Source organism: Malaclemys terrapin, chromosome 2 (genome assembly GCF_027887155.1).
Source record: "Malaclemys terrapin pileata isolate rMalTer1 chromosome 2, rMalTer1.hap1, whole genome shotgun sequence".
NCBI lineage: Eukaryota > Metazoa > Chordata > Testudines > Emydidae > Malaclemys > Malaclemys terrapin.
Genome location: NC_071506.1, coordinates 2,629,027 through 2,765,321, shown reverse-complemented (window position 1 = coordinate 2,765,321; position 136,295 = coordinate 2,629,027). Strand labels below are relative to the sequence as shown.

Below are 136,295 nucleotides of genomic sequence, written 5' to 3'. Positions count from 1 at the left end.
GTGGTCCTGCTCTGTGCCTCAGTTTCCCCATCTGTAAAACTGCCGCACCTCGTGGGAGGCCTGAGGCGGAATTAGCCGACGTTTGCCAAGCCTCTGGTGGCCCTGCGTGGAAGCTGCACCAGACACATACGGTGTGTTACGCTGCCTGATCCCAGAGCCCACCCTGCAGTCCAGCCTTTGGGCTACAGTGGGCTGGCACGACGCCCGCTCAGCAGTTCAGTTCATGGTCCCCTGCTCCTGTGCAGCTGTGGTGTCTGACTGATCTCAGAGGCACCCAGGCACCTGGGACTGGCCTGGGGTTTCCCCCTTCGAGTGCAGCTCTCCAGCACTTCCTCCCCACGGAGCGGGAATCTCAGCCCTTGCTCCGCCCAGGCTTTGTGCTTGGCAGGGGTGAGCCCAGTCTGGCCCAGAGCCCAGCTGCAGCCACAAAACCTCTGGCTGAAACACTTTCCCACAGCACAGCCGGGTCTGTGCTCCGCATTGGCAGGGGGCCGAAGTCAGGAAAGGGGCCCTGGGGCATCCAGGCCAGGCTGAGCGAACGCAGGGCGCTGGCGTTACGCACTGGCTTTGGCAGTGTGCACTGGCGCCCTCTCGGGGCTGGGCTGGCAGAGGGGATAAGGGATGTACTACTAGTAGCAGCTGAGGGAGATCCCCTGGAACTCAAGTGACAGGCCCTGTGATTTGGAGCCAAGCCCCCACTCCTGCCCTGCTGCAGGCCCCCTGCCGCCTCTGGGCTCACTGCACACCAGGCTCAGATCCCCGCTCCCCGTCCACCCCAGGCAGACACCTCTCCCCCATCTGCTATCCCCCTCACTGACCCCTTCCTCTCCTGTCCCCAGGCCAGCACCCCAGCCACCTCGCCCCCAGGGCCTGCCCCCATTCTCCCTTCCAGCCACAGGGCCCGGGCCCAGGTTCTCCAAGGCCCTGTGTGTGGCTCTCTCTGACCCGCCTCCCTGGGCAGCCCTGGGCCGCGGCCAGCTCCAGCTCCTGTCTGGCTCCTCGGTGGAGCCACATTGTCTCCGTGCAGCCTGCCTGCCCACAGACAATGAGCCCCGTCTCGGGCCCCATGGCTGGCGGCCTCGCTGGGGCTGGGGACGTGCTGCCCTTCCCGCTGCGCCTGGCCCTGCGAATTACGGCGTGAATGGCTGGGGACAAGCCAGCTGCACAGCCCCCGGCACAGCGCAGGGCCCTGGAAAGCTCAGGCAGGGACAAGCGGGGGCCCCTTCCCTGCCTCCCCACCCCCCATTCCAGGATCCAACTCAGCCCTACCTGGCCTGGAGCTCATCTGGCCCCGGCCAGAGCCAGAGCCCTGCCTGCCTGTCCTCAATCCCACCCTGCGGTGCAGGAGTCTTCTCCTCCGCAGCCCCAGGGGTGAGGCCAGCCCAGGGCGGCAAACTCCTGAGGACGCAGCTCAGAGCCAGAACAAAGCGACCAGAACCGACTGCCTCAGCATGGACCCAGCTGCAGGGGCAATTAACCCTTTCGCTGGGGCGCGTTCCAAAGGGGGGGGGGCACAGGGCAGGGGAGGTGCCATCAGGATGGGGGGAGGGGCTGGGCCGCACAGAGACAGCACCCCAGTGGCCGGGGAGTTGCTGCGCATTGGGGAGTTGCTGCTACGTGTCCTCTGGGGCAGAAGCCTTTTCCGAGCAGTCCCCTTGCTGGGTGCGTGGCCCTATCTCTGCACAGAGGGTGGTGACCCTTAGCCCCACCTCCCGGGGCAAAGAGAACATCTGTTTACTGCAGTTACAAATCCTGCGCCGAGCCCCTGCGGATGGGCGTGTCCAACAGACCAAGGACTGTTTAGGAGTCTTTTTCTTCCCCTTTGGTTCTGAAATGTTTTTTTTTTTTTAATGATCATGCACAGTCTGTAACCAGGACCAGAGGACAGGTGAGACTCAGCCCCAGATCTCAGCCTTGGCCCCACAGCCGGGTGGGTGTCTCTGTTCAAATAATCTGCAGTGAGAAAGTTAACATTGGATCATCATTAGGTTTCAGTGTTAACGCCCACTGTTCAGCGCTCTCCTTTCCGACTCCCTGCCTGCAGGTGCCGTGAGGCTGGGAGGTTGTACTCGAACAAGGGCTGCTGCTCCCCAGAACGGCTGCACCCCGAACAAAGTGTTTGCTTGACTCTGCCAATAGTGCTGCTGGCACTTGGGCCAGCCTCGTGCCTGGAGAGCAGTGGTACTGCCCCACTTGGGAAAGGGCACAGGGACAGACTCCGGCAGGCGGTCATTTCAGAAACATTTTGGCGGCGGGTTGCAAAGCTGCATCTGTGAGTGTCATTCTGGGGGAAGCCGTAATGGAGCATGCAGACCTCTGACAAGCTGGGGGAGCAGCTGCCCCCCTTACCCCATAGTAGATGATGCCTCTGATTCTGGGGGTACTCGATGTGGATTCCCCCCAGACAGTCAGTGTGGGGTCGGTTACTATAACAGTGGCCGGAGCCTGCCCAGACAGGGGCGGATGTTTGCTCTACCGCATGAGGTGAGCCCTGGGTGGGAGGAAGGGGCAGCTCCGCGCCACAGGCCATGGGGTAAATCAGCACCTGCCTCCCCTCCAGAAGAGCTTCGCTCTGTGGCCTGACCCTTTGTCTCCCTGGGCCTCGTGGGCTAGCAGGGGCCGTGAGGTTACTTGGGTCCCAAGAGCGGCTCATTTTCCCCATGGTTACACCCCCTGGAGCTCCTCTGCTCTGTTGTCCCCTTAGTTGTTACTGAGTGACAGAAAATGGAACGTGGTCAACCCAGGTGGGACTTGAACCCACCATCCCTAGCTCCCGAGGCTGGTGCCTTATCCATTAGGCCGCTGGATCTGCATAGTATGCTAGGTTTACGCTGCCTGACAATGTGGAAGGCTGGTGAGTCAGGTGACCATTTTCCCCTCTGCTGAATACGGGACACCCAGTAAAACTATTCGTATTCAAGCGAGTTCAACAGCCATCGATCAGAACCATGCAGTGCAAACATTCAAATTAACATCAAATTAACGGAGTCCCTGTTAAAAGAAATACTGTGTAGTTGGATTCTTTCTATTTACCTTCTGATCTTTAAGGCTTTAGGGTTTACACAGGGAGGGGTGACACCCCCCCCCAACCCCCACATACACACACACGGAGAGATGACACACCCACACTCCCATACACCTCTCTCACAAAATGGGGAGGGTGACCAACCAACCCAGCGCTCCCTGCCCAGCGCTCTCTGCCCTCCATGCTCGCTGCCTTCCCAGGACGGACCTGCCTCTCCTGGTACCTGGCGCAGTGTCTTCCCGAGGCAACGTGTGTGTGTGTGGGGGGGGGAACAGCACACAGGGTCACATGGCCCCCTCCCCAGATTTCTGCCAGGGTTCACACCAGAATGTGGCCAGCAGCCACTGTGCGGGAGGGAAGGGACGGGAGCTGCTTCCAGTCACGACGGAGGGCCTGGCCCGTGTCTTTGCAGAGCTCATCTCTTCCCCACCCCTACTCCCCTGGAGAGCCCCCGATCCCCCGGACCTTCTCCCAGTCCCACAGCGAGCAGACCCTGCCCCCCTCCCTTTCCCAGCTGCTCTGTGTAGCTGAATCCTGCTTGTTCCTCCAGCTTGGGCCTGGGGGACCAGAGATCAGCAGGGAGGGCAGGGCAGCCACCTGATGGTGCCACGCTGGCAGGGCAGCCAGTGCGCTAGGCCAAGAGTCAGCTCCCAGATGGGTTTATGAGCCTCCTCTCGGTCCCGGGGAGAGAGCAGACGTCAGCTGGTCTCCTAACAGCAGCTGATGGGAGTGGGCAAAGGGCAGCTGGGGCGGGTGGCACAGGCAGGGTGAGCTGGGTGGCAGAGCCACCTGGGGCACAGGCATGTGTGGGGGAGGCTGCGGGCTCCTGCTGCCCTCGGTAACGGCAGGGAGAACACAGGGGGCCACGCTCCAGCCCCTGGCCTTGCCGTGGGTCTAGGGGGTGCAGTGAACATTGATCCCCCAGGGAGCACAGGGCTCCCGCCAGGGCTGGCTCGCTGCTTGGGGCTGCCTCACAGAGCAGCACGAAGGAGCTCGTTTCCTGGTGATGGGGGCACTGGGGGAGCGTGGGACTGGGAATGTGCATATCCGGCCCCAGAGACACGCACACAAGGCACGCGGTGGTGAGCGGTCAGCCAGCTGTGGTTGGCGTTTTAAGGCAGCTCATATGCCAAGATGATGGGCCCCGTCCCAGCATGGCTGGCCCTGTCGGGGGCACGGTGCTCAGCCCCCGCACCCCCCCCCCCCAGTGACGCAGCCCACTCGCCTCCCCAGGTGGGGAAATGAAGGTCATGTGGCCAGATCAGGCATTTCTGGGGTAGACAAGGGTTAGGGGCTGGGTGAAGTAGGGGGCTGAGCTGGGAGCAGGAAGTGGCCTGAAGGGGTGCTGGCGCTGCCTGGCTTGGTGTCCCATCCCAGCCCTGGCCAGTGCACTGCACCCAGCACGGGAGCCTGGGAGCATGGACTGGGGACTGGGGACTGGAGGTGGGGGCTGAGACCTGTGCAAAACTCCATCAGTTAGACCAGGGTGGGAATCTCGCTTTCAATAGTGTGGAAAGAGATGGGCGGCCCAGGAAGGCTGTGAGAGAGGGGTGCACCCCATGCCACGCAGGAGTGCACTACAGGCCCCTAGCAATGCCCAGGGGGCAGGTGACATGCCCTGGGCAGGGGATCTCGCTGGCTCACCAGAGGGGTGTCACGGAGTGTGGGGGAGTCAGGGCCCTGCCCGTCTTCCTGCGATTCCCCATGACTCTCAGCCAGCCAGTAAAACAGAAGGTTTATTAGATGACAGGAACACAGTCCCAAGCAGAGCGTGTAGGTACAACCAGGACCCCTTAATCAAGTCCTTCTGGGCGGGGGGGTCAGGGAGCTTAGAGCCCAGCTGGGGGTTCCCTGCGTTGCACCACCCAGCCCCAAACTGAAAAACAAAAACTCCTCCAGCACCTCTCTCCCCCTCCCCCCAGCCTCTTTGTTCAGTCTCCCGGGCAGAAGGTGTCACTTCTCCCAACCCCCCTCCTGGCTCAGGTTACGGCTCAGGTATCTTCCTTCAAGGGAAGTCTCCCATCCCCAATGCAACCCCCCTGCAACATTCCCAGGTCAAATCCGCCCGCTCCCTGCTCCGTCACAAGGGGGTAGTAAAGGAACCACAGTGCCTGTGGTAGAGGGGTAGGCGGCCATCATCTGTCTGGCATGGCCCTCTGGCTGTGCAGGGCTGGTGAGTGCCCGGCTGCTAACAGGCTGCCCCTCCAGCACCACGATCCACTGCTGAGTGGCAGCTCAGGGCCCAGTCACAACACAGGAGACTGAACATCTCCAGAGCTGTGATTTCACAAGGGCTGGGGCTGTGTGTTGTCTGCATCAGTGCTGGCGTTAGCTCCTGATGGGTCCGAGTAGCTCTCAGACGTGGGACCATGAGATGGGGTTACAGGACTCGTAGCACAGTGCTGCAAGCGTTACACGCAGGGGAGGGCGATGCAGGCAGGCCTGTGCTCCCCAGGACCCGGGAAGGAAGCAACTGACCCCAGGGAGTCATAGATTCACGGACCCCCACGGCCATCCCGTCCCGTCCCCCAGGCTGAGGACTCTCGCCCAGACGCTGGATTCAAGCACAGCATAGGGAAGCTCTCGCACCTCACCCTCCCGGCTCCGAGCCAGGGTGAGTCCGCCCCCGCCCGGGGAGAGCTGCTCCAGCGTTTCATGACCCCCCCCAGCCAGGAAGCTGCTGCTGAGTCCAAGGTTACAGCTGCCAGCTGTTGGACCTTGTTCTGCCTGTGTCAGCAGGCGGCAAAGCCTCCCACTCGCTAGCAGCGCGTCCCACGTGTGAGCGCCTAGGCGCTGCTCAGCCTGCTCCGGGTGCCCCCACTTCTCCTGCCTGTAACGATGCTGCCTTTGGGGGGACACGTCTGAGAGCGTCAGCTCTGGACAAATTGCTCAGAGCAGCGCTGGGGAGGCGGCGCCGAGCCCGCTGAGCAGCCCACTTTGCCTAGGGACAAAGGGCCGTGGGCGGGGCAGCAGGCAGAACCCACGCCGCGGGCGAGGCTGGTGGGAATTTGCCCTCCTGAGGGCAGCCGAGGGCAGGGACCTCCAGGAGAAAGGCCTGCGGGGCAAGGTCTCTGCAGAGCTGCTTGGGGGCTGAGTCAGCCGGGCCCATCCCGGGCGGTGCTGAGTGGGGCTGTTTGTGTCTCGCTGCTGGAATGAGGAACCCAGAACAGTGAAGGTTCAAGGCCGAGGAGGGTAATTTACCGTCTCACCTGCCCTGGCCCCACTCCGTCCCCGCTGATACTGGGCTGGTCTAAGCCGTGGCTCTGCACCCCTGACACGGCACCAGCCCGGCCATGGCCAGGGGCACCCAGCTGCTGCCCAGGCCCCCTCTCGCTGGGCTGGCCAGACTCGCTCCCTATGGTGGGCTGCTGCCCCCAGCGCTCAGATCCCACAGCCACAGGTGCTGCGAAGACACGGAGCTGAGCCCTGCGGCTCCTGGATCTCAGCCGGTTCGACCTGTTCGCCCGCCCGCTGCAGCCAGCTACTCGGGGGAGATGAACCAAGAGAAAGGCAAACAGCAAAGCGCCTTGTTTGCCTGCCCTGTGTGAGGTGCTGGCAAAGGCCTGTTCCGGGTCTCAGCTTCCCCGGCCCCCAGCACAATGTGTTCCAGGGCTTCGGGGCAGGCCTCGTTTTAATTGCTATAGTGGCAAGAGGGGGGGCTGCGGGTTGGGATCGTGGAGTATCTGCAGAGCTGGGGTGTGGGGAGCGCAGGGCCGAGCAGGCAGGGGCTCAGGGCCAGGACTGAGGGGCGCTGGCAGAACTGGGCGGGGGGGGGCAGGGCTTGGGCTAGCAGGGGGCTGTGGTTAAGAACATAAGAACGGCCATACTGGGTCAGAGCAAAGGTCCATCTAGCCCAGTATCCTGTCTGCCGACAGTGGCCAATGCCAGTTGCCCCAGAGGGAATGAACAGAACAGGGAATCATCAAGTAATCCATCCCCTGTCACCCATTCCCAGCTCCTGGCAAACAGAGGCTAGAGACACCATCCCTGTCCATCCTGGCTAATAGCCATTGATGGACCTATCCCCTGTGAACTTATCTAGCTCTTTTTTGAACCCTGTTATAGTCTTGGCCTTCACAACATCCTCTGGCAAGGAGTTCCACAGGTTGACTGTGCGTTGTGTGAAGAAATGCTTCCTTTTGTTTGTTTTAAACTTGCCTCCTATTAATTTCATTTGGTGACCCCTAGTTCTTGTGTTATGAAAAGGAGTAAATAACACTTCCTTATCTACTTTCTCCACACCAGTCATGATTTTATAGACCTCTATCATATCCCCCCTTAGTTGTCTCTTTTCCAAGCTGAAAAGTCCCAGTCTCATTAATCTCTCTTCATATGGAAGCAGTTCTATACCCCTCATCATTTTTGTTGCCCCTTTCTGAACCTTTTCCAATTCCAATATATCTTTTTTGATATGGGGCGACCACATCCACCCGCAGTATTCAAGATGTGGGTGTACCATGGATTTATATAGAGGCAACATGATATTTTCTGTCTTATTATCTATCCCTTTCTTAATGATTCCCAGCATTCTGTTTGCTTGTTTGACTGCCGCTGCACATTGAGTGGATGTTTTCAGAGAACTATCCACAGTGACTCCAAGATCTTTCTTGAGTGGTAATAGCTAATTTAGTCCTGGTCTACACTAGGAGGTTATGTCGAATTTAGCAGCGTTAAATCGAATTAACCCTGCACCCGTCCACACAACGAAGCGATTTAGTTCGACATAGCGGTCTCTTAAATTCGATTTCTGTACTTCTCCCCAACGAGGGGAGTAGCGCTAAATTCGACATGGCCATGTCAAATTAGGCTAGGTGTGGATGGAAATCGACGCTAATAGCTCTGGGAGCTATCCCACAGTGCACCACTCTGTTGACGCTCTGGACAGCAGTCCGAGCTCGGATGCTCTGACCAGCCACACAGGAAAAGCCCCGGGAAAATTTAAATTCCTTTTCCTGTCTGGGCAGTTTGAATCTCATTTCCTGTATGGACATCGTGGCGAGCTCAGCAGCACTGGCAACGATGCAGAGCTCTCCAGCAGAGGTGACCATGCAATCGCTGAATAGAAAGAGGGCCCCAGCATGGACTGATTGGGAAGTCTTGGATCTGATCGCTGTGTGGGGGCAATGAGTCCGTGCTTTCGGAGCTGCGATCGAAAAGACGGAATGCGAAGATCTACGAGAAGATCTCAAAAGCCATGGCAGAGAGAGGATACAGCCGGGATGCAACGCAGTGCCGCGTGAAAATCAAGGAACTGAGACAAGGCTACCAGAAGACCAAAGAGTCAAACGGACGCTCCGGATCCCAGCCCCAGACATGCCATTTCTACGAGGCACTGCATTCCATTCTAGGTGCGGCCGCCACCACTACCCCGCCACTGACCGTGGACCCTGAGGATGGGATATTATCGACGGCCGCTTCCTCGGAGATGTTAGCGGACGGGGAAGATGAGGAAGGAGATGAGGAGGACGAGGCAGTCAACAGCGCTTACAACGCTGATTTCCCCGACAGCTAGGATCTCTTCATCACCCTCACAGAGATCCCCTACCAACCCTCCCCACGCGTTAACCCGGACCCTGAATCAGGGGAAGGATCAGTTGGTAAGTGTGTTAAACATGTAAACATTTATTTTGAACAGAACAGGAACATTAACAATGGGTTTTTCATGATTTGTTTGCCCTAGGCACTTAACGTTTTAGTCCTTGGCATTGCAACTACTGCAAAAGAATCTAACAATGTCCGGTTTATCATGATTACTTTGCCCTAGGCGCTCTACTTTTTAGTCCTTGCCAATGCAGCTACTGGAAAATACGGTCTATATGTCCGGAGATGGAGCTGAAATCCTCATGGGACATCTCCACGAAGCTCTCCTGGAGGTAATTGGAAAGCCTTTGCATGAGGTTCCTGGGGAGAGCGGCCTTATTGCGTCCTCCGTGGTAGGAAACTTTTCCGGGCCAGGCTATCATCAAGTACTCTGGGATCATTGCCTTGCAGAGCATGGTGGCATACAGCCCGGTTTTTGCTGGCTTTCGCGCAGCATGCGGTCTTTCTCTGTTTCAGAAATCCTTAGCAGAGTGATGTCGCTCATGGTGACCTGCTTTGAATTAGGGGAAGGTTAGTATTGGGACTCCTTGCCTGTTCCTTTGCATAACTGTAACCGGTGGTTTACAGCCACGCGGTGGAGGCGGGAGAGGGGCAGCATACAGGGATCTTTCCCGGGGACAGCCGCGAGGGGGTGCGACAGGGGCAGAGTTCATGCTTGCCGGATTGCCGGCAGCAGGAACTGGCCAACGCTAGGAGCACTGCTTTGAACGTGAAAGGAGGGCACAGCTATAATTTACGTTTTAAGCAGCCAAAAGTCTACGGCTTACCATGTCAGCCTGCTACCCGAATTCCGCTGTCCTGCCCCGCTTGTGTGATCTCCACTGCAAGACCCCAGGCACTGAATGCGAAGGCCGAAAATTCGACCTTGTCCTGAGTGCGCATGTAGTAGGTGCTGTGCATGGTCTTCTTCACAGAGAAAGACTATGTTCATTGTTCACAAAAATGTATCTTTGTGAGGAATTCACTCCCTTTTTCCCATCCCACAGCTGCGAGTGTCTCTCGAGCTACCCCAGCATCCCCCTCCCAGAGGCTGGCGCAGATTAGGCGGAGAAAGAAAAGGACACAGGACAAGATGTTCTCCGAACTTATGGGCTGCTCCCAAGCCGAGGCGGCCCAGTGGAGGGAGAACATGTCGCAATACCAGCGATCACACAGCGAACTGGAGGAGAGGTGGCGGCAGGAAGACCAGCAGGCGACTCAAACGCTGCTTGGACTAATGAGGGAGCAAACGGACACACTCCGGCGCCTTGTGGATGTTCTGCAGGACCGGAGGCAGGAGGACAGAGCCCCGCTGCAGTCTATCTGTAACCACGGTCCCCCGCCACAAAGTCACATACCCCCCTCACCCAAAGTCCCAAGAAGGAGGGGCGGCAGGGGCCGTGAAAACTGTCACTCCACCCCTGCAGACTGCTCAAGTAACAGAAGGCTCTCATTCCCAAAGTTTTGGTAAGTCCTTTCCTTCACTCCAAAAGCACCTCACCCAAGCCCCCGTCCCAGTGTCATCCCCTAACTGTGTAGTTGTTAATAAAAGATACGTTTCTGTTCATTACTGTTTCTGTCATGTTCTTTTAGAGGAGAGTGTGTTTGAAGGGGGGGAAGGGGGTTGGTAATTGGAGAGGACAGTCACCTTTACCAGGGTACAGACACGGGGGCAGGTTCAGCAGAAGGTCGCGCACACATTGCAGTCACCCTGGTCAGTCTGGGAGGTGGGTTTCATGTTCTGGGGGGGGGGGGGGGGGGGGCTATGTGACTTTGTGGCGGGGGAGGGCAGTTAGAGATCTTATGCAGCGGTCCTTAGCCTGGATCACAGAGCCACACAGCAGGGGATCTGTAACTGTCCTCCCCCGCCACAAAGTCACATAGCCCCCACACACAGAGTCCCGAAAAGTAATAAAGAAAACGGTGTTCATTAACAAAGTTCCATTTATTTGATTTTTAAACGTGTGTTGGAAGGGGGGGAACGGGGTGAACAGGGTATGTAACTGGAGAGGATAGTCAACATTAACTGGGTAAAGAAACGGGGACAGGTTCAGCTTCTCTTTAAACAAACTTAATAGTCACAGGTTACCCTGCTCACTCAGGAACTTTGCTTTCAAAGCCTCCCGGATGCACAGCGCGTCCCGCTGGTCTCTTCTAATCGCCCGGCTGTCTGGCTGTGCGTAATCAGAAGCCAGGCTATTTTCCTCAACCTCCCACCCCGCCATAAAGGTCTCCCCCTTGCTCTCACAGAGATTGTGGAGCACACAGCAAGCTGCTATAACAATGGGGATATTGGTTTTGCTGAGATCACAGCGAGTCAGTAAGCTTCTCCATCTCCCCTTCAGACATCCAAAAGCACACTCCACCACCATTCTGCACTTGCTCAGTCGGTAGTTGAAGAGTTCTTTTTCAGTGTCCAGGGCGCCAGTATAGGGCTTCATGAGCCAGGGCATTAGCGGGTAGGCTGGGTCCCCAAGGATCACTATAGGCATCTCCACATCCCCAACAGTTATTTTGTGGTCCGGGAAGTAAGTACCTTCCTGCAGCCGTCTAAACAGACCAGAGTTCCTGAAAACACGAGCGTCATGAACCTTGCCCGGCCATCCGACGTTGATGTTTGTAAAACGTCCCCTGTGGTCCACCAGTGCTTGCAGCACCATTGAAAAGTAGCGCTTTTGGTTAATGTACTGGCTGGCCTGGTGGACCAGTCCCAGGATAGGGATGTGAGTTCCATCTCTAGCCCCACCGCAGTTTGGGAATCCCATCGCGGCGAAGCCATCTATGATCACCTGCACGTTTCCAAGGGTCACTACCTTTGACAGCAGTAGCTCAACGATTGCGTTGGCTACTTGCATCACAGCAACCCCCACGGTAGATTTGCCCACGCCAAAGCGGTTCACGACTGACCGGTAGCTGTCTGGCGTTGCAAGCTTCCAGAGGGCTATGGCCACTCGCTTCTGGACAGTCAGGGCTGCTCGCATCCGGGTGTCCTTGCGCTTCAGGGTAGATTCATAGATTCATAGATTATAGGACTGGAAGGGACCTCGAGAGGTCATCGAGTCCAGTCCCCTGCCCGCATGGCAGGACCAAATACTGTCTAGACCATCCCTGATAGACATTTATCTAACCTACTCTTAAATATCTCCAGAGACGGAGATTCCACAACCTCCCTAGGCAATTTGTTCCAGTGTTTAACCACCCTGACAGTTAGGAACTTTTTCCTAATGTCCAACCTAGACCTCCCTTGCTGCAGTTTAAACCCATTGTTTCTGGTTCTATCCTTAGAGGCTAAGGTGAACAAGTTCTCTCCCTCCTCCTTATGACACCCTTTTAGATACCTGAAAACTGCTATCATGTCCCCTCTCAGTCTTCTCTTTTCCAAACTAAACAAACCCAGTTCTTTCAGCCTTCCTTCATAGGTCATGTTCTCAAGACCTTTAATCATTCTTGTTGCTCTTCTTTGGACCCTTTCCAATTTCTCCACATCTTTTTTAAAATGCGGCGCCCAGAACTGGACACAATACTCCAGCTGAGGCCTAACCAGAGCAGAGTAGAGCGGAAGAATGACTTCTCGTGTCTTGCTCACAACACACCTGTTAATGCATCCCAGAATCATGTTTGGGTAGGGGACAGCAACTCACAAAGTTCCAGGAAAGTTCCCTTCCGCATCCGAAAGTTTCGCAGCCACTGTGATTCATCCCAGACCTGCAGCACTATGTGGTCCCACCAGTCCGTGCTTGTTTCCCGGGCCCAGAATCGCCGTTCCACAGCATCAACATGACCCATTGCCGCCATGATGTTCACGGCGCGGGGTCCCGTGCTTTGTGAGAGGTTTGTGCCCCTCTCAGACTTAATGTCCTCACCGCGCTGCCGTTGCCTCCTCGCCCGATTTCTCAGCATCTGCCTCTGAAAAAGGTGGATGATAAGGTGCAAGGTGTTGACAACGGCCATAACTGCAGCGATGGTCGCAGCGGGCTCCATGCTCGCAGTGCTGTGGTGTCCGTGCTGTCACTCAGCAGAAAAGTGCGCGAACTGATTGCCCGCCGGCGCTTTCAGGGAGGGAGGGCGGGAGTGACGATTGGATGATGACAGTTACCCAAAACCACCCTCAACACATTTTTTGCCCCAGCAGGCATTGGGGGCTCGACCCAGAATTCCAATGGGCAGCGGGGACTGCGGGAACTGTGGGATAGCTGCCCACAGTGCACCACTTTCAATGTCGACGCTTGCCCCGTTAGTGTGGACTCACAAAGTCGAATTAATGTCCTTCGTGTGGATACACACGTTCGACTTTGTAATATCGGTTCCACAAATTCGATTTAAGTAAAATCGAACTACTCTCGTAGTGTAGACATGTTGTACTTGAAGTACTGCACAGGATCTTTTCAGGGGGAATAAGGCAGAACGCCACATTTATTAGTAATACATGTATTCATTAACACTGTATTATATGCATATAATATATTACACTTACACACACACACACACAAACACACTCCGTCTTGTTGTTACCAATTAGTTGCTCCCCTTAACTTCACTGGCCAGGTGAGTTAGATGGGGGAGGGGGTGGAGCCGGGCTTCTGCCGATCCGGATCGATGCTCCCATGTTGACAAGACGAGACCCGGGGTCCTCTGCAAGACACCTCACTTTTATAGCAGCTTTCCTCTTATGCAAATCTATACCAGATTCAAACTCTGTGTCTGTGTCCATTGGTTCTTTGTGCTGCTTTCTTTTGAGTGTTGTTCCAATGCTGCAAAGAGGGTGTTTCCAAAAGAAGGTGCTTGCTTCTAACCCCGGAGGCCATCGGTATGTCTGCTTGTCTTTAATGAGCCCACTTGACACGTTTTATTGTTCTTGGGTCTGGCTCCCAGCCCCTCTCCAACAGTTGAGGCTGTCTGGAGGTGCTGCCTTCCATGCCTTGCTCATCCACACCTCATTCATTCAACAGGGCAATTGATTAAGAGTGGGGGGGGGGGGGGAAGAGCTCTTGTTCTACTGCTAGCAAACAGAAATTTTTCTTCTATCTTATTCTATCCTTAGGGGCTATAATATTATACCAAGGACAATGCAAAGTTTCTAAATGAGGCTTTGATACAAAGTCCCATGAAAACAGAGGTCACACGTGGGTAGACCCACCACAAGGTTATATGAAGAGGTACAATGTAAAGTCATATGAAAATTATCAGAGATTTATCTACAGACATACCCTTAGACCCCATCATTTTATATGTAGAGTTGGGATGATGTTTTCCAATGTGCATTACTTTGCATTTATCAACATTAAATTGAATCTGCCATTTTGTTGCCCAGTCACCCAGTTTTGTGAGACCCTTTGTAGCTCTTCGCAGTCTGCCGGGTTTGGGATTGAGGCGTATCAGTAGGGTGGTGGGAGACGCTACCCCAGCCCCAGGCCGGTGAGCGGGGTGGGCGAGACGCCTGCTGCGTGCTGCTCCTTTGCTGGCCAGACGGGGTCACTAGAGAGCGATGGGGGGAGTCCGGCCAGCCTGAGACAGGCCGCGCTTTGCCAATGGAGCCCCGGCCCCCGGGTGGGAACCCTGCCCTGCACCGCGCTGCCCCCAGACAGCCCCACCCAGGGTTCAAACGGGGACAAGCATCTCATGGTCCATGTGTGAGCGGAGAACAGGAGGCAGGGCTGAGCCCCAGGGTCCCTGCGCGCCAGCCCCACACTGGTCCAGCTCCAGCGTCCAGTCCCAGGAGCCCCCTGCCTGCTGCAGCTCCCCCGGCTGTGCTCCCGTCAGTGCCTCGCTCCCAGGCCCTCGCTCTTGCCACGGCCCCACTGCGCCCAGAGGGGCCCGCAGGCTCCAGCCCCCCGGAGCTCCCCAGTGGGTCACGTGAGTTCAGCCCCCGGCAGGACGACATGGCCAGGGAGCAGCTGCAGCGATGCAGGGTGGCCTGTGCACCAGCTGGTGCTTATTGGTCAGCTGGGACCCGGCTCCTAAGGCCCTGGGGTCGGAAGGGATCGCCAGGCCAGAGCGTCTCCTGTGTCCGAAGAGTGCGGCCACTGCACAGCTGTACCCGCGAGGCAGGGGTTACCTGCGGGGGTACGTGTGTGCACAGCCGTGCGGCTGGGGGAGAGTCTTGCAGAAGGGGGGTGCTCTGTGCAGGGGTCACTGGGCAGGACATACGTGTCACTGTCTGCCAGATACAGTTAGGGTGACAGGATACAGTCAGACACACGCAGGCGCCGCTGATCCAGACACCAACACACACTCGCAGCCCTGTGCCCAGCACTTCCACACAGCACATCCCGCCTGGTGCACCCCCCTCCCCTGCACGGGCACGTCCTCCGCCGGGGTACGCGCTGGACGGATCGACCAGCGGCCTTAACACAGACACGGGCATCGGCAGGCTGGGAGGGGGGACTGTGACCCTGGGCCGGTCCGCCAGAGCCTGGAGCATGTGCAGGGCGGGACCCAGACACGCCTGCTGCCCTGGGAAGCTCCACTCTGGGGAAGTGGCCGGCCAGGGCAGCCTGGGAACACCGCAGCCGATGAGAGGGGCGGTGCTGTGCGCATTGCTGGGGGGATAAAGAGCTGCAGTCTGGACTCCCCCCCCGTCCCCCCCAGCTCAGCAGCTAGGCAGGACTGGCTGAACCGGTCCTTGGGCTGGGGAAACCCCAGAGCCTGCCAGGAACAGGGCAAGGGGCTCAGTCGGGGGCACTCTCACCTCTGGGGCAGCAGCCACCCCAGGGCAGGGCGAGGAGCTGCAGTGGTGCTGGCTGGAGTCCCAAAGAGCCCCTGGCTCTCCGGAGCCAGGACAGCTCCCCGGGGCACGTTTAGCAGAACTCACGGTGTGAACTCCGGGTCCTGGCCAGGTTCCATGTCAGGCGATTCCCTGCTGCACCCTCCTGTTGTGGGGGTAGGGGCAGGGGTGGGGTCTGTACTTGAGTCCCTGGGCCCAGTTATGTCTTGCTGGGGCAGTTCTGGGGCAGATCCCAGCCCGGACGGGGGCTGTATCCTGAGCCGGTGGCTGGGGCTCAGTGTCACCAGAACTGTGAGAACAGCTGATCGCCGAGTCCCACCCGCTGGGATGGCAGACAGCCCTCGCCAGTTGTGTTGTGACCTCCACCCCGACCCGGAGCTGGGTCCAGCCCCCCTGCACCCAAGCAACACTCCGAACACCGCCGGCAAAGCCCCGCTGAAATGCAGCTGGCTCTGGGGTGAAGGGCAGTGGGGGGAGTGAACTGCGTAACAATGGGAATGGGGAGGGAAATCCAGACAAAGTGCCGTGGGGTGTGACGGCCCCACAGAGCAGAGGGGACCCAGCCAGAGCCATCACCTGGCAGGAATTCAGCTCCCTCCCCCTCTGCCGGGGGGCTGCGGTTGATCAGTTCCTGGTTGCTCGGTGCTCTGCACTCGCTGGGGGACCCCAGCTCTCCCCAGCACGAAGCTCAGGTTTCCAAGCCCCCCGCCCCCTGCTGATAGTGAGCAGTGACTCGCTGGAGTCCCCAGCTGCAGCCTGGGCTCTGGGTGCAAATCCCCACCTGGTTCTGGGGGAGGCGAGTGGGTCCAGCCCATGGCAGCGAGGGCTTCCCCGGGGCTCGCAGTGTGTCGTGGTGCCCGACTAGCTACCTGTGTGGCCGGGGCTGTCACGGAATGTGGGGAAGACAGGGCCCTGCACCCCTCTTCCTGGGATTCACCGGGGCTCTCAGCCAGCCAGTAAAACAGAAGGTTTATTAGATGACAGGAACACAGTCGCAAGCAGAGCGTGTAGGTACAACCAGGACCCCTCAATCAAGTCCTTCTGGGGGGTTCACGGAGCTTAGAGCCCAGCTTGGGGTTCCCTGCATTGCACCACCCAGCCCAAACTGAAACCAAACCCAAACCTCTCCAGCAGCTCTCTCCCCTCCCCTCTGCTCCTCTCCTTTGTTCAGTCTCCCGGGCAGAAGGTGTCACTTCTCCCAACCCCCCTGCTAGCTCAGGTTACAGCTCAGGTATCTTCCTTCAAGGGAAGTCCCCCATCCCCAATGCAACCCCCCTGCAACATTCCCAGGTCAAATCTGCCCCGCTCCCTGCTCCGCTCCCTGTTGCGTCACATTTCTCCCCCCTTCGAGACTGAACTGAGCGGGGTCACTCTGACCAGTGACCTGGGGAAGTTCAGGGCCCCCTCTCCAGGACAACGCATCCGCTATCAGGTTGTCACTTCCCTAGGGTTACCATATTTAAAAAATAAAAAAAGAGGACACTCCACAGGCCCTAGCGCCACCCCTTTCCCACCCCGGCCCCGCCCCAACTCCGCCCTTTCCCAGCCCCTTCCCCAAAGTCCCCGCCCTAACTCCCCCTCCTCCCTCCCAGCCACGGGGAAAGGGCTTCACGGTTTGCTGGGCAGCCCCCAGACCCTGCGCCCCTGGCCGGCGTTTCCCCAGCACAGCTGGAGCCCGGGAAGGGAAGTGCCCAGCCAGGGGCGCAGGGTCTGGAGGCTGCCCAGCAAACCATGAAGCCGGTAGCACTCGGGCTTTGGGCAGCCCCCATGCCTCCGGACCCTGCGCTGCCGGCCGGGCACTTCTCCTCCCCGGCTCCAGCTGCTCTGCTCCGGCGGCGCAGGGTCCGGAGGCACGGGGGCTGCCCGAAGCCGGTAGTGCTGGCTCGGGCAGCTTGGCTCTTAAACAGAGCCGAAGTCTGAGTCCGGGGAGGAGCAGAGCAGCCGCGGGAGAGGAAGTGCCCGGCCGGTATTTTTCCCGGACATGTTCGTCTTTTTGGCAATTCCCCCCGGACGGAGGTTTGATTGCCGAAAAGCCGGACATGTCCGGGAAAAACCGGACGTATGGTAACCCTACACTTCCCTTCACATGGACCACGTCCATGTCGTAATCCTGCAGGAGCAGGCTCCATCTCAGGAGCTTGGCGTTGGCTCCTTTCATCTGGTGCAGCCAGGTCACGGGAGAGTGGTCGGTGTGCACGGTGAAGTGACGCCCAAAGAGATATGGCTCTAGTTTCTTGAGGGCCCACACCATGGCCAGGCATTCCTTCTCGATGGCCGCGTAGTTCTGCTCCCGGGGTAGCAACTTCTTGCTCAGGTACACGATGGGGTGTCTCTCCCCCTTTTCATCCTCCTGCATTAACACCGCCCCCAGTCCTGTGTCTGAGGCGTCGGTGAACACCATAAAGGGCTTGTCAAAGTCTGGGTTTGCCAGAACTGGGCCACTGACCAGAGCCTCCTTCAGCGCCCGGAGAGCCTCCTGGCACTCCTCGGTCCAGACTACCTTGTCTAGCTTCCCCTTCTTGCACAGCTCAGTGATGGGGGCGGCTATGGCGCTAAAGTGGGGCACGAACCTCCGATAGTACCCTGCCATCCCAATAAAGGTTTGGACCTGCTTTTTGGTTTGCGGAGCAGGACAGTCTCTGATCACCTCCACTTTGGCTGGTTCCGGCTTTAGGCAGCCGCTCCCCACCCAGTGACCTAGGTAGGATACTTCAGCCATCCCCACCTTGCACTTCTCCGCTTTTACGGTCAGCCCAGCCTCCTGGAGTCGGTCCAGCACTTGTCTAACCTGGGACATGTGGTCCTCCCAGGTCTGGCTAAAGACACAGATGTCGTCAATATATGCCACAGCAAAACTCTCCATCCCCCTCAGCAGCTGATCCACCAGGCGCTGGAAGGTGGCCGGCGCTCCCTTGAGGCCGAAAGGCAGGACCAGGAACTCATAGAGCCCCAGAGGGGTGACAAAGGCCGATTTCAGCCTGGCATCTGCATCCAGTGGCACTTGCCAGTAGCCCTTTGTAAGATCCATGGTGGTCAGGTACCGAGCACCTCCCAGCTTGTCTAGGAGCTCGTCAGGCCTGGGCATGGGGTAGGCATCGGCTACAGTGATGGCATTGAGCTTCCGATAGTCCACACAGAACCGGATCGACCCGTCCTTTTTGGGGACCAGCACCACCGGCGAGGCCCAAGGGCTGGAAGATGGCTGGATTACCCTCAAAGCCAGCATGTCCCTGACCTCTCTTTCCAGGACCCGAGCAGTTTTCCCTGTGACTCGGAAGGGGGAGCATTTTATAGGCGGGTGTGATCCTGTCTGCATCCGGTGGACAGTCAGATTAGTGCATCCAGGCTGGTTGGAAAACAGCTGCCGGTACAGATGCAGCACCCCTCCGATCTCAGCTTGCTGGGCCGGGGTCAGCTGATCAGAGAGGGGAATTGCTTCCAGGGGGAAGCCAACTCTTGTCCCAGGGAATAGATCTACTAAAGGGTCATCTCCCTGCCCCTCCCAATGTCCACACACGGCCAACACCACATTCCCCCTGTCACAATATGGCTTCATCATATTCACATGGTACACCCGGTGGTGGTGTGCCCGGTTCGACAGCTCCACCACATAGTTTACCTCATTTAGTTGCTTGACAACCTTGAAGGGCCCTTCCCAGGCGGCCTGGAGTTTGTTCTTCCTCACGGGGATGACGACTATTACCTGATCCCCGGTGGTGAAGGCGCGGGCCAGCGCTGTGTGGTCATACCAGACCTTCTGCTTCCTCTGGGCTCTGGCCAGATTCTCCCTGGCCAGGTCCATGAGCTCGGCAAGTCGTTCCCGGAAGGTCAGGACATACTCCACCACCGACTCTCCCTCGGGAGTGGCCTTCCCCTCCCATTCGTCTCTCATCAGGTTGAGGGGCCCCCTTACCCGCCTTCCATATAACAGTTTGAAAGGCGAAAACCCGGTAGACTCCTGGGGTACCTCCCTGTACGCGAACAGCAGGTGAGGTAAGTACTTGTCCCAGTCCTGCGGGTGCTGATTCATAAATGTTTTCAGCATCATTTTTAGCGTCCCATTGAACCTCTCCACCAGCCCGTTGGATTGGGGGTGATATGCTGAGGCCCAGTTGTGCCGGACCCCACATCTCTCCCACAAGCACCGGAGTAGGGCCAACGTGAAGTTGGACCCTTGGTCTGTTAAGACTTCCTTGGGGAACCCCACTCGGCTGAAAATGGTCAGCAGCGCATCTGCCACAGTGTCTGCTTCGATGGACGATAAGGGCACTGCCTCGGGGTAGCGGGTGGCGAAATCTACCACCACCAGGATGTATTTCTTCCCAGACCGGGTCGTCTTGCTGAGAGGTCCCACTATGTCCATGGCCACCTTCTGGAAAGGCTCCTCTATGATGGGCAAAGGCCTCAAAGCCGCTTTCCCCTTGTCCCGGGCCTTCCCCACCCTCTGGCAGGGGTCACAGGATCGGCAGTACTGCCGGACGTTGGTGAAGACCCCGGGCCAGTAAAAGTTCTGTAGCAGCCTCTGCCTGGTGCGCCGGATCCCCTGGTGCCCTGCGAGAGGGATGTCATGGGCCAGGTACAGTAGCTTGCGGCAATACTTCTGGGGAACCACCAGCTGCCTCCTGATCCCCCACGACTCCACTTCCCCTGGGGGAGCCCACTCTCGGTACAGGAACCCCTTCTCCCACAGGAACCTCTCCTGGCAACCTCTCCCCATGGTCTGTACCACACTGAGGTCAGCCAGGCCCCTTAGCTTCCGCAGGGAGGGATCTTTCTGCAACTTGGCCTGGAACTCGGCGGCTGGGGACGGGACGGGGACCTGCTCCCTCTCGTCGGCTGGGTCGGAAGCCCCAGCCACCCCGAGCCTTGTCCTTGGGTGTTCCCTCCCCACCAGGGTAGGGCTCGGTGCCTCCGGTGTGACATCCTTCCCGAGGTCAGGGCGTAATGCCCCTCGCTGGCTCTGGCTACGGGTCACAACTAAGGCGTTCTGGGGGTTGCTTGGCCAGTCCTTTAGGTCCCCCCCCATCAACACCTCAGTGGGCAAATGGTGGTGCACTCCTACGTCCTTGGGGCCCTCCTTGGCCCCCCATTTCAGGTGTACCCTTGCCACGGGCACCTTGAATGGGGTCCCGCCCACCCCAGTCAGGGTCAGGAAGGTGTTGGGTATCACTTGATCTGGGGCCACCACCTCGGGCTGGGCCAGTGTCACCTCAGCGCCCGTGTCCCAGTATCCATTGACCTTCCTCCCATCCACCTCCAGGGGAACAAGGCACTCGCTCCGCAGGGACAGCCCCGTGCCCACCCTGTAAATGGAGAACCTTGAGTCCGGGGCATTCAGCCCTCCAGGGAGTTGGCCTGGGGCCTTTCTCTCTCTTGAGCAGTTGATAAGCTGCCAGCCCCCCTTGCCCGGGAAGCCTGCCCCTCGTCCGTCTGGGCCTCTACCAAGTTAACCCGGTGTGGGTTCGGTCTGCTCAGTCTGTCCTTGAGCTTGGGGCACTGGGCCTGAATGTGGCCTCTTTGGCTGCAGTAATAGCAGCCCACGTCCCGTGGGTCCCCTCGAGCTGGTCGGTTGTCCCTGACGCTGGGCGTTCCCCTTGGGAAGAGATTCCCCATATTCCACCTTTGGGAGGTCCCAGGGTGACTCTCTCTCTGCATCGCGGCGGACCTGTTCCTTTGGGACTCCTCCCTGCCACCCCCTGACCGGCTCTTCACAAACTCATTGGCCAGCTGCCCTGCGTGTCGCGGGTTCTCTGGCTTTTTGTCCCTCAACCACAGCCTCAGGTCGGATGGGCACCACTCATACAGTTGCTCCAGTACCAGCAGTTTAACCAGGTCCTTCTTCGTCTGGGCCCCATCAGCCCACTTGCTGGCATATCCCTCCATGCGGACGGCTAGTTGCAGATTTGAGATCTCAGGGGTTTTATCCTGACTCCAGAACCTTTCCCGGTACATCTTAGGAGTCAGCCCAAACTCACATAGCAGGGCCTTTTTGAATAGTTTGTAGTCCCCTCTCTCCGCCCCTTCCAGTTGGCGGTACAATGCCACGGCTTTGGGGTCCAGTAAGGGGGTGAGAACCTGGAGTCTGTCCGCAAGATCAATCTGGTGCAGCTCGCAGGCCGTCTCAAAGGCATCCAGGAAGTCATCCATGTCCTCCCCCTCCTTACGCGGGGCCAGGATGCACTTATCAAAGCTCCGTGCAGTCCTGGGTCCCCCCTCACTCACCGCAGCCGGGGGCTCGCTGCCCCTCAGCCTCGCCAGTTCCAGTTCATGCTGACGCTGTCTCTCTTCATGCTGCCTCTGTTTCTCTTTCTCCTCCCGTTCATGCTGTCTCTGTTGTTCACGATCCTCCAGCTCTCTCAGTTTTAGCTCTTTCTCCCATTCCAGCCAATTCCGCTCCACGGATGCCGAGCGTCGCCGGGAGGATCCCCTGCTGGCCGGGGGGGTCATGGCGCCCTCGGTATTTGCTGGGCTCCTCCCAACCCTTCCCCTAGGCATAGGAAGGAGGGGTCTCGGGAAGCCCTCAGCAGCCGGCTGACCACTCCCAGCTGGGACAGACACTGGTGCCTGCGCTGCATTTGCCAGGCTGCTTCCCTGAGACACAGGGATCAGTTCATTCGCGCGATCTTCCGCCTCCAGCCGGGCAATGAGCTGTTCTTTGGTGAGCCTCCCACTGCGCAGCCCCCTCTGCTTGCACAGCTCCACCAGGTCGCTCTTAAGCCGCTTGGCATACATCTTCCTGCTGGCCACTCACCGGCCTGTGTGCTCACAGCTCCCCACAGTTCCCAGGGAGACCCCTAGTGTGCCATCCCTTCTCGAGGTCACCACCTCTCTGCCAGGGTCGAGCTGCAGACTCCTCCGCCCCTGGGACCACTCGCTGCGATCCCCCGGGGGACCCTGTTACTGCAAAAGTCCTTCTCGCTGGTCACACACTCCCAGGGGTGAATCGCCCCCTGAAACCGTCTCTCTCCGACTCTTCAGCACGCCTGGTCCCCATCAATCAGCCTTTGTTTTACTGCTCCTCAGTCACTTACTGCAGGAAGCACCGTCCATGGGGTGCAGTAGATCTCACCGCTGCCACCAGTTGTCACGGAGTGTGGGGGAGTCAGGGCCCTGCACCCCTCTTCCTGGGATTCACTGTGACTCTCAGCCAGCCAGTAAAACAGAAGGTTTATTAGATGACAGGAACACAGTCCCAAGCAGAGTGTGTAGGTACAACCAGGACCCCTCAATCAAGTCCTTCTGGGGGGTTTAGGGAGCTTAGACCCCAGCTTGGGGTTCCCTGCGTTCCTCCACCCAGCCCCAAACTGAAACTAAAAACTCCTCCAGCAGCTCTCTCCCCCCTCCCCTCCCCTTTGTCCAGTCTCCCGGGCAGAAGGTGTCACTTCTCCCAACCCCCCTCCTGGCTCAGGTTACAGCTCAGGTATCTTCCTTCAAGGGAAGTCCCCCATCCCCAATGCAACCCCCCTGCAACATTCCCAGTCAGTCCAGCCCGCTCCCTGCTCCGTCACAGGGGTCACGCCTGGCCCATCACTGGGGCGTCGGAGCCGAAAACGTAACTCTCCACAGGGGAGAGCCTACCCGCCATTCTCGCCTGCACAGAGGCCGCTGGGGCAGGCTCCTCCCTGGGCAGATGCCAATGGTTTATTATCTGTACCCTGCGGTGCCTGGGAGCCCCCCTCACGGACCAGGCCCCCGCTGGGCTCAGCACAGCACAAATACAGCCTACAAAGACAATCCCTGCACCAAAGAGCTTCCAAAGGCAGGACGAGCCGAGACAACAAGTGGAGCTGGCCGGCCGGATGGACAGGGGCGTGCCAGGGCACCATGGGACGACATGGTCAGCGTGGCAGCCGTCGAATCACACTCACGGTTTTCCTAGGTGTGCTGGCACAGGGGGGCTTGATGTCGGATATGATGAGCTGACGGGGTCCGTGTGGTGCGGGGCCCTGGAGGGCATTTCCTGAGCGAGTCGCCCTGCTCCATTGCCCGTGAGTTGGCAGCTTCCCCGAGGCGGAGAGGAATCAGTAGCGGTGCTGCAGCACCCCCCACACCCCTAGTTCCAGCACCTGTTCCTGATGGCATTTCTCTGCCCACATCAGCCTGGGGGTGGGGCCACAGGACCCAGCTCTCCGTCCCTGTGGGGGCTGCCAGACTGCTCCTTCCCAAAGGCCGTCAGGCTCAGGCCTCAGCCAGGGGTCAGTGAGGGCGGGACAGGCTCCCGTGTGCTATGGAGGAAGATGGGGCCAGGGTGGAGGGGGAAGAACTGGGCTGGGGGCTCCGTGTTTTGGCTGCAGTCCCAGGCTGGGAAGAGGAATGGCTCAGCCACAGGGGGTGAAATTTTCCCCCACCCCCGGAACCAGCCTGAGGCCCAGAGCCCAGGTGAGTTGCCCAAGCAGGACTTCAGAGGCCCCAGGTGGATTTCCCCTGGGAGGCTCCTGTCAGGTTATTCCTGGAGCTGCATATGGGTCAAACTGAGCTGTCGTTCTTGGGCTGCTCCCGACAGACCTGTGCCCCTGGCTGCTGAATACCAGCCCCTCCGGGGCCAGGGTGTGCCGCTGCACTCCATACCGTTTGATGGAAATATGCTCCGAGTGTGAATATACTTCATGCAAAAGGTCTCTTGTAAGGTATCATTACAAAGCTTATAATCTCCTGAGTGTGGTCATCCGATTTGTATAAATGTACCACTCTTGTATCTGATCCTAGAAATACAGTAGAAAGTATAACTCTGAGGTCCTATTGTCATTATGCAAAGTGTGGGCCATTAATGGTGGCTTGGAATCTTGATGGCTCCCATTGACTAGGACAATTGGTTGTAAATGGCTCTGTTTATTTGCAAGCCTTCCTGTGGTTGTGTAAGTCAGCCCAGGAAGAATGGAGGCTGGGGGATCTCACAGGACATGTGACCATGTCACCTGGTACTGGAATCCATCTTAAACCTGGTACTTTTCCATTTAGAAGGAAGGGTGGGGATCCAGAGAGACAAGAGATTCCCGCCTTGTGCCAAAGCTATAAAAGGGGATGGAGCAGGACAAAGGGGGCTGCCAGTCATGAGAACCCCTAAGTTCAGTGCAGTCACCAAATTTGACCCAGTCCCTGGCATCCCCACGACTCCATTAGTGCCCTCCGTCGGGTGTCTCTGGCCGGCTCCTCATAGGAGCGCCTGTCTCTAGGGCCGGCCATCTCCTCTCAGCATGTCTCCATCCTGGCTGCAGCTGGTCTCCCATCCTTGGTAACAGGTAGGCAGGTCGTTCATCCAGCTGTAAACAGACAGTCCTCTTGGGGCGCCTTGTCCCTCATCCAGCACGGAGACAGAGCCAGGCATGGTTTGATCTGGTATCGCACGGGAGACTCCATCGTGAGGAGTACTCACCGGCGTGACCTTGCACACACAAGGTGTAGGATGTGGTCACGCTGGCTGAGGTGGGCCCTCACCATTCCCAGAAGTACCAGACCCTCTGGTAAGCTGGGAACGCAGGAGTAGCCACCCTTGTTAGCGGCTTGGGCCCCTCACCTCATCAGTGCCTGTGCGTCAGGGGGCGGCTAACCAGGGCCTGACACCACGGTGAGGGGATGGTCCTGGGGGCGGCTAACCAGGGCCTGACACCCCAGTGAGGGGCTGGTCCCAGGGGCGGCCAACGGGGGCCCAACACCCCGGTGAGGGGCTGGTTCTGGAGGCGGCTAGATCGCAACGTGCAATAAGGAACGTGTAGTCCCCAAGAAGAGTGTTATTTCCGTTTGATTTGTAACCTGCCCTGTCTCGGGCTCTCTCGCTCATTGTTGCAACTGAGGTCTTAGAGTTGCACCAAATCTTGTTCAAAGGAGGTCAAGTGAGGTGTCCAGGAAAAGGCTGTGATGTGCTGGTTATCATGATGTTATCTGCATGCGTGTATCTTTTTTGTATTTGAAGTTATGAATATTGGCTCTGTACTTGTATCTCAGTATGTTTGATTCTAAGTAGCACCAGTGAAGCATTTGGCCAGCTTCTTGAGAAGGGACGATTCAGATTAAGTGCCCAATCAAGAAACACTTAACTGACAATGGACCTTGGGAGACGCCAATCCACATCTGAGGAGCCTTCTTGGGAACATTCAAGGTAGCATGTGAGCAATGGCTGCTCTCCCTGTAAAGAACCGAGTCATGCATGGACATGTGACTTGCCCATGTGACTCCAAACTCCACCTGGCTGCTGTGATTTTCTACAGGAAGAACAAAGGGGTCCTTCCACATGGCAGAGGATATAAAAGGCCCTGGAAACCCCTCCATCTTGTCTTCAATCCTGCGTCTAACCTCTGGAGGGACTTTGCTACAAACTGAAGCTCTACACAAAGGACTGATGACCCATCCCAGCTGGGGATGTTCCAGAGACTTGATTTGAACCTGCAGTTTATTCCATCACTGCTACAAGCCTGAACCAAGAACTTTGCCATTACTGTATGTAATTGATTCCATTTCACCAGTTTTAGCTCTCATCTACATTTCTTTCTTTTTATGAATAAGCCTTAAATTTTAGATTCTAAAGGATTGGCAACAGCGTGATTTGTGGGTAAGATCTGACTGGTATAGTGACCTGGGTCTGGGGCTTGGTCCTTTGGGATTGGGAGAACCTTTTTTCTTTTATCGGGGTATTGGTTTTCATACCCAGTCATCCCCATAAGAAGTGATGCTGGTGGTGATACTGGGAACTGGAGTATCTGAGAGAATTGCTCATATGACTTCTGGTTAGCCAGTGGGGTGAGACCGAAGTCCTCTCTGTTTGGCTGGTTTGGTGCCTTGATAATAAATAAACTCCAGCCTTGGGCTGTAACTGCCCTGCTCTGAGCAATTTGTCCTGAATTGATGCTCTCAGTTGGGTCCCGCCAAAGGCAGCATCGTTACAGCGGGTTCACTGAACGGTGCCGGCCAGACGAGGGTTAGACAGGAGGCGTTTGCTGACGAGGTGGACAGACTGGTGTGGCAGGGGCTGTCACACATGTTAAGCTCCAGCCAAACTCTCTCTTCCTGAGGCAGAGAGAGGGGTACCACAGAGGCTCCCCAAGGAGAGCGTCACTCTCCCCTCCAAATACCACAGCCAGCAGCGTTTGTTCTGTTTGGGGCACCCCTGTTCAGAGCCTGTGGGGACTCTGCTCCCTCAGCGGAGCTACAGCCAGTCCTTTCTCCCATGCAGCACACGGGGGTGGCAGTGGTGCTCCAGGACAGGGGCATCCGATATCATCCTGCCTTGTGAGCTGGCATCCGGGCGCCGTCCCTGCAGCCAGGGATGGTCAGAACTTGGACAGAAAATGGATCAATAAGAACGGACAGACTGAGTCAGACCAAAGGTCCATCTAGCCCAGTACCCTGTCTTCCAACAGCGGCCAGTGCCAGGTGCCCCAGAGGGAATGAACAGAACAGGGCGACCATCACACGAGCATTCCTACGAAGCGCTCTGCCCCGTCACATCCACTGCAGCTGGCATGTCTCTGACTGTCTTGATCTAGCAGTCCCTCTGCCCAGAGCAAGGCCCGTCACCTCACGAAGTTCGGGTCACGTTTTGTCTGGGCTGAGTTTTAGGTTCTTGTCCCCGCATCGCTGTAGAAAAGGCTGGTCGTTTTCAGTCACGGTCTCGTTCCGTGTCTGTGTCATTGCTCCCGTCACCTGCATGGAGGATGTCGTCTGCGTTATGTTCACCCCAGGTGGCCCTTCTGGTGCTTGGGTGGGTTTTGACGCTGGCAGACCAGGTGCCAGCCCACGCCAAAGTCGCCATGTCTCAAGGGAACCCCGACAAATACGTTGCTGGAACTGGCCTGGCTCACCTGCCCGCTGGAATTGTTCAGATCGGTTTTAGGCTTCTAAGAATGTGTTTAATGTTTAGACGTTATTGAATCCTGCCGGCATTAATCTCACGTCTAACATCTGTATCCCCTAGTGCAGGGGTCCCCAATGCGGTGCCCACGGGTGCCATGGCGCCCGCTGGGGCATTTATGTGCGCCCGCCTAGTGCCCAGCAGGGGAGAGAAGCCGGGGCCCCATGCCTGCTGGGGACAGAGTACTCCGGGTCTGCGGGCACTGGTGTTCTCTGTCTTTGCGGCTTCTCGCCAGCTTCTCTCTTCTCTCTGGATTCATATATTATGTAAAATTAAATACGATGTTTTTCTTATTATTTAATGTACAAATACAAAATAAGCCTTGAAAAATTGTTGGCGCCCGCCACACTCTTCTGAAAACATGAATGTGCTACTGGCCACGAAAAGGTTGGGGACCACTGGCCTAGTGTAAGGGAATATCTGAGCGGTTGGATTGGGAGCCTCTGTGACCGTCAGGCAGGAGAGAGACATTAACCAGTCTGAAGTGTTGGCTCCAGTGCAAGGTGTCACGTCCTGCCCCAGAGGGAAGGCCCATCGACACCAGACGGACAATTGTGGAAGGATAAAGAAGACAAAAGATGGTTGTTTTGCTCTCCCTTTCATGAAGTTGAGTCATGCACATGGATTCTTCCTCCCGAGGGCGGCTGGAACCTGTCACCTGCTCTCCTCTGCTGGGATCTCACTGCAGGTATTCCTGGGGCTGTCCTGCCCCCCTGGGCTTCCAGCCCTTCTCCTGAGGCTTCGGCTGCATGCCCCACGGCTGAGCATCTGTCTAATGTGAGATCATCGTCCTGGAGCAGCTGCTCCCGCAGGGGCCGACTATCCGGTCTGGAATTAGGGCTTCTGCCAGCTCCCCGAGATTGCCCGGAGCCAGGGCCGGCTCCAGGGTTTTTGCCGCCCCAAGCAGCGGGAAAAAAAAGAAAAAGCCGCGATCGGCGGCAGCTCCACCGCGCCGCTTTCTTCTTCGGCGGCAGGTCCTTCCCTCCAAGAGGGACCCGCCGCCAAATTGCCGCCGAAGAGACCGACGTGCCGCCCCTTCCCCTTGTCCGTCCCAGGTACCTGCTTGCTGCGCTGGTGCTAGGAGCTGGCCCAGCCCGGAGCAGCCCTTGTGCGTAAGGCAGTAACATGGGGGCTGTCCCCTCCCCCTTGGGCCCCTGGGCCCCGGGATGCTGGGAGGCTCCAGGCAGTGGTGTCTTGGCCTCGCTCCCCAGTACGGTTCTTTAACAGCTCCGCTGTCCTGCCGGTGTCGCCCTGCTGCACGGCCAGGCCTGCGTGCGGCTGGAACGCCTCCTCCCACCGGCTCCAGCGCTGGCCTGTGCTTGTATCTGCAGCATCCAGGGCTCCAGCCCGAGAGCCATGGCTCCCGCTGCCCTGCCGAGAGCACACGGCTCCGACGCTAGCACCCAGGGCAGCTGAGCTCAGTGGGACTTCACTACACCCTGGGCCCTGCTCTGTCCACATGGCCGCGTTGCTCCCAGCCCCACTCCCCCGGTCCACTGGTGCCCCCTCAACAACACACCCTCCCTCCAGGGAGCATGGGCCCCCCGACTCCAGCGCCACTGAGCGGGATACATGGGGGACCCTTCCAGCCCCAGCCCAGAATGAACCTTCCTCTCCCCTCACGTGGGGACACTAAAGAATCTGTTGTGGAGTCTAGTGGGTTAGAGCAGGGGGGCTGGGAGCCAGGACTCCTGGGTTCTATCCCCAGCTCTGGGAGGGGAGTGGGCTCTAGCAGTTAGAGCCACAGGAAGGGTGAGTCAGGGGGTTCCTGGATCTGGGAGGGAAGCAGGTCCTAGTGGTTACAGCAGAGGGCTGTGGCGTCAGGGCTTCTAGCCCCACCTCTGCATTGATTCACTGCATGACCCTGCGTGAGTCACTTCCCCCGGGAGCCCGTTCCCCGTCTGCGGTGCGTGCTGGGGCTGACGAGGCCGGTGTGAGGGTCGGGGCTCGCCAGAGCAGAGCGAAGTGCCCGTCTCCAGCAGAACCACCCCTGCTGTTCACAGTTCCCATGGGGGGACGGGGGCTGGCCTCCGGGGGAGGGAGTTAAGGCACAGAGGGGAACGGATTGGCCCAGGTGGAGCAGGGACCAGGAGCCTGTCGTCCATGCGTCTGCCCCGTGCAGGGCTTCCCTTCCTCGTGGAGGAGCTGGGGCCGCTGGGCGAATGACTGTCCCGTCTCCAGGGCCGGGGCTGGAACCGTGTTGGGCAATAGCCTCGGAGCAGGTCCTGCCTGCTCATTTCCTCCCGGCGGGGGCAGCTCTGCTGACGATGCTGGAGCGGGCACGGCCTCTGCTCTCCTGGCAGAGCAGAGCCCCGCCACTCCCCGGCGGGACAATGGGCTGGGCTGGGTAACTCGGAGCCACCTTGCCCTGCCCCTATCGCAGAGCTGGACGGGTTCTGTGGAATGGTTAACCCGAGGCAATCTCACCCTGAGCCAATCACAGGCAGCAACAGCAAATACCTGCGGGATTAGAGCCACTGCTCCCCACAGCTCTGGCTCTCTGGCCCCGGGGAGCCTGGCCGGAGCCAGCGTGGGCCTCGAGGACACTGCCATGGCGCTCCTGGTGCCCCTGGTTCTGCTCTGCCTGGGGGGGGCTGTGTGCCCGGGGCGAGGGGCGCCGGCGCCCAGCCAGGAGCAGGTGCTGCAGAGCGTGTGGGCCCTGCTGGCGTCGGGAGAAGGCTCTCTGCCCCACGCTGCCCTGGACTCCCTCTTAAGTATCCTGGCGGCCCGTGTGCAGTGCCCAGCAGTGCCGTGTGAAAAGGTAACACCGCAGCCAGGCGCGGTTCGCTCCCCTCCTTCCTCTGCGGGTCGGGAGCAAAGACTGGGTCAAACTCCAGCCCGGGCGGGAGGGGCCGAGGCAGTAGGAACGGCAGGTTCCCAGCCGGGGCATCGCGGCCAGGCCGCGGCAGGAGCGCCCCGTCCGGGGGGGAGGACGCGGGGGTGCGACGCAAGGGGGAGATGTTAAGGGAGGGGGCGTGCAGGGATGGCTCTGGCCGGAGGAGCATCTCCCCAAGGGATGGGGGAGCCCTGGCGTAGCCGGTGCATTCAGAACTGGCGCTAGCATGTGCCGGGCAGGGGTGGGAGGATCTCCTGGCTGCCCCGGCTGGTGGCTGGGATCCAGGCCAGCTCCGGCACCCACACCGGGAGGGGCAGGGAGGCAGCTCCTTTGTTCCTGACAGTTTGCCATCACTTAACCCCATACTCCCCTGCCATAAACACAGGGCATCTCTCCCCAGACACAGAACCGGACTCTCAGCCCCGTTTCCCTGGCAGGTTCCTCCCCGGGGCCCCCCCTGCACCAGCCCAGTGTTCACTAGTGTAGACGGGAGCAGGCAGTTCAAGCCCCTTGTGAGCAGAATCAGCCCAGACTGGCCGTGGTCGGTCTGCAGGGGTGGGGTGGAGCTGGGGACCTGCACAGGGGGCTGGGGCAAGCGCCAAGGGGCTGCCAGGGCAGAGCCAGCCTGTGGCCTCGATTCTATTGCGAACGTCTCAGCTGCGCCCGGCGGGCTCCGGCTGTTGTCCAGGGCTGCAGTTACTGAGGTGACTCAGAATATTACCATTGACTAGTTCGAATCCCGGACAGTCTCTGGTCAGGGAAATCCCCTAGGAAGTCAGTGGGAGTTTGGCCTGCACTGCAAGGGAGCAAGGCTCAGAATTCGCCCCTCCCTGCTGCCAGCGGGAGCCTGGCATGCCTGCTTCGCACGGGTGTCCATGGCCAACCAAGGGGCAAGGGAGGGGGCATCGGGCCTGTGCTCCGCCCAGTGTGTGTGTGCGTGCGTGCACTCTGTGTTTGCATGCTCCCCTTGTGTCCAGCGTGTGTGCACTGGGCACGTGTGGGGTGTGCACTGTTTGCAGTGTGTGTGTATATGTGTGTAGCATATGTGCACTATGTGCATTTGTATGCAGTGTGGGGTGCGCAGTGGGTACATGTGTGTGCACACACATTGTGGGGTGCGCAGTGCAGGGTGCTCAGTGTGTACGTGGGGGGGGGTGCACACAGTGGAGGTGTGCAGTTTGTACGTGCGCAGTGTGGGGTGTGCAGTGGGGGTGCACAGTGTGTAGGTGTGTGCGCCCGCAGTGGGGGTGTGCAGTGTGGAGTGTGCAGTGTGTAGATATGTGTGTGTGTGTGCAGTGTGTAGGTGTGTGTGTGCAGTGGGTACGGGTGTGTGCAGTGCGGGTGTGCAGTGTGTAGGTGTGTGCGCCCGCAGTGGGGGTGTGCAGTGTGTGCACGCAGGGGATGTGTGCAGTGTGGAGTGTGTAGATATGTGTGTGTGTGCAGTGTGTAGGGGTGTGTGTGCAGTGGGGATGCGCAGTGGACGCGGTTGTTATTTTGCAGGGGAGCCATAGACCCCGGGCGGATCTGCTATCCCCGTGCGTCTGGGGAAGGCAGAAGCCCCCTTACTGCAGTAGTGGGACGGCTCTTCCTGGCCCCTCCTCGGGGCTGGGCCTCAGCTGGAGCAGGGGACTCAATCGCCCGGGGCTGGCTGTGAGCTGCAGGCCGGGCACTGCCCGCGGGTCTCTCCCAGGCTCCAGCACAGACCCAGAGACGCTGCCTGCCTGGGTGACGCGGTCTCAGCCCAGCTGCCTACGCTCCCCCCTCCGTGGTACGTCCACACTGCAAAGCAAACAAGCAAACCCCGGGCCCGTGGCAGAGGGTCTCAGAGCCCGAGCCTGCAGCCTGGGAGTCACAGCACCGTGCTCAAAATAGCCAGAGTTGGGGCTCTGAGACTCACCCCCCTCCTCGGGCCTCAGAGCCCGAGCTCCAGCCAAGCCTGGCGCGGCTACAGGGCCATTGCCCGAGGCTGGAGATCGGGCTCTGAGACTGGCTGCCCTGGGGAGGGCGGTGTTTTGCACCGGAGATGAACCCACTGACCCCTGGCTGGAGCATGCAGGGAGCTGGCCGTTCCCTGCTGCCTGGGACTGGGTGCTTTGCATCCGCACAGGACCCCCGGCCAGCCACGCTCGCCTGATAAGAGCTGCTGAAGGGTAGATAAGAGGCAAACGCTCCCCTAGGACAGGGCTACCCTGGGACTGGGTTATCAGTAGGGTCCCTTCCTGACCTGGACACCATTGGCCCTGTCCTAGTATCACGTCCCAGGGACGACCACGCCTGCGTGTCACTGAAGGGTGTGTCAGTGCGTCGGGCCCGCCAAGAGCTGGTGTGTGAGCTCACCGCCACCTCCCTGGAGCGAGCGAGCCCAGCCTTACCCCCACCTGACATGGGGAAACCAAGGCATGAGGTGGCAAACACAACCGGCCTGCTGGTCACGGGTCCCCGGTACCCACCGCCCCCGAGAGCTGCTGGGTGCTCAGCATGTCCCAGAATCCGGCCACACGTCCGGGTGCCCATGTCCGGTGTCCGACTGTGAGACCATCGGCCCAGCTGTCAGCGCCCGTGGTGCAGAACCCTTCTGATGCTTCCGAGGGGGAGCTCAGCCAGGGATGGTGCCCAGGGTCCACCCTGTCCCTCTCAAGGGGGCTGAGGGCTCAGGGGAGGGTCCTGGGATGGGAAAGGTTGGAAACCGTTGGCCTAGACCCTTCCCCAGCTCTCTGCTGCTCACTGGAAGCTCACACAGCAACAGCCCGGAGCCGGGCACTGGCAGGGTAGCCGCTGGGGATCCCAGCTCCTCGGGCCCCAGGCTCACTGCCCCAAGGGCGCCAAGGTCTGATGCTGGGGTGAAATGTCCCCTTTGAGCCCAGTGCCACACGTCACCTCGAGGGGCTCCCCACCCCGCAGCTGGATCGGGGTAGTTACCCCTAGCCCTGAGCCGAGGCAGGCGTGGCAGGGCACGCCAGGCGTCCAGTGGCTCTGCGGGCCCCAGGCCATATTCCCAGCTTGTCACTGCTGGCGAGAGGCTGCCGGGTCTCAGTGCGGTGTGGTGTGTGCCAGCTCTGCCCCTCTCCCCACAGTGCATCTCCGTGCCGGATGTCTTCACGCTCGTGGGCAAGGCAGGGACGGGCGACGCCAACCTCACGGCTACGGAGCTCCCGCAGCTCGGTGCCGGCGTGCTGCTCTACCTGACAGACCCCGCGGCCACCTGTGCTGCAGTGAGGGGCGGCCAGTGGGTGGCCGAGGCCGGGGCCTTCCTCACCAGCTTCTCCAGCGGGAATCCCGCTGCGGGGCCCACGGCGGAGAAAGTGGCGGAGCTGCTGGGAGGCATGCGGGAGAATTACAGAGACGCAGACAGGCACCAGGTAAGAGTGAGTGTGTGTGTGTGTGTGTGTGTGTGTGTGTGCGTGTGAGACTGCTCCCTGCTGGGGAATCCGGTGTGTGTCACTACTGCCCCCTACATCGGGGTTACAAAACTGTGTGGAGGGCTGGGTAGGGAAGGCTGTGCCTCCCCAAATAGCCTGGCCCCTGCCCCCTATCCGCCCCCTCCCACTTCCTGCCCCCCTGAGAACCCCTGACCCATCCACCGCCCGGCCCTTTTAAATCGTCGCCACTACCCCGGGGCCCCCCCAGCTATTTAAAGGGCCCGGGGCTCGGGCTGGAGTAGCGGCGGCTGGGAGTCCTGGGTCCTTTTAAGTTGCCGGCCTGGGGAAGCTGCCCCCTGCTGGCGTGGTCGGCTGTGTACTGGCTCTTGCTGGTATGCCGTACTGGACAGGGCCGGCTCACTTTCACCTCTAGGCTCGGGGCTTTAGCCCCATGGAGTGGGGAGCATGGGCCTGGAGAGGTTGGGTCTGGGACTTTGACTGAGGGGTGGCACTCTGAGTAACGAGGCGAGGTCTATTTCCCAGTGCTGGGTCTATAAGCAGCAGCACAGGAATTTGGAGCAGTGACGTCACAGATAAGCCCGTCACTATAACTGTGGGGTCACTAGTTACAAGCCAGCACCGTCCAGCCGTGCGATGGGCTGTTCTTGCTGCGGGTTGTGGGCAGGAGACAGGACTCGCCCCCGGCTTTGGTCCAGTGGATTAGGCTGGATTTTTGTGGCCACACGCTGGAGTCGGGATGTTAACAACATTTTGGGCACAAGCTGGGTGCGGTGCTCTGGAGGTTTGCTCTGCTCCCTGGTGCACCAGCAGCCGATGTCGATTGAGTTGTTTTGTGTACAGTCCCATTCTCTGTCCCCCCAACCCCCTCCCCCAGCACTGACTATTAAACTCAAGTCATGCAAGCCCCGTGGCATGGCCGTGCTGCCAGCTTAGAGTCCCTCTCTGAAAACACCAGCGCTCACCGCCAGGCCCGAGTGCCCCAGTGGTTCTGTGTGCCGGGATCCTGGCCCATTGCAGGCCCAGTGCCCTCTGCGCACGAGGCCTGTGCCAGTCAGTGGAGTGCGGATGGGGCCAGGAGTCTGTCACCCCCCCTCCGATCACCCCTGCTGACTCGAGCCACCGGGTCCCAGCCGGGCTGCCCGCGTCACTTGCCGGTCGCCTTGCCCCGGAGCAGCGCAGGCAGGGCCGTGGGACAGTCTGGGTGGTGCCAAGGGCCACCCGAGAGCTGGAGCGAGGCAGCCGCGTGAGCCGGGCCCTTTCCAGCCAAGTGGCGCTGCCGGGGCTGCTGGCGAGAGAGCTGGGACTGCGGCCAAGGAGGAAATTGGCTGGTTCCACCTGTTAGCAAACAGCTCCTGGGACTAAGGCTGGAACTGGCCAGCAGAGCCCGGTGGGGGTGTCCAAACCACCAGCTGCGAACCCCCCCCCCCCCTCGAACCCTGTGTAGGGAAAGGGGCTGAGGTCCCCCCGGGAGCCTATGGGACACCCTGATCTGTCGCTGTCACGCTAACACCTTGCCCTGCTCCCCGAATCACCAGATCTCACCTCTAGGGCACGTCTCGCGGTACCTGGGGGAGGGTCCTAAAGCTCCAAGCCCTGGAGTCAGGGGATTACGGGAGACTCGCAGCGCAAACGCCCAGCAGCTTCCAGCCCTCCGGGCTGCTGAGAAAAGCAGGAGACGGCCACCCCCCGAGCTCCCCGTTTGGTATTTCTAAGCCCATCCCATTGATGGGGGGCCTGGATCAGGCATGTCAGCTGCTGCTGTTCTCCAACACCCCTAGCTGGGGAGCTGGTCTTGACCCCCAGGCCTGTGCCCCCCAAGCCACAGGACAGCTCCCAGAGACTGTTGCAGTGCCCGGACTCATCTCCTCTTGGGGGGCACTTTCTCACTCTCCTTCCCCTGTGTGTCTGTGACGAACTGGGACTGTTCTTGCTGGGGTGTGGGAATGCTGACAGGGGAGTGTGACTAGGATGGTCTGCATCGGGGGATGGGAATCTGCCCAAGGGAACATACCTGAGCTTGTAATATGAGAACCCAGGAGGGGGTTGGAGGTCAGGTGACTCCGGGGCCCGGGAAACTGAACAAAGGCTGTGGGAGGGGTCGCGGAGAGGGGAGTGCTGGAAGCAGGCTGGAAGGAGGCTGGAGAGATGGCTGGGAGGCAGAGATGGCTCTGACCCCCCAAAGGGGGGTGGGCTGGCATGCCCTGGGACCCCAAGCTGGACCTAACTGAGGGGGGCCCTGTTGTCTGTGCCTGCAAGACCTGTCTTGGACTGTATTCCTTTCATCCAAATAAACCTTCTGCTTTACTGGCTGGCTGAGAGTCATGGTGAATCCCAGGAAGCCGGGGGTGCAGGGCCCTGAGTCCCCCAATACTCCGTGACAGTGTCCCACCCCCACGCCGCCGAATCCACCCCACACTCTCCCGCATGGTGACTGGGGGAGCCCAGACCCACGGGGCGGAGGTGGGGCTGGTTTGGGACTGGGAGCCGTTCTCATCAGCCCTCTCCCCCCCCCAGCCGTGCCTGGATGCGGAGCACGTCCTGCAGAAGAGCACCGCGGTCTCCGGCCGGGTGGCGGCTGACGTGGCCGGGCGGGTGCTGGTGACGGTCACGTACCACGTGCTGCTGGGGGACTGCTTCCACGCCCTGCCGCCCCCCCACTATTTCCTGGGGTACATCTTCCGTCGCTACGGCAACGAGTCCCAGAACCTGACGCTGGCAGGTGAGTCAGGTCAGCCGTGGCTGGGGGTAACCGAGGGCTCGGTACCCCCCACACCTGGCTCCTCCTTGCAGGGCCCCAGAATCCTTTGCAGCAGGCCACTGGGGGAGGGCTTTGCTGAGCCCCTGCCCCTTGGGAAAGGCTGGCACAGGGCGATGGGTCCTGCGGCTCTACAGCTCCGTGGCCAGCAGGTGCTTGGCACGGGTTTCCCTGCCACCGGGCCGTGTGCCACCTGCTGGCTCCAGGTGTGAGCAGGGTGCCCTCCGGTGGCAGGCTCAGGGACGGCCACGAGCCCGGTCCCTGCCAGGGCTGGCGCTGGTTCCGAGAGGCCCCCGGGCACAGCCCCGCTCCGCCCCCCCGCAGGCCGATGGCGTCACGCAGGCTGCAGTGTCCCCATTGCAGGCCAGAGAGCTGGGCTCCCCCGCAGCCTGGCTGGGCTCTCCCCTCGCCCCGGGGGAGCCGGGCTCAGAGGGGGAAATTCCTGCAAAGCCCCGTCCCAGCCCCTGCCGCAGCAGTGCCCTCTCCAGGGTCGGGGGGAGCAGCCGGGATGTTCCACTCCTGGAGCTCTGGGCAGCTTGTGCGCCAGCATCCCTGGGCCCCAGCCAACTCTGAGCCCAGGGGGTGAGCCCTGGGGTGGGGGACGGAGCAGGAGGCTGCAGTGATGGAGCTGGGCGGGGGGCTGCAGGGGAAGGGGCACTCCTGCCGAGGGGCGACTGGGCTGGGAGCGGGCATGACGGGCTTGGCCTGTGACAGGCCTGACCGCACTGATGGGCCAGCTGGCCTTGGGGCCAGAGGACGAACACACGGACCATCACCATGACGACGAAGCACACACCGATCACCACGAGGAGCCCACGTCAGCTCCCCACGACAGCCAGCGCCCCGGCAACCACACAGCCCCCGGCGATCACTTGGACGCGCACCACAGCGACACGGCCAGGCGGCTGACCCGGAGCCTCCCCGGGCAGAGGGAGCCGGACGATGCCAGTCTCGTCTGGGACACGGTAGGCAGCGGGGCTACAGCTGTCCCCATGCCGGCAGTCCGAGGGACCCGGAACCCAGGGCAGGGGCATCTGGAGAATCATCGGGTTAAAGGCCAGAGGGGCCCAGATCAGAGTCTGACCTCCTGAGTGTCACAGGCCCCCAGCACCCCCAGGCGAACCCCGCAGCCGAAACGTGGCCAATGCACCACAGCCCACAGGCAGAGCACAGCAGGGACCGCAACGGCAGGGCAATGTCCCAGTGAGCTACACCCAGCTAATCCTGCAAGTGACCCACACGCTGCAGGGGAAGGGGAACACCCCGAGGTCCCTGCCAGCCTGACTGGGGGAAACTCCTTGCCCACCCCACATGTGGGGGTGTCAGACCCCGGCATGTGAGCAAGAACCAGCCAGCCAAATGCCAGAGAAAGGGACTGGCCTTGCCCACCCTGCCCAGTGCCCCATCTCCAGCCATGGCCATTCCCAGTGCTTGAGAGTAAGGAGATAAATCCTCCCAGAATACACTGGGGAAGATCCTTCCTGACCCCGCCGGTGGCCGGCTGAAGCCCTGAAGCAGAGACACAAACCGGAAGTGAGCCCCAGCTGCTGCCCCCTGCCCCCACCATCACGAGCCACCCGCCGGAAACGCGGCCAGCTCTCTCCTTCCTAACCCCAGTTCACTTGCTCTCCCCACAACCCCTAGTGGGAGGCTGTCCCCAGCCCCAGAACCACAGAACCCAGGAGTCCTGACTCCCTCGCCTCCCAGGGCTGAGAACAGGCTTTCTCAGGGCCGTTGGTACCGCCTGGCAGTAGCCTGGCTGGGCAGAGGCCTGGGGAATGTTTCCCACCCGCGTTGGAGTTTGGGGCCGGAGTCGTATCCTACTGTCTGGTTCACAAGGGGCAGCCACAGCCCTCGGGGCAGGAAGCAAAGAGCCACCAGCCCAGGCAGTGTGGCAGCAAGAGCGTTGTGCTTGGTCCATGGGCTGGCAGTGAACCTGGGCAGGGCAGGCGGAGAACCAGGAAACCGTCTGGGGGTGGGCTGGATCCATGTCGCTGGAGCCGGCACGAAGCCCTGGAGAGGCCGCTCTCCTGGCTGAGGGCTCTGGGCCGCGGGGGGCTCAGATCCGTGGCTTGGGTGCCGCCAACTCCGTCAGTAACTCCCCATCTGTGTTTCCAGATGTGTCTGAGCCCCGGCGACCTCCTGGAGATTTACAGCCTCGACCCCGACGCAGGGATCTCTGGCCCGGACTTCACCAGCCTCAGCCCGGCCCTGCTCCAGCAACAGCTCAGCGGGGCCTGCTCTGTCCCTCACCTGAGCACGCCCGGCGACCGACTGACCGAGGCAGAGAGTGAGGCCCTGTCTCCTGTGCGGGGCCCCATGGCTGGGCTTGGCGGTGCCCGTGGGTTAGAACAAGGGGCAGCCCCCGGGGCGTGCGGACATCTCTCCATTTCAAAGCATCTGGGGGTGGGGCGGGAGGCGGTGCCCACGGGGGCACAGCCCCTAACGGCTCGGGACTGAGGACAGTGCCTTGGCCCCTGCCCTCTCCCGTGTCCGTGCCCTGCGGGGGCAGACCCCAGCTCCTTCCTGGCTCAAGTGCCTGGGGAGGAGCTGGACGGGGGCATCTGGCTGCCTGGGATTTCCACGTCCGGCCCTGTGCAGGGCGGTGCGGGGCTCCGGGCCGGGATGGGTAACACCCGCTCTCTGCGCAGGGTACATCTATGGCTCGCTGGCCACTCTGGTGATCTGCCTGTGCGCGCTGCTTGGCATCGTCCTGCTCCTGTGCACCGCCTGCGCCAGCGCCTACCCTTACGTCATCCAGGGCTTTGTCAGCCTGGCCGTGGGCTCACTCACTGGGGACGCCCTGCTCCACCTCATCCCCCAGGTGAGCAGCTGGGCCCGCTCACAGCTCGGAAATGGGCGTGGGTGAGCACCCGGGGGGCTGTGTGCCTGGGCACGTGGGCCAGTGCACATGAGTGTACATGTGGGCATGTAGGCGTGGGAGTGTGTGCACATGGGTGTGCGTGCGGGCATGTGGATGTATGGATGGGCACATGGGTATGCGTATAGGCACGTGCGAGTGAGTGCAGGTGAGTGTGCAGATGCCTGCGTGTGTGCTGGCCAGTGTCGGGGGAAGGCGAGCATGCACATGGGTGTGTGGCACTGGCAGGGGCGTGTGCTTACACACGGGGAGTGCGCAGGCAGAGAGGGGGAGTCCCCACATGCCCAAGCGAGCCCCCCCGCCTCGGCTGAGACTCCCTCGTGCTGTCGTTGCAGTTCCTGGGCCTGCACTCGCACGCAGACGAGGGACACGCGCACGGGGCTGAGGAGGCCGGGACCAGGGACACCATCTGGAAGCTGCTGGCCGTGCTGGGCGGCATCTATGTCTTCTTCCTCCTGGAGAAGTTCTTCAGCGTCCTGGGGAGCAACGAGCCCGAGGTCTGGGGACGAGGGAGGCAGGGGGCAGATGGGGGAGGGAGGTGGGGTATTTTGGAGGGGTGGGGGGCACAGAAAAAGCAGGTGCTCTCCCCTGACAGTCAGCACTGACCCCAATGCCCCAGTGCAGCACTAGGGGGCGCTGTGGTGCAGGGAGTGGGACGGGGGCTCGGCGGGGGGCGCTGTGGTGCGGGGAGCGGGACGGGGGGCTCGGCGGGGGGCGCTGTGGTGCGGGGAGTGGGACGGGGGGCTCGGCGGGGGGGCGCTGTGGTGCAGGGAGCAGGGCTCGGCAGGGGGCGCTGTGGTGCGGGGAGTGGGGCGGGGGACTCAGCAGGGGGCGCTCTCCCCCGGCAGTCAGCGCTGACCCCCCATGCCCTGGGGGTGGGGGTAGTGGGAGCTGTGCTGCTGGAATGGGTTAAAGATCTCCTGGCCCTTCCCCGCGTCTCAGCCAACACCCCGTCAGGCGCTGCCTCCCTGCCGTTCCCTGCAGTGCCTGTTGGGCACAGGTGGCGCGGGCGCTCCGTGCTCTGGGCTGCGGGTGGCTGTTGCACCTGCCACGCCCCCGAGGCAGGTGCCCGTGGGCCACTCCCCGTCGGTGCCGTGGGGGGCGCTGGGTGAGCTGTGTGTGTTGTCCGGCAGGAGGAGGCTGGCGGGGGGCACCCGCACGACCACGCCATGTCCCTGCAAGTCTACCAGGCCGAGCAGAGGAGGAAGAAGCAGGAGAAAGGAGCCTCGCAGGCCGACCTGGTAAGGCCCAGCCCCCAGGATGGGGCGGGGAGGGGGATGACGCAGGCTGCAGGGCAGGGCCAGCCAGGTGGGCCTCACCCACTGGGCAGCACCAGGTACAGCCCAGTGGGCACGTCTCTGAATGTCGCCTTGCCCTTGCTACCTTCACGGCCCGGCACAGCTCTGGGGCCGGCCTGGCAGTGAAGGGGTTAAGGGGCAGCTCTAACAGGGGCCGTGCCTGCGTCCGGCTCACAGCTGGATGGAGCGGGGCGCGTGTCCCATGCCAGCTGTGCCTGGCCTTGCGGGGGGCTGTGGCCAGGGGTCCCAGGCTCACTACTCAGGTGAAGGTCTGGGCCCCACGGGGCACCCCCAGGCAGCTGCTGCCAACAGAGGGCTCCCCGGGGTGAGGGCCAACCCTCATGCTCCCTGTCTGTCCCTCCCTCCTCCAGGTCACCGCGGAGGAAGCCAGTCTCAGAAAGACGGGGCAGGGGAGACGCAGCCGGGGTGAGTGACTTAGTGCCTCTGCCCTGCAAGAGGCCCCAGCCTTGTGAGCCCCTCGTGCCACTCGCCAGACCCAGCAACCCCCACCCCATCCCAGACCCCCTAATCAGCTCCCAACCCCAGACCCCCCAATGAACTCCCCACCCCAGCCCCCGAACCCCTCCACCAGACCTCTGACCCCAACCCCCACGTGGCGGGGCTAGGCCAGGGAGGAAGGAGCGGCTCAGGTACTGGAAGGCTGGTGCTGAGGAAATCCCTGGGGTAGGGGCTACCCTGTGTCTGGGGACCAGGCAGGTGGGGCCCTACAGCCTGTTACCCGCAGCTCTGGGGCGAGCCAGCCAGGCTTCCCCTTTCTGACTGCTGCTCCTGCCTGGTGCCCTCGCCCCACCCCGAGACACCTTTCAGCTTCTCCCCCAGCTTAGCGGATTGGGAAAAGCAGAAATATTTGTTACCCCCAACCCAGGTGGGACTTGAACCCACAATCTCCAGCTCCGGAGGCTGGTGCCTTATCCATTAGGCCACTGGGTCTGCAGTGAGGGACTATCTCTCACACACTGGCATAATGAGAAGGGCTTGGCAGTGTTCTGCCCCAGCAGAGGGACCAGGCCTGGCAGGACTTTCCTGCATGGGGCCACGTGGCTCCTCGGGGCTTCATGACCCATCCTGAAAGTATCCGCCGTTCACTGCTGTCAGAAACGGGAACCAGGGCCACTGGGATGAGACTCTGCAGGACGAGGCGGGCATCCTGAAAAGCTGGGCCTGGGGGTCTGGGTGGGTGGGACAGGGGGCCCCAGGCTGGCTGGGTCTGGGGCAGGGAGTCCCAGGCTAGTTGGGTCTGGGGCTCTGTGGCAGGGAGCCCCAAGCTGGTTGGGTCTGGGGCAGGGGGCCCCAGGCTGGCTGGGGCTGGGGGTCCGGGGGTCTGGGGCAGGGGGCCCCGGGCTGGCTGGGTCTGGGGGGCTGGGTGAGGCAAGGAGGTCCCAGGCTGGCTGGAGCTGGGGGTCTGGGGCAGGGGGCCCCAGGCTAGTTGGGTCTGGGGCTCTGTGGCAGGGAGCCCCAGGCTGGTTGGGTCTGGGGCAGGGGGCCCCAGGCTGGCTGGGGCTGGGGGTCTGGGGGTCTGGGGCAGGGGGCCCCGGGCTGGCTGGGTCTGGGGGGCTGGGTATGTGGGGTAGGGGTCCCCAGGCTGGCGGTGGTCTCTCCATTGGGAGGGGACTGGCCCCTGGCCCAGCCCTGACTGCCCCTCGCTCCGCAGAGCAGCGCATGATCCCCTATATGATCACCATCGGAGACGCCATCCACAACTTCGCCGACGGGCTGGCCGTGGGGGCTGCCTTCTCCACCTCCTGGAAGACGGGGCTGGCCACGTCGCTGGCCGTGCTGTGCCACGAGCTGCCACATGAGCTCGGTGAGCGGCTGCCCCGGGGGTGGGGAGTCGCCGGAGGCTCAGCCGCACTGGGCCGCCCCGAGGCCGTGCAGGGGGGTTATTCAGCCCAGACCCCATGAGGCCCTTCCCAGGGACTCCAGTCCGGGACCGGCTCAGAGCAGCTCTTACCGGGCTAGCTGGGGGGTGACTCCTGGCCCAGCCCAGGCCAGCCAGGCTCCGGCTGGGCCAGTCCAGGGGAGGTGACGCCCAGCCCAGGCTGGCTAAGGGCGGCTCCTGCTGGCCTGGCGTAGTGGGGGGTGACCGGCAGCCCAGGCTAATGGCAGCCCCCCCTGACGTGGTCTCGTTCCCGCCCTGCCAGGAGACTTCGCGGCCCTGCTGCACGCGGGGCTGAGCGTCAAGAAGGCCTTGCTGCTGAACTTCAGCAGTGCCCTGACCGCCTTCCTCGGCCTCTACATCGCGCTCTCGGTGACGACGGGCGAGGAGTTCCAGGCCTGGATCTTCACCGTGGCCACGGGCCTCTTCCTCTACGTGGCCCTTTGTGACATGGTGAGCGCCTCGCACGCAGGCGTCCCCGGCTACTGACCCCTGCCCTGCCCCCACGCCCAGCTCGCCAGAGGGGAAAGGTCCGAGCCCTAATCCAAGGGTCCCACTGAGAGCTGAGTCTGGGAGGGGGGCAGCCCAGGGGTGGGCTAGCCGGGGCTGCGGGTCGGGAGTGAGGGGTGTCGGCGGAGCTGCGGGACGGGGGGAACCTAGGGGTGGGCTAGCAGGGGCTGCGGGTCGGGAGTGAGGGGTGTCGGCGGAGCTGCGGGACGGGGGGAACCTAGGGGTGGGCTAGCAGGGGCTGCGGGTCGGGATTGAGGGGTGTCGGCGGAGCTGGGGGAGGGGGGAGCCCAGGGATGGGCTAGCCGGGGCTGCGGGTCGGGAGTGAGGGGTGTCAGTGGAGCTGGGGGAGGGGGGAGCCCAGGGGTGGGCTAACCGGGGCTGCGGGTCGGGAGTGAGGGGTGTCGGCGGAGCTGGGGGAGGGGGGAGCCCAGGGATGGGCTAGCCGGGGCTGCAGGTCGGGAGTGAGGGGTGTCGGCGGAGCTGGGGGAGGGGGGAACCCAGGGGTGGGCTAGCAGGGGCTGCGGGTCGGGAGTGAGGGGTGTCGGCGGAGCTGGGGGAGGGGGGAACCCAGGGGTGGGCTAGCCGGGGCTGCGGGTCGGGATTGAGGGGTGTCGGCGGAGCTGGGGGAGGGGGGAACCCAGGGGTGGGCTAGCAGGGGCTGCGGGTCAGGAGTGAGAGGTGTCAGTGGAGCTGAGGGAGGGGGGAGCCCGGGGTGGGCTAGCAGGGGCTGCGGGTTGGGAGTGAGGGATGTCAGTGGAGCTGCGGGAGAGAGGAACCCAGGGGTGGGCTAGCAGGAGGCTGCGGGTTGGGAGTGAGGGGTGTCGGCGGAGCTGGGGGAGGGGGGAACCCAGGGGTGGGCTAGCCGGGGCTGCGGGTCGGGAGTGAGGGGTGTCGGCGGAGCTGGGGGAGGGGGGAACCCAGGGGTGGGCTAGCCGGGGCTGCGGGTCGGGAGTGAGGGGTGTCGGCGGAGCTGGGGGAGGGGGGAACCCAGGGGTGGGCTAGCAGGGGCTGCGGGTCAGGAGTGAGAGGTGTCAGTGGAGCTGAGGGAGGGGGGAACCCAGGGGTGGGCTAGCAGGGGCTGCGGGTCGGGAGTGAGGGGTGTCGGCGGAGCTGTGGGAGGGGGGAACCCAGGGGTGGGCTAGCAGGGGCTGTGGGTCGGGAGTGAGGGGTGTTGGCGGAGCTGCGGGAGGGGGGAACCCAGGAGTGGGCTAGCCGGGGCTGCGGGTCGGGAGTGAGGGGTGTCGGCGGAGCTGTGGGAGGGGGGAACCCAGGGGTGGGCTAGCCAGGGCTGCGGGTCGGGAGTGAGGGGTGTCGGCGTAGTGGCATGGGGGAGGGAGCCTAGCACTGGCTCTCTCCTCAGGACTGGGTGCCCCTCGTTTTCATTAGCACAGAGTTCTCCCCTGAATTCAGTGAGGTGACGGGGGCAGAGCGCAGCGGGTGCCAGAGCCTGGCGATGGGGGGGCAGGGCCTGCTGCAGAAGGGAACAAAGGGCCCCTTGGCTCAGGGGCCAGGACTGCGCTCGCTGGGCCCCTTGTAAACCCTGCCGTCCTGGGGGAGCCCAGAACCCCCCCTGTGTCACTGCAGCCCCCTCCGTGCCCTGTCACTCCCTCTCTGTCCAGCCCACGAGCACCACCCGCCTGCTCCCGGCCGGGGGGTTCGGCAGAGCTCCCCAGCTCCGCAGGCTGGCGGGGGTGCAGCAAGCCCGCTCCCCAGCCAGGGTGGATCCCAGCACCGCATGCGCAGGGGCTGTGGTGCAGAAAGCTAGGTGGGGACTTGCTAGGGGGTGCTTTCCCTTCAGGGTCCCTAACGGCTGTGGTGTGCCGGCCCAGCGCTAGGGGGCGTAAAATGCAGGCCCCTGATCTCGTGCACTCAGCAAAGCTCGCCGGGTACTTTGCTGCTGGGGCCTTAGCCCCCTGTCCTGGCCAGACCCCCGTGTGGGTGCTTCCCTTCGGCCCCCCGCAGTGGGATTTGTCTGGGCAGTGGTGCTGTGGCCGTGAGCCAGCTGCCCTGGCTCACCCCAGAGGTGGCTGCATGTCAGTGGTGGGCACTGCTGGGAGAGCTGTGGGCCAGGCGGTGCTGTAGCCTCTGACCAGTCGCCCCCCCCAGGTCAGAAGGGCAGCCGGGGCCACGCGCCCCAGGCTGGCTCCGGATCGGGCCCGGTGGCTGCAGGCCCTGCCCTAACCCCCCCCTTCCTTTCCAGCTGCCGACCATGATGAACGTGAAGGACAAGCGGCCCTGGCTTCTCTTCGCCCTGCACAACCTGGGCCTGCTGGGGGGCTGGGCCATCCTGCTGCTGCTGTCCCTGTATGAGGAGAACCTCACCCTGCTGTGACTCCTGCCCGGCCCCCCATGGCCCTGAGCCCACAGGGGGAGGTGGGGCTGCTGCCAGGGGGCCAGCGGCGCAACAAGCAATGGGCATGACTGAGGGGGCTGCTTGTTACTGATGCCCGGGGACCATCTGCCAGCGGTGGGGTCCCTGGTAGGGGACGGGCGCCGCACAGAGCACCCTGTGCCCATTTGTGCTATTTATTGGGAGAGCAACACCCCCCGGGCCCTGCGCAGGCACTCAGAGGGCTGGCACCGTTCACACCCACCCCCCGGGCCCTGCACGGGCACTCAGAGGTGAGGCACCGTTCACACCCACCCCCGGGCCCTGCATGGGCACTCAGAGGTGAGGCACCGTTCACACCCACACCCCGGGCCCCGCACGGGCACTCAGAGGGCTGGCACCATTCACACCCACACCCCGGGCCCCGCACGGGCACTCAGAGGGCTGGCACCGTTCACACCCACCCTCCCGCATCTGAAATAGCCCCCCCCCGCCCCCGAGGGTCGCCCAGACTAGCAAGGAGGAGTGGGTCGAGGAAGAGGGTCCCCAGGTCAGGCACCCCAAACACAGATTTCATGGACACTCCTCCCCTGCCCCAAGGATCGCCCCTCCCGCAGCACTGCTCACCCAGCGCAACTCCGCTCCCTGGGGCTTGGCTCAGGTCCTGTGGCCCTGCCCCCTCAAACTGCCCCAAGTGCTCTGCCCCCACGCTGCTGGGGACAGCCCCACTGGACAGGGATGGCCTGGGGCTCCCTGGCAGGTCCATCGCTTGCTCAGCCCCACACCCCAGCCGTGGACCCCAAACTCCCCCCACAGGGCCCTCTGCCCCACACCGATCCCATGTGGGAAAGAGCCCAGCCACATGCCGCCCCTGCTCACACTCGGCCCTGCCCTGCAGGAGTGGGGAGAGGGGACGGGGCTGGGAGGAGGCCACCCGCTTGGTTGTGCCAGGGGATCTGTGACGGCTCGTGCCCATCTGCCCCATGGACAATAAAACGGTGCGTCTCCCAGGCACTCTCTGCCTTGCTGAGGACTAGGGTGGGGCTGTGATGGGCCTGGGGCAGGGGGGACTCTAGGAAATAAGCAGGCCTGGCAGTGGGGGTGGGACGTGCCCGGGCACCTGTGCCAATGGGGCCCGTAAGTGGCTGAAGATTCCAGCCCTCTCTGGCAGCTGCTCAGAGCCGTGCCAGGGGCTGGCAGGTCACAGGGCCAGTCCTCAGGAACGGGCACTGCCTAGGCGCTGAGTTTTCTTTTCCCCCGGGGGTGCTGCACCCCTGCTCTGTCCCAAGGCCCTACCCCCGCTCTGCCTCTTCCTGCCCCCGCTCTGCCCCCTCCCTTGAAGCCCCACCTGCCCACCACTCCCTGCTCTCCACCCTCCCTCAAGTGCCGCCCCGAGCCGTCTGTGGCTGCTGGGTGCAGAGCACCTACTGTTTTTTTTCCGTGGGGGCTCCAGCCCCGGAGCACCCATGGAGTCGGCGCATATGGGGCACGGCCCCAACCCCCGGCACTGCAGGCCCTGGGCCAGGAGCCATGTGGGCCAGAGTCTCAGGAAATCTCCCAGGTCAGGGAGGGGCTGGTCACAGGCGGGACAGCTTGGAGACCAGCCCTCAGGTGCCAGACAGCCCTGGCAGCCAACGGTCTCTCTGTGTGCCCCAGGGCAGCTGGGCATAGTTTGACATCTATTTGGGGGGTCAAGGGGCTTAATAAAATGTAGAGGTCTGATTTCTGGATTTACCGAACGTTAGTGGTAGTTAAATTACAATGGACTTGAAATCACAAAGACAGTTTACATTCCTTATAATCACTTTTTATTTTAACTTAATTATTTGCCATATTTACCAGCTACCACCCAGAAATCAACTATTAACATAAAAACAAATTCTTGCCTAAGAGAACGGAGCACTCTTGTGTAATTATGAATCACGTCTCCCTGGTTTGAGAGTTATATAAGCATTGTTTTAATATAGAAATACTGTCTTCATCTTCACGTAGAAGCAATCGGCTTTCCCTTGGGTTAGATTTTCTTGGTTTTCAAGTAAAATAATTTGACGAGCCTAAATTAAAACGGAGCAATATTTTACTCAAGTTCAAACTTGTAAAGGTCACTGTCACGGAGTATTGGGGGACTCAGGGCCCTGCACCCCCGGCTTCCTGCGATTCACCATGACTCTCAGCCAGCCAGTAAAGCAGAAGGTTTATTTGGATGACAGGAATACAGTCCAAGACAGGTCTTGCAGGCACAGACAACAGGGACCCCCTCAGTTAGGTCCATCTTGGGGTCCCCGGGCATCCCAGCCCAGCCCCCCTTGGGAGGTCAGAGCCATCTCTGCCCCCCAGCCCTCTCTCCCTGCCTGCTTCCAGCACTCTCCTTCAGCGACCCCTCCCACAGCCTTTGTTCAGTTTCCCGGGCTAAGGAGTCGCCTCCCCTTCAACCCCTTCCTGGGTTCTCATGTTACACACTCAGGTATGCGCCCTCGGGCGCCCTCGGGCAGATCCCATCCTGCAATGCAGACTATCCCAGAACACTCCCCTGTCAGCATTCACAGACCACCGTGAGAACAGGCCCAGTTCGTCACATCTCTCCCCCCTTCGAGACCGAACTGAGCAGGGTCACTTTAGCCAGTGACCCGGGGAAGTTCGAACCTACCCCCGTTCCCATGGATGCCCCCGCATCCCTCCCATTCCTTGGTGAGAATTACACCAGGCCCCTCCAGGTTCACGCCCCCCCTTAGGTCGGGGGTGCTTGATGGCACTCGCAGTTCGCATGTGGGAAGGTTTATGCGGCCTGCGCCCTTTTCCCACCCCCATACCTCTGGGGTTCCAACTGGGCTGTGGTCTTCTCCCAGCGCTCCAGTCTGGAGGTCTGTGCTTTGGGCTCTCTTGGTTCAGAGCCGCCCTTTTAACCTTGGCCACCCTCTGGAAAGGATCCTTTATGCTGGGCAAGGGTCCTAAAGCTGTTTTCCCCTTGTCCCAGGCCTTCCTCCCCCTCTGACAGGGGTCACAGGATCCGCAGTACTGTCGGACAGTAACAAAGACCCCAGGCCAGTAAAAGCTCCGTAGCAGCCTCTGCTGGGTACGCCAGGTTCCCTGGTGCCCTGCGAGGGGAATGTCATGGGCCCGGCACAGCAGCTGGCGGCGATACTTCTGGGGTACCACCAGCTGCCTCCTGATCCCCCCTGACTCCATTTTCCCTGGGGGAGCCCATTCTCGGTACAGGAACCCCTTCTCCCACAGGAACCTTTTCCGGCCACCTCGTCCCATGGTCTGTACCGCATTGAGGTCGGCCAGGTCCCTTATCTTCCGCAAGGAGGGATCTCTCTGCAACTCGGCCTGGAACTCAGCAGCTGGGACAGGGATGGCCACCTGCTCTTTCTCGCCCGCTGGGTCCGAAGCTGCAGCCTCCCTGAGCCGCGTCCCTGGGCGTTCCCTCCCCACCAGCTTAGGGTCCCGCACCTCAGGCAAAGCACCCCCCCCCAAGGCCAGGGGGCAGTGCCCCTTGCCGGCTCTGACCGCGGGTCACAACTAAGGCGGTCTGGGGGCTGCTTGGCCAGTCCTCTAGGTCCCCCCCCATCAACACCTCGGTGGGCAAATGGTGGTGCACTCCCACGTCCTTGGGGCCCTCCTTGGCCCCCCATTTCAGGTGTACCCTCACTACGGGAACCTTGAATGGGGTCCCGCCCACCCCGGTCAGGGTCAGGAAGGTGTTGGGCACCACCCGATCTGGGGCCACCACCTCGGGCCGGGCCAGTGTCACCTCTGCGCCCGTGTCCCAGTAACCATAAACTTTCTTCCCCTCCACCTCCAGGGGAACAAGGCACTCGCTCCGCAGGGACAGCCCCGCGCCAACCCTGTAAACGGAGAACTTTGAATCCGGAGCATCTGGCCCCCCAGAGAAGCTAGCCTGGGGCTCTCCTCCCTCCTTAGCAGGTGGTACTCTGCCAGCCCCCCTTCCCTGGGAATGCTGCCTCTTGCCGGGCTGGGTCTCTACCCAGTCAACCCTCTGTGGGTTCGGCCTGCTCAGTCTGTCCCTGAGCCTGGGGCACTGGGCCCGTATGTGGCCCTTTTGGCCACAGTGGTAGCAGCCCATGTCCCATGGGTCCCCTTGAGTGGGTCGGATGGTCCTGATGCCGGATGTTCCCCTCTGATGGGGTTTTTCTGTATTTTCCCACGGGGAGGTCCCATGGTGACTCTCTCTCTGCGTTGTGGTGGGATTGCTCCTTTGGGACTCCTCCCTTTTATCTCCTGACCGGCTCTTTACGAACTCATCGGCCAGCCGGCCTGCCTGTCGCGGGTTCTCTGGCTTTCTGTCCACCAACCACAGCCTCAGGTCAGATGGGCACCGCTCATACAGTTGCTCCAGTACCAGCAGTTTGACCAGGTCCTCCTTCGTCTGGGCCCCATCAGCCCACTTGCTGGCGTATCCTTCCATGCGGGCGGCTAGTTGCAGATATGAGATCTCAGGGGTTTTATCCTGATTCCGGAACCTTTCCCGGTACATCTCAGGAGTCAGCCCAAACTCCCGTAGCAGGGCCTTTTTGAATAGCTCGTAGTCCCCTTTCTCTGCCTCTTCCAGTTGGCGGTACAATGCCACGGCTTTGGGGTCCAGTAAGGGGGTAAGGACCCGGAGTCTGTCCGCGGGATCAACCTGGTGCAGCTCGCAGGCCGTCTCAAAGGCCTCCAGGAAGTCATCCATGTCCTCCCCCTCCTTGTATGGGGCCATGATGCACTTATCAAAGCTCCGTGCAGTCCTGGGTCCCCCCTCACTCACCGCAGCCGGGGGTTCGCTGCCCCTCAGTCTCGCCAGTTCCAGTTCACGCTGATGCTGTCTCTCATTCTCCTGTCTCTGTCTCTCTTTCTCCTCCCGTTCATGCTGTCTCTGTCTCTCTTCACGCTGATGCTGTCTCTCTTTCTCCTCCCGTTCATGCTGACGCTGTCTCTCTTCATGCTGTCTCTGTTGTTCACGATCCTCCAGCTCCCTCAGTTTTAGCTCTTTCTCCCATTCCAGCCAATTCCGCTCCCCGGATGCCGAACGCCGCCGGGAGGATCCTCTGCTGGCCGGCGAGCTTCGCCGGGGGGACCCCCTGCTGGCCGGGGGGGTCACGGCGCCCTCGGTATTTGCTGGGCTCCTCCCCACCCTTCCCCTAGGCATAGGAAGGAGGGGTCTCGGGAAGCCCTCAGCAGCCGGCTGACCACTCCCAGCTGGGACAGACACTGGTGCCTGCGCTGCATTTGCCAGGCTGCTTCCCTGAGACACAGGGATCAGTTCATTCGCGCGATCTTCCGCCTCCAGCTGGGCAATGAGCTGTTCTTTGGTGAGCCTCCCAATGCGCAGCCGCCTCTGCTTGCACAGCTCCACCAGGTCGCTCTTAAGCCGCTTGGCATACATCTTCCTGCTGGCCACTCACCGGCCTGTGTGCTCACAGCTCCCCACAGTTCCCAGGGGGCCCCCTAGTGTGCCAGCCCTTCTCGAGGTCACCGCCTCTCTGCCAGGGTCGAGCTGCAGACTCCTCCGCCCCTGGGACCACTCGCTGCGATCCCCCCGGGGGACCCTGTTACTGCAAAAGTCCTTCTCGCTGGTCACACACTCCCAGGGGTAATAACCGTCTCTCTCTCACTCTTCAGCACGCCTGGTCCCCGTCAATCCCCCTTCGTTTTACTGCTCCCCAGTCACTTACTGCAGGAAGCGCCGTCCACGGGGTGCAGTAGATCCCACCGCTGCCACCAGTTGTCACGGAGTATTGGGGGACTCAGGGCCCTGCACCCCCGGCTTCCTGCGATTCACCATGACTCTCAGCCAGCCAGTAAAGCAGAAGGTTTATTTGGATGACAGGAATACAGTCCAAGACAGGTCTTGCAGGCACAGACAACAGGGACCCCCTCAGTTAGGTCCATCTTGGGGTCCCCGGGCATCCCAGCCCAGCCCCCCTTGGGAGGTCAGAGCCATCTCTGCCCCCCAGCCCTCTCTCCCTGCCTGCTTCCAGCACTCTCCTTCAGCGCCCCCTCCCACAGCCTTTGTTCAGTTTCCCGGGCTAAGGAGTCGCCTCGCCTTCAACCCCTTCCTGGGTTCTCATGTTACACACTCAGGTATGCGCCCTCGGGCGCCCTCGGGCAGATCCCATCCTGCAATGCAGACTATCCCAGCACACTCCCCTGTCAGCATTCACAGACCACCGTGAGAACAGGCCCAGTTCGTCACAGTCACATAGTCCTGTCTCTGTAGGTGCTTTGCATCATCCTCTAGACTCGAATCGAAAACGTTATTCCTGCCATAGGTTTGTAGAGGAATTTCTCAAGGTGCTGGATCTAATTCCCATGGAAATCAATAGGAGTCTTTGGCAAAGTCTACTCTACACACTGCTGCGGTCTAACAACATCACTCGGGGGTGTGAAAAATCCACCCCTCCCCCGTGCTACATAGTTATACCGACCCGAGGCCCCCCCCGCCCGTAGGCAGTGCTATGTTGGTGGGAGAACTTCTCTCTCCCAGTGGCTCCCATCTTCTCCAGACTGCTACAGCAGCGCACCTACATCTGTGAAATTGACCAGAATGGGTGTGAATTTGGCAGGGCCCTACCAGGATGTGTCTAAAGACACCTCTTGATTCCATCCCTATCGATTCTGTACAACTGCTCCATTTGGGTGTCCAGTGAACCTGGGTCCGCTTGTGAGCGAGGACCTGAAATCACAGGAACTTCAGTTGAATTCAGCTTTCAGTTTGTCCCCAGACTCCGGGCAAGCAGGCGGGAGGGACAGAAAAGGGAAAGCAACGTCTACAAAACAAGATCTCTAGATCTCTAGCTGCACATACGTTCTCTTGATGGGATTTGTATCTTACCCTTTGCACGAAGCAGATCTGCCTGCATCGCTTGCCACAGAGTTAATGGTATTTTTAATAACCACATTGTATTTATTATCCTTACAAAATGGAAATAAAACCCTTATATGACGTATGACCAAATATGTCTTTCAGAAAGACCAGGAGATCAGATTTTCTCTTTGCCTCTGTCACCTTTTTAGAAGGAAGTACACCCTGTTCTCCTGGGGTGGGAGGGCCGCTTTCTTTTGTTGCTGTTCAGTAAAACAACAAGTTTAAACTGTTTTCTCAGCCCAAAACAGACTCTATCCAGTAATTACGCTTTGCTTCAGCACATGCAATGCCCACATCAAACCAATCCATTGCGAAAGCCTGTCTCCTGCCCTCCATGCCAGGCACACCAGGATAGTGAGTGAGAGGGACAGTCTCACACACATGCCAAACCCTGGCCCCCAATCCAGGTATGGGGCAGGCAGGCTCAGCCTGGCAGGATTCAAGTTTGGAGGGGCTCAGTGTGGGGATCCAGGTGTGGGGGTTGTGTGTGGGGGCTCAGTGGTGGGCTCAGATGTGGGGGGATGCGGATACACAGGGGCTCATTGGGGGATTCTAGGTGTGGGGTGAGGGGTTCTGTGGGGGGCTCAGATGTGGGGGGATGCGGATGCACAGGGGCTCATTGGGGGATTGTAGGTGTGGGGTGAGGGGTTCTGTGGGGGGCTCAGAGGTGGGGGGATGCGGATACACAGGGGCTCATTGGGGGATTGTAGGTGTGGGGTGAGGGGTTCTGTGGGGGGCTCAGAGGTGGGGGGATGGGGATGCACAGGGGCTCATTGGGGGATTGTAGGTGTGGGGTGAGGGGTTCTGTGGGGGGCTCAGATGTGGGGGGATGGGGATGCACAGGGGCTCATTGGGGGATTCCGGGTGTGGGGTGTGGGGTTCTGTGGGGGGCTCAGAGGTGGGGGGATGAGGATGCACAGGGGCTCATTGGGGGATTCCGGGTGTGGGGTGAGGGGTTCTGTGGGGGGCTCAGATGTGGGGGGATGCGGATGCACAGGGGCTCATTGGGGGATTCCGGATGTGGGGTGAGGGGTTCTGTGGGGGGCTCAGAGGTGGGGGGATGCAGATGCACAGGGGCTCATTGGGGGATTCCGGGTGTGGGGTGTGGGGTTCTGTGGGGGGCTCAGAGGTGGGGGGATGCAGATGCACAGGGGCCCATTGGGGGATTGTAGGTGTGGGGTGAGGGGTTCTGTGGGGGGCTCAGAGGTGGGGGAATGCAGATGCACAGGGGCCCATTGGGGGATTGTAGGTGTGGGGTGAGGGGTTCTGTGGGGGGCTCAGAGGTGGGGGGATGCAGATGCACAGGGGCCCATTGGGGGATTGTAGGTGTGGGGTGTGGGGTTCTGTGGGGGGCTCAGAGGTGGGGGGATGCAGATGCACAGGGGCTCATTGGGGGATTCCGGGTGTGGGGTTCTGTGGGGGGCTCAGAGGTGGGGGGATGCAGATGCACAGGGGCTCATTGGGGGATTGTAGGTGTGGGGTGAGGGGTTCTGTGGGGGGCTCAGAGGTGGGGGAATGCAGATGCACAGGGGCCCATTGGGGGATTGTAGGTGTGGGGTGAGGGGTTCTGTGGGGGGCTCAGAGGTGGGGGGATGCAGATGCACAGGGGCCCATTGGGGGATTGTAGGTGTGGGGTGTGGGGTTCTGTGGGGGGCTCAGATGTGGGGGGATGCGGATGCACAGGGGCCCATTGGGGGATTGTAGGTGTGGGGTGAGGGGTTCTGTGGGGGGCTCAGAGGTGGGGGGATGCGGATGCACAGGGGCCCATTGGGGGATTGTAGGTGTGGGGTGAGGGGTTCTGTGGGGGGCTCAGAGGTGGGGGGATGGGGATGCACAGGGGCCCATTGGGGGATTGTAGGTGTGGGGTGAGGGGTTCTGTGGGGGGCTCAGATGTGGGGGGATGGGGATGCACAGGGGCTCATTGGGGGATTGTAGGTGTGGGGTGAGGGGTTCTGTGGGGGGCTCAGAGGTGGGGGGATGCGGATGCACAGGGGCCCATTGGGGGATTGTAGGTGTGGGGTGAGGGGTTCTGTGGGGGGCTCAGATGTGGGGGGATGGGGATGCACAGGGGCTCATTGGGGGATTGTAGGTGTGGGGTGAGGGGTTCTGTGGGGGGCTCAGATGTGGGGGGATGCGGATGCACAGGGGCTCATTGGGGGATTCCGGGTGTGGGGTGTGGGGTTCTGTGGGGGGCTCAGATGTGGGGGGATGGGGATGCACAGGGGCTCATTGGGGGATTCCGGGTGTGGGGTGTGGGGTTCTGTGGGGGGCTCAGAGGTGGGGGGATGGGGATGCACAGGGGCTCATTGGGGGATTCCGGGTGTGGGGTGAGGGGTTCTGTGGGGGGCTCAGAGGTGGGGGGATGCGGATGCACAAGGGCTCATTGGGGGATTGTAGGTGTGGGGTGAGGGGTTCTGTGGGGGGCTCAGATGTGGGGGGATGGGGATGCACAGGGGCTCATTGGGGGATTCCGGGTGTGGGGTGAGGGGTTCTGTGGGGGGCTCAGATGTGGGGGGATGGGGATGCACAGGGGCTCATTGGGGGATTGTAGGTGTGGGGTGAGGGGTTCTGTGGGGGGCTCAGAGGTGGGGGGATGGGGATGCACAGGGGCTCATTGGGGGATTGTAGGTGTGGGGTGAGGGGTTCTGTGGGGGGCTCAGAGGTGGGGGGCTGCGGATGCACAGGGGCTCATTGGGGGATTGTAGGTGTGGGGTGTGGGGTTCTGTGGGGGGCTCAGAGGTGGGGGGCTGCGGATGCACAGGGGCCCATTGGGGGATTGTAGGTGTGGGGTGAGGGGTTCTGTGGGGGGCTCAGAGGTGGGGGGATGGGGATGCACAGGGGCCCATTGGGGGATTGTAGGTGTGGGGTGAGGGGTTCTGTGGGGGGCTCAGATGTGGGGGGATGGGGATGCACAGGGGCTCATTGGGGGATTCCGGGTGTGGGGTGAGGGGTTCTGTGGGGGCTCAGAGGTGGGGGGCTGCGGATGCACAGGGGCTCATTGGGGGATTGTAGGTGTGGGGTGTGGGGTTCTGTGGGGGCTCAGAGGTGGGGGGCTGCGGATGCACAGGGGCTCATTGGGGGATTGTAGGTGTGGGGTGAGGGGTTCTGTGGGGGCTCAGAGGTGGGGGGCTGCGGATGCACAGGGGCCCATTGGGGGATGGGACTCTGCAGGGCTCCAGCTGAAGGTGGTTGGGGCTCAGTGTGGGGGGGTGTCCGGGTACTGGGGGGGCTTAGCAGGTGGGGTCCAGCCCTGTGCGACCTCTGCCCCCCGCCCCCGGTCCCAGCCCCCAGCTCCTTCACGGCTTGCGGCCGGCCGCGTGGAGCCGCGCAGGGAACCCAGGCGTCCTGGCGCAGAGGGACGGGACCGAGCCGCTCCCCGGGCTCGAACCCCGGCAGCGGGGCGGCGCAGGCGCAGTCTACTTCCTCGGGGGGGCGTGGCTGGCCCCGGCTCTATGGTCCCAGGTAGCTCCGCCCCCTCGCGGCCGCTCTAGCTCTGACGGCGCTGCTCTCTATGGTGGCCTCAGCCCGGCGGCGGGACCCGGCGCTTCCGGCGGCTGCATGAGGAGAGGCGGGGGGGCGGCCGGTGAGGGGCCCGGGTCGAGCGGCGGGGGGTGGGGGGCTGTGCTGTGTGCGGAGGGGTATCCGGGGGGGCTCCCTGGGGGGAGGGAGTAGGGTCTGTGGGGGGAGGGGTCCCTGGGGGGGGAGGAGGTAGTCAGGGCTGTGGGGGGGGGTGAGGGAGGGAGTAGGGTCTGTGGGGGGAGGGGGTCTCAGGCGGGGGAGGAGGTAGTCAGGGCTGTGGGGGCGGGGGTGAGGGAGGGAGTAGGATCTGGGGGGGGAGGGGTCCCTGGGGGGGGAGGAGGTAGCCATGACTGTGGGGGTGTGTGTGTGAGGGAGGGAGTAGGATCTGTGGGGGGGGATCCCTGGGGGGTGAGGGGGTAGCCAGGGCTGTGGGGGTGTGTGGAGGGGTCTGTGGGGGGGAGGGGTCCCTGGGGGGTGAGGAGGTAGCCATGGCTGTGGGGGGGGGTGAGGGAGGGAGTAGGGTCTGTGGGGGGGAGGGATCCCTGGGGGGGGGAGGGGCTAGCCAGGGCTGTGGGGGGTGAGGGAGGGAGTAGGGTCTGTGGGGGGAGGGGGTCTCAGGCGGGGGAGGAGGTAGCCATGGCTTTGGGGGGGTATAGAGGGGTCTGGGGGGGTGGTCCCTGGGGGAGGTGAGGGGGTAGCCAGGCTGTGGCCCCCGTGTTTCATAGGGGTCAGGCCCCTGGCAGGGGGCTGCGGTGAAGATCCCTGGGTCCCTCCAGGCAACAGGGCTCGCTTGCTATATTGTTCACACTCAGAGCTGATGGGGTCTGCTGAGACTCGGGGGGAGAGGAGGTTGCAGGCCAGTATGCCCCCCGCCGCCTGTGTCCTGGGCCCCAGGGAAGGCGTGCTGTGGGGCTGCGTCCTGGGGATGGTCCCTGCAGCCAGGGGTTAACAGCCCCCCTCGTTCTGCCCCAGCGTCAGGCTCTGATTGGCGCCGGGAGATTCCTTGGCTAAGGTGGTGGGGAGGTTTTCATTCGAAACAAGACTCAAATCTCGCTTGAGGAATGTCTTCAGCCCAAGAGCCAGTGACTCCCCCAGAGGAGCAGGGTGAAGATGTTCCCTGGGAAACGTTTTCCTCATGGTTGGCAGGAGGCTTAGGCTGCCAAGGCAGGGCCTGTTCTTATGGCCAAGGATCTGGTGTGCCCAGGGGAGAAGGCTTGGTCTCTGGGATGTCACCCTTTTGCAGCGCTAGGCTCTCTCACCGTCTTGCAGGGCCTGGGACAGCAGTAGTCTCTCTGGGAACCCTGGGGTTATCGGTGGTTCTCACAGCCGATTTGTCTTTCTCTGTCCTTTGTGTCCCTGGGCAGGTTGGTGGCCTTGACGTTCCCCAGGGATGTATGCAGTGTACAGACAAGCCCACCCCCCGACGGGGGTGGAGTTCTCCATGTACTGCAACTTCTTCTCCAACGCGGAGCGCAACCTGGTAGTGGCAGGAACGTCTCAGCTCTATGTGTACAGGCTCAACCATGACTCAGAGGTACCTTGTCCTCTCGCCAAACCATCCAGCAATCCCACCCAGCCCTCTGTGTCTTTCTTTGCTACAGATCCTATCTATGTGCGTCTACGGGGTGCCTGTGATACCAGGGACAGGACTCAGTGACTCAGGAGGTCCCTTACAGTCCTGTGTTCCTAACTCAAATCCAATTTGTGTTTTAATCAAATTAAAGCATTCTATTTTTTGTCCCCTGGGACCTCAGAACTAATTCTTCTCTGAGTGGAGGTGCAAAAACATAAAAGCTTTGGACACCTTCCAGGAAATTTCATTCATAAATCACAAAGGAAAGATGAAATCTGGAACTGTGTTTGTAAATTATTATTCTTGTTTATTACTTGTATTTCCATAGTGCCTAGGAGCCTTAGTCATGGACCAGGACCCCCCTGTGCTAGGGGCTGTACAGTGGAGGATGCAGTTGTCGGGGGATCTGGATGCACAGGGGCTTGTTGGTGGGGTGGGGAAATCTGGATGCAGTGCTAATGGGACTCTGCAGCAGGGGGGTCTGGGTGTGGGGGGGTATGAGTGTGGGGTGCTCAGTGGAGGATCCAGATGCAGCTGGTTGGGGCTCAGTGGGGCAGGGATCCGGGTGTGGGTGGCTTGTCAGAGTGGTCCAGGTGCAGGGGGAGTGGGGCTCATCGGGTGGGGGAGGTCTGAGTGCGGGGGTATGAAGCTCAGCAGGAGGGTCTGGGTATGAGGGGGTCTGGATGCACAGCAGATGGGGGAGCAGCTCCCTGCACAGGGATCCCACCTCTTGCAGCTGTGGAGCGATGAGTGGAGGAAGTGGGGGTGGGAAGTTTGCAGAGCTTCCTTCAGCCAGGGGAGAAGTCTGACCCAGCCCTAGATGCCATGCAGGGGAAGAGGAAGTCCTGTCCTCTCCAGCCGAGACTAGCAGCTAAGCCCGGCTCAGGGTAGCAGCCACCAGCCGGGTCTTCCCCAGTCCCGCCTCCTGCCTCAGTGATTTACCTCTCTGCTGGTTGCTCTGGGCCCTCAAAACATACTGCTGGGGAGGGTCACAGGACCACTCTTTTGGCTTCTCTTTGCTTCCCTGTCAGAGTCATTTGTCTGCGGGGAAGCAAAGAAATCTGTGGGGGACATAAATTCTGCGCATGCACAGTGGTGCAGAATTCCCCCAGGAGTATCCTCCACACCAGGCACACCAAGATAGCAAACGAGGGACAGAGTCTCACATGCACACCCAGCCCTGGCCCCCGATCCACGTGTTGGGCAAGCAGGTTCAGCCCAGCAGGTTCCAAGTGTAGAGAGGCTTTGTGTGGGGTGAGAGGATTCTGTGTGGGGCAGTCTGGGTGCGGGTGGCTTGGTCGGGGGTCCAGGTGTGTGGGAGATCTGGATGCACAGGGTCTCCTTGCGGAGTTCCAGGTGAAGGGGGAATAGGACTCTGCATGGGGATCCAGGTGAAGGCGGGTGGGAGTCTGGGGGGGGGGGGAAGGGAGGCTTGTTGGGGGGGGTTGAGTGCGGGGGATTCAGTGGGGGATGGTCTGGGTGCAGGAATGGGGAACCACATGCAGAGGGGAGGGGTTTGGCATGGGTCTGGATGTAGAGGGTGCTTGGAGAGGCGTGGTCGGGATGCAGGGAGTGGGGTTCAGTGGGGGGTACTCTGGGTGCAAGGGGGCTCCAGATGCAGGGGGTGAAGCTCAGTGGGGTGGAGCTTGGTGGGGGGGCGTTCTAGATGTGGGCAGGGTGAGGCTCAGCAGGGGTTCTGGGGGTTCCGAATACATGGGGGTTTGACAAACGGGGGAGCAGCTCCCTGTACAGTGAACCCTCCCCCACGGCTGAGGAGCAATGTGGGCGGGAAGTGGGGGGGGCGGAGGTGCAGAGCTTCCTGCAGCTGGGGGAGGATTCTGGGTGTGGGTTGGCCCTGGCTGCTCTTTGCAGGGGAAGAGAAAGTCCCATCCTCCCCAGCCGAGCTGGGACTAGCAGCTGAACCCGGCGTAGAGTAGGAGCCACTGGCCGGGGCATCCCAAGCCCCACAGTAATTACCTCCCCACTGGCTGCTCTGGACGCCCAAAACAATGCACCCATACTGCTGGGGAGGGGCGCCTGACCGCTCTTGTGGTTTCCCTGTCAGAAAGGTATTTTTCTGCGGGGAAGTGAAAACATCTGTGGGGGACATGAATTCTGCGCACACGTAGTGGTGCAGAATTCCCCCCAACAGTAAGAGAGAGATCTGGCCCATTCAAAGTGACAGGCTAGGATATGAGTGGAGCAAGGCCAGAGAGAAGGCAGTTGTGGTAATCAAGATACAAGCTGATGAGAGCCCGCACAAGAGTTTTAGCTGCGTGGATGGATAGGGAAGGGCGGATCTTAGAGAGAGAATCTGTGGGACGTAGTCAGAGACTAGATGGAGAACCTAGAGAGGTGCTTGTGTTCGGCTTAGCTCGGTTAGCCTGGGTTACTAGAGTACTTAGCACTAATATCACTTCTTATTTTCAAAGGGGTTTAGCTGCATGTGCCTGGGGGCTGGGGCTTGTGGGTCAGGCTTGAGAGGCATGGGCAGAGCCTGGGGGTGGGGGGGGAAGCCCAGGAATAACAGGGGGATCTGCAGGCCAAGACTGAGGGGCAGTGGCAGAGCTGTGGGGGGGAACGTCTACATCCCTTGCCTGCTCTGGAGCTGCCCCTCTGAGTAGGACCAGACCCCCTCGGCCTCATGTCATTCTGGCATTGAACTGAGAGATGCCTTGGCCAGTTGCCCCAGAGGAGGGCAGCAGCTGCCTTGGCTGGGATCGCTGGACCCAGGCTGTCTGATTGCAGCTACTGATGCGGCTCTTTCTCTTCCTTCCAGCCCTCCACTAAAGGAGACAGGAACACAGGTACGTGGGACGGGGGCATGCAGGGGTGGGCCGGTCTGGCTCTGCTGCAGCTCCTGGGATCGCCCCGGGGCGGGATTGGAATGTGGGGGGTGAGAGCAAGGAGGGATGGAACCCAGGACAGCCGCCGTTTCCTGTTGAGATCACGAGCTGGTGGAAGTAGAATCCAAGCCGCGCTTGGTGTGGCTCTGGAAGGTCTTTGGGTCACAGCTGCTGTGGAAATCCTGGTGCCTCCAGGGTTTTCTCTGGCTGACTCAATAACAGCGCCCTCCTCCACTCACCAGGGGCTGGCACTTGCCCTTCCCTTGCGTGAGCTGCAGCTGGACTCTGAGAGCTGGGAAATCTTCATGGGCAGCATCTCCTTGGGGCCTTCTTTCCAAAGCCTCCTGCCAGCCACTTACACGCCGGCGTCAGTCACTATTTCCCTGACAGCTAATCTCTCCAGTGGGGCAGGCCTTCGGACGGGAGTCCCCAGGAATAAGAGCTGTGAGTCGTGCAATTCTGCAGCTCCTGGCTCTCTGCCCCGGGTCTGTCTCTTGGTGCTGACAGACCGGAGGGAGCTGAGAAAGGTAGATGGAGTGATCAGCGGCTGGCAAGGAGAGGAAGTGTGAAATCTGGCCGACTTGGCTAACCCACAGCTAACGTGTGTGTGGGGGGGAGGGGAGTGATCCCCGGGAAAGGAGAGAAGTTCCATGGGGGGGACATGGAGTAATTCCCAGCACTGCAGCAGTCGCTGGGGAGAGGCCGTGGCCCCGCGAGGTGGTCACACTGGGGCTGGAAGGAGGGCTCATGGGTGGATTGAGAGGGGGCAGTGTGGAGTGACTATCTGGGGGTGCTTTGTGCCGGTGAGATGTGTGAGGCCATTGACTCCTCTCCGCAGGGTGGGGTGGAAGTGGGTCAGGCGGAGCCCTGCAGAGCGTGCCGGGCCTGCCCTAAGCCTCGGCCTCTCACTCACACTCTGTCTTGCTGGCCCATGCAGAGGGCAAAGGTCACAAGGAGAAGTTGGAGCTGGTGGCCTCCTTCTCCTTCTTCGGCAATGTCATGTCCATGGCCAGCGTGCAGCTGGCGGGGGCCAAGAGGGACGCTCTGCTGCTCAGCTTCAAGGATGCCAAGGTAACTTCTGGGGGGGTGGAGGGGGGAGGCAGCTCCTACAATGGCCCAGCAGCGGGAGGGGTTAGATCCAGCCCCAGTTCAGAGGCCTGGGACTGGAGTAACTGGGGGCTGCAGGCCTGGAGTGAGGGGCAGAGGTGTGGGGAGCAGCTTGGTGTGCTTCAGGACGGAGCTGGGTAGTGTCTCGGGTGCTGTTCTTTAGTCCGTCCATACCTAGGCAATGCCCCACGGGGGGCTGTCCCATGGGGGTGGGGGTGGGGGAAAGGGCATCTTTCAGCCAGGGCATGACACCAAGGGGCTGGCTGAACTCAGCTGGCCCTGTCCTGTGCTGTGTGCAGGATAGCCGTGGCACTCCTCCCAGGAGGTGGCTGCATTTCAGGATTGGGTGAAGTGCTTCCTGCAGGCCTTTGAAATCTGTGGAGGTGCCGTATACGTGGATGGTGCCCATCTGAACCGAGGGGCGCTGTTTACCCACTTTCTTCTCCTCCTCCGTAGCTCTCGGTGGTGGAATACGACCCTGGCACCCATGACCTGAAGACCCTCTCCCTCCATTACTTTGAGGAGCCTGAGCTAAAGGTCGGTCCTTGTGTGCTGGCTGTGGGGGTCAGCACCTTCCCGTTCCCACTGCAGCACGGAGGCAGCTTTGGGGCTGGTCTGGTGGCAACCACTAGCCCTGTGGCATCGTGCCCACTCAGTGCTGTGAGCTCTGTGCTCCTTCCTGGCCCGAAAGCCCTGCCCTCCGCTCCCAAGGGATGGGTGTAAAAAATGGCTGGGAAAGGGCCCAGTCCAGGTGTTGGGGAAGGTGGTGGATCCGCGTGTCAGGAAGAGGCGGGACCCCAGTCTCGGTGCTGGGGTGTCTGTGAAAGGAGGAGGCTGAGCTGTGCTGAGGATATTGGGGTGAGTGCCTCCAAGCCTAACCTCAGAGGAGACGTGGGAGATGGCCCAGCTCCAGGAGGAGGGGCAGGTCCCCTCCCCCAGCACGGCTCTGCCACCATGGCCGCCGATGATCCAGTCTGAGTCTGAGCCACCAGTGTGGACTGAGACCCTCTGCCGTGCATCCGAATGGAGACAGCCTGCGTTCCCCAGGCTGAGACCACAGCTTGGGCTTCCCAGAGCTAGAGGGGGAGTGACCCCCCCCCCATGCCCTGTCCAGCCCCCTCTCTCTGCCCTCGGAGGAGCTCAGTGCCCCGGGGCCTAGCGAGCGCCAGGGCAGGCCTGTGCTGTCTGGCTGGGTTGTCTGAAGGAGACCCGCCATTCAAGGTGGCTGTGGGGCTCCATCGCGGGCTGCCCTGGGTTGGCATGTTTGCTCCTGGGCCCTGGCGAGGCCGGGGTGGCTCATTCCCTGCGCTGTGTGTGCTCCCAGGATGGCTTTGTGCAGAACGTTCACATCCCCAAGGTGCGGGTGGACCCGGACGGGCGCTGCGCGGTCATGCTGATCTACGGCACGCGCCTGGTGGTGCTGCCTTTCCGGAGAGAGACCCTGACGGACGAGCACGAGGGGGTCATGGGAGAGGGGTAAGGCCCCAGAGCTAGCCCTGGCAGGACTCCCCCCTGCACTTGTGGGCACGGGGTGAGAGCCCCTTGTCCCATTCCAAAGCTGGCAGCGTCCCCAGCTCCCTGCTGGCTCACGGGATGCCCTCATTCCGCTCGCCACCTGGCTTCCCTGCACTTGAGCTCTGCGACAGCCCGCTCCCAGCTCTCACCCGCAGGGCGCCTTGGGGTGGACTCTGGCACTTCATGAATTTGGCCACTGGAGTCACGTTTTTGGGGGTGGAAAAGGCAAGAAGGCGATGGGATCTGAAAGCCCAGGATCTCCCCCTGGCGCGAGAGGGGCTACGCTTTGGCTGGGCCGGGAAACGTACCAGAACCGGTGTGAGAATAGGCAGGGAACCCTGTGGTGGTGGTGGGGGGGGGACGGACGCTGCTGCATGAACTGAGCCAGCCCTCTCCTGCAGGGTGCAGGCGCCCAGCAGCGGATATGCCCAGGGGGCCATGTTGGCAGTGTGCCGGGGGTCCAGTGCGCGTGTAAAGAGCCGATTACCTGCGGGCTGCAGACGTCATGCAATGCTCCATCTGGAGCGGCGCTGCCACGCCTCTCTGGTCAAGGAGCTGAGACCTGTATTCCCCATAGGCCTCGCTCCTCCTCAGAGAGCGGGAGGTCACGCTCCAGCCACCAGGTCGCAGGCCCCGTCCGAGGGAGCGTGGCCAAGCATGGGGTGCCAAGGGGGCCTGCCGGGAACTGCCTGGAGGCTGTGGGGAAGGTGCCGCGGGGGTGGCTGGGCCGGAGGGGGGATGCCTGTTAGGCTCGGCCTCCCAGACTCTCTGTGTGACGGTGTTTTCCCTCCCCCGCTCCTCCCCCATTGCAGCCAGAAATCGAGTTTCCTGCCCAGCTATATCATTGACGTGCGGGAGCTGGACGAGAAGCTGCTCAACATCATCGACATGCAGTTCCTGTATGGCTACTATGAGCCCACCCTGCTCATCCTGTTCGAGCCCAACCAGACCTGGCCAGGGTACGTCCCTCCCACCCCCCCAGGCTGCTGCCAGCTTGGAGTCCCGGCTAGCGCACTGCGGGCACCATGCAAGGCGGGGCCTGCTCGGTGCTGAATGGGCAACTCGGCAGGGGGCGCTCTGCTCTGAGTTGGTGCTGCGGGGGGTGCTGTGCTGCATCTCGGTGGTGGGGGAAACCATTTCTGTTTGCAGGGGGCTCTGGGCTGCTGGGGGCAGCTGGTGCAGCCCCTGGGGAGCTGGAGTGCGGGTCAGTCCCAGCGAGTGCCCTGCACGGACCTGCAGCCCTGGGATAGCTGTCCTGGGAGGAGGGGCAGTGTGGAGGGGCTGGGGCGGTGGGACCCAGCAGGGGAGACCGCGCCGCAGAGGTGAGTTGAGCAGAGCAGAGCCAGACGCAGTCACTGGGAAAACGGAGGACGTGGGGGCTGGTGGGGAGCACATGACCAATGATATTGAAGCACAGGGCAGCCAGCTTTCTGGGGGAGACCCCGCCCCAAGTGTTCTCTCCTTCCACCCACTTCCCGTGGCATCTCTCCCTGCTCCCTTCTCACGCTGCTGCGGCCTGTCCCGCTCCGGACTCCCTGAGCAGGCCTGGGGGCGGAGTGTATGCGAGCTGCTGTCTCCTTCCCCTTGGTGCAGGCGGGTGGCCGTGCGCCAGGACACGTGCAGCATCGTGGCCATCTCTCTGAACATCATGCAGAAGGTCCATCCGGTCATCTGGTCCCTCAGCAACCTGCCCTTCGACTGCACGCAGGCCCTGGCTGTGCCCAAGCCAATAGGTGAGACGAGAGTCTGCTTCCCAGGTGTGGGGTGCGACCTGGTGGCTAGAGCATGAGACTAGCACGACTCGTGGGCTCGGTCCCCCCTCTGCTGTGGCCTTGGCCAAGTCGCTCAGCCTTTTCGAGACCCTGTAAGCCGAGTCCAATGGTCACCTACCCCCGGGGCTTGGGCGGCGGTGTGGGGCTTCGCATGTGGCTCATCAGGTGGCGGGTAAGTGCAGGATTGTAGCATTACCGCCTCGCAGGCCTGGCCAGCTCGGAGTCTGCCTAACGCAGGCACTGGCTGACGCTCGTCATCCGTACGGATAGAATGGCACCTGCTTTGCAGGGCATTCACTCCCCTAGAGTGCGATATGGGGGGGCTGAGCCCCATTTCCTCCCAGCTTCCTCTCTGACCATCTGCCGTCCCTGGAGCTCAGACGTGAGCCTGTGTCGCCAGCTCCCCCCTGGGTTGGTGCAGAGAGGAAGGGGTCAGACCCAGCCCGTTCCCCAGTAACTGGTGCCGTGAGCTCTGCGAATCCTTCCTTACCCAGCCCCAGGGGAAGGGTTTAAAGCAGGGCGAGGATCTAATTTACCCACCGCCGGAACCCACCCCAGTTTGGCCAGGTGGGAGGGTGCCTGGGGGTGTCTCGTGCAGGGTCCTGTGAGCAAGAGCTCCGGGGCTGTCCCCTGAGCAGTGTCCTTCCCTGGCTCTGCACAGATCCCGGGGAGCTGATCCGCTCACGCCGCGGAACATGCACCTGAGTCCTGACAAGCCTTCCCTGAAGAATGGGCTGAACGGCAGGTCTAGTGTGGGGTGCTCTGGGCTGGGGTCCGGAGCCCTTCGCCTCCAGTTCACTGCGCCCGGGCTGGCCCGGAGAGCTGCGTGGGGCCCTGGGTCTCACGCCAGCCGCCCACCTCGCAAACTGCCCTCCAGTCAGCACTCACCTGTGGCTAGCATGGAGGAGCTGCCCTGCGCTGGTGTCCACGCCTCTGACGCTCACAGCTGGGCTCGTTCTCTTTCCAGGAGGCGTGGTGATCTTCGCCGTTAACTCGCTGCTGTATCTGAACCAGAGTGTCCCGCCATACGGCGTGTCCCTCAACAGCCTGACCACTGGGACCACAGTGTTCCCCCTGCGTAAGCTGGCACACCTTTCCTCCTCTTCGCGGCTCTCTGGGCTGCTGCTGACAGAGGGTCACTCCCTCCGTCCTGGGCCCGTCAGCATGGGACGGGCAGCGCTCGGGGCTGATGGGCACCATGGCTGGGCGATCTTGGCCTGAGTGGGAGATACCAGCTGGGCCGTGGGGCACTGGCACTGAATGGGCCCCTCTCTCTCCGCAGGCATTCAGGACGGAGTGAAGGTCACGCTGGACTGTGCTCAGGCGGCGTTCATCTCCTATGACAAGATGGTGATCTCGCTGAAAGGAGGGGAGATGTAAGGCCCCAGCGGCGGCCCCGGGAGCTTGGCCCGGCTCTCCTGTCCTTGCCTTCAGGAGCTGGGCCCGTCCCAGGGAGCTGCTGCTCTTCCCTCTAGCTCCTAGTCCAGCGGTGGGTGGGGGGGCACGGATTCTAAATAGCCAGGGTTTGAAAGGCGCCTGCCCTCTCTTGCTGGCGGGGGACACCCCCCCCCCCCCCGCAGCAGCTGCAGGTTCGTAGGAGCTGGGGGGGGGGGTGTACCGGGGTCTACGGCTAGAGTGGAAGACTGGGAGGCAGGACTCCTGGGTCTGTTCGTTTCTCCTCAGCGGCGCTGGGCCAGTCCCTGCCCTGCGTGTGCGTGAGGCAGGGATGGTGGCACGGGCCCGCTGCGTCGGAGGTGCTGCTGGGTGGCGAACCTGTGCACAGTGAGGCAGCCCCTGAGAGGGAAGGGATGGGCGAAGGCCCACGGGTGGGCTCCAGACACGCTGCTCGGCGTGGCTTCTGGGGACCCCAGGGGGGCGAGAGAGAACACTAGCGGCTTGGAGAACGGCCAGCAGGTGCCTGCGGTTCTGGGGAGCTCATTGTTTGACTCCGACTCGCTCTTCTGCCAGTCTCCACAGAGTTAGAAACTCCCGTGTGTGGTGCTTTCACCCCTGGTGCTCTCGCTGTGACTTCGCCAGCATGATCCGTGCCCAAGCAGCGGTTCCCCCTCCCCCGTCGATTGCCCCCGTGTGCTTCCCCCGCCTCTGCCACGCAGGGCACGAGCTCTGATCTGCTGTGGAGCTCGGCCCCTGGGTGCCCTGCCCTGGCCCCTCCCCGGGCTCCTGAGCCGTTCCGGGCTCCGTGGCGGGGGCTGATCACGGAGGCCGTCTCTCAGAGCTTCCAGCTGGCCCAGAGCAGCCCTGCGGGGCCCAGGACAAACTCCTGGCCTCAGCGCTCTCCCTGTCTCTCTTTAGCTACGTCCTGACCCTCATCACAGACGGGATGAGAAGCGTTCGCTCCTTCCATTTCGACAAGGCAGCAGCCAGCGTCCTCACCACCTGTGTAAGCCGCTGGGCCAAGGAGGGGTTTCCCGGGGGGCCTGTCACGGGGATGCTAGTAATTGCCTGGGGACTCTCCTGGACCTGGCTAGGTGGGATCCCAGCTCTCGCCCTGTGGCAGGCTAGTGCCTTTCTCTCTGTCCAGGTAGCTGGGCTACAGAGACCCTCAGCAGGCAGATGGGGGCCATGGGGCTAGGTGCCATGCCTCCCAGTGCTCTCGGTCGTGTGCCTGGGGACAAACTGGTGGCCCAATGGGGGGAGCAGGTGGGGGCGTCCCATGTGGGCAGGACACTGGTGCTCAGAGCGATGCCAACCCTGCACGAGGCCGGTCAGCAGGGCTGAGCCCGACTGGGCCATCAGAGGGGCTGCTGTGGGGCCCTTGTGCACTAGCAGGTGGGTGCTGGGCTGCCAGGCCAGGCCTGGGGGGATCAGTCACTGACCGTGTCAGTGTCCCTGCGAGTGACCCATGTGCTCGGAGGAGCTCATGGCCCCAGGCCTGGTTCCACCGCCCTCTGCAGGACACGTCTGCACAGCCAGCGGCAGCCTGCGGCAGCGAGGCACCAAGCCGGCTCCACAGACTCAGGCTTGCGCTGCCGCTCTACAAAGAGCTGTGTTGGCTTGACAGCCTGAGCCGCAACGTCTACATGGCTACTGGTAGTGTCAGTCCGGACCGGGCAGCCCCCAGGCCGCTGGCCGGGCTCTGCGTGGCCGGGCTCGGGGGCTGGCTGGCTGGTACAGGCTGCGTGGCCATCCCCTTTGTGTCTGAGTCCCAGAGCGGAGCAGGGGCGGATCTGTGAGCGTCAATTTCTCTGCTCCCCTCAGATGATCACAATGGAGCCGGGTTACCTGTTCCTGGGCTCGCGGCTCGGTAACTCCCTCCTCCTCAAGTACACGGAGAAGCTGCAGGAGCCCCCCGTGAGTGTCGCCAAGGACCCGGCCGACAAGCAGGTCAGGGCAGCCCAGGGCCTGCGGGCACTTCCTCCTCCATGTGCTTTTCTCCCCACTCTGCCCCTCCTGGGCTTCTGCTGTGGCCCAAGCCAGCCTGGCTGCATTCCCTGCGTTGCTGCTGCACCGTCCGTCGGGGGATTGGCCTAGCGGCTGCTGCGGGTCAGCGTGGCGAGGGGCCCCAGAGCATGGCTCTGTGAGCTAGTAGCCATTAGCCCCATGGCCTGTGGTCTCCCGCTGGACAGCTGGGGAACTGGAGATGATGAAAGCTCCAGAAGAGGTGGCAGGCTCAGCCCTTTCCCAGAGCATGGACAGCCCAGCGGGCAGCAGGGCAGGCGAACCCAGCCTGCCCACCCTTTCTCTGCCCAGGTGTCTGTCTCCAGCTGGTCCCTGGCCTCTCCAGCGGTTGCCAGAGAGGGGTCCGGCTCGTACCCATGTGCTGTGGCTTCCCTTACAGCAGGCCTGAGAGCCCCCAGCTTCTCCCACTGAGTGGCCCCCGGGTGCTATTGCTGTGGGTCACAGCTGGCCTGGCCATCAGCACCAAGCGGCAAATGGCCCCATTCTTCCTCCCATTCGCAGAGTGACTGGAACGGTTGGAGCCCCCTGGCTCGGGGCCAGAGGTGGGGGGGGTCAGCCCCTTCACTGCTGACTGCTCTGTTCCCCACAGGAGGAGCCCCCTGTCAAGAAGAAGAGGTCGGAGTCGTCCGGGAACTGGGCTGGTAGGTGGGCGCCTCCTCGGGGTCAGGGGCGCGAAGGGGTCCGACCGAGCCAGTTTCTGTGTCCCAGGATTGGCCGGGGGTGCCTGGCAGTGACTGCCCAGCCCTAGGCTCAGGGCAGGGGAGCTGGGGGTACGGGTTATGCGGGGGACACACAAGGTTGGTGTGACGGTGCTGCCTGTGGGAGCCAGCTGAGGTCACTCCATTAGGGTGAACTGCAAACAGAACGGGGCAGACAAACCCCAAACGCTGCTGGATATTCCAATACTTAGATTTACCAACCAGCCCAAAACAGCTCCTGTAGTACCTCACTGGTTACTCAGAAGTCCAAACAATGCAGTTCCCTTAAAGTGCCCAGCCTCAGGCCTCCATCCAGACACACGCGTCAGATATGATGCTGATTACTGAAAATCTGATCTCATCATGTAAAAGAAAAGGTTCTTCCGACCCCAAAGGATCAGCCACACACCCAGGCCCAATTATAACTTAGATCTTACCCAAAATACACGCTTAGAGCCAATTCTTATTAACTAAACTAAAATGTATTAAAAAAGAAAAGCGAGAGAGTGTTGGTTAAAAGATCAATATACAGACAGACTTGAATTCAATTCTTGAGGTTCAGATGCATAGCAGAGATGAGCTTGTAGTTGCCAAAAGTCCTTTTAGAAATAGTCCAGAGGTTATAGTCCAATGTCCATGCTCAGGGTGACTCCAGTCAGTGACTGGGGATCTCAATCCTTGTGGCTTAAGGTTTCCCCCTCTTGAAACCCAAAGCAGATCTGAGATGAAGCAGGATCATGTCCCAGGGTTTTTATACATTTCCAGCAGCCTTTTGGCCTGAGAAAACAATAGGCTCAACTCTCCTTCTCCCAAACATCCTGGCAATTAGCACAGGGTAATTTATCCATTACACAGTTCAGATACAGGTTACCCCAACCTTCAAAGAGACATAGAGACAATAATACTATTTCACTCAAGTGTCTTCCTACATGTTAATATTCCTTTTTTGATCTTTGAATTAAAGCTATAGCAATAGACCAGACTTGATTGCTTACATCACAAGACCTGAGCAAACAGCTTCCCTTCTACCTCTAACAATGCAGACTTGCATTTCAAAGCTCTGTTCATTTACAGATCTTCCTAACCAGTCTCTAAAGTTTGGCCCTGTGTCAGGTCAGTCTGTGAGTTAATTAACTCTTTCTGACCCTGTCATCTTCCAGTGACATATTATATCACACTCCTAATGTCACAGCTGGTATGGCTCAGGTCGGGGGAGCTGGGGCACATAGTGGGGCGCAGGAGGCTGGCGTGGCTCGGGGCGGTACAGCGCTGCCCCGGCTCCGTCCCAGGCTCTGGCTCGCTGTTGTGTTGCAGGGGGGAAGTCGGCCCCACAGGACGAGGTGGATGAGATCGAGGTGTACGGCAGCGAGGCCCAGTCCGGGACCCAACTGGCCACCTACTCCTTCGAGGTATGCACTCTGCCTGGAGCTGCCTGAACACCCCGGACCTGCTGTTCTGGCTGGGGGGAGGGGAGGAGGGGCAGCTGTGGCTCCCTGCCCAGCGGCCTGGGGGGACTGGAGGCAGCTAGGTGGGACCCAGGACCCCCGCTGCCCCAAGCGACTGAGCTCTGCCCCTGAGCCGAGCTGTCCCTAGGCTACTCCGCATGCTCATCGGTGTCAGCCCAGGGGGTGAGTCCCCCGTACTTCCCCAGCAGCCTGACATGCCCAGGGCCCCGGCCAGGCAATGCAGGGGCTGTTTCCCCTGCCACGCTGACCCCCTGCGGGAGGGGGCGCTCCCTCATGGCCCCTCCCTGCAGATGGCCCCCGGGGGAGCCGGGGCCAGTGACTTGGGGTTGTTGACCCTTGTCACATAGGAACCGGGCTGATTCCCACCAGCTCCGTGGTGGCTGGGCCAGGCTGGAGCTGGAGCCCTAGGGGGGCAGGCCCTGTGTCCCGTTCTCCAGGCCCCCGGGCCTGGGGCTGGGCTGGAGCTGCTGTCCCGAGGCTGAAAGCCCCGTTTCCCATTTCCAGTCCCTTGACCTCCCCCCCCGAACTCTCCCGGCCTGGTCTATGCGCAGGGCGCTGACCCCCTTTTGTACCTTGCAGGTGTGCGACAGCATCCTCAACATCGGGCCCTGTGCCAATGCAGCCATGGGGGAGCCCGCCTTCCTGTCCGAGGAGGTGCGTACTGCACCAGAGCCAACGGCGTTCTGCCCCCGTCATGTCCACGTGCCGCCGTCAGCGCGCCCCTGGGACTACGGGTCCCAGCAGGCCGTGCTCCAGGGGGCCTGGCTGTCGTGCATGCTGGGATCTGGAGTCTCCCTGGGCTGCGGCTTGCTCCGGGAGGGCTGTGCTCTGTGCAGCTTGAGCCAGGGTGGCATTTGCCATGAGCCGACAACGCTTTCCAAGGCCTCCCAGGCCTTCCGAGCCCCATTCTTCTCCCTCTGCCCCTGAGAACAGCCAGTGCTTGGGCTGCTTTGGGAAGGCAAGTCCAGCTGGTCCCTCCTGTCCTGTCTGACCCCCTGCAAGGCCAAGTCGCCTGCAATGGCCGTTCCCAGCCCATTGCCCGCCCGAGTGCCTGTCGCTGCAGGGCAGATGGGCGGGATGCTGATAGGATGGGTGCAGGGGCTGGAGTAGGGCTCCCTCAGTGCTCCGCGGAGCCAAAGCAGTGGGGGCCATGAGGAGAGGTGGGGCAGTGAGGACCAGTGGGGTGAAGGGGGGTTGGATATGGGGGGCTGGGGTGTGTGGAGCCGTCAGCACGCAGGAGCGGCAGCCCCAGGGCTCGGTGCCAGTCCTCCAGCACAGGGCACTTCCCCCTTGTGGCAGCCAGTCCTGGGGGTGGGGACAGGGGGCTTCCGTCCCTAGGGGGGGCAGCTCCTGACATCCGCTGCTTCTCTCCATGGCTGCAGTTTCAGAACAGCCCGGAGCCAGACCTGGAGATTGTGGTTTGTTCAGGCTTCGGGAAGAACGGGGCCCTTTCTGTCCTGCAGGTGAGCACAGCGCCAGCGGGGGGTGCGGTGGGGGGAGCATCTGTGCTGGGGGGAGCCTGACGCTAGCAGGGGAAGGGGCCAGCATCTGTGCTGGGGGGGGAGCCTGGTGCCAGCGGGGGGTGATGTCTGTGCCCTGGAGTGAGCCTGGCACAGGCAGGGGAGGCAGAGTCTGGGCCCAGGGGTGAGGGTGTCGTGTGAGCCCTGGCTGGTCTGAGTGTGGCGTGGGGAGGGCTGTCACCGTGCGAAGGCCCCACATCCGGGCTCTGGGCTTCACGCATCCCCGCCCTGCAGATCTATGGGAGGGGATCTGTGACAATGCGGTTCTGGCAGGACCCAACTGAGAGTGCCAATTCAGGACAAATTGCTAAAACAGGGCAGTTACAGCCCAAGGCTGGGGTTTCTCCACCTCTAAGGCAAACCAAACCAGCCAGACAAAGAGGACTTTGGTCTCACCCCACTGGCTAACCACAAGTCATACAAACAATTCCCTTAGACACTCCAGTTTCCCAGTATCACCACCAGTGCCACTCGTTATGGGGACCAATGGTTATGAAAACCAATATCCCAATATACACACAAAAAGTTCTCTCGATCCCAAAGGACCAAGCCCCAGACCCAGGTCAATATACAACTCAGATCTTTCCCACAAATCACGCTGTTGCCAATCCTTTAGAATCTAAAATCTAAAGGTTTATTCATAAAAGGAAAAAGATAGAGATGAGAGTTAGAATTGGTTAAATGGAATCAATTACATACAGTAATGGCAAAGTTCTTGGTTCAGGCTTGCAGCAGCGATAGAATAAACTGCAGGTTCAAATCAAGTCTCTGGAACATCTCCCGCTGGGATGGGTCCTCAGTCCTTTGTTCAGAGCTTCAGTTTGTAGCAAAGTCCCTCCAGTGGTAAGAAGCAGGATTGAAGACAAAATGGAGATGAGGCATCAGCCTTTTTATAGTTTTTCCAGGTGTAAGAACCCCTCTTTGTTCTTACTGTGGAAAATTACAGCAAAATGGAGTCTGGAGTCACATGGTCCAGTTCCTGCATACTTTGCTGAGTTACAAGGCGTCTCCATGAGTCAACTGTGTAGCTGATGGTCCTTAATGGGCCATCAAGCAGGCTAGACAGAGCTAACACCCACCTGTCTGGGAGGTTTCCCAGCAGCATAGCATAAGTTTGAAATACAGACAGTGCAGAGCCAATATTTATAACTTCAACTACAAAAATGATACACATATCTAGGCAGCATAATCATAACCAGCAAACCATAACCTTGTCTTAGACACATCATTTGACCCCCCCCCCCCCCCTTTATACAAGATTTGGTGCCACTACAGGACTTTGGTTGCAACCATGTTCTATATGGTTCCAGATTATATCAATAACGTCACAGGATCCCTGCAGGGGGAGCCCGCAGCGGGGCAGAGACGGGCCTTGCCTGAGGGAGGGGGTGGGGAGGAGCAGGCAGGCCCAGGGGAGTGAGCTCTGCTACCCCACGTGCTGGCTAGGTGGAAGGGGGCGTGTGGAGCTTGTCACGGCAGGGCTGGCTGGCACGTGACCCCTTCTCTCCAGTCTAAAGGCGCAGCCACGTGGCCGCGTGCAATGCTGCAGCTGCTGGTCCCTGCAGGCGGCTCCCTGGGCTGTGCACATGGCGAGGGGCAGCTCTCGGCTGGGCAGAGTTTGGGCTCCGCGCCAGAGTTCGGGAGCAATGGGGGTCGTCTCAGTGCGTCTCCCGCCAGGGCTGGGGTGACTGGGAAGCTGCAGTTCTAGCCTCTGCCTCTTCCCAACAGAAAAGCATCCGCCCCCAAGTGGTGACGACCTTTGAGCTGCCCGGCTGCTACGACATGTGGACCGTGATCTCGCCCCAGAAGAAGGAAGAGGTCAGTGGGTGGCTGCCCGCGGTGTGGAGGGGGAGGCTCTGGATTGGCCCATCAGCCACCTGCCCCTAGAGCTCCTGGCACCTCCGCTGGCTTCCGCTGAGCCCCATTTCCCACGGGCTGATCCCAGCATACTCCTTAGCTGTGTCTGGCCTGGCGAGTCAGGAGCTCCCTCTTGGAGGAGCGCCCCGTCCCATCGCTGGGATAAAGGCCCCTGGCTGGGCTCGGCTCCTAGGGGCTGGGGGTGCCGTGCGCTCCCAGGGCCCGGCTTCATTCTCTCCTCCTGCAGGATGAGGGTGCCAAAGGGGAGAGTGCAGAGAAGGAGCCCAGCCCCCCCGAACCTGAGGACGATGGCAAGAGACATGGCTTCTTGATCCTGAGCCGCGAGGACTCCACCATGGTAAGGGCCCTGGCAGTGTGATGCGGTGCCGGGGGCCTAGCCCAGGCACCTGTCCACAAGGAACCGCGGCACCGGAGTGCACATGCAGTCGGTTTGGTCTCTGGGGCGCCCCAGCAGCAAACTGCCTCGCTCCTCAGACCTCACGGGCCAGGCGCAGGGAACCCGGGTGCTGTGGGTGACCCAGGGGCCGTATTCGGGTGAGAGAGAACATAGGCCCTGGCCCTTTTCCCAGCATGTGGGGCATGAACCTCCCATCCCACTCAGATCATTCTGTTCCAGCTCCCTGATTTCCTCCCGGGTTCATCGGGACACAGGGAGCTTCCTCTCCTGCCTTCCCTGGTGTTGCTGGGCGCTGTCAATCAGCTGGCATGCTCCACCTCAGAGGTGGCTGCGTTGGGGGGTGAGCGATCTGGTACCTGTCCCATTTGTAAAGGGGCAGGGTTGGCTCCTCGTCTGCCTGCTGAGGTGACAGGCAGGCGAGTTAGTGTAGGGGCTCCGCTCTGACTGCCCTCTGGTTGTATGTCCCGCAGATCCTGCAGACGGGTCAGGAGATCATGGAGCTGGACACTAGTGGGTTTGCCACGCAGGGGCCCACCGTGTTCGCTGGCAACATCGGAGAGAACCGCTACATCGTGCAAGTGTCGCCCCTGGGCATCCGTCTGCTGGAAGGAGGTGGGCACCGCGGGTGGGCAGAGCTGCCACGTCTCTTCTTGCCAGCCCCTCAGGCCTGCCTGCCTGCCATGGTCACCGCGCTGGGACCGGGTCGCTGGGGCCATCTGCAGTGTCCGGTGCTGGCGGGACTGGTGCATGCCGGGGTCCTCCATGGCCCCTCATTCTGATCTGGGAGCGGGGCCTCCTCAGTCTGTTCCCCATGGGGGGATGCAGGGCTGGGGGAACCCATTGCTCCGATATGAGGGGGGGGTGCTGGGTTGGGCTGGGGCTGAGCCTTGTGGCCCTGGGCATGGCCGTGGCTCAGCTGGGTGGCTCTGTCTTCCAGTGAATCAGCTGCACTTCATCCCTGTGGACCTGGGCTCCCCCATCGTGCACTGCGCCGTGGCCGACCCCTACGTGGTGATCATGAGCGCCGAGGGCCAGGTGACCATGTTCGTGCTGAAGAGCGACACGTACGGGGGCAGGACGCACCGGCTCACCCTGCAGAAGCCCCAGCTACACCACGTGAGTCTGAGCAGGCTGTGCTGCTGTGGGGGACAGGCTGCATGCCCCCGTCCTGGGGGGGGGGGGGGGGTGACACTGGGGCTGTCCTTCGGGGTGGGGCTGGAGGGACACACCCGGGTGCTGTCGGTCGGGGTGGGCATGTGTGACGTACTAGGGTACAGTCCGGACCAATGGGGAGCTGTGTCAGCCCTGCCCTGCAGCCTTGGCTGGTTCACAATGCCCACAGCCAGCCTGCCAGCATGTGAGTCACCCCCTGAATGTGTGTGCGGGACTGCAGCCTGCCAGCCACACCTGGGTCGCCAGCCTGGGTTACGCCGCAGGGTGACCCCAACACACCCCCAGTCCGAGATCTTCTCCCAGAAACGTACGTCTTGTACTGCCCAGCCCGCTCCTGGGCAGGACAAATACTTTCCTTTCAGGGCAGAATATACCTGTTTATCTCAAACAGTTATTCCGACGCTTCGGTTTAAACACACGGGATTAAATAAAACAGTAAAGCAAGTTTATTAACGACACAGAGGGAGATTGTGAGTCCAAGTAATGAGGCCTAAAAGTCAGAAATGATCACAAGAAAATAAAGACCAGACATCAACTAATAACTAAAACTTAACAAACTAGATTAGATTCGAGCAGAGTTTCTCACCACATGCTCCAGCAGATGACTGACCAACCCTCTCCCCCAGAGTCCAACGCCTGCTTCCCTTGTCTCTTTGGGAGCGGTAAATGCGATGGGCAGGGCGAGGTGGGGGGGGACTTGGGGTGTTTGTCCCTCAGTTCTATAGTTTCAGGCCCCCTCTTGAAAAGCAATTCCAGATGGGCACCAGGAGACACAGAGTCTGTGTGGAAGGATGTTCCCTGCTGCTTTTCCTCACCTATTTGAACTTACTTTGTCTTCCCTCCCTGCTTGATGACTCTGTTTACGCTCCAATGCAAATTAAGCAGGGCACACATTCCTTGGTGTAGGACAGGCCTTTTTGCCAATTTCTGCCTGGGCAGGGCCGTGGGGTTTGGCACACATGTTAATCACACCAGACAGGGGAATCTTATCAGGTCACACAATGTTGCCACACACATTTTACCAGGCGGATACTGACCAGCACGTGATGAGTTTTCAGTGGTCCCTCACCAGGCGTACCTTGTACAGAGATGGTTACAGTAGCGTGCAGGGTGTGAATGCCTGGGCGTGTGCTGTCACATGCCCACGGGGCTCAGGGGCTGGGGACAGCCTGGGCGTCTCCTCGCTATGCGAGGTGGTACCTGCAGCCTCTCCCTTGCAGCAATCCAAGGTGATCGCGCTGTGCGTGTACCGCGACGTCAGAGGCATGTTCACCACGGAGAGCAGGACGACCAGCTCCAGGGACGAGCTCTCCCTCAGGAGCCACTCGGAGGTGGAGACAGTCATCCAGGACATCAGGTACGAGAGAGGCTGGGGCCTTTCCCTGGCCATTAGGGATGGGCAGATCGGTGGGGAGAGGCGCACGTGGCAGGGTGGCTTTAGCGCTGCTTGTCCTGGCCCAGCGGCCAGGAGCGGCAGTCGAGCTGAGCCCAGCAGCCCATGACGGGGACAGGAGCCGTGTCTGCGTGAGCAGCATAGGGAATGAGGGTGGGTGATCTGTGACAGGGCACAGCTGGGGGCAGCCCCCCATCCCTCCAGGTCGCTGCTTCTGTGCCAGGTGAGCCATCGGCAGCGATCCCTATGTCCTGCGCCTGCCACTCCCGGCCGAGAGAGGGTGCACAGGGCGGGGAGGAGCTCCGTGATGGGGCGCCTGGACCCCCCGTAACAGCCTCTCCCTGCTTCCCGGCCGCCCGGCGCAGTAACACGGTGGACGACGAGGAGGAGATGCTCTACGGGGACTCCAGCTTGCTCTTCAGCCCCACCAAGGAGGAGCCGCGCCGCAGCAGCCTCCCGCTGGCTGACAGGGACCCCCACCAGTCCAAAGTAGAGCCCACGCACTGGTGTGTGCTGGTGCGGGAGAACGGAGCCATGGAGGTAAGGCCTGGGCCAGCCCCTCCCGAAGGAGCCTGATCTGGCACTGCCTGGAGAGCAGTCCCTGCCCGCCTAGCGCTGTGCCCCTTGGAGCTTGTAAGCGAAGCAAGGTTCAGTCTGGTCGAGGCTTGGATGGGAGACCTCTGGGTTCAAAACGGCCTGCAGGGAGCTTACTACGAGGTGCCCTCCCCCCGGAGTCAGGGCTGACTAATGCCCCAGTGCGGTACTAGGGGGTGCTGAGCCCAGGGGACCCCCAGGAGGTGCTGTGCTGTGCTGCTGGTGGGTGAGGTGTGAAACCGAGGCCCTAGTTAGTGGTTACCCCAGAGTTGGGAGGTGAGTCCCAGCCAGATCTCAGCTCTGCTGTGAATCCCCTGAAGGGTCGGCTGGCTACAGCATTTCCACTGAGCCGTGACCCCCTGCTGCTGCTTGGCCTGTTCTGGGGGGTTTCTAGGACTCCCCCTTGCATGAAATCGCTCTCTTGGCCCAGCGTGCAGGGGCCCTAAAGGGGAGCAGTTAAACTGAGACAAGGAAATCATGTTGACCCCACATGTGATTAACCTGTGGAACTCCTGGCCACAAGACTGAATCCAAGAGCGTAGAAAGGCCATGACGTTCCCATGGCTCATGAGACTAACAGCACTAGCCATCCTACTCCAGGATCTGAGCCAGGGGGCTTGGGAGACATTTCTCCAAGGGCTGTTATCTGGGGATGGTCCCTGCAGCTCCTCAGGACAGCTGGGAGTGGGCTAGACAGACCCTGCTCTGACCTCATGTGGGGATTCCTATGAGGAGCCTCCATGGACCCCTGCCTAGCTCAGTTGCTGTCTCTCTCCCTGCAGATCTATCAGCTGCCTGACTGGCGCCTGGTCTTCCTGGTGAAGAACTTCCCCATGGGCCAGCGGGTGCTGGTGGACAGCTCGTTCGGGCAGCCCGCGGCCCAGGGCGATGCCAAGAAGGAGGAGGTGACGCGGCAGGGGGAGATGCCCCTGGTGAAGGAGGTCCTGCTGGTGGCACTGGGCAATCGCCAGAGCCGGCCGTACCTGCTGGTGAGCTGGGTCATGGGCGCTCACTGCTGCACTTGGAGCAGTGCCGCTGCCCGGGCAGGCTTCCCTGGCGCTGTGTGCACGTACCAGGCAGGGGCGCAGCAAGGGGGCTGCAGGGTGGGGCGCAGATGGCTGCTTACTGTGGCGGGAGGGTGCATAACTGGTTGGAAAACCGTTCCCAGAGACTAGCTGTCAGTGGCTCCCTGTCATGCTGGAAGGACATAACGAGTGGGGTCCCGCGGGGATCAGTTCTGGGTCTGGTTCTGTTCAATATCTTCACCAACGATTTAGACAATGGCACAGATAGTACACTTACAAAGTGTGCGGGCGATACCAAGCTGGGAGGGGCGGCCAGCGTGTGTGTGCTGGGGGAGCACAGCGGGGATGGGGGCTGTAGTGCTCTGGCTGGCCAGCGTGTGTGTGCTGTGGGGGCACGGCGGGGATGGGAGCTGTAGTGCTCTGGCTGGCCAGCGTGTGTGGGGGGTAGCGGCGAGCAGGGGATGGAGCAAAGGGAAACGTAGACTGAATATTAACATAACGTTTGCTGCACAAGGGAGCGCTGGTTGGGAGTTGACTGCCCAGGGCAGTGGTGGGAGCCCGTCCCTGGGGTGTCTGTCTGAGGGGGACCGGCCTGCCCATCCCTGGGGTGTCTGTCTGAGGGGGACTGGCCTGCCCGTCCCTGGGGTGTCTGTCTGAGGGGGACCAGCCTGCCCTGCCCTGCCCTGCGGGTCGGACCCACTGGGGTTACTCCAACCCTGCGATCGCTGGGTAGGTTTCCTTTCACATCACGGCCTCACAAGCCTCCTGCCACTTCCCCAGGTCCGCTGCCCTGAGTTGGGGCTGAGTGTGACCTGTGGGTATGGGGGGAGGGGTGGGCTCCAGGTGGGCACGGGAGGGGCAGGAGTCTCAGCTCTTCTCATCCCATCGGCAGGTTCACGTGGACCAGGAGCTGCTGATTTACGAGGCTTTCAGCCACGACTCCCAGCTGGGCCAGAGTAACCTGAAAGTCCGGTTTAAGAAGGTAATGGGGGAGTGTTTGAGGCTGCCCATGTGTCCCCCTGCCGTCAGGCCCAGCTGATACGGAGTGGGGGGCCCAAAGTGCCCCCAAAAGTTCTGCTTCCTAGTCGCCCTCCACGCCAATGGGAGTGTGTCCCCCATGGGGAATTACAGCCCAGTCTGCTCAACTTCTGTCCCTGGAAAGATAATGGAGCACATAATTAAACCATCAATTTGCAAATGCCTAGAAGATAATAAGGTGATAAGTAACAGTCAGCATGGATTTGTCAAGAACAACGTGTCAAACCAACCTGATAGTTTTCTGTGACAGGGTAACCAGCCTTGTGGATGGGGGGAAGCGGTAGACGTGGTGTATCTTGACTTTAGTGAGGCTTTTGATACTGTCTCGCATGAGCTTCTCATACGCAAACTAGGGAAATGCAACCTAGATGGAGCTGCTATAAGGTGGATGCAAAACTGGTTGGAAAACCATTCCCAGAGAGTAGTTATCAGTGGTTCACAGTCATGCTGGAAGGGCATAACGAGTGGGGTCCCGCAGGGATTGGTTCTGGGTCTGGTTCTGTTCAATATCTTCATCAGTGATTTAGCTAACGGCACAGAGAGTACACTTCTAAAGTTTGCGGACAATACCAAGCTGGGGGGGGGTTGCAAGCGCTTTGGAGGATAAGATTAAAATTCAAAATGATCTGGACAAACTGGAGAAATGGTCTGAAGTCAATATTGAATTTCAACCTAAGGACAAATGCAAAGTGCTCCACTTAGGAAGGAACAATCAGTTGCACACATACAGAATGGGAAATGACTGCCTAGGAAGGAGTACTGCGGAAAGGGATCTGGGGGTCATAGTGGATCACAAGATAAATGAGAGTCAACAGTGTAACACTATAGCAAAAAAAGTGAACATAATTCTGGGCTGTATTAGCAGAAGTGTTGTAAGCAAGGCATGAGAAGTCATTCTTCTTTGCTCCACACTGATTAGGCCTCAACTGGAGTATTGTGTCCAGTCCTGGGCGCCACATTTCAGGAAAGATGTGGACAAATTGGAGAAAGTCCAGAGAAGAACAGTGTGATGCTGTTGCAAAAAAAGCAAACATGATTCTGGGACGTATTAACAGGTGTGTTGTGAGCAAGACACGAGAAGTCATTCTTCCGCTCTACTCTGCTCTGGTTAGGCCTCAGCTGGAGTATTGTGTCCAGTTCTGGGCGCCGCATTTTAAAAAAGATGTGGAGAAATTGGAAAGGGTCCAAAGAAGAGCAACAAGAATGATTAAAGGTCTTGAGAACATGACCTATGAAGGAAGGCTGAAAGAATTGGGTTTGTTTAGTTTGGAAAAGAGAAGACTGAGGGGGGACATGATAGCAGTTTTCAGGTATATAAAAGGGTGTCATAAGGAGGAGGGAGAAAACTTGTTCACCTTAGCCTCTATGGATAGAACCAGAAGCAATGGGTTTAAACTGCAGCAAGGGAGGTCTAGGTTGGACATTAGGAAAAAGTTCCTAACTGTCAGGGTGGTTAAACACTGGAACAAATTGCCTAGGGAGGTTGTGGAATCTCCGTCTCTGGAGATATTTAAGAGTAGGTTAGATAAATGTCTATCAGGGATGGTCTAGACAGTATTTGGTCCTGCCATGCGGGCAGGGGACTGGACTCGATGACCTCTCGAGGTCCCTTCCAGTCCTAGAATCTATGAATCTATGAATAAGAGCAACAAAAATGATGAAAGGTCTAGAAAACATGACCTGTCAGGGAAGATTGAAAAAATTGGGTTTGTTTAGTCTGGAGAAGAGAAGACTGAGAGGGGACATGAGAACAGTTTTCAAGTACATAAAAAGTTGTTACGAGGAGGAGGGAGAAAAATTGTTCTTAACCTCTGAGGCCAGGGCCAGGAGCAATGGGCTTAAATTGCAGCAAGGAAGGTTTAGGTTGGACGTTAGGAAAAACTTCCCAACTGTCCGGGTGGTTAAACACTGGAATAAATTGCCTAGGGAGGTTGTGGAATCTCCATCACTGGAGACTTTTAAGAGCCAGTTGGACAAACTCCTGTCAGGGATGGTAGATAATACTCAGTCCTGCCATGAGTGCAGGAGACTGGACTAGATGACCTCTCGAGGTCCCGTCCATATGACTTCAGCTCCCAGCATGCAATGCACCATCTTGACCCGGTGGGGAGGTAAAACTCCCAAGCAGCTTGTTCCTTTCTGGGGGGGCTTGTCTGGGGCGAGTGCCCTGGTCTAAAGTGTTCGCATCCCGGGCGCAAAGTAGCTGAATGGGGGGCCGGCGCTGGGCGGGGCCAGGGAGACTTGTGGGGGAGGTCTGCAGCGCCCTCTGCAGGTGACGTGCCTGCGAGCATGGAAAGGTGGGGACCCCCCAGCGCTCGTGCGGGTTCCCCGCTTGGTGCTCGCCCCTCCCAGCTCAGCTGCAGGCCTCCGGTCCCATTGGTGCTTGGGGGCCCTCGCTCATCTGTGACCATCTCTCCTCCCTGTCAGGTCCCCCACAACATCAACTTCCGGGAGAAGAAGCTGAAGCTGTCCAAAAAGAAATCGGAGAGCGCCGGGGGTGAGGAGTCAGGGGGCACGCGGGGGCGGGTCGCCCGCTTCCGCTTCTTCGAGGACATCTACGGCTACTCAGGGGTGAGCCGCGGGGGCAGGCCTGGCTCAGTCCCTCACTGTTCAGATTGGCCCCAGGCTCAGCTGCTGGTACCATGGGGGCTGGGTGACAGCGGGAGAGAGCCGGTGGGGCAGCCCCATTCGGGCAGGTCCCTGGGGCAGTTAGACCCCTCTGGGTGCCGGTGGGGGGTTGGGCACGTCATGGCGCTTTGGCTGCTGCACTCGGGAGGTGACGCCGCAGGATTTCCCAACCTCCTGCTGCAGGCTGCCATCCTGTGAGAGCCCAGAAGCTAAGCAGGGGCTGGCTCGGCCGGCACTTGGGGGGGGAGACCTCCTGGGCATGGCCGGGGACTGTGGGTTGGTGAGTCAGCCCTGCGTTGCAGCTGGCCAGGAAAGAGCCCGTGGAGAGACCGTGCGGGAGCCCCTGGTCCGAAGTGCCCTGGCAGCGGGCCCTGGGCTCCCCACTCTGATCCCGGCACTGGCTCTGCTCCCAGGTGTTCATCTGCGGGCCCTCCCCGCACTGGCTGCTGGTGACGGCCCGAGGGGCCCTGCGCCTGCACCCCATGACGATTGACGGCTTGATCGAGTCCTTCGCTCCCTTCCACAACGTCAACTGCCCCAAGGGCTTTCTCTATTTCAACCGGCAGGTATGTGGGGTGCGGCTGGCTTGGGGGCAGACAGACGCTGCCTGGGCCCTGTGGAGCTGGGGCACAGAGGGCCTACAGGTCCCAGCATGCACTGCTCCATCAGGGCATGTCCTTCTGGGCAGCAGCTCTTCTCTCTGGGGCGTGGGGGAAGGCGGGGCTGAACTAAAGGGAGGGGCTGACAGTGGGCTCTGCTCGCAGGGGGAGCTGCGGATCAGCGTCCTGCCCGCGTACCTGTCCTACGATGCTCCGTGGCCTGTGAGGAAGATCCCGCTGCGCTGCACCACGCACTACGTGGCTTATCACGTGGAGTCCAAGGTACCAGGGTGCTGCTGGGGGCAGCCCTGCCGTGTGGGAACGGGCTGTGCTGCGGGGAGTCCCCTTCTGGGGCACAACGTCCCCCGATAGCTCAGCTCTGCTGGCCCAGGTCCCACCACTGTGCAGGCAGTGCTGCTCCACCCTCATCCTGGCCAAGGGGCATCTTGCAGGGCACAGCCCCCAAAGGGGGCGCTTCAGACCTGTCCTGCCTGGCTCTGCTCTGTGCCCCATGCCGGCAGCCCACACGATGCCAGCTGTGTCCACGCTGCATGGCTGGCGGATTGCAGCTGTCAGGGAGGTGGTGGAAGGCCCCCCCCCCCCCCCCCAAGTCTTTGTGCTGTGGCCTGTGAACGGCTGCGTCTCTCTGGCAGGTCTACGCCGTGGCCACCAGTGTCGTCAACCCCTGCACCCGCATCCCCCGTATGACGGGAGAGGAGAAGGAGTTTGAGAGCATCGAGCGGGGTGAGTAGAGACCTGCCCCACTCGGGGAGGGATGTGTGGGGAGCGCACAGGCACTGGGTGCGCAGTGCTGGCAGCGGTTCCTGTGGGCCAGGCTTGGCCCGGCACTCTCTGTCCTGTGCGGGCCCCTTGGCCTGGCTCCCTGGGAGCAAGAGCCCCGGTGGCTGTGAAGGTCCCCCCAGCCCACAGAGTCCTGGGGGGTCCCCAGGGCAGAGCTGTGGGATGGGGGGTGCCATCAAAACTTCCTGGGCTGGGTTGGTGTGTGACGCTGGCGGGGGGCTCTGTGTCTGCGCCAGCCCCTCGCCTGTCCTGGGGGCCGGCTGGGGACTGGAGCTGTGTGGGTCTCTTCCCCAGACGAGCGCTACATCCACCCGCAACAGGAGGCCTTTTCCATCCAGCTGATCTCGCCGGTGAGCTGGGAGACCATCCCCAACACCCGGTAAGGGCCCACGAGCAGGGCAGGTGGCTGGGCGGGGCTGGGCCCTGGCACTCGTCTCCTGGGGCTCTGCCAGGCGGGGGGACGAGGGCCCGGCCCTGCGCCAGGAGGGCAGAGGGCGAGAAGCAGGTGCTGGCCTCCCCCTGCCCCCCACAGCAGAGGGAGACGTTTGGGGCAGGACACTGGCCTGTGAGTGCTTGTGTCTGGGAGGAGGAGCCTGGCACCGTGGGCCCTGGGCCAGAAGGGCCAGTTCCTGTCCTGGCCCCGGCTGCTCTGGTGTGGGGCTCCCTGCTGCCCTGACCTGTGCTTGCCTCTCCCGCCTGGCCAGGATCGAGCTGGAGGAATGGGAGCACGTGACTTGCATGAAGACGGTGTCGCTGAAGAGCGAGGAGACGGTGTCGGGGCTGAAGGGTTACATCGCCGCCGGCACATGTCTCATGCAGGGCGAGGAGGTGACCTGCCGCGGCCGGGTGAGTGCGGGCTGGGCCTCCCCCATCCTCTCCCTGCACTTCATCCCGCCCCGCTGCCTGCACTACAGCGCCCTCTGCTGAGCCCATTCCTCTGCCCTCCTGCCTGCCCCCTCCGCCTTGATGGGGGCTGGACTGTGCTGCCCCCACCCTCCCCCAGTGGAGCCATCATCTCCACCCGGCGTGTGGCCAGGTCGCCGTGTGGGGGCTGCTGGGCTGTGCCCAAGAGATACCTGCGGGGGAGGTGAGGGGGTGTCGCTTCCCAGGCTGTCTCCATGGAGCTGGGCTCCTTGTGGGGCACGCTCTCGCCGCAGTGCGCTCTGCCACAGGACCAGTGAGCTCATCTGTTCCTGACAGGGCACGGGCGCCGGGGTGGGGGGGTCGCCCCCTTCCCTCCCTCAGTCCAGACCGGTGTGTGGATCCCGGCGCGGGGCCGGGCTGGGCTGTCAGGGCAGCCAGGAGGGAGCTGCCCCTTGCTCACAGCCCCCCGCCCCGCCCATCTCTGCAGATCCTCATCATGGACATCATCGAGGTGGTGCCGGAGCCGGGGCAGCCGCTCACCAAGAACAAGTTCAAGGTGCTGTATGAGAAGGAGCAGAAGGGCCCGGTGACGGCCCTCTGTCACTGCCACGGCTACCTGGTGTCGGCCATCGGCCAGAAGGTGAGGGGCCCGTTCCTCAGCTGGGCCAGCAGGGGGCACCAGGAGCCTCTCGGGGTCCTCCCCAGCCGCAGGGAAACGGCACAAAACCACGCCAAGGAGCCTGTCCAGAGGGGGCTGTGGGCAAGAAACGGGCCCTTGGTGCCACCCCACCCCAGCAGCTGCCCAGCGGCTAGCGGCCCCGATTCAGGGAGGGCAGAGTCCCGTCTCCTCCAGCTGGTCTTGGGGACCAAGCGCCCTGGGCAGTGGGGTCTGAGCGAGAACCAGTGTCAGCCTGAGAGACCACAGGGCAGCTGCTGCCTTTAGGGTGGGCTGGCAGGGAGTGGGGTATGAGGCCTGTCCCCTCTGGCAGCGCTGGGTCTGACTCAGCCCCAGGGTGTGGGGAATGGCTGGCTCAAGGGGGTGCGGTTATGGGATATGGGCCCAGTCCCCTCTGGGGAGCGCTGGTTCTGATCCAGCCCTGGGGAGGGTGTATGGGTGGGGCGGGGGTGGGGTTATGGGGTTTTTGGCCTGTCCCCGCCCCAGGCTGGGGAATGGCTGGTTTGGGGGTGGGGGGAAGTTATGGGGTACGTGGCCTGTCCCCTGTGGCAGCGCTGGGTCTGACCCAGCCGCAGGGTGTGGGGAATGGCTGGCTCAAGGGGGTGCGGTTATGGGGTACGGGGCCTGTCCCCTCTGGTAGTGCTGGGTCTGACCCAGCCCCAGGGTGTGGGGAATGGCTGGCTCAAGGGGGTGCGGTTATGGGGTACGGGGCCTGTCCCCTCTGGCAGCGCTGGGTCTGACCCAGCCCCAGGGTGTGGGGAATGGCTGGCTCAGTGGGAGGTTATGGGGTACGGGGCCTGTCCCCTCTGGCAGCGCTGGGTCTGACCCAGCCCCAGGGTGCGGGGAATGGCTGGCTCAAGGGGGTGCGGTTATGGGGTATGGGGCCTGTCCCCTCTGGCAGCGCTGGGTCTGACCCAGCCCCAGGGTGTGGGGAATGGCTGGCTCAGTGGGAGGTTATGGGGTACGGGGCCTGTCCCCTCTGGCAGTGCTGGCTCTGACCCAGCCCTGGGATAGAGGCGGGCGCGGGTACTTCCGGGTACTGGTTCCAGTCGGCCCCTGGCTCAGGCACTCTGCCCCCTGCCGCGTTGCCCGTCCATGGCGTGAGCCCGGCGCCCCTGCCCCTGCAGATTTTCCTGTGGAGCCTGAAGGACAACGACCTGACGGGCATGGCCTTCATCGACACGCAGCTGTACATCCACCAGATGATCAGCGTCAAGAACTTCATCCTGGCGGCCGACGTCATGAAGAGCATCTCGCTGCTGCGCTACCAGGAGGAGAGCAAGACGCTGTCGCTCGTCAGCCGGGTGCGGGTTGGGGCCGGGGCCGGGGAGCTGGGAGGGTGGAGAGGCTCTGCGGGGAGGAGGGGGCTGCCCGGGGCCAAGAGCAGGGCTCAGCCTGGCACCTCAATCACTTCCTGACGCAGGGCTAGGCCCCGCCCGCGGCTGTGTGCTTCCCCCTGACCCCTGCTCCTCCTGCCGCAGGATGCCAAGCCCTTGGAGGTGTACAGCGTGGACTTCATGGTGGACACCGACCAGCTGGGCTTTCTGGGTATGTTCTGCTCCTTCTCCATCCCCCGCACGCAGGGCTCGGCCAGGCCTCCTGCCTGGCGCCGTGGGATCATGGAGGCCAGCAAGGGGGGGGAGACCCCCGTGGGCAGCCCCAGTCCCGGCTGGACGAGCTGGTGGGGCCGGAATTGCTTGGGCCCCCTCTGCTCAGTGTTGTGACTGTGCCGAGGACTGAGAGCTGTTGAGGACAGAGCCAGCAGCCGCAGGCAGATCAGGATGGGGGCTGGAGCCAGGTTTGGACCCAGGGCAGGGGGGCTGGAGCGTGCCCACCAGGGCAGGGGGCTCTTGGGTAGCTCTGAGTGTTTGGTGGGGGCTGAAATGCTGCCCAGAGCAACGTTGCTGATCTCTGCTCTCTCCCCGCAGTGTCTGATCGCGATCGCAACCTCATGGTCTATATGTACCTCCCTGAAGGTAAGGCCTTCCGCCCCCTCCACTTCTTAGCCAGGCCCCGGCCTACAGGGGCCGGTGGCTAGCGCGCAGGACCAGGGGTAGCCCCTGCTCTCCCAATGACTCGCTCTAGGACTGTGAGGGGGCCAGTCCTTTCCCCTCTAGCATGGACACAATGACACTCGAATGTGTCTGGTGCTTTGGGAGCCCAACCAAAAAGGCTGGAGAACAGCCAAGTCCATCAGTGGCTGCTGGCTGAGCCGTGTCAGAGACACAAGGGGGGGAGGGAACAGCTTTAATTGGGCCAACTTCTGTGGGTGAGAGACAGGCGATCCAGCTACACTGACCTCTGATTAGCCCAGGGTCTAATTAGCCAGGGACACACCCCCGTGAGCCTCCAGCTGCCAGAACCAGGGACTGGCTGACGGGCTGGGTCACTGAAATCGCCCCCTTCTGTTCATTGCACCTCGAGCACCTGGCACCGGCCACTGCGGGAAGACGGGTTACTAGGCCAGATGGGCCATTGGTCGGCCCCGCTGTGGCTGTTCCCCGTGTGGCTCTGATTCTGGCCTGCTGCAGCGCCGGATAATAATACTGTAGGGCTGCATGTAAACAAAGACCAGCATGGAACCCACGGGAACATCTAACACCCGGCAGCCCCCTGAACCTGGGGCTGGAAATTCCTTCCTGCCGGTGCAGCCAGAGCCGCATCCCTGGCTGGGTGGGAGCCTGAGGACTCTGGCTAGTCCAGCCCCTTCCGGACTGCAGCCCCTGGAGACTCCAGTGCCCAGCATGCCATGCTCCTTTGCTGGGAGCTGTAGTCTCCATGGGCCACACCTCGCCCTGATGGAGTTGCTCCCGCTCCTTCTCTTAGCCAAGGAGAGCTTCGGTGGGATGCGGCTGCTGCGCAGGGCCGACTTTCACGTGGGCGCCCACGTCAACACCTTCTGGAGGACGCCCTGCCGCTGGGCCACCGACGGCGGCACCAAGAAGTCCAGCGCCTGGGAGAGCAAGCACATCACCTGGTTCGGTAGGTTCAGCTCCAGCCCGCAGAGGGCAGCGCTGCGCCCAGTTCTGACCCCACCCATGCGCTGGGGGAGCAGCCGGGCTTGGCCCCGCCCCTGTTGTGCCAGGGGCTGTACAAACTGAGACGGTGCCTGTGCCGAGCAGCTTGCCCTCTGCGGAGTGGAGAAATGTGGAGACTGTCTCCATGCCTGCCATCCACATGGGGCTGTGTTCTGGAGGCTTTGCCCCAGAGGCCTCCAGCCAGGCTGCCATGGGCCAGGGAGGCAGGCAAAGCAGGAAGAGACGTGGGTGGGTGGACCAGGTCTGCCGGGGGGGGGGGGGTGTCGTGGAGGTGGGTGGAGCTTGTGTTCAGTGCTGGGAAGCGGAGGAGCCGTGTGGTGGCTCGTGGGGGAAGATGGGGTCGGAGTGAGGGGCCAATGAGAGGAAGGGCGGAGTGGGGCCATGGGGCAGTGCACAGCCTGTGATGGGAGCAGGGGCTTGCCTGGGGCCGTGGGAAGTGCGTCCCAGCACTGGTATCCAGAGTAGGACATGGTGGGGCTAGTGGGCGGGGAAAGAACCGGAGCTGCCAGGCTCGCTCCGGGTTCTGCCCCCTGCTGCAATGAAAGGTGTTATCTTGCAGGGGGCACCTGGGTCCCGACTGCTGCGCCCAGTTCGTTACCCTGAGCTCCCAGGGTTCGCTGCTGGCCCAGCCCAGGGAGCCTCCCCTCAAAGTGGGGCGTTCCAGGGTTCCCTGACTGGGCCGTTCTCCTCTCCCCAGCCACGCTGGACGGCGGGATCGGCCTCCTCCTGCCCATGCTGGAGAAGACATACCGGCGCCTGCTGATGCTGCAAAACGCCCTCACCACCATGCTGTCACACCATGCCGGCCTCAACCCCAGAGCCTTCAGGTACCGCCCTGCACCTTGCTGCCCACCTCGGCCTCTTGGGTAGCTCTGAGGGTTTGGTGGGGGCTGAAATGCTGCCCAGAGCAACGTTGCTGATCTCTGCTCTCTCCCCGCAGTGTCTGATCGCGATCGCAACCTCATGGTCTATATGTACCTATATATCTATATATACCACCTCGGCCTGGCCCAGTCAGCCCCGCTGCCCTTGGCCAGACACCCCCTCCTCTGGTGCGCGTCTGATGGCTGCTCTCCACCCCAGAGGTGGCTGCATCTGCGCTGAGCTCTGTGGGATCCTTAAGGAAAGATGGCATTTAGCCTGTCTGACATTGGAGGGGCAGGGATCAGCTGCCGGGTGCCAGTACCCGGTACCCTCGGCCAAGGGGAAGGGCCCTGAGCTCAACTGCCCCCTGGCAGTAGCAGGGGATGTGGTGAAGTGTCTCCAGGGAGGTGCTGGGTGGGGCTGCACTACGCCCTCTATTGTAAGGGGGGGATAGACCTCCAAGCAGGCTGTGGGGCTCCTGGGCCAGGCTAGCCTCTTCCTAGGACTCTATGCAGGGCGGGGGTGTCCTCTGCTAGGGCCCTTGGGGAGAGGAGCTGGGGCTCCATGTGGTCCCCCATGGCCTCTTGGCCGTAGCACAAACCTGCCATCCCACCAGCCTCACCAAGCTCCCCCCTGCAGGGGGATACCTGGGGCTTTCCCCGGGCCATCCTAAGTGCCCTGAGAACGTGGGCAGGGCAGCAATGGGGGGCAGGCCAGCCTGGACCATGGCCTCCCCGGCTGGCTCTCCTTGCTGGTAGCTGCAGCTCCTCTCCCACAGGATGCTGCACGTGGACCGCCGGATCCTGCAGAACGCCGTCCGCAACATCCTGGACGGGGAGCTGCTGAGCCGCTACCTCTACCTCAGTGCCATGGAGCGCAACGAGCTGGCCAAGAAGATCGGCACCACGCCAGACATCGTGAGTAGGGCCCCATCCCAGCGGGGTGAGTCAGCAACCCCAGGGGCGAGGCCCTCCCCTGACCTGCCTGCTTCTTTCCCTGCAGATCCTGGAGGACTTGTTGGAAATCGACCGCGTCACAGCTCATTTCTAATGGACTCGGGGCCAGCGCCTGCCCCAGCTCTTGTAAATTCCTTGACGTCCGGGCTAGGAGGCCCAGCCTGGCTTTGTACGAAATGGGAGGGGTTTGTAAAGAAAAAGCACAACGTGCGCGTGGCTGTGGTGTTTGCTGGCTGAGGGGGTTTGGCGGGGGGCTGCTTACAGGGCTGGTACAGGGAGAGACGCTGGTGCTGGCCAGGAGGGGCCATCGCCGTATGGGCAGCCTGGCTGGAGAAGTGGGTGTCCCTGCCCCACCGTACAAACTGCCAGAAAGCCATGGAGCGAGGGGGACTGGCTCCTCCCGCCCTGCTGCTCCCCTTGCAGCACCACTGACCACCCGCTGTGGGGCACCCGCAGGCATACACGTTTTATTAGGGTAAGATGAGGGGCTGTGCGGCATTCAATCCAGCCAGCCCCCGAGTCCGCAGCAGGCCTGGGTCTGCCTGTCTCCGCAGCGGCTCAGCTAGGCCTGGAGGTACTCGTAGATTTGGTCACTCTCGGAGAGGAAGCCCACGTAGGCGAGGAAGCGAATGAGGGAGGCCATCAGCCTCATGGAGAACGTCTCGTGCCTGGGGAGGAAGCGAGAGCCAGCATGGAGCGTGTACCAGCAGCACCCCCTCGGTCGAGTCAGCACCCCGCTGCGGGAGCCCGCACGCCCCCCTACCTGAGGGCGATCTCGAACTTGAGGGTCTCCCACTTCACCCAGAGCCAGCAGAAGAGGCTGCGGATGCCAGAGGATTTGTGGCCAGTGAGCCTGCTCCAGCCTCTCAGGGCGCTGCGGGGACAGAGGAGGCAGGTCAGGCCCGGGGCAGAGCCCTACGCCAGCACAGCCAGCTGTGTCAGCGTGGGGCCGGGCAGGGGCCAGCCCCCTCACCTCTTGCCCATGATGAAGTAGCGGTCGACGGGGGCGCCCAGGGCGATGTTGATGCTGCGCACCGTGTTGATGTTGCGGAAGACGAGGAGCATGGGCCGGGGCAGGTCCTTGAGCACCTGCATGATGCGATCGAAGTGGTGCTGGGCCATGGCCTGCATGTAGAGCGTCTCCTCCCGCGTCAGGATGTTAGCCAGCCTCAGCCGCCGCATGTGGATGGGCCTCTGCATCAGGATCTCGCAGAAGAGGAAATAATCTGGGGCGAGGCCAGGCCTGGCCGTCAGGGGAGCCGGGGCAGAGCCCAGGGGCCCAGGCTAGCAGCCAGAGGGTCTGAGCCACTCAATTCTACCCCCCTCTGTGCCCCCCCCAGCATGGGGCCCCCTCACCATGTCCCCCACTCACCCTTCACGCCCAGCTCGGCGGAGAAGGCCCTCATGCCCGTGTCATCCCGCAGGATGATGGCTCGCCACAGCTTGCACAGTGCCGTCCGGTCCCTGCCCCGGGGAGAGGTTCCGTGTCACCCAGGGCTGCCTGCCCCACCTCCCTGCCCGGAGGGGTGGAGACGGGCCCTGGAGCGCTGCCCCCTGGCCCCCCGCCCGCTCCCTACCTCTCGCTGAGGAACTCGTAGAGGCCGTGATCCAGCAGCACCAGCTGGGCCTTCCCCTTGGGGCCCCTCCGCACCAGCACTGCAACACAGAGCGGGTCACTGCACGGCGCCTGCATCCGCCACTAGCCGCCTCCCCTCGGCGCTCTGGGCAGGGGACACGCAGGCAAAGGCGCCCGTGGAGGGGAGAGGGCAGTGCTATTATCGCAGCCTCTGTGCTGGGCCTTTCCCTGCTCCCCAGCCCCCATACCGTTCCCAGGGTGCGGGTCCGCATGGATGAAGCCCGTGTAGAAGATCTGCTCAGCAAACATCTGGATCAGCTTGACTGCGGTCTGCAAGAGGGCGAGACGGGGGGTGAGCCGCTGAGCGCCCCAAGGTGGCAGAGGGAGTCTCACCAAGGGGGCTCGGGGCAGGGTACAGCAACGGCCCCCTCAGCAAGTGCCGTCATTCAGCCATTCCACAGCGCTTGCAGCAGAAGGGGCATGCTTTGCCTGCCGGTGAATGCAGCTGCCTCTGGGGTGGATCGTCTCCCCCTCCCAGCCCACAGGAACACTACAAGCGGCAGCATGGTGGGGGAGCTTAAATGTGGCAGCCCTATGCCCAGGGGCAGGTTCACAGAATCCGTTGGGCCCTACTTCCTGGTCCCCAATCACCCCAGGGAGCTGGGCTCCCCGCTTCGCCGAACTGCAGCGCCTCACTCACGTCTTTGAGGTCCAGCCCCTGCGCCCTGATGCTCTCCACATCGTTGATTTTACAGCCTTCGCAGTAATCTGTCGTCAGGACTCTCTGTGGGGAGCAGATGGGGGTCAGGAGGGGCTGGGGCCCTGCTCTCCCAGCGTGCAGCCAGCAGAGAACTGGTGTCAGCCCAGCAGCTTCTCGCCCCCTGCTACGGGCCCGGGGTACAGGCAGGTCCAGTTACCAGGGTGAGGGGGTCTCCTGTGCCCCCTGGGGGGGAAGGAGCTGGTCTGGTGGTGAGGGGGCGACCCCAGCTGCCTCCCGGGGCTAAACCCACCCAGCCACAGGAAAGGGCGGGGGAGACGGGCCCAGCTGTCCTGCGTCCGCACCTTGCTGCACTTGTCCCAGTGCACAGTGGGGACCACAACGTAGGGAAAGTCGCGCAAGTCCCGGGCACAGCGCTCCGCGTTCCGGCCCTCGTTCTCGAAGTCCAGCTCCTGGGCCAGCGTCCCCTTCAGGTCCTGCGGAGAGAGAGGGCAGGGGCATGGCCAGGGGCCCCCAGCAGATGGGCTAGCGAGAGCGTTCTCATGCCAAGGTGGGCACACATCCCACAGCGTGGGGCATCGACTGCTCCCATTTCAACCCTCTGCCGGGGGAGCCACCCAGAGCATGGGGTCGCTCTCCGCTCAGTGCCTCGTCCTGCCGGCACGAAGGGGAGCTCCGGGCCTCGGATGCTAACAGCCTGAGCCATGGGCAGGAGCTGGCTGGCGGCACTAGCTGGGGATCGGGCGACGCCGGTACCTTCAGGACCCAGCTGAACCCAAAGCTGGGGTGCATGAACTCGATGATGCGCAGCAGCAGCTCCAGCGTGCGGATGTCCCCATCGAATCTGTCCCTCAGGTCGATGTACTGCACCTGGGGAGGCGGAGACGGAGCGCGCTGGGAACCCGCCTCAGCCGCTGGCTGCCCTCAGCGACTCCCAGCCAGACGGGGCATCCCAGGGCCCAGCTGAGCTGCACCACAAGGGGCTGGCGCGGCCTGCAGAGACTCCCCGTCCCAGAATGCAATTCACCACCCGCACCACATGCTGCCCCATCTGCCTGCAGAGCAGGGGGCCTCGTGTTGGCAGCACCCCCAGCAGGCAGGGCTCAGACTGCAGCCCCACGGAGCCAACCAGGGATGGGGCGCTGCACACCGCTGCCTGGGGAGAGCCCCCATCTCCCTCCCGGCCCCAGGCCCAGCCCTGGGGCAGCAGCTGCAAGGAAGTCCTGGGAGTTGCCTCGGGTCTTGGCCTGTCCTCCACCCTGCAGGACCCTTCCATCAGCCTGAGCCGCCCACCCCTGCTCCCACCCAGCAACGCGGGGCTGCTCTCAGCCCAGGCTGCAGCGCAGAAGAGGGCTGCAGCTGGGCCCCTCTGGCTCCAGGACCCCAGTATGGAGCCAGCCCCAGCGAGGGAGGTCAGCCACACCCGCCCTTCTGGCTCACGCACCTTCACAGCCACCAGTTTGCCGTCCGGGAGCCGGGCCTTGTGCACCTGGGCCAGGCTGCCCGCGGCCATGGGCTGGTAGTCGAACTCCTGGAAGAGCGTGGTGGCCGTGGCTTTGAAATCTTCCAGGAACAACTCATCCACCTGCGGCAGGAGATGGGGAGGGCTGGCCGTCAGGGAGCTGCCCTCCGGCACCGGCTCGTGCCCAGAGTGGGCAGGGGCAGCCAGAGATGCCACACGCAGGGGCTGAGCAGCCCCAAGGCAGCGGAGACCAAACCGGAGTTTCCAGCTGTACCCCGTGTGCTGTGAGTTGGGAGGGTCTGTCGGGCAGGGGTCCCCCTCACCCAGCCTGCAGGAGCAGCCAGTGCCCATGCTCCAGAAGGCGGGGAGCCCAGGTGGGTGCTCAGTGGTGTGTAGAAGAGAGCTCTGCCCAGCCCACCCCCGGTGCAGCTGGGGAAAGCTAGGGGCAGAGGAGGCTCCCAGTCCAGCCCCTTGCCCTGGAGACAGTGGGGGTGCCCGAGGAGAGGCCCGTCTCCACGAGCCCCGCAGAGCCCGCCGCTCGGCCCCGGGGAGCCGGCGCTCACCTCCCCGCACCCCGTCTCCACGAGCCCCGCAGAGCCCGCCGCTCGGCCCCGGGGAGCCGGCGCTCACCTCCCCGCACCCCGTCTCCACGAGCCCCGCAGAGCCCGCCGCTCCGTCCTGGGGAGCCGGCGCTCACCTCCCCGCACCCCGTCTCCACGAGCCCCGCAGAGCCCGCCGCTCGGCCCCGGGGAGCCGGCGCTCACCTCCCCGCACCCCGTCTCCACGAGCCCTGCACAGCCCGCCGCTCCGTCCCGGGGAGCCGGCGCTCACCTCCCCGCACCCCGTCTCCACGAGCCCTGCACAGCCCGCCGCTCCGTCCCGGGGAGCCGGCACTCACCTCCCCGCAGCCCCTCTTGAGGGCCTGGTCTTCCAGCACGCGCAGGGTGCTGATGTACTCGGGCGGCAGGAGGTGGTTGAAGGCGCACAGGCCCTGGCCCAGCTTGATGTACAGGCCCCCGTTGCGGATGGCGCCCTGCACCAGCCTGTCGGCCGCCCGCTGGTGACAGGCTGACATCACCTCCTTGTACTCTGAGCTGTTCTGACGACAGGGACACAAGGCGGGGCGCAGCCATTAGCACCGGCGGGACACGGCCAGCAGGGGGCTGTCTAGTCCCGGCCAGCAGGGGGCATGTCCCAAGCAAAGAGGGGTAACAGGGCTGCGATGGAGGGACACACACACCAGCAGGGGGCGCTGCACCCTGGGGGCTGCACGGCCAGGGAGACGGGACCTGCCCAGGATCCCAGCGGCAGCAGAGGGGCTCCCCCTCTGAAAACCCCTCCACCCCGTCCAGGCAGCATCTGTGCCCCCCAGCACACTGACGCCATGCCCATCACCGTGGGATTGGGGCAGCTGGCAGTGACCCGTCTGGCTTGGGAGGGGACTGGCACCGGCTCACAGCCAAGGGACATGTGGGTCCCCATGCGGCAGGGAACATACCTCGTCCACGCCCTCCAGCTTCACAGAGGCCGTCCACCAGTAATCCCATGAGATCCGCACGCCCAGGGTCAGGGACCTGCAGGGACAGGGCGGGATGGCTCAGCACAGCCATGGCAAGGAGGGGGGACGACTGGCCCGGGGGCACGCGGAGCCTGGGGCCGGCAGAGAACCCAGGAGTCCTGATTCCCCCTGCAGTGGGGCCTGGGAGCTTGCGCCTTCCCCAGGCCCTAGAGTCACCTGGACGCCCGTGTAGAGGGAGCCCCTTGTACCTGGGCCCGGCCAAAACCCACCTGCGGAAGCGCCCGACACCCTCCACCAGCAGCCACGTCTTCCTCCGCTCCTGGGCGTCAGCCAGGACGTACCTCCCGGCCACCAGGGTCAACCCCAGCCCCACAGCCTGCAGCACCTTCCACAGCAGCCTCCTGCACTGGCACCAGCTGGGGGGGACAAGGGGACAGCAGTGAGAGCCCCCCATGACCTCCAGCCCCCTGACGTGACTGCCCTGCCCCCCCTGTGGCTACCACTGCCCCTCCCCGCCATGCCCCCCGTGACTGCCCCACTCTCGTGACCTCCACGGCCCCTGGGACCCCCTCCCCGCCCCCCCAGTGCAGCAGAGCCAGGCCACACCCTCTCCAAACAGGCCTCAGCTGGCAGCACAGCAGGGTGGGCAGCGGGGAGGCTGCCAGGCCTGGGCAGTGCCCAACCCCCCGTGACAGGGAGCCTGACAGGGTCACATGACTAGTAGGCGAAAGGACCCAAATCTCCCTCTCCAGACATATTAGAGAAGTCTGTAAACGGCCATTGGACCAGTCCTTACAAACAGCTCCAGCCGCGGCAGAGACCAGACCTGTGTTGGGAGACAATTAGCGACGAACTCTAATTGGCTGTGTGCCTGCTCGTGTCAGAGGTTACCCAGGTAACCAGCCGGGCCCTGTCCCCAAACTGTAACAACCTGCAAACCCCGTTCACGGAAATGTCAAGTCTCGCCAACCCCCTCCGAAAAATGCATCTTTCCCGGGACTTTCTCCCTTACCTCAGCATAGGCTAATAAAGCAGCGATCTTGGAAATATCAAATGTGTTTTTCTGACAGGCTCATTACACACTATTGGTGAATTATCAGTTATCCGTACACTATTTCGATTACATTATGAAAATGGCAACACTCTTCCAAGATCTCGCTTTCGTAGCTCGTATCACTTTTGATTAAGCCTGTTATAAGACAAGGCTCCTATCAGAGGCGCCAGTAGAAAAAAGGGGTGTGGGGGCGAAGGCCCTGCGTACCCCAGAGCCTTGAAGGGGCACCGCTCAACAAGGGGGGCATGGGGGCTGATGGAAAAAAAGGCGAGGGACCCGCGGGGGGGGACGGGACCCGCGGGGACCGCACAGACCCTCATCGCTCCCCATACTGCACCTCTGGCTCCTACGTTTCATGAAGGAGTATCCGATGTGACTTTACTGCAAAGCCACAATGTTTTTGTGTAGACACAACCAACAGGAGGTTTTACTGCAAAGCTCCACCCAAGGAACGCCTGCTGGCCAGACGCTGTCTCAGCTGGCCGGAGATCTATACAGGAACTCCAGGGCCCTGATCCCGTAGCTGAGGTCTCCCGCTCCAGTCTGGAGCCCCCTGCTCCTCCTTGTGGCAGAATTAGAACAAACTCTGCACAGGGACTGGAACCCGAGGAACCAATTCTGGAAAGAGCTTTTTGCACTCAGCAGCTCACCAGGTCTGCTGTGAAACTGATCAACGAGTCTGTTCATAGCCGGATGTATAACCAGCTTTTAACCATGATCCTCTCTTGTCTCGTTTAAGAAATCTGAGAGTGGTTAAGAAGAGCTGGCTGGAAGCGCATTTGGGTAAGAGCTGAGACAGCCAGTGAGCTAGGGGATGACGTGTCCGATCCCTGGCGACTGGTAGAACTTTATACACGATGAACATGATTTTCAGCACTCCTCATTGTGCCTGACTGGGCTGTCGGGGGGAGCCCAGGGCTGGGTTGTTCTCGGGGAGCTGTGTGTTGGCTCTGGGGTCACCACTAAGGTATTAGAGAAGCTGGTTTGCGGCCGGCTGGGTGAATAACCCACCAGTCTTTGCAGTTTGCCCTGACTGAGCAATCTCAGCGTGGCCCCCCCGTTATTTCACACCCGCCCGGCAGGCGGGTGTAGACAGGCCCGGGGTGGGGCATGGGGTGAGCACCGTGGGGAGGAGCGTTTCCAACACACCCAAGTGGGTAACAAGGGGACAGACACACACACCCCGACCCAAGGCCCTGTCCAAGAAAGGGGCCGGTCTGGAGGGCTCCCCGGCGAAGAGCTTACCGTGACATCGGAGGGCTGGCCCCCTGACTGCAGTGCAGGGCGGGCAGCTGCCACGGGCACCTCCTCTGCAGCAGGAGGGAGTGAAAACGGCAGAGCTGCACCTGGGGGCCAAGGCGCAAAGATCAGCAGGACTCTAACAGTGCAGGGGAGGAACGGCCGCCCTGGGAACTGCCTGCGGAACTCTCTGCCACCAGGCAGCGCGGAGCTGCCAGGGCCCGAGACATTCCCGGGGCACCAGCCAGAGCTTCCCCAGCTGCTCCCAGGGAACCACAGTGAGGCCCAGAGCTGGCAGCCTGCCCGTCCCACCAGGCCCAGCTGCACCGAGCCATCCCCTGGCTGCACCGCCAGCCACGCTTCTCGTGAGGGCAGCTCACGGCACTGCTGGTCACAACCACCCCCAGAACGTGCCCGACGCCGGCCATCAGAGCCACAGCATCCCAGAGCGGAGCACCAGCACCCGCCTGCCGCCTCGACAGCACAGCTGTAGCCAGCGGCTGTCCGCAAACACCACCCACAGCTGTGCAGAGCAGCGCACGAGGACTCACTAGTGCAGCCTCCCTGGGAACGACCTGCATTCTGCAGAGGGGGGGACTAGACATGACTTGCCCCCGGCACACGACAAGTGGCAGAGCACGGAACTAGGGTGACCAGCTGTCCTGATTTTATAGGGACAATCCCGATATTCGTGGCTTTGCCTTACACAGGCTCCTATCAGCCCCCACCCCTGTCCCCATTTTCCACACTTGCCATCTGGTGACCCTACAGCAGAACCCAGGAGTCCTGCCGAGCAGGCCCACTTCCCACCAGCTGACTGCGCTGGGGCACGGGAGGTGAGGACGCAGTGAGACCTCGTCCTGCCCCGGGGCAGGCGGAGACATCGCGTGCAGAGCGAGCGGCCTGCTCGAATTGTTGGGATCAGCACTGCGTTGCCATGCTGTGCGAACAGGTGTTGTGTCACACACACATGCCTGGGAAGCAGATCGCCTCAACCCCTGGGGAAGTGGAAAGCAGGCGCAGGCCGGGGTCTGGCTGGGCGTTTGGGTCTGGGCCAGCCTAGGAGAACGCTTTCCCACCCCTCCGTGGCGGGGGAGCCCGAGCAGCGCAGCTGGACCGAGCCCCACGGGCGCCGAGCCGGCTGCACTCGGTGACGAAGAGGAGCCGCCGACTGGCTGCGCTTGTGGTTCATTCTTCAAAAGGTTCTAGAGACCAAACAGCCGCCGGAGCCAAACGCCGGCACGAAGCCCGAGCAGCACAACGGGGTGGGTGGGCAAAGCCGGGGGGGGGGGGAGGTTGGGTCCTGCCCCCAGGGGGTGGGTGGGCAAAGCCAGTGGGGGGGTTGGGTCCTGTCCCCAGTGGGTGGGTGGGCAAAGCCGGGGGGGGGGGGGAGGTTGGGTCCTGCCCCCAGGGGTGGGTGGGCAAAGCCGGGGGGGGGGGGAGGTTGGGTCCTGCCCCCAGGGGGTGGGTGGGCAAAGCTGGGGGGGGGGGAGGTTGGGTCCTGCCCCCAGGGGGTGGGTGGGCAAAGCTGGGGGGGGTTGGGTCCTGTTGCTGGGGTGGGTGGGCAAAGCCGGGAGAGGGGGGGTCGGGTCCTCCACTTGGGGTGGTTGTGTGAAGCCGGGGGGGGGGGGGGGGGGTGTTGGGTCCTGCCCGCTGCCCATCCCTGGCATAGGGTCCCCTGGTACAGTGCCCAGCCAGTCCCTGCCCGCAGCTTCTCCCCGTGGGCGCTGACTGCACACTGCCCTGGCTCCCGCCTTCGCGCCCTCCCCAATGCCATCCAGCGAGAGGAGAGGCGGCAGATCTGCCACCCTGACTGCTTCCTGCCAGCCCACACCGGGAAGCACCATGGGGCACCCCCCACCCTATCTGGGAGCCCGGCACGGGCACTCGCAAGGAGCAGGCGGCTGTTTCCCCATTTCCAGCCTCAGGCCGGATTCACAACTTGTCCTTGAGGGGGGGAGGGAACATGAAATCAAGGGGCCTCCCGCCTGTCCCATGGCAGAGCGGTTCAAGGCTGCAGCCGCAGCCCCCCGGCACAGCCCCCAGCCGGCCTTGGCAAGTCGCCTTCAGAAAGCTGTTTCCTAATCAGCCTCGTGGTGTTTTTCCAGTGCCAGGCGCGGTGGGCAGATCTGGTGCCCGGGCGCAAACGGCCTCCCCTGTCCCGGGAGCAAGCGCTCCGAGACACCAGCCCTGCCTGGCAAGGGTCCCCGGTGCCATGTGGGGCGACGTCTGGGGCAGATCAGGCTGCACCGCCCGGGAGCAGACATCCGGCTCCCCTGCCCCGTCCACACTGGCTGGGCACAGGGGTGCCTGCCACGTGCTAGCATCTATGGCAGGACGGGGCGGGAGGGGACCTGGCAGCACAGAGCTGTGGGCGCCCCGGGCCGGTGCAGAACCTGGCACCATGAGGGGTGTGTACCGTAATGCACAGAACAACCAGCCCTAGGGAAGGGGGGCGGTACCGTAATGCACAGAACAACCAGCCCTAGGGAAGGGGGGCGGTACCGTAATGCACAGAACAACCAGCCCTAGGGAAGGGGGGCGGTACCGTAATGCACACAGTAATGGATCCAATTGTAATGGACCCCTTGGGAAGCAGGGGGCGGGGGTGGTACCGTAATGCGCCCAATAACCAGGCCTCGGAAAGCACGGGGGGGGGGGGGGGAAGGTACCATAACGCACCCAATAACGAGCCCGCGGGCAGCACCGGGGCGGTTGGGGGGTACCGTAATCATACAATATAGAGCCCTTGAAAGTGGTTGGCAGGGGGGAAGTGGGGGGGGGGGTACCGTAATGCACACAATAGCCAGCCCGCGGGAAGCACCGGGGCGGTACCGTAATGCACACAATAGCCAGCCCGCGGAAGCACGGGGGGCGGGGGGAATACCGTAAACACAGTAACCAGCTCGCGGGAAGCACCGGGCCGGGGGTACCGTAATGCACCCAATAGCCAGCCCGCGGGGGCGATGCCGTAAACCCAGCAGGCAGCCCGCGGGCGGAGGAGCTCCCAGTCCCAGTCCCGGCCGCCTCCCGCCCCGCAGCCAGGTGGACCCAGGCCCCGGGGTCCGGTCCCGGCAGCCCCCGCCCAGGCGTGGGGCCCGCAGTTCTCCTCACCGTCCGCCGCAGCTCCATGACCGCCGTTATCAGCGTCCGCCACCCCGCCGACACCCCAGCCCTTCACTCACCCGCACGTTGATTGGCCCGCCCGCTCCCAGGCTCCGCCCCCTCAATCAGGGCGAACGCCGATTGGCCCGCCTGGATCGCGGCGCCTCTCTCCTGCCCAGCTCTGACGGCGGATCCATGCCCCGCCCCCTTACTACATAGCGCTCGCTGATTGGCCCGCAGGCCCCCGTCGCAGTGGTGGGCAGAATGGGCGGTGCCCTGAGATGGCCCCGCCCCTGAAGCTCGACGGGGCGGGGCTGGTGGGGAGGGGTGGAGAGGGCGTGTCTGATCCCTCCGCCCCTCCCCCACCTTGTGGCCGGGAGTTCCGCAGGCCGGGTCCGGCTGCTGGAGAAGTGGGGCCCAGCTGCTGCTCAGGGGAGAGCAGAGCAGCCAGAGCCCCGCTAGGTGTGGACGGGGGGCTGGCATGGGACACTCACCCCGGGGGGCCCCGGCGTGCAGGCAGCCGGCGTGGGACACAGCACCCCGGGGGGCCGGGGCGGGCGGGGAGCCAGTGTGGGACACACACCCCAGGGTGCCGGGGTGGGTGGGGAGCCAGTGTGGGACATGCACCCCAGGGTGCCGGGCGTGCGGGGGGCCAGCGTGGGACACGCACCCCGGGGGGCCGGGGTGGGCGGGGAGCCAGTGTGGGACACGCACCCCGGGGGGCCGGGGCAGGCGGGGAGCCGGCGTGGGACACGCACCCCGGGGGGCCGGGGCGGGCGGGGAGCCGGCGTGGGACACGCACCACGGGGGGGGGCTGGGGCGGACGGGGAGCCGGTGTGGGATACACACCCCGGGGGGCTGGGGTGGACGGGGAGCCGGCTGGGAGTTCCGCAGGCCGGGCTCTGGCTGCTGGAGAGGCTGGGCCCAGCTGCGGCTAACGGGGGAGCAGCCAGAGCCACGCAGGCACTGACAAGTAGCGGCTCCCCGCACGCCCGAGCCCCCCGGAGTGCGTCTCCCACGCCAGCTCCCCACATGCCCCAGCCCCCCGGGGTGCATATCCCACGCCGGCTCCCCGCATGCCAGAGCCCCCTGGGGTGTATCCTACACCGGCTCCCTGCACGTCCCAGCCCCCCGGGGTGCATATCCCACGCCGGCTCCCCGCATGCCAGAGCCCCCTGGGGTGTATCCTACGCCGGCTCCCTGCACGTCCCAGCCCCCCGGGGTGTATCCCACGCCGGCTCCCCACATGCCGGAGCCCCCTGGGGTATATCCTACGCCGGCTCCCTGCACGTCCCAGCCCCCCGAGGTGCATATCCCATGCCGGCTCCCCGCATGCCAGAGCCCCCTGGGGCGTATCCTACGCCGGCTCCCTGCACGTCCCAGCCCCCCGGAGTGCGTCTCCCACGCCAGCTCCCCACATGCCCCAGCCCCCCGGGGTGCATATCCCACGCCGGCTCCCCGCATGCCAAAGCACATGGACACAGCTACTGGAATCCTTCCCTTCTGCTGGAGCCTGGGGCATGTCCCCACATGTGGTGCCTGCACTCTGCACAGCGCAAGGAGTGCGACTAACCAGCCCCTTTGATTGCTGGCCCCTGGCACAGTGCTGGGGCAGGCGTGACAGGTCGTGTCTGTCCTGGTGCTGATGTAGCTGCTCTCATTGTGATCTATGAACAACTCCCAGTCCCAAGCAGTCCCCTGTCCGCCCTCCGTCCTGGAGTGGAGGTGACGGCGCTGGAGGCGGTCGGAGGGACGGGAAAGCTGTGCGGGAGCTGGTGTCTGTGGCCCAGAGCTGAGCTCCACACGTGGCACTCAGCGCAGCGAGGCCCAGGGCAGCCTGGGTTCGGCTCCTGGTTAATAGCCAGCTCCTGCGCTCGGCCTGCCCGTCTGTCCCCGTGGGACCTGGCGGGTTTCTTGGGTTACTGGGCCAGGCCAGTGCAGGGGGCTTTGAGGATCGGGAGGAGAGAGCCCATGACCTGGAACTAGGCTCTGCTGCGTGTGGGGTTAGTGCTGAGGCTGGAGCAGCGGGCAATTGCTCTCCCGGTGACCCGTGCTGCTGAGCAGACAGGCGGCTGCGCTCGGCCGCAACTGGAGATCTGCCAGGGCGTGCGGCCTTGTTCCCACAAGAAATGAATTACAGCAATTCAGCCTGGAGGCCGGGAACGCAGCCATGAGTCACCAGGGCCGTACTTCCACGTTGGGGGCCTCTGTCCCGGGAAGCAGCGACTCCGACCAGGATGGTGGATAATCAGCTGAACGTGAGCGCCTGGTGTTCTGCTGTGTGCCAGAGGCTACTAGGATCCTGCAGCGTGGAAACAGGGGAATCCCGGGAGGAACAGAGAGGTTTTACCTCTGCATTCAGCGCTGGGGCGAGCGCTGTTGGGACCCTGGGTCCAGTTCTGGTGGCCACAATTCCAGAAGGATGTTGGTAAATTGGGGAGGGTCAGAGAAGAGCCTCGAGAATGATTAAAGGGTTAGAAACCTGCCTTAGAGCGAGAGAATCAGGGAGCTCCATCTGTTTAGCTGAACAAAGGGAGGGTTCCGGGTGTTTGATCCCAGTCTGTAAGTACCTGTCGGGGGAACAGAAATGTAAGAATGGACTTTTCAGTCTAGCTGAGGAAGGTCTGTGACGCAGTAGGGAGCGGGCTGGACTGACCTGGGAATGTCGTCTAGTTTTACTGGACTGTCTGCATGGGGGATGGGAGAGCAGGAGATGACTTTATTTGAGGGATACCTGAGCTAGGAGGGGGATGGGGCCAGGTGACACCTTTGCCTGGAAAACTGGACAAAGGCTACAAGAGGAGCCGGGGGGAGGGGAGTGAGTCGGCTGGAGGTTTTTTTTTTCAGGTTTAGGCTGGCTGGGAAGAGGCAGGGAACCCCAAGTCTGGGGTCTAAGCTCCTTGCCCCCCAAAGGGAGCTGGCTGAGGGGTCCTGGTTGTACTTACAAGCCCTGCTTGGGACTGTGTTCCTGTCGTCTAATAAACCTTCTGTGTTACTGGCTGGCTGAGAGTCCCGGTGAATTGCAGGAATTGGGGGTGCAGGGCCCTGGCTCCCCCACACTCTGTGACAAGGTCCAACACCATCCAGTGGCTGGAAGTCGAAGCGAGACACATTCAGCCTGGAAACAAGGAGTGACGTTTTAGCAGTGACAGTAATTCACCCCTGGACCAACTTGCCCAGGGTCCTGGTGGATTCTCCATCACTGGCCGGATCAAAATCCAGCCTGGCCATGTTTCTGACAGCTCTGCTCTGGGAATGATCTAGGAGAAGGTCTCTGGCCTGGATAGTCACACTGGTCCCGTCTGGCCATGGGATCTGGGTCTTCTGGGGCCAAGTCCGTGTCCACATGACGTGTGGCGCTGGGATTGCAGCAGGGGCGGAGGAATCTGTTCACTCGTATTCCCACTGAACCAGCCCTGCGGGCTGCTAACCAAGCCGAGGAGGGAAGCCGCTTGCCTGGGCACCCACAGCCTGGACTAGGCTGCACTTGGCTGGAATCCCAGGGGCCATGGCTGGTCTAAGACGTTCAGGCCGGGGGCTTGGACTGGAAGCTGAGGACAGCGGCCTCGCAGCAAACCCCCCCACACACCTCGCCCCAGGGAATGATTCTGTTACAATGAGTCTGTGTGGTGGGAGCTGGCCCATTTCAAAGGCCAAAGCAGAGCCCTGCAGAAAGAGCCCCACGGCCACAAGGAGCCCCACAGCCAGCCCTACACGTCCTGGATGATTTCGCTGTCTCCAGCGAGCAGCAGGCAGCACCCACTGCTGGACAGGGGGTCCCGGCTGGAGGCCTGGCCTGGGTCCCTGACTGATCATCTTGTGTGCCTGCTCACCAAGGCCACAGCTCCAAAAATGGGTACTGATTTGGGTGCTTGACCCCCACCCCTGAGCGGTGCTGAGACCCCATGGGCCTGACCTCCCCCAGCAGTGATGAGACCCCGTGGGCCTGACCCCCCCCCAGCAGTGCCACGACCCCGTGGGCCTGACCCCCACCCCCAGCAGTGACGAGACCCTGTGGGCCTGACCCCTCCCCCAGCAGTGCCATGACCCCGTGGGCCTGACCCCCCCTCAGCAGTGCCACGACCCCGTGGGCCTGACCCCCCCCAGCAGTGACGAGACCCCCCTGGGCCTGACCCCCTGTCACGGAGTCCCCGGGCGACGCTCTGGAACTGCTCCCCACAAAGCCAGTCAGGACTTTGGGGAGCTGTGACAATGCGGTTCTGGCGGAGCCCAACTGAGAGTGCCAACTCAGGACAAATTGCTCAAATAGGGCAGTTACAGCCCAAGGCTGGGGTTTTTCCACCTCTAAGGCAAACCAAACCAGCCAGACTAGGAGGACTTCGGTCTCACCCCACTGGCTAACCGCAAATCTCACAAGCAATCTCCTTAGACACTCCAGTTTCCCAGTACTCCCACCAGTGCCACTCGTTATGGGGACAAATGGTTATGAAAACCAATACCCCAGTAAAAGAAAAAGGTTCTCCTGATCCCAAAGGACCAAGCCCCAGACCCAGGTCAATATACGAATCAGGTCTTACCCACAAATCACGCTGTTGCCAGTCCTTTAGAATCTAAAATCTAAAGGTTTATTCATAAAAGGAAAAAGATAGAGATGAGAGTTAGAATTGGTTAAATGGAATCAATTACATACAGTAATGGCAAAGTTCTTGGATCAGGCTTGCAGCAGCGATGGAATAAACTGCAGGTTCAAATCAAGTCTCTGGAATACATCCCCCGCTGGGATGGGTCCCCAGTCCTTTGTTCAAAGCTTCAGCTTGTAGCAAAGTTCCTCCAGAGGTATGAAGCAGGATTGAAGACAAGATGGAGATGGGGCATCAGCCTTATATAGTCTTTTCCAGGTGTAAGTACACCTCTTTGTCCTTACTGTGGAAAATTACAGCAAAAATGGAGTCTGGAGTCACATGGGCCAGTCCCTGCATACTTTGCTGAGTTACAAGGCGTATCTGCCTTCTCTCAATGGGTCCATTGTATAGCTGATGGTCCTTAATGGGCCATCAAGCAGGCTAGGCAGAGCTAACACCAGTTTGTCTGGGATGTCACCCAGCAGCATAGCATAAGTTTGAAATACAGACAGTATAGAGCCAATATTCATAACTTCAGCTACAAAAGTGATACACACATATAGACAGCATAATCATAACCAGTAAACCATAACCTTGTCCTAGACACCCCATTTGACCCCCTTTATACAAGATTTGGGTGCCACTACAGGACCTTGGTTGCAACAATGATCTATATGGTCCCAGATTATATCAATAACATCACACCCCCAACGCAAAATTGATGCAGGAAGGGATGACACAAACATCACTGACTGCATCCCAAGAGCTCCCCATCCTTGGGTTTATCTCACTATGGCTAGTATCGGGGTAGGCACTATGGCTTAGCTGGCTAAAGAACAACAGAAATGGTTTATCAAAATTGTGTTTAACAACATGATTGAACCTCTTTACCAACTCAAGGTAAAACTTGGTTAGAACAATAGTGGATTGGATCTGCTCTGGCAGCATGGTTCCTGTATGTCTCATGTGATCTTGCCAAGAGCTAAAGAAAACAGCTACTTTATCCATACAAGCTCGGGCAAATGTTTGGAACCCAATTAACATAAAATAAATGCAGATATTAATGATGTTCATAGTACAGGAATCTTGGCATTTAGCCATGAAGGCAATATGGTAGCGTGCCTTAGTTTCCCTTCTCATACAGCACATTAGGTCTGGAATGTCTTTTCTCCTGTGCAAAGTTCCAATACTGTTCACAGGCATCAACTGTGAAACATTAGTATAGCAAGGCCTTTTAACATAAAGTGTGTTCTCATGTATTCCTTTTAACATGTTCAAGGGATTTTCCAACAGATTAGGAACATTGTACATTCTTACAGTTCTTGGTAATAGCAACACATTAGTTACAAAATTACCATTAGCATTAACAACAAATCCATTGCAAGTGTCCATCTACAATCATGGTTGTCATGCCACACCTTGGGCTCAATACCATTGGAGTTTGGGCATTTTAGGGTTAACCTGTGGCTTTCCTTTGCCAAATTCAGTTTTCTCTTTCCTCCTTGTCCTGCAGGATCACACCCTGATTTTTCTTGCTTAACAGAATTCACTGGCTGATGGGGTGGGCTCTCTGTGCTAACAGCTATTAGCAAGTCCTTCCCCTCCCAGCCAGACAAGTAATTTGCATTACCACAGACAGAAGCCAGTCCACCAGTTTTCATATCCTTAACTGCTATCATTTCCAAGGCTGGACTCTGTCTTAAAGAGATACCACACAAATCCAAAGAGTCTGAGGGTGAGAGTTTGCTTGCTCTCCCCTGCATCCTCAAGCATTTAGCCATAAAACTGTTCTGCTTTGAAACCCCATTAACCGAATCTGTCTTCAGACCCTGAAGCACAGACTGCTCACTCACAGAATTAGCATGGAGACATTCCTGTCCCAACACCATTGTCTTCCCAACAAGCTGGCCACACACAACCACTTGCTTATAGGGTTGCTTAACTTTCTTAACAGCTCTTACTCCATCTGAGACCTTCTCAAAGCTACCCACACTGGATCTTTCGAAAGGAAAGTCAGTGGATCCATTCACAACAGAAAATTTCTGGCTGTTAGGAACTGAAACTTCCTTGATTAAATCACTCTCACATCCTTCAGTTGCAGGGAACTGCTTGCACAGATTACCATGAGGATTTCTTTCCCCAGGAGCTTTTCTAAGCAGCAAATCACCCCTCACAGAAATTTTGCCCTTACCCTCTTCATCTAGGGCCTGCTCTAAAGGAACACTTTCCTGAGAAACGACAGACTTTTTCCGGGTCTTACTTACATCCAGGATCACCTTTGGCCCATCAGGCAGATTTTTACACAATCCCCTTTCAGGCAAACCCATAGACTTCCTAGATAAAAGGTTAGAAACATTTTCCTTCCCTTTGCCACACACAAGTTCAGGAATCCTTTCCTTCTTGCTACAAGTTTCCACACCATCAGTAGATAACACAACCAAATCACCTTCATGCTCTCTTTGTGCCCTGGCTAGGGTATTACCCTGATTAGACAGAGTTGCTACACCCTTTACCAACCACACACTAGCAATAGGCAAAATATAAGCACCAGAATTGTCTGGTCTCTGGGATTTTGCTAAGACACTAACTGGATGCAACTTAGTTACAGTGCCAGTCTCCCCAGCAGACACAGACTTAGGACCATTCCCTTCCTGGGCTTTAGTTGAATTCAGAACCAACTCTGAGACAACTGCACTATTCTCAACCATCCCAGGCTGAAAGGCACCTTCTGTCTGCTTCACAGACAAAGACGAGCTGGAGACACCTTCTTTTTTACCAGACACACAGCTAGGGATTTCATTTCCCTTGTCCCAGCACACAGGGCCGTTCACAGACAACTGCTTGGAGACTGAGGTAGCTTCCTCCATAGGCAAGTCAATACCCCTGACAGATACAGGCACATTTCCTTCACTGTCACTATTCTCCACACAGGAAACAGGTAAGGTCTCGGGACATTCATCTTCCACTATCCCGGCCTTCCCAAACTGCTGACTAGACAAATCCATCAGCTCACAAGGCTGCCTTGGCTTCTCCAAACTTTTCTTGCCTTCCTCTCCTTTGTCCCAGCACACAGGGCTGATTACAGACAAAGACTGGGAGAGTGGGGCAGTTTCCTTACCAGGCACCTTGCCACTCCCAACAGATAAACTGCTCTTCTTACTACACTGAGCCACTGCCAGCAAATCACAGTTACCCTTTTCAGGTTCACTTTTGCAAGCTGTACTAGCCACCAATGCATCACCCATCCAAAATCCACCCTTTCCTTCCTCAGTTAGGGCTTCCACCTGACCATCCACTTTAATCTGCTCCAGAGAAACATTTTCCTGCCCAATAAGATTTTGCTGCTCTTGATTTAACTCCAGATTCACTTCAGAGACACTAGACCGACATTCAGAAACTTCATTTACAGACAAATGGCTCTTCTCAGACAAACCTTTGGAGCAACCCTCCCCAGGCAAATCATTGCCCACAATAGACACAGGTTTAAGATTATTCCTGTCCTGTGACTGATTACCTGGACTGAACAAAGCTTTAACATTTTCCCCAATCAAAAGATCCTTAGGCAATAACTTCCTTACCCCAGCTATAACTTTATGCTTAGCACCATTCCATTCAAGGTGGATTCTGGCTAAAGGCACGCTTACAGTAAACTCATAGAGGACTACAACATTCACACTCTGATTTGGTAAATAATCTTCCTCTTTGACAAGATCTGCTTTAACCAGAGTGATGTTAGAAGCCATCATTTGCCCTAAACAGCTTTTACCATTGACTTTTACATTCTCTGTGAATTTTTCATTACCACTCCCATACAGAGCATTGGCACAAGTTATGGAGCCACTCTTTACTGAACACACAGTAAAAGCATTTACATAAAAGGTGGCAGAATTGGGGTACATTTGGTTACACCCAGACAACTGCTCAGAGTTATACAACATACCAACATTGTTATAAACTGGACTTTCAAGAGGATACAATTTCTGCTTTTCTTCCCTTGCTTTTTTGACTGGGAGCTGAAATCTTTGCACTTTTGCCTCAGCTTCTAGTTCCTGCAATCGAATTTCTGCCAGTCTTTGTTCATGCTCAAGTTGCAGTTTACTTGCTGCCTTTTGCTTTTCAATTGCTTCTGCCTTCTGATCACTGGCCATTAACAGATCTCTCAGTTCTTGATTTGTAGCTTTCTTTCTAAAGCTTATCCCCTTTTCTGAACACAAATCTTTCAGGGCTTTTTTGTCAAGGCCCTCATATGCTCTTTGCTCACCCATTGCAACTCTTCTTTAACCAACCAAACTCTCAATCCCAAAATTCAAATTTGGACAGCGTGGGGTTCTGACCCAAAGCTTAATTGACCTGGTTCTGTGGATCCAAGCACGACTACGCCACTGTGACAATGCGGTTCTGGCGGAGCCCAACTGAGAGTGCCAACTCAGGACAAATTGCTCAAATAGGGCAGTTACAGCCCAAGGCTGGGGTTTTTCCACCTCTAAGGCAAACCAAACCAGCCAGACTAGGAGGACTTCGGTCTCACCCCACTGGCTAACCGCAAATCTCACAAGCAATCTCCTTAGACACTCCAGTTTCCCAGTACTCCCACCAGTGCCACTCGTTATGGGGACAAATGGTTATGAAAACCAATACCCCAGTAAAAGAAAAAGGTTCTCCTGATCCCAAAGGACCAAGCCCCAGACCCAGGTCAATATACAAATCAGATCTTACCCACAAATCACGCTGTTGCCAATCCTTTAGAATCTAAAATCTAAAGGTTTATTCATAAAAGGAAAAAGATAGAGATGAGAGTTAGAATTGGTTAAATGGAATCAATTACATACAGTAATGGCAAAGTTCTTGGATCAGGCTTGCAGCAGCGATGGAATAAACTGCAGGTTCAAATCAAGTCTCTGGAACACATCCCCCGCTGGGATGGGTCCCCAGTCCTTTGTTCAAAGCTTCAGTTTGTAGCAAAGTTCCTCCAGAGGTATGAAGCAGGATTGAAGACAAGATGGAGATGAGGCATCAGCCTTATATAGTCTTTTCCAGGTGTAAGATCACCTCTTTGTCCTTACTGTGGAAAATTACAGCAAAAATGGAGTCTGGAGTCACATGGGCCAGTCCCTGCATACTTTGCTGAGTTACAAGGCGTATCTGCCTTCTCTCAATGGGTCCATTGTATAGCTGATGGTCCTTAATGGGCCATCAAGCAGGCTAGGCAGAGCTAACACCAGTTTGTCTGGGATGTCACCCAGCAGCATAGCATAAGTTTGAAATACAGACAGTATAGAGCCAATATTCATAACTTCAGCTACAAAAGTGATACACACATATAGACAGCATAATCATAACCAGTAAACCATAACCTTGTCCTAGACACCCCATTTGACCCCCTTTATACAAGATTTGGGTGCCACTACAGGACCTTGGTTGCAACAATGATCTATATGGTCCCAGATTATATCAATAACATCACAGGAGCCTCCTCTCCCTCGGAACAGACTGTCTGCAGGGCAAGAAGCTCACACGGCTTCACCTCCTGGGTCTCTCCTGGGAGCATTCAGCATATGCCCCTCCGTGCGCTTCCCACAGCGAGTCCGTCCAGGTGGGGTCCTGGGGAAGCCAGAGGGTCCTGCACCCCCACTTCGCAGTCAGACGTGACTCTCAGCCAGCCAGTAACACAGAGGTTTATTAGATGACAGGAACACAGTCTAAAACAGAGCTTGTAGGTACAGCGGCGAACGGGACCCCTTGGCCGGGTCCATTATGGGGTTCAGAGAGCCAGACACCCACGTCTGCCCTCACTCCTAGTCCCCAGGTAGCTCCAACTCTCAAACCCGCTCCAGCCCCTCCTTCTCGCGGCTTTGTCTCTTTCCTGGGCCAGGAGGTCACCTGATCTCTTTGTTCACCTTTAGCTATTTCCTTGCAGGGGGGGGAAGGGGCCCTGGCCATTTGTTGCCAGGGAGACAGAGTATCAGGGATTTATGCGCACTGGTCTTTCCCCACCACCTAGAGACTTAAGAAATGCATAGGGGAAACTGAGGCACCCACACAGTATTCAGAGGAAACATTAAGAACAGTCCCACTTCGTCACACCCACCCCCAGCAGTGCCACGACCCCATGGGCCTGACCCCCCCCAGCAGTGACGAGACCTCCCTGGGCCTGACCCCCCCCCCCCCAGCGGTGCTGAGACCCCCTGGGCCTGACCCCTCCCCAGCAGTGCCACGACCCCGTGGGCCTGACCCCCCCCAGCAGTGACAAGACCCCCCTGGGCCTGACACCCCCCCCGAGCGGTGCTGAGACCCCCTGGGCCTGACCCCTCCCCAGCAGTGACAAGACCCCCCTGGGCCTGACACCCCCCCCCCCCCGAGCGGTGCTGAGACCCCCTGGGCCTGACCCCTCCCCAGCAGTGACGAGACCCCCCTGGGCCTGACCCCCCAGCGGTGCCAAGCGCCCGCAGTGCCCAGTACAAATCACAGGCACACAGCACCTTTGACACTGAGCCCCACGGCCTGTGTCGGGCGCCCGCGCGTCCGTGGGAGCGTAGCTATCGCCCCCCCCACAATGCTGCCTGGCCGCTCCCCCCCATGAAAGGTCCATCCTGGGCCGGTCCATCACCTCCCCCTCCCGCCCCAGACCCTGGAGCCCTGCCCTGGGCACAGGACGGGCTGATGCCCCCCCCCAGATACCACTGCGCTGCCCCCCCGCCCCCCTTTGCTCCCACAGGAGACTGCGCGGGAACCAGGCAGGTCTGTGGGGCTAGGAAGGGGAGAGGAGCCACGGGGACTCCACGGAGCCCGGGGTCTGCCGGACGGACCCGGACTCCTGGGTCCCGTCCCGAGCTCTCCAGCGGCTCGACTCCCTGCCAGGGCTCAGGCGCGTGGTCCCCTTGGCGATGCTGCCATCTAGTGGAGGAATTGGGGGTAGCGTCCCTAAGCCTCCCCTGCATGGGCTCTCGGGGTGGGTGGGTTTCATCCAGCCCCGTCCCAGAGCGCCTGGCACTGCACTGGCCGGGCAGTGGGTGCCCGGGAGCCCAGCCCTGTCCTGCACCATCCCCCCATGCCAGCGACCTCTGCCCCGTGGTGTCATTTCACCCCAGCAAAGGAGCTTTCCGTATGCCCCAGTCAGTCACCTGAGCACTGGCCAATGCCTCAGGTTTTGGGGAGTCTCTGGGGGCTCTGTGCCCACTGGGGGGTGTCTCTGCCCCACAGAGGGCAGGGATGGGTCTGACCTGTGGGACCTAGGACGGGAATGTTGTGGGGCTGTTGTGGTGACAGGTTCCATGTCCCATGGGCCCTGCTCCGAGCCATTCCTGCCTTGGGGATGAAGGTCTCATGCCAAAGACCCCCGTCCCGCCCCGGGCACTGCAGGGCCAGCCTGGGCTGGAGGTGGGTCCGGCTGATGGGCGATGGTCCTGAGCCAGCCAAGCTGCAATCTAGTCACTCTCCCCCTTGCCTGGCTGCCCCTCGCCCCTGCACAGGAGGGGGCGTGCTTGTGGCTGGAGATGATTGACTGGGCTGCTTTGTGTTTCTCTAGGGTCTCCCACTCTGAGCGGCTAAACCCCTCTCCGCTCCTGCACCGCCTGGCGGGCCCCCACAGGCTCCCCCTCCCTCATATGTCATCCCACGTCCCCCATCTCTGGCTGAAGACACTGACCGCGCCCTGAGGACGTGGGCAGGTCCCTGTTACCCGCATACCCTAGGGCACCCCACCTTTACCCTTCCGTGGGCTCAAGGCGTAACCTGGTTCATTTAGGCCCCACCCCCCTGTTACCCAGTTCCTAGGGCTCAGGGCGTAATCTTCTGTGGGTTTTGTGGGGCTTTTCCCCAGTGATAGTGCCTCACACAGCAATAGCCTTCACCTCTAGTTATTCACAGTTACCAAACCCGATGAGCACACAGTGCTCACCGCTTGCCAGGAGACATCCCTGCTGGCCAGGCAGGCTCAGGTCACCCGGGCCTCTGCCTGGTGTCATTGGCTGGGTGCTGAGGTCTGGCAGCTCTGATCCTGGGCTGGGTCCCAAAGAACTTCCTTTTGGCCCCCGGTTTATACAGTGAAACCAGAGTCCTGCTTAGCTGTGCCCTCACCAGTCATTTAAAAACACAACACAATATTTCTCACCAGTCCTACCCCCTTCAGACCCCACCACCTCAGTTGATTTGCACCTTGCAAGATTCGCCAGGCAACAGGCAGAACCAGCCAGCCCCTACAGCTAAACACTGGACAAGTGGGGCCCGACGAGGCAAAACAATAGGAGTGGAGGTTTCGCAATCACAACTGGTGAGCACTGGTTCCTTGCCTATAACCATCTGCAGAGCTCACAGCCCCCAGACATGCGTGGGTGAGAGCGGGAGGCGAGGCGGATTCTTGGGCTCTGGGTGCCACCTGCTCCCTGGGCGCCACGCAGTAGCGTAGCTGGGGGGGAGCAGGGGGAGCGCCCGCTCCCCCTGAGCACATTCCCCCAAAGTGGCGCCTTTTTAACTCACTCACAAAAAAAGGTGCCACCTGCTGCGGCACTTTTACTGACAGGGCGGCGCTCCGGGTCTTCGGCGGTGGGCCCTTCACTAGCTCCGGGTGTCTTCGGCGGCACTGAAGGACCCGCTGCCAAAGCCCCGTGGAGCGAGTGAAGGTCCCGCCGCCGCGGTGCCGCCGAAGACCCGGGTGAGTACAAGCACCACAGCGGGTGGTGCCTTTTTTTCTGATCGCTCCCGTTGTTCTCGCCACCTGGCTACGCCACGCCCCGCAGGACCCCCTCACCTGCTGCCAGGCCACGCCTGGGCCACTCACGTCTGCCCCTTAGATCCCTGTAGGGGAAGGGGAGCCGGGTCTCTTCAGGCAGAGTCGCCCCCAAAGCCTTCGCATTGGCTGCCCTCGCTTCCCGTGACACACTGTACCTCCGAATGTCAGCCTGTGACCCCACATTCATCACGCCCATGGGGCTGTGCTAGGCCATACAAAGCATGCCGTGAAAAGTCCTGAGCTGCTGAAACCCGCAGGTCTGCTCCCAATGGCTATATGTCTGAAGTGATGAGCTCGTGCTGGAGGAGTGTTACTAGAACATGCTGTACGTTTCCTAGTGGCCCAGGTGGGTGTTGGCCAATGACCGCCTGCTAATCAACTGTGTGACTCAACTAAGCAAGCACCACACAATGGGAACTGATCAGTCACTGTGACTCGGGGCTCACCAGGACATGCCTGGGCTAGCGTCTGTCAGGCACGTGGGCCAAGCTGCAGCATGAGGGGCCTTTCTCCTCCCCCACCTACACTGGAAACAACCGGGATGGCGAGAAGATGAAGCTCATTGGAGGACACTGGTTCAGACGTCAGGAGGGAAGTCTGTGTATTAAGGACTATAACCGCAGTGGGGTGAGGACATTGCTTGATTCAAATCATCTTTAGTTTATAGAATTTACACTGGGCCCTTATTTTCTTTTCTTTGGTAACCATCTCTGTCCTGTTCTGCCTTCCACTTAAAATGGATCGTTCTGGAATTAATAAACGTGTTTTACATTTTAACTAAAACTGTGTATTTTGCTTGAAGTGCCGGGCAAACTTCTGCTTAGTATGCAGAAGCTGGTGCATGTCCTCTCCACATTGAGGGAGGGGCGGCCTGGGTTATAAACCGACGCTGGTCAGGGCAGGCTGGTGCAGCTCTGGGGTCTCTCTGCTGTGAGCCCAGGAGTGGCTGGGAGAAGCAGTCATGTAACTCAGCTGGGTGTATCCCCGCCTGTGGATGGCTGGGTGAGTGCAGGACCTGGAGGGGTTTGCAGCTTGCCACAGCCTCGCTCTGTGAGAGGGTGCCCTGGCTGGTAAGCCACAGTGCCAGGTTGCAGCACCCCAGGGAACCCCCTTTGAATCACCCCCCCCCTCGGGGAGCTTGTTTGGGAACCTGTGGCTGGCCTGCAGGCAAGACACAGAATGGGAGCCAAACCTCCACCCAGGGATTAATGCCACACCTGGGGGCTGTTGGGGTCCCCCACCCCACCCCTTCCTAGAACCTGCACTAGGAGCAGCCTGGTGCTAGCTTGGTGCTAGCCCCCACAGGGGGCAGGCTGCCTACCAGGGAATGTTTCGGGCACACGTAGGCAGCAGGATTAGAACTGGGGCCCTTCGGGTTCACGGCACAGAGTTGTGCTGTTTGAGCTAGAGGAGTCACTCTGGTCACGTACTGCGGCGGCAGCAGTAGGCTCTTATCCTCTGTGGCCCAGCCGCTAGAGGGGACAAACACCATGACGCGTGGGTTTCATACACATCACTCCTGGTGACCTTTAGTCTAAGCAGGGAGGCCATGCCACACTGTCCCCCCACTGGCCATTCAGGACAGGCTGAGCGAGGATAGCTGGCCGGGGAGCAGCGTCCAGCCCACCCTGGCTCGGATGTTTCACACCCCCTGGAGGGGGGGGGGGGGAGAGTTGTTCCCTGGAGCAGCTTTTACCAGGCGGCTCAGCAGGTGAACGAGCGCAGCCCAGGTGATGGGGATCTCTGACGGCACTGGGCTGCTCCTGTCATCCTGCACAGCAGCGGGTGGCAGGACGCCTGGGTTCTAGTCCCATCTCAGCCACTGACTTGCTGGGTGACCTTGGGCAAGTCCCGTCCCCTCCCAGTGCCTCAGTTTCCCCATGTGTAAAAGGGGCATAATGCTGATCTACCAGGGGGTAACTGGAGAGGCTCTTGCTCAGTGCTTAGAATTGTCCCCAGGGGCCAGGATGCCGGGGTGGTGGGCACAGTGTAATAACCTGAGGGGAACAAACACATCTGTGGCCTTCTAGGCCATGCGAGTTAGCTCTGCACTGGACACTACCCATTCCCTGCATCCCAGTGACAGCAAGTACAAAGGTCAAAACCTCCAGCTCCTCGGCCCAGGCACACCGACTCGAGCCAATGGAGAATCACCAGTAGCTGACAGCAGTACAGGGCTGATGATGCTGGCTGGCGCAGTTCTGATTTCATCCAGCAGAGGGCAGCGGTGCTGGGCCAGTGTTGCGGATTGTGGGGGAGTTAGGGCCCTGCACCCCTCTTCCCGAGATTCACTGTGACTCTCAGCCAGCCAGTAAAGCAGAAGGTTTATTTAAGGACAGGAACACAGTCTCAAGCAGAGCGTGTAGGTACGACCGGACCCCCTCAATTAGGTCCCTCTGGGGGGTTCAGGGAGCTTAGACCCCAGCTTGGGGTTCCCTGCGTTGCACCACCCAGCCCCAACCGAAACTAAACTCTCAGCCCCTCCCGCTGCTCCTCTCCTTTGTTCAGTCTCCCGGGCAGAAGGTGTTAATTCTCCCCACCCCCGTTCCTGGCTCAGGTTACAGCTCAGGTAGCTTCCTTCAAGGGAAGTCCCACATCCCCATTGCAACCCCCCTGCAACATTCCCAGGTCAAATCTGCCCTGCTCCGTCACATCTCTCCCCCCTTCGAGACTGAACTGAGCGAGGTCACTCTGACCAGTGACCTGGGGAAGTTCAGGGCTCCCTCTCCGGGACAACGCGTCCGCTATCAGGTTGTCACGTCCCTTCACATGGACCACGTCCATGTCATAATCCTGCAGGAGCAGGCTCCATCTCAGGAGCTTGGCGTTGGCTCCTTTCATCTGGTGCAGCCAGGTCAGGGGAGAGTGGTCGGTGTGCACGGTGAAGTGACGCCCAAAGAGATATGGCTCTAGTTTCTTGAGGGCCCACACCATGGCCAGGCATTCCTTCTCGATGGCCGCGTAGTTCTGCTCCCGGGGTAGCAACTTCTTGCTCAGGTACACGATGGGGTGTCTCTCCCCCTTTTCATCCTCCTGCATTAACACCGCCCCCAGTCCTGTGTCTGAGGCGTCGGTGAACACCATAAAGGGCTTGTCAAAGTCTGGGTTTGCCAGAACTGGGCCACTGACCAGAGCCTCCTTCAGCGCCCGGAGAGCCTCCTGGCACTCCTCGGTCCAGACCACTTTGTCTGGCTTCCCCTTCTTGCACAGCTCAGTGATGGGGGCGGCTATGGCGCTAAAGTGGGGCACGAACCTCCGATAGTACCCTGCCATCCCAATAAAGGCTTGGACCTGCTTTTTGGTTTGAGGAGCGGGCCAGTCTCTGATCACCTCCACTTTGGCTGGTTCCGGCTTTAAGCAGCCACTTCCCACCCGGTGGCCTAGGTAGGATACCTCAGCCATCCCCACCTTGCACTTCTCCGGTTTTACGGTCAGCCCAGCCTTCTGGAGTCGGTCCAGCACTTGTCTAACCTGGGATATGTGGTCCTCCCAGGTCTGGCTAAAGACACAGATGTCATCGATATACGCCACGGCAAAACTCTCCATCCCCCTCAGTAGCTGATCCACCAGGCGCTGGAAGGTGGCCGGCGCTCCCTTGAGGCCGAAGGGCAGGGTCAGGAACTCATAGAGCCCCAGAGGGGTGACAAAGGCCGATTTCAGCCTGGCATCTGCATCCAGCGGCACTTGCCAATAGCCCTTTGTAAGATCCATGGTGGTAAGGTACCGAGCACCTCCCAGCTTGTCTAGGAGCTCGTCCGGCCTGGGCATGGGGTAGGCATCGGCTACAGCGATGGCATTGAGCTTCCGATAGTCCACACAGAACCGGATCGACCCGTCCTTTTTGGGGACCAGCACCACCGGCGAGGCCCAAGGGCTGGAAGACGGCTGGATCACCCCCAAAGCCAGCATGTCATTGACCTCTCTTTCCAGGTCCTGAGCAGTTTCCCTGTGGCTCGGAAGGGGGAGCATTTTATAGGCGGGTGCGATCCTGTCTGCACCCGGTGGACAGTCAGATTAGTGCGTCCAGGCTGGTTGGAAAACAGCTGCTGGTACAGATGCAGCACCCCTCCGATCTCAGCTCGCTGGGCAGGGGTTAGCCGATCAGAGAGAGGAATTGCTTCCAGGGGGAAGCCAACTCTTGTCCCAGGGAATAGATCTACTAAAGGGTCATCTCCCTGCCCCTCCCACTGTCCACACACGGCCAACACCATATTCCCCCTGTCATAATATGGCTTCATCATATTCACATGGTACACCCGGTGGTGGTGTGCCCGGTTCGACAGCTCCACCACATAGTTTACCTCGTTTAGTTGCTTGACAACCTTGAAGGGCCCTTCCCAGGCGGCCTGGAGTTTGTTTTTCCTCACGGGGATGAGGACCATCACCTGATCCCCAGTGGCGAAGGCGCGGGCCCGTGCTGTGCGGTCATACCAGACCTTCTGCTTCCTCTGGGCTCTGGCCAGATTCTCCCTGGCCAGGCCCATGAGCTCGGCAAGTCGTTCCCGGAAGGTCAGGACATACTCCACCACCGACTCTCCGTCAGGAGTGGCCTTCCCCTCCCATTCGTCTCTCATCAGGTCCAGGGGCCCCCTTACCCGCCTTCCATATAGCAATTCGAAAGGCGAAAACCCGGTAGACTCCTGGGGTACCTCCCTGTACGCAAACAGCAGGTGAGGTAAGTACTTGTCCCAGTCCTGCGGGTGCTGATTCATAAATGTTTTCAGCATCATTTTTAGCGTCCCATTGAACCTCTCCACCAGCCCGTTGGATTGGGGGTGATATGCTGAGGCCCAGTTGTGCCGGACCCCACATCTCTCCCACAAGCACCGGAGTAGGGCCGACATGAAGTTGGACCCTTGGTCCGTCAAGACTTCCTTGGGGAACCCCACTCGGCTGAAAATGGTCAGCAGCGCATCCGCCACAGTGTCTGCTTCAATGGACGATAAGGGCACTGCCTCGGGGTAGCGGGTGGCGAAATCTACCACCACCAGGATGTATTTCTTCCCAGACCGGGTCGTCTTGCTGAGAGGTCCCACTATGTCCATGGCCACCTTCTGGAAAGGCTCCTCTATGATGGGCAAAGGTCTCAATGCTGCCTTCCCCTTGTCCCGGGCCTTCCCCACCCTCTGGCAGGGGTCACAGGATCGGCAGTACTGCCGGACGTTGGTGAAGACCCCGGGCCAGTAAAAGTTCTGTAGCAGCCTCTGCCTGGTGCGCCGGATCCCCTGGTGCCCTGCGAGAGGGATGTCATGGGCCAGGTACAGTAGCTTGTGGCGAAACTTCTGGGGAACCACCAGCTGCCTCCTGATCCCCCACGACTCCACTTCCCCCGGGGGAGCCCACTCTCGGTACAGGAACCCCTTCTCCCACAGGAACCTCTCCTTGCATCCTCTCCTCATGGTCTGTACCACACTGAGGTCAGCCAGGCCCCTTAGCTTCCGCAGGGAGGGGTCCTTCTGCAACTCGGCCTGGAACTCGGCGGCTGGGGAAGGGATGGGGACCTGCTCCCTCTCGTCGGCTGGGTCGGAAGCCCCAGCCACCCCGCGGCCTGTCCTTGGGTGTTCCCTCCCCACCCGGGAAGGGTTCGCTGCCTCCGGTGGGACATCCTTCCCAAGGTCAGGGCGTAGTGCCCCTCGCCGGCTCTGGCTACGGGTCACGACTAAGGCGGTCTGGGGGCTGCTTGGCCAGTCCTCTAGGTCCCCCCCCATCAACACCTCAGTGGGCAAATGGTGGTGCACTCCCACGTCCTTGGGGCCCTCCTTGGCCCCCCATTTCAGGTGTACCCTCGCTACGGGAACCTTGAATGGGGTCCCGCCCACCCCGGTCAGGGTCAGGAAGGTGTTGGGCACCATCCGATCTGGGGCCACCACCTCGGGCCGGGCCAGTGTCACCTCTGCGCCCGTGTCCCAGTATCCATAAACTTTCTTCCCATCCACCTCCAGGGGAACAAGGCACTCGCTCCGCAGGGACAGCCCCGCGCCAACCCTGTAAATGGAGAACTTTGAGTCCGGAGCATCTGGCCCCCCAGAGAAGCTGGCCGGGGGCCCTTCTCTCTCTTGAGCAGTTGATAAGCTGCCAGCCCCTCTTGCGTGGGAAGCCTGCCCCTCGTCCGTCTGGGCCTCTACCAAGTTAACCCGGTGCGGGTTTGGTCTGCTCAGTCTGTCCTTGAGCTTGGGGCACTGGGCCCGAACGTGGCCTCTTCGGCCGCAGTAATAGCAGCTCAGGTCCCGTGGGTCCCCTCGAGCCGGTCGGTTGTCCCTGATGCTGGGCCTTCCCCGTGGGAGGGGATTCCCCATATTCCCCCTTTGGGAGGTCCCAGGGTGACTCTCTCTCTGCATCGCGGCGGGCCTGTTCCTTTGGGGCTCCTCCCTGCCACCCCCTGACCGGCTCTTTACAAACTCATCAGCCAGCTGCCCGGCGTGTCGCGGGTTCTCTGGCTTTCTGTCCACCAACCACAGCCTCAGGTCGGATGGGCACCGCTCATACAGTTGCTCCAGTACCAGCAGTTTAATCAGGTCCTCCTTCGTCTGGGCCCCACCAGCCCACTTGCTGGCGTATCTTTCCATGCGGACGGCTAGTTGCAGATATGAGATCTCAGGGGTTTTATCTTGACTCCGGAACCTTTCCCGGTACATCTCAGGAGTCAGCCCAAACTCACGTAGCAGGGCCTTTTTGAATAGTTCGTAGTCCCCTTTCTCTGCCTCTCCCAGTTGGCGGTACAATGCCACGGATTTGGGGTCCAGTAAGGGGGTAAGGACCCGGAGTCTGTCCGCGGGATCCACCCGGTGCAGCTCGCAGGCCGTCTCAAAGGCCTCCAGGAAGTCATCCATGTCCTCCCCCTCCTTGTATGGGGCCATGATGCACTTATCAAAGCTCCGTGCAGTCCTGGGTCCCCCCTCACTCACCGCAGCCGGGGGTTCGCTGCCCTTCAATCTCGCCAGTTCCAGGTCATGCTGACGCTGTCTCTCATTCTCCTCCCGTTCATGCTGTCTCTGTCTCTCTTCACGCTGATGCTGTCTCTCTTTCTCCTCCCGTTCACGCTGATGCTGTCTCTCTTTCTCCTCCCGTTCATGCTGACGCTGTCTCTCTTTCTCCTCCCGTTCACGCTGATGCTGTCTCTCTTTCTCCTCCCGTTCATGCTGTCTCTGTTGTTCACGATCCTCCAGCTCTCTCAGTTTTAGCTCTTTCTCCCATTCCAGCCAATTCCGCTCCCCGGATGCCGAACGTCGCCGGGAGGATCCTCTGCTGGCCGGCGGGCTTCGCCGGGGGGATCCCCTGCTGGCCGGGGGGGTCACGGCGCCCTCGGTATTTGCTGGGCTCCTCCCCACCCTTCCCCTAGGCATAGGAAGGAGGGGTCTCGGGAAGCCCTCAGCAGCCGGCTGACCACTCCCAGCTGGGACAGACACTGGTGCCTGCGCTGCATTTGCCAGGCTGCTTCCCTGAGACACAGGGATCAGTTCATTCGCGCGATCTTCCGCCTCCAGCTGGGCAATGAGCTGTTCTTTGGTGAGCCTCCCAATGCGCAGCCGCCTCTGCTTGCACAGCTCCACCAGGTCGCTCTTAAGCCGCTTGGCATACATCTTCCTGCTGGCCACTCACCGGCCTGTGTGCTCACAGCTCCCCACAGTTCCCAGGGGCCCCCTAGTGTGCCAGCCCTTCTCGAGGTCACCACCTCTCTGGGTAATAACCGTCTCTCTCTCACTCTTCAGCACGCCTGGTCCCCGTCAATCCCCCTTCGTTTTACTGCTCCCCAGTCACTTACTGCAGGAAGCGCCGTCCACGGGGTGCAGTAGATCCCGCCGCTGCCACCAGTTGTTGCGGATTGTGGGGGAGTTAGGGCCCTGCACCCCTCTTCCCGAGATTCACTGTGACTCTCAGCCAGCCAGTAAAGCAGAAGGTTTATTTAAGGACAGGAACACAGTCTCAAGCAGAGCGTGTAGGTACGACCGGACCCCCTCAATTAGGTCCCTCTGGGGGGTTCAGGGAGCTTAGACCCCAGCTTGGGGTTCCCTGCGTTGCACCACCCAGCCCCAACCGAAACTAAACTCTCAGCCCCTCCCGCTGCTCCTCTCCTTTGTTCAGTCTCCCGGGCAGAAGGTGTTAATTCTCCCCACCCCCGTTCCTGGCTCAGGTTACAGCTCAGGTAGCTTCCTTCAAGGGAAGTCCCACATCCCCATTGCAACCCCCCTGCAACATTCCCAGGTCAAATCTGCCCTGCTCCGTCACAGCCAGTAGGACTAGTGGTCCAAGGGCTGAGCTGGGAGCCCGGGGAAGCCCAGAGTCCCCCGGGCTGGAGGCCGCGGTGGGTCTGCGCGGCTCAGCTGGGGCAGTGGGTGGTGCAGGCATCTCCGGAGCGGAAGAGGCTGTAGACGCTGACCAGCGGGAACATGGTGAGGGCCCCCAGCATGGAGCCCAGCTGCACCACGGCCCCGCACCACACCAGGGCGCTGTGCCCCTCGTCCCGCAGGATCATACCGATCATCAGCTTCACGTAGGACAGCGAGCCCACGAAGAGAACCCAGCTCAGCACCTGGGCAGGGGAGAGCGCGGCACGTCAGGCAGCCCCAGCCCTGGCCTCCCCCCGCGGCCCTACACAGGGCACCAAGCAGGGACCTCACCCAGGGCCTGGGGGGGAGGCAGTGGGACGCCAGGGACCCGGGCGGAGTCGGGAATCCCTTGGCCGAAGGGCAGAGGGCTGGGGCCCGGGGCTTGCGCTGACTTACGATGAGCGTCACCCCGGCGTAGCTGTGTAGCAGGGGCGGGCACGGGCTGAGCACCGCCATGGCCATGATGTAGCAGCCGAACCCGGAGCCTGCCGCGGCCAGGAGCCCGAGCGTCAGCAAACACCTGGGGGCAAAGCACCAGCTGGTGAAGGGAGACGCGGCATTTAGCCCCCGTGACCCCAGCTCCTGCCCCCCCGTGATACCCGCCTGCCCCAGCTCCCCCAGGCCCTGACCCCCAGCTCCCCCAGACCCTGACCCCCAGCTCCCCCAGCCTGCCCCACACCCCCATGTCCTCACCCCCCATGATATCCACCTGCCCCAGCTCCCCCAGGCCCTGACCCCCAGCTCCTCCAGCTTTCCCCAGACCCCCAGGCCCTGACCCCCAGCTCCTCCAGCCTGTCCCCACCCCCTGACCCCCAGCTCCCCCAGACCCCCAGGTCCTGACCCCAAGCTCCTCCAGCCTGCCCCAGACCCCCAGGCCCTGACCCCCCATGATACCCACCTGTCCCAGCTCCCCCAGACCCCCAGGCCCTGACCTCCAGCTCCCTCAGCCTGCCCCAGACCCCCACGCCCTGACCCCCCATGATACCCACCTGCCCCAGCTCCCCCAGGCCCTGACCCCCAGCTCCCCCAGCCTGCCCTAGACCTCCAGGCCCTGACCCCCAGCTCCTCCAGCCTGCCCCAGACCCCCAGGCCCTGACCCCCCATGATACCCACCTGCCCCAGCTCCCCCAGACCCCCACGCCCTGACTCCCAGCCTGCCCTAGACCTCCAGGCCCTGAACCCCAGCTCCTCCAGCCTGCCCCAGACCCCCAGGCCCTGACCCCCCATGATACCCACCTGCCCCAGCTCCCCCAGGCCCTGACCCCCAGCTCCCCCAGCCTGCCCCAGACCCCCACACCATGACCCCCAGCTCCTCCAACCTGCCCCACCTGCTCCAGGCCCTGACCCCCAGCTCCCCCAGCCTGCCCCAGACCCCCACGCCATGACCCCCAGCTCCTCCAACCTGCCCCAGCTCCCCCACGCCCTGACCCCCAGTGACCCCAGCCTGCCCCAGACCCCCACGCCCTGACCCCCCATGATACCCACCTCCCCCAGCTCCCCAAGCGTGCCCCAGACCCCCAGGCCCTGACCCCCAGTGACCCCACCCCTAACCCCAGACCTCCAGGCCGTACCCCCCACATGATACCTGCCTGCCCCAGCCCCCCAGCCCTGAACCCCAGTGACCCCAGCCCCTACCCCCCCTCCCGTGATACCCGCCTGCCCCAGCCCCCTCGGTGACCCTGGACCATGCTGGCACCCTCTGCAGCAGGGGCATTAAACTCAGCTCCTGCAGCTGCCCGGCCCGGTGCTCCTGGTGCCATTGGGGGGCAGCTCCGTTGGCGGAGGCCTGCCCAGGATGTGGGGCGGCCCCCAGCCGGGGGAGCAGCACGTCTGCGTGGCTGCCAGGACGCCCACCTGTTGGGCAGGAACATGCCGATGAAGCAGGCCAGCGGGTTGGCCATGGCGGCCAGCGTGGCTGAGAGGTGGTAGGCCGAGTTGCCATAGGGCAGGCAGGAGTAGGACTGCACCGCGGGCAGCACGGCGTTGGTCAGCGCGTTGACCCAGGCCAGCACCAGGAAGATGTAGGCCACCTGGGGCCAGGAGCAAGTGCCGGTGCCGAAGGAGCCGCTGCAGCGGCGGCTCTCGGTGGGGCTGATCATGGGCCGCTCCTCCACCACGGCCTGCAGGCCCGAGCCGGCCTCCACCCGGGCCTGGGCCCGGAACCGCTCCTTGGCCCGCTCCTGCCGGGCGGCCGGGAGGTGGTTGAGCAGGACGAAGGCGGCGAGGCACAGGCCCATCATGCCGCCAAGGAAGAGGAAGAAGAGGTGAACGGAGAACCGGGCCGGCTGGTACTCCACCTGCAGCATCGGGCCCGAGGCATTCCCCGCCAGGCTGCCATTCACGCACCGGGCCACCCCCACCCCCTGGGCCAGGGCCACCAGGCCGGGCACCAGGCCGCTCAGCCCCTCGCCCACGAAGTAGGTGGTCAGGTACCGGGCCCGGAACCGCAGCATGAAGGGCAGGAAGGTGACGGAGGAGGTGCAGTCCACCAGGGAGAGGAAGAAGAGGAGGACGAGGAGGGCGGTGCTGCGGGCAGTGCCCCCCACTACACTGGTCTCCTGCCAGAAGAAGGCCAGCAGGATGCAGGCCAGCGCCCCGAGGCTGATGATGGTGTAGATGGTGCCGGGCTCGCTGAGCTGCCCGGGCCGGAAGTGGTGCATGAGGGTGACGAAGAGCGGCCCCACGTTGGCGAACTGGATCAGCACCGTGAGGTAGGACGGCAGGTACCAGCCCTCCGGGACCCGGGGCACAATGAGGGGCAGCTCCACCCACATGCCGTTGATGGCCACCCACGAGCCTGTGCCCAGGAGGCAGGCGAGGATGTGAACCACCAGCACCATGGCTTCCGCTGGCGCGCTGGGCCTGAGAGCCAAACAGAGAGGGGGGCATTAAACCAGAGCAGCGGGCCCAGCATGGGGGCAGGACAGGCTCTCTCTGGAAAGCCAGCGCAGAAGCCTGGATGTGACCCCAAAGCTGGGTAACCCCCTGCCGCCCCCAAAGCCAAGGTAACCCCCACCATCACCTCCTCCCATCTGTGCGCCATGCCCTGCCCCCGTCCCAAGCCGGGGTAACCCCCACCATCACCTCCTCCCATCTGTGCGCCACGCCCTACCCCCCCCAAGCCGGGGTAACCCCCACCATCACCTCCTCCCATCTGTGCGCCACGCCCTACCCCCCCCAAGCCGGGGTAACCCCCACCATCACCTCCTCCCATCTGTGCGCCACGCCCTGCCCCCCCCAAGCCGGGGTAACCCCCACCATCACCTCCTCCCATCTGTGCGCCACGCCCTACCCCCCCCCAAGCCAGGGTAACCCCCAGCACCACCTCCTCCTGCCTGCGTGCCATGCTGTACCTCCCCCCGCTTCCCCAAAGCAGCAACAAGCAGCGAGCGTCCCAGTGGGAACAGCCTTGGGAAGCCCAGTCCCAGGGATGCACACACACCCCAACACACGGACACACACACACCCCCCCAGGGAAACATGCAAGTACACACACAGCCAGACACGTGTGCATGCACACACCCAGAGGCACACACACACTTGCTGGTACAGGACGCGGATGGGCCCTTTGCTGAGTAGCAGACCAGGCCTCAGGCCCCTCTGCCCGCCTGGCCGGGTTCTTAACTGCCCAGCCGGCTGCATCCTGGGGCAGGCCCACGGCTGTCAGCAGCGGGACCCTGGGCACTAGGCTGTCCCCACCACGAGCCCTTTGCTCCTGCTGTGAAACATCCCGCAGCAGCAGCCCGGCCTGCAGGGACTGGGCCTGGGCCTCTCCTTTGGCACTTACGACACCTGCCCAGAGAGGCTGTGAGGTCTAGTGGGCACAGCACTGGATTCGGCAGCAGGACTCCTGGCGTCTAAGCCTGTCTCTGCTGGTGACTCCCTGTGTGACTCTGGGCATGGTCCTGTCTCATTCTGTGCCTCAGTTTCCTCCTCTACAGCATCACCAGTCAGTGAGGAACATGGAGCCTGGCTCAGGAGCCAGCCATGGTCAGCGAGCTGTCTGTGCTCCCGACGCCCCGGACGGCGCTGGAGCCTGGGGCGGGAGGGGGAACCCAACGCTCCAGTATGTGGCTGAAGCTCGGTTCTGACCAAGCCGCATTGTAAGAGCGATCCCTGGTGGTAGCATAGCCGGAGCCAGAGCCGCTCCCCCTGGTGGGGCTGGGCACGGAGCTGGGTCAGACCATGCCAGCTGCCCCTCTCCTGTGGCTCTCAGGGCCTAGCAGAGTTTCCTGGCCCAGCTGAGCTGTTCGCTCCCCCAGGGGCGTCCCGGCAGGACCCTCCCAGCGCAGGAGGAGGCTCTGACCGCCTCGCCCCACTCGTCTCCATCTCCAGAGCTCGTCCCCCTCGCCCTCCCTGGGACCCAGCCAGCAGGCACAGCAGGGAGCCGCCCCCCAGGCCTGGCCCTTGCCCACAAGCCCCTCTGCCAGCTCAGGGCTCGGAGCTGTGGGCGAAGGACCCGGCCTGGCCCAGCACACAGGGGGCAGATGCTGCTGAGACTGCGCTGGCCAGACGGACTGGGTGAAGCTTGGACCCTGCCCTGGTGCCAGTCCCTTCAGGCCCGCTGCTCGGGGCCAGGGAGCAGCAGGGGCTGGGGTGCGAGGGCCGGGGAGGGTGGAGGTGACGCGTCTCTGGAGAAGGATCTGGGAGGTGGGGGGGGGCAGCTGAGAGAGGCGAGAGGGAAGGATCCTGGGGGGAGGGGCAGACGGGGACGGAGGAGCTCCAGGAGGGCTGAGGGGAGGAGGCAGAGGGGTAGGGGGTCACGGGCCCCTCTGCAGCCCCGGCTCCGTCAGGGCACTAACCCCCCCGCAGGCCGCAGCAGGGGGCTGCGTTGGCCGCAGCTTCGGGGAAGGTTTGTACCTGAGAGGCTCTGGTGCGAGACCCGGAGCGAGGCCCCGGTGCGGCCAGGCCTGTTTGGCTGTCCACGGATCGCTGAGCCCAGGCAACGGCAAACGGCTCTGACACCCAACGAAGCCTTGCCGGGGAGGCTGGGGGTTACAGAGCTGCAGATCACCCGAGGCAGGGAGAGAGGCAGCTGATCTGCACAGGAATCCTGTGCCTCCCGTGGGGCGTCTGTGCCCCCCCCCCGTTGACACCCAAGGCTGGGGGGGGCAGCACAACACAGAGCAGGGCTGAGCAGCATCACCCAGGCTGCCCCCTGCCCTTTGCGCCCGCGGCGTCCCCAGCGGATCAGAAAGACTTGTGCAGCGTCGCCAGCTGGAGAGTTTCTTGGCAGTCTCACGCTGTTTTCCTTAAAGCGCCAGCTCCTGGAGTCATGGGGTTCGGGAAGACCCGCAGCCTCCACGGAGCACATGGGGCTCTGGAGAAAAGCTGGAGACGGCTCCCGAGTGCCTCCCTAGAGGCCCAGCCTGTGTCTGCACTACAGCCGTCTCTGGCCCAGCCCTGCCCAGCGGGCCGTGGTGGGGTGTGAGCCCCGATGGGCAGCGCCATGACGGGGACCCTCTAGTGCGAATGTGCGTATCCCAGCAACGCTGCCGCTGGCGTCATTCGGTGGAATAGCCAGCGGTAAAAGCGCAGCTTGGCCGGTACAGGACCCCAGCGCTGCTGGAGTCCCCGTAGGGCCAGCGCGGAGCTGGGACACTGGGCGGCCCCGAGCCTCGTCTCTGTGGTGCTTGGCTACCTGATCCTTGCTCCTGTGCCCAGGGTCTGCCCTGAACTCCACACAGGGGCTTGGGAAGGAATTTCCCCCGGTCAGGGGTTCGCCTTCCCCTGCAGCGTGCGGGTCACGTGCCAGGGTTAGCTGGGTGTAGCTCACTGGGACGTTCCCTGCCATTGGGGAGCCTCGGGGGACCGGTGCCCCGGGTCCCTGCTGTTCTCTGCCTGTGGCACACACCAGGCCAGGCTGCCATGATCTCCCCACAGCTGGGTTTGCTGGGCGGGTGCTGACTGGCTGAGAGGCTGCTTGGGCAGAAATGGGCTTTGCAGGGACCAGGTCCCGGCTGAGCCGTGCGGGGAGCTCCGGGCAGTGCTCGCTGGGCCAGGGCACCCAGCGCCCGGGAGGGGCCTCTCTAGCTGGTATTTCCATCAGCCCCCAGCCTGGGACTGGAAGGGGCGCTGGGGCCAGCCCGGCCCTGCCCTGCCCTGGGGACACGGAGCTGGGACCGCTGGTTTCCCAGCTGCCTGGCAGCGCCCCGGGGGGATCTCCAAGCACTCGGAGCCAGGACACACTTCACTGCTCTGCGCTGTAATAAGTGACCACGGCCAGGTTAGGCTTTAACTCCAGCTCAGGGGCTCCCGGCAGCTCCCCAGGGGATCGCTACACTCAGCACCGGATGCCTGGGGCAAGGTCCGGCCTTTGGCCCGACCTGCTCACGGGGCTGACCGGAGCCAGCGGCCGGGACTGGCCGAGATTAACCCTCCTTTCCGGCCTGCTCCCGCGCTCTGGGAAGGGGCACGGAGGGATTCCAGTGACGCCCGGCACGGCCCTGGGGCTGCGAGTCTGTTACTGGGGGTTAGGAGCGTCCGAGTGATCTAGCCATCAATGAACCCTTATTGCAACGCTGGCCAAGGCCGCAGCTGCCCAGTCTCCGTGGGCTGCCCCAGGGCTCGGTCTGTCTCCAGCTCCTGTCTTACACCCCGGCTGGCAGCTTTGATCTGTGTTTCTGCAGCGCCTCGCACGAGGGGCTGGGCCAGGAGTGGGGGGTGTCTTGAGCCCTTCTCCCCGTGGAGGGAACCAGGGTGCGTGTGGGAAGCCCTCCCCCAGGCAGCACATGATTGCCAGCTTCCGCCTGCCCCCCGCAATCCCTCCCACTGGATGTGACCCAAGGGGGGGCAAGACCTCCCCTCCCCACTGTGCACCCCCCCGTTCTCTGCCTGCTCAGTCTGATCCTGCACAAGACAGACATAGCTGGGTCCCTCGGGGGGGGGGGGGGGGGAGGGGGCTGGGCCCCAGGATCTGACTGGCCCGAGGCCGAGTCCAGCCCCTGGGCCAGCTGGGGCAATGCATGGGGCCAGCAGTACAGTCCTGTCACTCAGCTGCCCCGGCCTGGGGAGTGGAGCTAACCCCTGCAGAGCCAGAGCTCAGAGGGGCGGCTCATCTCTTCCTCCCCCGGGGCGGGCCGGGCTTCCTGGGGTCACTTAAGGCCCCAAGCCATGCGGGTCTCCCCTTCCCCGGGGGACGTGTCCGGCTATCAGCCCCAGTGTCCGTTCCCCAGGGGTGTGTGCGGCGGCGTGAGCACGAGAGGGTCCCCGTGCGGGAGGGCTCTGCCGGGCTCCTCCCGGCACCTTGTGCCCTGTGCACTCACACGGATCACCACACAGGGCTGGTGTCCTGCTGTGACCTGGGGCTCTGCCCATGGGACAAATGGCTGCAATGCCGGTCCTCCGACAGGCATCACCACACACACCCTAGGTCACCCGACAGGCGTCATCACACACCCATGCACGCACACACACACCCCATATCACCTGACAGGCATCATCACACACACACACACCATGTCACTCAGCAGGCGTCATCACACTCACACACTCACACACATGTCATGTCAGCTGACCGGCGTCATCACACACACACATACAGATGCACATGCACACGCACACACCATGTCACCCGATAAGCATCATCATCACACACACACACGCACACACACACCATATCACCTGACAGACATCATCATCATTACACACACACAATGTCACTCGACAGGCGTCATCACACACACACACACACACACACACACACACACACAAACCATGTCACTCGACAGGCATCATCTCACACGCACACTCACACACGCACACACCATGTCACCCAACAGGCATCATCTCTCTCTCTCTCTCACACACACACACACACACACCATGTCACTCATCTGGCATAATCACACAGACACACACACATGCACACCACCCCCGTGTCACTTGACAGGTGTCATCTCACACACACACACATGTGTGCGCACACCCCCCCACACCATGTCACTTGACAGGCATCACACACACACCATGTCACCCGACAGGCATTTTCATACACACACACACCCTTGTCACTCAACAGGCATCATCAAACACACACACACCACGTCACTCAACAGGCATAATCACACACACACACGCACACCCCATGTCACCCAACGGGCATAATCACACACACACACACACATGCATACACCATGTCACCCGACGGGCATAATCACACACACACACACACACACCGTCTCACTCGACAGGCATCTCTCTTTCACACACACTCACTCTCACACACCCACACCCACGTCACTTGACAGGCATCATCACACACACACACACACACACACACACACACTGTTGTCACTCGACAGGCGTCATCACACACATACAGAGGCACACGCACACACTGTCACTCGATAGGCATCATCACACACACACACACACACACACACGTATGTGCACAGGCAGATGCCACCTGTTACACATTCCCCCAAAGCTCCCCCCACCTTGGCAGCCGCTTTCCAGCCCTCTCCTACCTCGCAGGGCTGGTCTGTCCTCGCCCTGCCTGCTCCGAGCCCAGCCGCGCGGGAAGTGCAGCGCTCAGGGCCCCTCCCCGCTGCCAGAGCCTGTCCCGGCTGCTCTGCCTGCGTAATGTGCTGCCCGGGGCAGTGGCAGTGGCAGCGATTGGCCGCCTGTTGGGCCGGGCTGCTGCCCTGGAGGTGGGCAGGGGAGCTCGGGCTGCCCTGGCCCGGTTGGTTTATGGATCAGCGCCTCTGGCGCCGAGCAGGGACGGAGTCCAGCCGGGCGCTGGCACGAAGCCGCGTCGCTCGGCGGAGCTGGAGGCACCGCGGAGGCACCTGGCTCAGCTGGTGACCCTGCGATGGGTGAAATGCCCGGGCGCAGGGCGCCTGACGCACCCACGGGGCTGCCTGTGTCCGGCTGGAGTCTCTCCTCCTGGCCTTGGGCCGGAACCTCTTTGGGGGCAGGGACGGGCTCTTTGTTCTGGGTTTGTGCAGCACCAAACGCAGCGGGGGCCTGGGCCGCGGCTGGGGCTCCCAGGCGGTGCCGTAATCCACAGAATGACGTGTGGACGGAATGGGGCCAGGGCGGCAAAATGGGCACGGGCAGAATGAAGCTGCCTGTATCTGAGCACGACCTTGGCCCCCTTGGGCAGACGTTGTATGACACTGCCTGTAATGCCAGTGCTCATCCCCCCCGGGAGCCCTGCCTCATTCAGTGCTCAGCCCCCCCCCGAGCCCTGCCTCATTCAGTGCTCAGCCCCCCCCCGAGCCCTGCCTCATTCAGTGCTCAGCCCCCCCCGAGCCCTGCCTCATTCAGTGCTCAGCCCCCCCCGAGCCCTGCCTCATTCAGTGCTCAGCCCCCCCCGAGCCCTGCCTCATTCAGTGCTCAGCCCCCCCAGAGCCCTGCCTCATTCAGTGCTCAGCCCCCCCCCGAGCCCTGCCTCATTCAGTGCTCAGCCCCCCCCCGAGCCCTGCCTCATTCAGTGCTCAGCCCCCCCCAGAGCCCTGCCTCATTCAGTGCTCAGCCCCCCCCCGAGCCCTGCCTCATTCAGTGCTCAGCCCCCCCGGAGCCCTGCCTCATTCAGTGCTCAGCCCCCCCCCGAGCCCTGCCTCATTCAGTGCTCAGCCCCCCCCCGAGCCCTGCCTCATTCAGTGCTCAGCCCCCCCCCGAGCCCTGCCTCATTCAGTGCTCAGCCCCCCCCCGAGCCCTGCCTCATTCAGTGCTCAGCCCCCCCCCGAGCCCTGCCTCATTCAGTGCTCAGCCCCCCCCGAGCCCTGCCTCATTCAGTGCTCAGCCCCCCCGAGCCCTGCCTCATTCAGTGCTCAGCCCCCCCCGGAGCCCTGCCTCATTCAGTGCTCAGCCCCCCCGAGCCCTGCCTCATTCAGTGCTCAGCCCCCCCCCGGAGCCCTGCCTCATTCAGTGCTCAGCCCCCCCCCGAGCCCTGCCTCATTCAGTGCTCAGCCCCCCCCGAGCCCTGCCTCATTCAGTGCTCAGCCCCCCCAGAGCCCTGCCTCATTCAGTGCTCAGCCCCCCCAGAGCCCTGCCTCATTCAGTGCTCAGCCTCCCCCCCCCCCAGAGCCCTGCCTCATTCAGTGCTCAGCCCCCCCGAGCCCTGCCTCATTCAGTGCTCAGCCCCCCCCGAGCCCTGCCTCATTCAGTGCTCAGCCCCCCCCCGAGCCCTGCCTCATTCAGAGCTCAGCCCCCCCCCGAGCCCTGCCTCATTCAGTGCTCAGCCCCCCCAGAGCCCTGCCTCATTCAGTGCTCAGCCCCCCCCGGAGCCCTGCCTCATTCAGTGCTCAGTCCCCCCCGGAGCCCTGCCTCATTCAGTGCTCAGCCCCCCCCCGAGCCCTGCCTCATTCAGTGCTCAGCCCCCCCGGAGCCCTGCCTCATTCAGTGCTCAGCCCCCCCGGAGCCCTGCCTCATTCAGTGCTCAGTCCCCCCCGGAGCCCTGCCTCATTCAGTGCTCAGCCCCCCCCCGAGCCCTGCCTCATTCAGTGCTCAGCCCCCCCCCGGAGCCCTGCCTCATTCAGTGCTCAGCCCCCCCCCCCGAGCCCTGCCTCATTCAGTGCTCAGCCCCCCCCCGGAGCCCTGCCTCATTCAGTGCTCAGGCCGCTGGGGCAGGGTAACCCCTGGAAGCAGCCAATGCCCCAAACCAAACACATGAGCAGGGGCCAGTTTACATTCTGTACATAGACATCCTGCCGCTGCTGTGTGGAGCTGGGCCGGGGAATGTGCTGCGGGAGCCGGGCTGGGGAATGCGCTGCGGGAGCTGGGCTGGGGATTGGGGAATGCACTGCAGGGAGCTGGCTAGGGGGATGGGTGCTGCAGGGGGCTGCCCGTCCCCGGCACTGCAGCACCTGTAGGAGGCGCTGTGCATGCAGCAGCCTGGGGAGGGCTAACAGTGTCGCTCTGGTGCTCTCTGGCCAGCAGACTCGAGACGCGCCTGTCCAGTCCTTACGGCCTAGCTTGGCTGTTTGCTGCCCTGCGGGGGGTCCCACAGGGACTAGCCCCATTCCTCAGAGCTGGAGACAGGCCCTGGGTGGGGTGGGGGGCGCTCACACGGCCGGTCAGCATCGCAGCAGAAGTCCCCGACCCCCCGGCTGGACCCTGCTGCCGTCCCAGCTCCTGCACACTTGAGCCGGTGCCTGCAGGTCAGGCAGGACTGCTCAGGGGACGGGCGGTGGCTTTACTTGCTGGGTTCCTCGCCCGTGGGACACAGCAGTGAGTCCCTGTGGGGGAGCCCTGCGCCCATAGGCGCTAAGGCAGGAAGAGGTGCCCAGCCTGGCATTGCAGAACGGCCGTGCATGCGGAGGGCGGTGCTCACACAGGACAGGCTGGGCAGGATTCGGCGGATAAGCAGTGTCCAGTTTGGAGCGTGTGTGTCTTGATTTCCAGTTCCCAGCCGCGGGATATTCCGGGGACTGTCAGACCACGATGCTGGAAGGACCGGAGGGCGTGTCAAACTCCCCCGTGCCCAGCCTGCAGCCGTAGGCTCCCACTTTCTCGAGCCGCGGCTGGCCATTGCCAGGGTCACCCAGGGAAATACTCCCCCCTCGCTTCACGTCTGCGCAGCAGCCAGCCCAGCTCGGGGCAGCCTCTTTTCAAAGGGAGGGTTGGCGTTGCCCCACGCAGCATGGGCACCATCAGTGCCCGTTTCCACGGCCAGGGCTCCTGTTCTGCCCCCCCCCCCCGCTCTCCCCAGAGACAGCCCGAGCACCTCGCTCGATTGCACAGGCCCCGTACCCTTGGCCTGGCTCTGCCCGGGCTGGGTGAAGGGCTGCTGGCGACTCGAGGTGGGGCGCTCCCCTCTGAGTCAGAGCAGAACCGACTGCGCTCTGCCCACAGGCCGGTCCTGGCGCCCGCGATCCACTGTTATTCCCAGGGCCTCAGCCAAATCCCAGCAGAGGTTTTCCTGTTTGGCTTATTTAACCCCCCGTCATTTCCAAGGATGTGCGATTCTTCCTCGGGCCCTGTTCTACACCAGTGCTGGGCCCTGCCCTGCTCCACCCCAGAGCTGGCTGGGTGTCAGCCCTGCGGCTGGAGGCGGGTGATTGCTCCCCCGTCCCCCTCCAGGCTGGAGGAGCCGCTAGCCCAGCCAGGCACACCGCAGTGGGGGAGCACGGCCAGCTGCGTGGGGGAGGGCGGTGGGAGGATGGAGCCGGCCGGGCTCCGTCAGCCTGAGGTGCTATAGGCGGGGGAAGCAGGTGGAGCTCTAGGGAGGCGTCTCAATGCGCAGCAGTTATGAAACTGACCTAACCCTGACCCCCAGCTCCCACGGAGAGGGGCAGTGATGGGAGCGTTACCTACGCCCCAGGGCCCAGCCCAGCGCACACCACTCACACCCAGGCAGTGCTTCTCCAGGCCCAGCACCAGGGCATCCGGATGCCACCAACCTATTTAAACTGTGCCCAGCAATCTGTGCCTCGTGCCCAGCCGAGAGGAGAAAAGGCAGGGATCTGTCGGCTGGGGCTGAGAGAAGAGCCCACAGAGGAAGAGTCAAGGCCCAAAGCTAAACCCTGCCTGTGGCTCTGAGCACAGAGACCCCCGGATCTCTTCTCTTGTGGCAGTGAGTTCCCCAGGCCAGAGCCAGCTGTGGGGAAAGTTCCATCTCCGGCACGCACCAGCCTGGGCCCCTGGCAGGGTGGGATGCAGCCCTGCCGGAAGTCATGGTCTCTCCACCCGATGCAAGTGTCACGGAGTATTGGGGGACTCAGGGCCCTGCACCCCCGGCTTCCTGCGATTCACCATGACTCTCAGCCAGCCAGTAAAGCAGAAGGTTTATTTGGATGACAGGAATACAGTCCAAGACAGGTCTTGCAGGCACAGACACCAGGGCCCCCCTCAGTTAGGTCCAGCTTGGGGTCCCAGGGCATGCCAGCCCACCCCCCTTTGGGGGGTCAGAGCCATCTCTGCCTCCCAGCCATCTCTCCAGCCTGCTTCTCCCTGCTTCCACCCCTCTCCTTTAGCGACCCCTCCCCCAGCCTTTGTTCAGTTTCCCGGGCTAAGGAGTCGCCTCACCTTCAACCCCTTCCTGGGTTCTCATGTTACACACTCAGGTATGCGCCCTCGGGCAGATCCCATCCTGCAATGCAGACCATCCTAGTCACACTCCCCTGTCAGCATTCACAGACCACCGTGAGAACAGGCCCAGTTCGTCACATCTCTCCCCCCTTCGAGACCGAACTGAGCAGGGTCACTTTAGCCAGTGACCCGGGGAAGTTCGAACCTACCCCCGTTCCCATGGATGCCCCCGCATCCCTCCCATTCCTTGGTGAGAATTACACCAGGCCCCTCCAGTTTCACGCTCCCCCTTAGGTTGGGGGTGCTTGATGGCACTCGCAGTTCGCATGTGGGAAGGTTTATGCGGCCTGCGCCCTTTTCCCACCCCCATACCTCTGGGGCTCCAACTGGGCTGTGGTCTTCTCCCAGCGCTCCAGTCTGGAGGTCTGTGCTTTGGGCTCTCTTGGTTTAGAGCCGCCCTTTTTACCTTGGCCACCCTCCGAAAAGGCTCCTCTATGCTGGGCAAGGGTCCTAAAGCTGTTTTCCCCTTGTCCCAGGCCTTCCTCCCCCTCTGACAGGGGTCACAGGATCTGCAGTACTGTCGGACAGTAGCAAAGACCCCAGGCCAGTAAAAGCTCCGTAGCAGCCTCTGCTGGGTACGCCAGGTTCCCTGGTGCCCTGAGAGGGGAATGTCATGGGCCCGGCACAGCAGCTGGCGGCGATACTTCTGGGGTACCACCAGCTGCCTCCTGATCCCCCCTGACTCCATTTTCCCTGGGGGAGCCCATTCTCGGTACAGGAACCCCTTCTCCCACAGGAATCCTTTCCGGCCACCTCGTCCCATGGTCTGTACCGCATTGAGGTCGGCCAGGTCCCTTATCTTCCGCAAGGAGGGATCTCTCTGCAACTCGGCCTGGAACTCAGCAGCTGGGACGGGGATGGCCACCTGCTCTTTCTCGCCCGCTGGGTCCGAAGCTGCAGCCTCCCTGAGCCGCGTCCCTGGGCGTTCCCTCCCCACCAGGTTAGGGTCCCGTGCCTCAGGCAAGGCACCCCCCCCAAGGCCAGGGCGCAGTGCCCCTCGCCGGCTCTGACCGCGGGTCACAACTAAGGCGGTCTGGGGGCTGCTGGGCCAGTCCTCTAGGTCCCCCCCCATCAACACCTCAGTGGGCAAATGGTGGTGCACTCCCACGTCCTTGGGGCCCTCCTTGGCCCCCCATTTCAGGTGTACCCTCGCTACGGGAACCTTGAATGGGGTCCCGCCCACCCCGGTCAGGGTCAGGAAGGTGTTGGGCACCACCCGATCTGGGGCCACCACCTCGGGCCGGGCCAGTGTCACCTCTGCGCCCGTGTCCCAGTAACCATAAACTTCCTTCCCCTCCACCTCCAGGGGAACAAGGCACTCGCTCCGCAGGGACAGCCCCGCGCCAACCCTGTAAACGGAGAACTTTGAATCCGGAGCATCTGGCCCCCCAGAGAAGCTGGCCTGGGGCTCTCCTCCCTCCTTAGCAGGTGGTACTCTGCCAGCCCCCCTTCCCTGGGAATGCTGCCTCTCGCCGGGCTGGGTCTCTACCCAGTCAACCCTCTGTGGGTTCGGCCTGCTCAGTCTGTCCCTGAGCCTGGGGCACTGGGCCCGTATGTGGCCCTTTTGGCCACGGTGGTAGCAGCCCATGTCCCATGGGTCCCCTTGAGTGGGTCGGATGGTCCTGAGGCCGGATGTTCCCCTCTGATGGGGTTTTTCTGTA

General features: G+C 61.5%; 5 protein-coding genes and 1 non-coding gene across 8 annotated transcripts; 3 read left to right on the top strand and 3 right to left on the bottom strand.

Annotated features, from left to right (window-relative positions):
• Positions 1–8,814: 8,814 nt before the first annotated feature.
• LOC128832183 (uncharacterized) lies at positions 8,815–10,172 on the top strand. Its single transcript, XM_054019304.1, has 2 exons — positions 8,815–9,136; positions 9,613–10,172. The coding sequence occupies exons 1-2, from the start codon at positions 8,815–8,817 to the stop codon at positions 10,074–10,076; spliced, it is 786 nt and encodes a 261-aa protein (XP_053875279.1). The 3' UTR covers positions 10,077–10,172.
• A 19,187-nt stretch (positions 10,173–29,359) lies between these two features.
• Positions 29,360–46,028, top strand: SLC39A4 (solute carrier family 39 member 4). Of its 2 annotated transcripts, XR_008444055.1 has the most exons (13): positions 29,360–29,935; positions 33,085–33,369; positions 35,905–36,109; positions 36,860–37,110; positions 38,264–38,435; positions 38,797–38,969; positions 39,362–39,523; positions 40,160–40,267; positions 40,696–40,750; positions 41,997–42,149; positions 42,487–42,674; positions 44,932–45,353; positions 45,403–46,028. XR_008444055.1 is itself a non-coding variant. In XM_054020386.1 (12 exons), the coding sequence occupies exons 1-12, from the start codon at positions 29,726–29,728 to the stop codon at positions 45,061–45,063; spliced, it is 2,094 nt and encodes a 697-aa protein (XP_053876361.1). In that variant the 5' UTR covers positions 29,360–29,725; the 3' UTR covers positions 45,064–46,028. The 2 variants fall into 2 exon arrangements, 1 of the variants encoding a protein (XP_053876361.1); XM_054020386.1 differs by having other exon boundaries at positions 44,932–46,028.
• On the bottom strand, positions 41,203–41,275 carry TRNAR-CCG (transfer RNA arginine (anticodon CCG)). The gene has a single exon. It is a non-coding gene; the product is annotated as a tRNA-Arg (tRNA).
• Positions 46,029–55,425: 9,397 nt separating the features above from the next.
• CPSF1 (cleavage and polyadenylation specific factor 1) lies at positions 55,426–89,498 on the top strand. Its single transcript, XM_054019197.1, has 38 exons — positions 55,426–55,511; positions 56,812–56,981; positions 59,800–59,827; positions 60,804–60,937; positions 61,430–61,510; positions 62,298–62,449; positions 63,301–63,447; positions 64,082–64,221; positions 65,228–65,338; positions 65,543–65,636; positions 66,574–66,661; positions 67,480–67,605; positions 68,270–68,321; positions 69,693–69,787; positions 70,424–70,498; positions 71,227–71,307; positions 73,093–73,182; positions 73,469–73,579; positions 74,110–74,251; positions 74,577–74,755; positions 76,033–76,169; positions 76,571–76,745; positions 77,582–77,788; positions 78,717–78,806; positions 81,290–81,433; positions 81,904–82,056; positions 82,255–82,371; positions 82,743–82,833; positions 83,185–83,269; positions 83,595–83,736; positions 84,242–84,394; positions 85,558–85,734; positions 85,912–85,978; positions 86,359–86,406; positions 87,257–87,412; positions 88,166–88,295; positions 89,111–89,249; positions 89,335–89,498. The coding sequence occupies exons 2-38, from the start codon at positions 56,838–56,840 to the stop codon at positions 89,380–89,382; spliced, it is 4,329 nt and encodes a 1,442-aa protein (XP_053875172.1). The 5' UTR covers positions 55,426–55,511; positions 56,812–56,837; the 3' UTR covers positions 89,383–89,498.
• A 237-nt stretch (positions 89,499–89,735) lies between these two features.
• Positions 89,736–100,053, bottom strand: ADCK5 (aarF domain containing kinase 5). Its single transcript, XM_054018214.1, has 15 exons — positions 99,971–100,053; positions 96,863–96,963; positions 94,833–94,979; positions 94,543–94,618; positions 93,943–94,143; positions 93,027–93,167; positions 92,339–92,452; positions 91,927–92,058; positions 91,565–91,648; positions 91,113–91,194; positions 90,866–90,944; positions 90,661–90,752; positions 90,262–90,514; positions 90,052–90,162; positions 89,736–89,956 (listed from the first exon to the last, which is right to left on the bottom strand). Exons 1-15 carry the CDS (start codon positions 99,986–99,988, stop codon positions 89,851–89,853), a joined length of 1,737 nt encoding a protein of 578 aa, XP_053874189.1. The 5' UTR covers positions 99,989–100,053; the 3' UTR covers positions 89,736–89,850.
• A 21,452-nt stretch (positions 100,054–121,505) lies between these two features.
• On the bottom strand, positions 121,506–130,145 carry LOC128832078 (riboflavin transporter 2-like). 2 transcript variants are annotated; one of them, XM_054019130.1, is made up of 4 exons: positions 130,068–130,145; positions 123,454–124,461; positions 121,996–122,119; positions 121,506–121,802 (listed from the first exon to the last, which is right to left on the bottom strand). In XM_054019130.1, exons 2-4 carry the CDS (start codon positions 124,437–124,439, stop codon positions 121,590–121,592), a joined length of 1,323 nt encoding a protein of 440 aa, XP_053875105.1. In that variant the 5' UTR covers positions 124,440–124,461; positions 130,068–130,145; the 3' UTR covers positions 121,506–121,589. The 2 variants fall into 2 exon arrangements, with proteins under 2 accessions (XP_053875105.1, XP_053875106.1); XM_054019131.1 differs by lacking the exon at positions 130,068–130,145 and adding an exon at positions 126,460–126,524.
• Positions 130,146–136,295: the final 6,150 nt, after the last annotated feature.

Coding starts and splice junctions, on each gene's coding strand:
- LOC128832183 (XM_054019304.1), top strand. CDS start 8,815: ATGCAGCTACTGGAAAATACGGTCTATATGTCCGGAGATGGAGCTGAA. Junction 9,137..9,612: donor CTGCTTTGAATTAGGGGAAG/GTTAGTATTGGG, acceptor CCCATCCCACAG/CTGCGAGTGTCTCTCGAGCT.
- SLC39A4 (XM_054020386.1), top strand. CDS start 29,726: ATGGCGCTCCTGGTGCCCCTGGTTCTGCTCTGCCTGGGGGGGGCTGTG. Junction 36,110..36,859: donor CCAGAACCTGACGCTGGCAG/GTGAGTCAGGTC, acceptor GGCCTGTGACAG/GCCTGACCGCACTGATGGGC. Junction 42,675..44,931: donor ACGTGGCCCTTTGTGACATG/GTGAGCGCCTCG, acceptor CTTCCTTTCCAG/CTGCCGACCATGATGAACGT.
- CPSF1 (XM_054019197.1), top strand. CDS start 56,838: ATGTATGCAGTGTACAGACAAGCCCACCCCCCGACGGGGGTGGAGTTC. Junction 82,372..82,742: donor CTTATCACGTGGAGTCCAAG/GTACCAGGGTGC, acceptor TCTCTCTGGCAG/GTCTACGCCGTGGCCACCAG. Junction 84,395..85,557: donor TGTCGGCCATCGGCCAGAAG/GTGAGGGGCCCG, acceptor CTGCCCCTGCAG/ATTTTCCTGTGGAGCCTGAA.
- ADCK5 (XM_054018214.1), bottom strand. Junction 91,195..91,564: donor AGGGGCTGGACCTCAAAGAC/GTGAGTGAGGCG, acceptor GCCCTCTTGCAG/ACCGCAGTCAAGCTGATCCA. Junction 90,515..90,660: donor CGCCGAGCTGGGCGTGAAGG/GTGAGTGGGGGA, acceptor GCCTCGCCCCAG/ATTATTTCCTCTTCTGCGAG.
- LOC128832078 (XM_054019130.1), bottom strand. CDS start 124,439: ATGGTGCTGGTGGTTCACATCCTCGCCTGCCTCCTGGGCACAGGCTCG. Junction 122,120..123,453: donor GGCATGTTCCTGCCCAACAG/GTGGGCGTCCTG, acceptor CTTTGCCCCCAG/GTGTTTGCTGACGCTCGGGC. Junction 121,803..121,995: donor ACGCCGGGGTGACGCTCATC/GTAAGTCAGCGC, acceptor TCCCCTGCCCAG/GTGCTGAGCTGGGTTCTCTT.